Source organism: Hetaerina americana, unplaced genomic scaffold (assembly GCF_022747635.1).
Source record: "Hetaerina americana unplaced genomic scaffold, ioHetAmer1.1.p SCAF_10, whole genome shotgun sequence".
Lineage (NCBI taxonomy): Eukaryota > Metazoa > Arthropoda > Insecta > Odonata > Calopterygidae > Hetaerina > Hetaerina americana.
In genome coordinates, this window is record NW_027286070.1 from 12,631,937 (window position 1) to 12,776,115 (window position 144,179).

The window sequence follows — 144,179 nt, forward strand, 5'->3', positions numbered from 1 at the left end:
TCTGAATGGGAAATAAGCACTACCGAATCTTTAAATAACCCACAATTCTACTTAAATTGGCTTAGTAAAGATTATAATGGTCACATTTCATAATGCTTATACATCCATATTTATTGGGCTCAGTTGACAAAATTCCTTTAAAAAAGCATTCGATTTGTTGGTGAAAAATTTAATTTCCCTTTCAAAGTAATTTGTTTTTCCATTTCATATAGGCATTTTATAATGTTCTCTTATGTAACTTATCTCTTACTATGCATTTAACTTTGTTTTATTTATTGTATCTCTGAATTACATTTGTAGATACGAATACTTAATTTTATCGTCAGGATAAGTATTCCCGGAGAATTGAAAACATTGAACTTAGGAGGAATCTTGATAAAAAGCCACCCTCCTGAACGATTGCGATCGGGAAGGCAATATTTTCCTGTTTTAATTTGTTAAATAAATCATAGTCAGAGGTATTACTTAATAAAATATGAATGTGAAATTATTTTTGAAAAATAACTATAGATTAGAGAATAGGCAAGTCAGATATATATGCTACATCTTCCCCTTTTTTCGTTGTCAAGTTTTTCTCTCCTTTGAAAAATTATTTTTTCTTCTCCGTAATTTCCCTGAACATAGCTTAATTTCGTAAATGAAAAGTCAAATTGAACTAGGCTATTAGAAGCCATAATCTTTATCTAGGATCAGTGGTAGGCAAATTTGCTGGAGTATTCGATTCCTTGCAGAATTTTTCGGAGGGTTGAATTCCTTGCGGTGTATTCGTTCACTCTAAATAAAAGACAGTGCCGTCTTCTGTGCATCACATTAACCGGGAAAGAAATCGCTGCGCGTTGCATGGAAACTGTATTTTCCCTCGAGTGTGAACATTTGTCGCCACGTGCCGATGAGAAGCTTCGCGTGGGTATGAAGATCTAGCCGTTGATATGTCAAACTGAAACCCCAGGAGGATGAATCTAGTTCGTTATATCCTTCGCATGTTTGGTCGTTAGCCAAACTGCACGGTGTTTTCTGCGCATCAAGCGCACCATTGTATCAAGCGTTTAAGATTGCTCTCCTAAGGCATGCCTTTGCCTTTTACCATCTCTATCCCTTTCTACAACCCCTCTCACTCCGGCGAACCCACCCCCCTTCTTCCCCTCCTTCCTTCGCTTACTCGAGTTACCCCTTGCCCCTTTCCTCTTTCCCGCTCACTGCCACGCATACCCCCGTTTCGTCCTCCTTCCCCGCCACCGAGCGTGCGGGAGACTGCGGCTGCATGACCGCCGGAGCGCACGCATTTATCTCCCGGCCGCGCGTGTGTGGAGTACTCCATTTTCCGGCCGCCCGACTTAAAGCCCTCGGCGCAGTAGCGTGTGGTGACGCAGAAAAGCCATAAATCTTTATCCCGTGGTAGGGGATGAGGGGTTCAGAGGCTTTCACTATAGCCTTAACTCCTTCCTCGACCCGTGCGTTCGATCTAGCCGCCTCTCTCTCTCTTTTCTTCTCTCCAAAACGCACGTTTTTACCATTTACATCGCCCATTATTTCCTTCTCTATATCTCCAGTTTCTGTCCTTATGATCTCGTACATATTGATATGGTTGGTTCAATGGCCCAGGGTCTGAAGCATAGAATGTATCGATCCTAGGAGAGTCGTTTAAATAACATTGAAGTGCAGGCTTGAATATCTATGGGATGATAGTCCTATCTCTTGTTGAAAAATATTCTTTCTTAACGATTTCGATGTGTTGAAATCTAGTTTAACATATCTCGGGATTGTTTTGGAGGTTTGCGTCTTGAATTCTGTTCTCGGGTCTTTTGAAATTCCTTATTGACTTACAATTAGTGCCGGCAACGTAGGAAACGCTAACGCATATAATATATGTCGTCTGTCAGACTGGGAGTTAACTTCATAATTCCACTTTGCTCGAGTTAGTCATTTATGCTTCCTGTAACTGATAAATGCTGTATTTCTCACGTTTCACTCTGGTCCAGTGACCTAGAGCCTAGCTTTCACTGATTCGAGAAAGGCACTAGAAACTAAAAAGCAGAATAAAGGAAATATTTTAAAACAGAATATAATGATGTGCAGAAATTTTAGATACTTGAATCCGAAATTGTGCCTCGTGCATACTTCCTGCAATCTGCATATATTAGTTAAATGCCACAATTTGCAAGTCCTGCTCCCTTACATGTGACGTTAGCGAAACTATCGCAATTTTATTTCTTGAATTTTCGCGGTCTCTATGATGAAATTCATTTTTTTTGCCATTTACCCCAGACTTATAGCACGTCCATATTCCATAGCTTTCATAGCTCATTTGTGGTGAAAAAAAGCTCCTAAGTTGAAACAAAAAAAGGAGCATTTGTGTATACCATCTTCATGAGTAGTACAAAAATATCTTAAGGTCACAGAAATTTTGCGTTTTTTTTACTCGAGAACTAATTTAAAAATATAACTCTTTTCTCGGATAGAAATGCTTTACCAACTTAATTTAAATATTCCCCTCACTTTTCTTAGTTTATAGTGTTCATTATTTGCTAATGAAAGGCCAAGTTAGTCGCAGCTTCTCTTTAATTATATTACTTTAAACTGTCGATCATACAGAATTTTCACTCTAAATTATCTTTTTTGTTCCTTGAGTTCATACTTTCCGCACATTTTTTATCTATTTTCCCCCTCTGTATACTGTATGTACTGCGTCTGAAACGTTTTTATTGGCCGTTCTTACGGTGTTCACGATCGTCGATGAAGAACTTTATAGGTATTAGAACATCATCAGAATTGTGCCACACCGCATCCAAAATTTGAATTTGTGCTAGAAACATATTCCTAAGTAATCAATTTGGAGTGATTTCTTCCCATAAGGCTTACTTGGAGGTATCTCATCAGCTTAGTTACAAATGACAAAATGATTTCGTGATATTTTTTCGTTGATGAAAGCAGATTCGGTAACTCATAAATCAACGTCATAGTGCAATCATCTCCAGAGAGATTGTTGTAAAATCCCATGAGGAATGAGCCTGTTTTGAGAGTTTTTATTTGGACTACCTGATTTTGAAATCCGACTCCCACCTCACAGCCATTAGGCACTACATTTCAAGCAAACATGTGAAAAAATGTTATTCTATTGCATGAGTTGAATAAAATACTATAGGGAAATGATTTTTAAAGATACACTGTGTAAAGAAAACTTTCTTTTTTGAAGAAATCATTTAGAGAAAAGATGAGGTGCTGTCAATTCCACCTTGATAAGATTTTATCATGCTAAGTAAATGATCCAATTTACAATGAGTACGTGGATGGAGATGGAGTTATCGATGGCATCCGTTTTTCTTTCGTCGTTGAAGCCCTCCTCTTTATTTACGCGTCCGCTGCCATCTTCCTACTGTTGAGAAATGCACGTCGAACACGCGGGCTGGTACGCTTTCAGATTCGTGGTCTGTTGCGCGGGCCACTGCCACCTAATCCTCGAGGCGGCAAGGAAGCTGTTCTCGCCTTCAATTTGAATGCACCTCGGTCTAATGGCGGGAAGTCGCGTCTTGTGCCTCGACTGGCTCGAATCCTTTGCTTTAAAGCCGAATCGAGGAGACGGCCCAGCAGACAAAATGCCGACCAGCCGGAAATCCAGGAGAATAATCCCGCTTTCTGCCCATTTTTACCCTGATCTCCTTAAAGTCCTCCACCCACCCCCCTAACTTCCACCTCCTCCGTCCCGCTTCGCCTCCCCATTTTACCTCCCTTGTCCCCCCCCCCGAAAGGGCGAGGGGAAGAAGGGCACAGGAGGGTGGGCGCCACCGTGAAATTGAGGCTGCTCAGTGGGGGTCACCGAGCCAATGGTATCTTTTTTTTTACTCCCCCTCCTTTCTCCATTTTCTCTCTCTCTCACTTCTTCATCCCTCCCCAACGTACACACACATACACTCTCACTCCCCTTCCAGAGGACGGAACCATATTTCTCCGCTTGCTTTCCGCGGGGGTCGTGGTCTCTTTATCCGAACCATTTGTTTGCGGACCACGCATCTGTGAGGACGCCTCGTAAATCCAAAGCCTCGCGAGCCTTGGCCGTGGAGAGAGGGAAAAAACTTGTTTGAGGGAGCAAGCCGATGATTCGAGCCTATGAGGAATAATTAGAGTTTTATGATGCATGCCAAGTCGTGATGGGGGGGGAGGCCGAGGTAATCTATCACATTTATTCCAGCGAGCCGTCACCCACTTCCTTTTGCAAGTATGAGATATTTCTTTCGTTTTCGTCACGTCTTCCGGATTATCCCATCTTAAATTTTCTTATTCAAGAGATTATTTGTCACTCCGTGGGTATAAATTTCCTCTAAATGGTGTATTTTTTAGCTAAAGTGCGGATGTTTTTCTGCAATTTTAATATTTTCGTAAAAATGATCTGAATCTTTTGACAATTTTACATGTGGGTTTGTTTTCAAGTCTGATTTTTTCAATCTAAGCTAAAGATGCTTGCGAGCAATTTTAAATTCTTCTCTGAAATCTAATAAAGAAAATAGTGTCACTCAAAAGTTGTCTTTCTTTGAGTCATTAAAATTCGCGTTCTCAGTTATTATTGTGAACTGGACGAAAATTTTGTTAATATATTTTTTCATTAGTTAATATAGTTTTATCAGTGGAACTAAATGATTATTGATATTTCATTTAGCACTATTAAGACGTTAACACTCGTTTTTGTTGTAACCTGATGCTATAGTCTGAACGATATCGTTTTAGCTCCCACTCGTAATCATTGGAGTTCTCTGGGTATAACGTAGATTCACTAACCTTCCATCCGTTTAACTATCTCAAAATTGCTCTAATTCTCCTAAAATAATGATTTGAAGAGCTTGAGCCTGATCCCACTCTTATTCTTGACTGCCTCGAGTCATAGTGTAACTTGAATTTGTTGCACCGCCCTAGTTTTTGTCACCATTTAAGTGGCACCTTACTCCTCTTTGCCACTTTTCTCCTTGCAATCCTCTAAAGATATCTTAATTCCAGAAAGGAATGAAAAATTGTAAATGTTATTCTGCCATTTCGGAAATTGATTTTTCAACCCAATTCCTCGGTATCCTTGTATTCCGGAGGGCGTAGTCTCTTTGCTTCCCTTAGAAAAAAGAGTCCACTTGCAAATTGGCTATAATAGCTCGACTTGGGGGAAGAGTTAAAAGCGTTAATAAACAGTGGAATGCTGATGTATTCCTTCTTCCCACGCAATCCACCTCGCACGAAGAAGACATTTTATTGCGTGTCTCGCCTATAAACCCATCCTGCGACCGTGATGAAACAATTAACGCCCACCGCCATACGAGAGCCGAACCTCTATTTCTCTCCTCCCGTCCCCCAAATCCTCCCTCCAGGGGCAGCCCCCCACCCTCCTCTGACCCCCGGAAACCGGGGTCCACAAAAACGCGACGCCGTCGGCGAAAGTAGCACGGGCGATCGTCCCTCACTCAGCGCCCACGCGCACACACACCCATGCCACGCCCCCCCCCCTTCACACTGCCTTGCCCTTCACCGGGAGAGGATCCCTGGGAGAAGGACAATGAAAGGGAGATAGGGTGGCGGCAAATCGCTCGAAGGGAACCTGTGTCGGCCCACCGGCAAGCGCGTTAGTGCCCACGTACACGCGTCTCCACGGACCGGGACACAACACATTCGGGACCGTGGTGCCATTATCTCTTATTATGCGCCGGGTCTCACACGTACCTCGCCTTCGCTCGGTGGGTACGTCGCTTCTCCTCCAGGGGGAGAGGAATCGGTTGCCGGGGTTGGGAGGTTTTTGAAGAGGTTAAGGAGAGAGAGGTGGGTGTCGGTGAAGTCGGCTGACATGATGGTGGAAGGGTGAGGGATCGACGAGGAGGGATTTGTGGGGCGCGGAGAGACGGATAGGGGTAGGTTGCCCTCCGCCTCCCCAAAACCTACCTTCCCACCCGCTCCCCCCAATTTTTGATTGGGCGGACGTTTTGTGTGGAAGCGAGTAGCATCGCGTGACCTTTTTCCATCGTTACGTACGCACGTTGCAGTCGGGAGAGGAGGAAATTGGGAGGGATCCATATAGGTTTTCGTTTCGCTGGTGAAGGAAGGAGAGGACGTAAATGGGAGAGAAGGAGGGGAAGAGGTTGAAAAAGAATAATAACGGGTTTAGTGTGGATTTATTGTTGCAGATCTTTCGCTTCATAAATATCGTATGTCAGACCAAAATGGTCGTAGAGAAAAATATGCTAAAAATTGTATTTCATGTGTCTTCCCGTTTTTTTCTAACACACATTGTTTATTATTAAACACCTCATAAATTAATATCTGAGTCTAAATTTAATGTTTAGTTTTATCAGTTTAATTTTTATTTGGAATTAAATATCGTAATCCTTCAACTGCGATGTAATTCGTACCGAGAAAGTCTATAACCACACTCGGATAAGTCCACATTTGTGTTTGAAGTGGCGGTGTTTTCATGCTGAATTCATTTTCAATGTTGCGAAGTTTTTAGATAATTTTTCGAATAAATTAAGTGTGGAAATACCCCAATCATAAAGTTCATATTGCAAATTTGCAAAGTAAACTTTTTACGAACGTTTACGATGACATAACACGTATCTTGGTCTCAAAAGTTAGATCATCTCGAGAGCCTTTGAGTTTTTTTATGTCAATACATATGCCTATTCGGTCTCTATGAGCGATGGGAAGTATCCACTACTTTCTAATAGGAGCCGGCCAACAATGCTGATATATGGCCTCTCAGATGTTATCTATTGCTATTTAGTCCAATGGCCTTAATAAAAAATTCTTTGTGAACTCTCACAGAAGCAAGGGAATTGCACTTGTATAATTATTAAAAATGTCGGATTCGTGGGACTCATCATTTTTAAATCCCTTACATCTAGTCGCCTGAGTATCAATGAAGAAGAGTCGTTGACTCGAAGGTGGAGTATCCCATGACGGCAGTTTGCAGTGAATTGGTGGACAATAATAAAGATCATCAGGGAAAAGTTCTTAGATTTGACTATACTCTCGCGGAAAGAAAAATAATATATTCCCATTATTCTGCAGGAACATACGATTTAGGAAACAATTTGTGCATGAACAACTAGCTAAATTCACCGGTAAATGGTCACCTGGAAAACTCCACTTGTTAGATTCAATGTCAGAGAAGTGCTTTTTGGATAGATAGATAGTCAATTTTTTCCTTTTGAAATTTTTTCTTGTTGTGACTTTGTTAATTTATTTTCGCGCACCATATTATAATGAACAATTGGAATGACTTCAGTATACATCCCCCATGGTGTTGTATCAAGTTTCGTCCAAACGAAAACAATAGATTCGTAGTAAACCTCAAATTGATATAATTATATCAAAAGTTATATCTATTCCATAAATTTTTCCTGGATGTTTTTCTGTTTTAGTTTTATTGACTAGGTGCACCCTATTACCGATAAGTGATAAAATATTTACGATCCCAATAAAACACCTTGGTTATGCACTATACGGTATAAATAGAGATAAGCACAGGAAGGGTTTAAGTGAAGAGCTATGACAAATTTTTAAACCGATGAGTATTGGCGAAAATTTTGCTTGAGATGCAATCGTATTATCCATGGATATTTAGAGAATGCAAATGATATAATTATATTCAAGGGCCCACATATCAATCGGTTCAATCTGTGACCGGCAGATGTGACCAACTGACGGTCCTTATCCTATCCGTTTACACTTTATGATGCGACCCATGAAAAGCTCTCGAGGGGTCATTGCCTTTAGGTTTGATTTTATGCTTAGAAGCCCCTATAATTAAATTTAAAGAGATCTTATGTTCCGATGTCTCGGAAATGGTAATTTATTATTTAGGAATTTGGTGGATGTTCAATAGTCTAATGTTTTCTTTGCGAAAAAATGAAATATAGGTCTCTTTCGATCCAGCTATGCTTTTGGACGCATTCTTGCGACCCTAGGCGCAAAAAGGCGGGGAACCTTTTAATCAAGGTCATACAAGGGAAGATAAATCCCACGTGAGACGAATACATATCTTAATGAAATCCACAGTTAGCTATTCAAATCAACCACATAAATGTATGTGATGGATGGGAAACAAACAAACCATTGGTGTCCAGAAGAGAGGGTTGAAGGAGAAATATTGGAGAGGAGTGGTCGGGGGAAAGTGTTTAGAGAGGAGGGAATGGTTGAGGAGTGATGGGAGACTTGCCGGGGAGGAAAGAGCTATATCGTCGCGTGCCGGGATTATCACGTCCGGCGGGCCCCTGACGAATGGTGGTCCCCCGGTGGACGAGCGGTGCCTCCCCGAAACAACCGACCCCTGCTGCCTCCTAAACAAAATCCATGCTACGCACCCTTGAAAACCCCTTTGTCCCCACCCCCCATTGCTTTCCCATCCACCCAAAGCCCTTCCCATCTATGGCCCTCCATTTCGTGTCACCCTCCTCTTCCATTCCTTCAACCAATATTTCAAAGGACAAATTCCTCATCTCACAACCCCTTGGTCATCCATCCCCTCCCTTCCTCCCGCTCCCCCTATCTTTCTCCTCCTCCCATCCTACAAAATTCATTTCCGACTCGTACTAACCCTCCGTACTTCGCCCCTCCCCCTTAAGAGTTTTTATCAGCTGTTTATCCAGTCTGCTTAAACCTCGGATTTTTGTCCCCTCACCCTCTCAGACCTTTCTGCGGTTGGGGTGCTCCCGCCTCTAACGATTGCCATTCAGATCATCCTCACCACCCGTTCCGCCCACGCGATAATTGCCTAATGGCGTGCCAAGGGGTTTGTGAAATGTCCTCTCCAATGCGCCCCTCCGCCTCCTCCCTCCTGTCGCCTCCCCATCCTTAATCCGTGCCCTTTCCGTGAATTTGTTGAAAAATCCCTTCCGTTTGGATTATTCTCCATTCGCTTTTCTTGCATTTTTGTTCGTTCAAACCATGTATATGGTGAAAGAGCTCTCATTCATCAAAGAGTCGAGCGGCGGTGAGATTCGAAGCGAACCAGGTAGGGGGCCCGGAGATATTGAAGATGTCATCGAACATGGGAGGAACAGTGATTCAGGGACCTAGAGGACGTCACGAACCACGCGACTGGAGTCAACCGACGGCGTCACGAGATGCATACCCGTCATGTAGGTTTATGACACGGTGTCAAGTCTGATAAGAGGTAATTGTGCCATAATGATGAAATTACGTGTTCAATTCCACTAATAGAATTAAATTTTGTCTAGTGCCAATATATTGTATCATTTCCAAGTATTATGCGCGTGAATATGGATAGTGTTTTTCCATAAGGGCCCCTTGGCCAATTCATTTGATTAAACATGTTTTTGTCTCCGATACTTTTTGGCTCTTTGATTGATTGATTAAATGTCTTATTTTTGATCGTCAAACATTTCTTTCTCCATTTGGTCAAAAAGGCTGAAAAGATTTCCATAAAGCATCATGGCTGTTTTTTCCCTCTGTCAAATTTCCGACGGTTGATTGATCGAAGGAAAAATTGTGCGTAATCCGATTAGGTAATTACTATCGTGGCTCGTCGTCAATGTCTAATTTTGGGAAAATGATCAATGTGTCACACTATCGAATTATGTCATTGCGTTAAGTGCCGGACACGTCTGCAAACTGCGGACGTATGAATCATGATGGCCACTTCAAAGCAATCGATTGAGCCCCATGTGCTGCCATGTGGCACAAATACACGTCTTTATGATGTTTTTCACATATTTAAACTTCCGAGCGAACTGCCTAAACTATCTGATAGTAATATATTAAAAAATGAGTGCTTATTATTTGAAAAGTCGATGAAGTTTTGACGAGTGATGACGAGTGATCCTACAGGCACTGATGCTGTATGTCGTATAGCGAGCGCTATGTTACTAGTATTAACTTTAAAATAAAGATAACGTTGAGAAATGGTTCGAAATTAATGCTGGGTATAAAATAAGAGTGGTGCATGCTTAGTGATGTGATTAGAATATTTTTATTAACATTATTCTTTTTCAAAGTAGCCATCGTGTGTTATACTGCCTAACATAGTTTTCAAATGCTTTACATGAATACGTATCATATAAGAAAATTTACAACGATCTAAATTTTAGGGACATGCATTATCCGAAGTATTAATTTCAAATGATTTTATATCCATATCTTCAATGGTTTCTAATTTAAAAAGCGATGTCTGATTCCCGTGTATTCAGATTACATATGGATATTTTATCATGATGCACGGCAGACTCATGTGATAAAAAGTCCCCGAAAGCTATGTATTTTTTGATCATTGTCATAATTATATTCAATAAAGCGTTTTTTACGATAAAATGTACTAGCATTAGTAAGCCGAGAAAAGACGAGGAACGCTATATAAAATTCGTCATAAAAATCCTTCTGATAATATTTGCATGCAGTAATTAAGCGTGACATTTATCTTGTCGAAAAAAAATATCAGATAAGGTACTCATTTGTCGCTGCATTTTGCGGAAGATAAACGTATCTTTAGGGAGGCATCGCATTTTTGAACGGGGGTTAAAAAAAAAGAAATGGTTGGACCCAAACACTTTGGTTTCGTGCGAACGAGGCGGAAAATAACGTAACGTTCCCTCATTTTTTTGCCTCTCCCGACTCCACCGCCCCTCACCCTCCTTCCATACCCACCTCTTTCTCTCTCCCTTCTGCCTACCCCCACACACATCTCTCTCTCTCTCCGTCCCTAACCCCCTACGAATGCCTTTAAATAAATGAATCTTTTAATCTCGTCTCCCCTCCCCTACTCCGCAACTTAACCCGCCCTCGCTCGCGTTTCCGCCCCAACTCCCTTGACCGCTGGCTCTCCTCCTCCTCTACACTACCCTTTCGCCTCCGCCCCTCCCTCCCCAGCCCTAAAGCCTTAAGCCTCCAATCTCCCTAACCCCATACCGTCCCCCGCAAAACTCCGGGAATTCCCTCCACACTCACCCCATTCCCCGAAACCTTCCGAGGTCCCCTACCCCTTTCCAGCCCGAGCCTCCCTCTTAACTCCCGAGCGTCGGGCTCCTGCAAAATGGATGATTCTCCTCATCGCGTCTGTGCGGTGCAAATAAAAAATAATAATAACAATACCGAACAATGCGAGGGAGTTCTCCCACTCCGTCGCCCTATTCACTTCTCTGTCAATGCTTAAAAAAGTGGGCAGCGAGCGGGTCCGTTAAACAAAGCTGCGTCGATCGCGGTGAGCAGCGAAATGAAGGAGAGTAGATACTTGTACTCCGTTTCATATGCCTTTTAATTTTTATGCACATATATATTTTTTTCGAGTTTCCCTTCCACCCCATATCGTTCATATTTCCGTCCTTCTATATATCATCGCTTTTTTCCTGGAGTTAGTCCGTAATGTACTGCTTAGGTTTTGTTATCGCTGAATTTCTGTTGCTGCATTTCAGTTGTCAATGTACATATATGTTCATGAATTCTTTCGTTTGGGATTTAACTATATATATATATATATATATATATATATATATATATATATATATATATATATTTATTTATTTATTTATTTATTTATTATTTATATACCCTTCAATCGCTTTATCGCCGTCGGTTATCGAGCTTATCGTGCTGCTCGCATCATTTTTATATACCGATATTTCGCCTTTTTATGGGAAAAAGAGATATCAGAGAGCACTTTGTGCATTATTACTGAAAATTTTCTTGTGACTTGCTTTTTCCACAGCGTTTTCGCTGGTGCATCACTCCATAAAAATGAAAGAATGCGGCAAAAACCCGCCGCGCTGTTTCGTAAATATTTATGTACAATCGAACTTTGTATTTTCAATGAGTGATAAAAAAAATAATTGTCTTTCCAAAGGAAACTTAACGGCCTAATGGAATACGATGCTTGCTAAACCGCATTCAATCGATAGAGTCAATTATTTTCTGTCGTAGTTCTTCGGATTTATTATGCAGATCAAATTAAAATAACAATTTGAGTTACTTCAATGGCTCGCTCGTCGTTTAACTAACCTTAAAACGTGTTTTTTCCAGAAATTGATGTAAATCGGCTCATGAGTCATTGGGGTCATCATAGACCACTTTTGGATGGTCACTAGTTTTTTTTCAGATGAGTCAACTGTGTTTATACAGCACTTATCTAAGGTGGGAGCTAAACCACCGACTTCGATTTTTGGCGGGTGCATTAATTACTAACTCTGTTAATACTTACTGGGATGGGTTGATATTCAAAAGTATCATGAAACTGAAAAAATATTATGAGTCCCAGAACAGTACGCATTCTTTCACTAAATATGCACTTGGACGTGGATAAAATGCACAGTGTAGTAGTAGTAGTATTTAGGGGAGGCGACCGACTGCTGAGGTCATTTGCGCCATAGGGGATGGACAGGAAAGGATGAAGGGTGGAGAGAAACCCGGCGTCGGCATTAGCCTACTCTTTACGAAAGGCGCCAAGGGGTCCGCAGCTTAACGTCCCATCCGACGGACGGCGTACTCACTCAAAGTGCCCTCCACAATGCACCTCAAGTAGGGATCGAGATACCACTGAAAAATATTTAACACCGCCGGGATATGAACCCGATGAACAGTGGTTTTGCATAATTTGAGTACATCATGATCCTCATTCGTGAACATAATATTCCACGTGATTGAGCATAGCTATATTGATTATTAGTTAAGCAGTGAGGTCACATAAAATATTTCTTACTTTTTGAGGCCCCGTGGTCCACGGTTCTTTCTCAATTGGGCTATTCCCCTCCGATTCCAATCTGTTTTTAGAAATATTTAACATGCGTGACCGAGATTCAGTATTCACTCAATCCCATGAGAATTACTTCTAATTTTTATTAACGGAGGAAATTTTTGGTGCCATTTTTGTTTCGTGTTATGAATTGCGCTACATATTTTAAAATTTTTGTCCTAGTGCCCTTAGCTTCAGACCATATCATCCCGCGTACTGATAACTGAAGTCAAATCACTGAACAAAAACTAACGGGATGTATCAATTGATGTTTAAAACTTGGTGTACCTGTGTACTTCCCCTTTAGTAAGCCTGCATTAAAGTCAGCATTTCCTAAGTAGGTGAAACATGTGAGAATGCCGATGAGTGATTCACGCTGAAGAATGTAATTACTCTATTCCTTCAGAGATCACAATCAAGTAATCTCCAGCTCAAGTACGGACAACATTGGGATTGCCCACTTAACGGTCCTCGCTTTGCGCATGCATGCCTGTGCTTTTTCGTGAATTTCTTTCGATTGCGCGAGATCCCGGAGAAGCTTTATAGCCGCTCAGAACTCGAGCGGATACGTTGAAGAAGAGGGCTGTATGAGCAACCCTTGATGCCAGGTGGGACTGGAAACGTAAGAAACGGTGCTGCGAGCACTCCGGAACGGCGCGGCCTCAAAGGGAGGAGAGGAGAAAAAGGAAATTTTTTTTGAGTGCCTAGGAATTCGTTTTGCGTTCTGTTTTACGAGCACCCTTTGTTAAAGGGCCCTGAGGCTGCGGTGAAGTGGAACGTGCAGCGGCGTGCGGCATAGTTATGTGTGCTCTATTCCCTCGTGATGTTTTTTAAACGATTGCTCCTGCGAGCTAATCAAGTAAATGCATCGTTTTTGCGAAACCATCGACGCATGCCAATAACAGCATTATTCATGAACCAATGCTCTCTCAGGGGAAATAAAGTCAAAAAGGGAGAATTCATCTGGGTTGCTAGCTGTTTTTTTCGGTGTACGAAAATTAATCAGACCTTAATTGTTTTGCCAAAAATAAAATTGACGATCCGATTTATAGAGAAACGTATAACTCGAAAAAATATTAACTTTGCGCGTTAGTTTAAATTGACTGTTTTATTGCTACGCCTTAGGCTGGAATTCCAAGTCAATGTGCCTTCGTCAATTTTATATTTTTTCCTTATATTTTTAGGATTATTTTATTATGTATCATGATATCGTCATATCGCTTGAAAGAAATACACTTGGATTTGTATTTTCCCATTTTTCAGAAGTTTTAAGTGAAATTCATCAAGCGTGTATGTAAATAAAAATATGCCTAAAATAATAAACCTAATCTAAATGATAAAATATGCATCGGATGTATAATCAAATATCATGCATGAGCAGATAAACTAATATGTTCAGGTAACCAAGAAATGCAACAATTTGCATAATCAGAGAAATACAACAATATGCATGATCAATCTCTTCGAGTCAGAATGTTAGTCCATTGCCCCGAGGGGTTCATACATGTTCAATGAGGTGTAGAAGAATGTTTAGTGATATGAGGGCGTGTAGAGCACGATTTAGAGCATTGATGGTCCGTTTCAAGCTCTCTTGCCATCCACGCTGAAGCTGATACGCGAGTGTGCAACAGTAACGGTTTCAAGAAAAACTCATTTTTTCAGTCACTCCATTTAATATCGGCACTATTGGGGACAAATGAAAGAATTTCTTTAGAAATGAATTGGTGCACATCATTCCTGCTTCTGCAGAGGTTTCATTTTGATTCATACTATCTCCGTAGTCAAATGTCAGCGTATTACATGTTCGTACGTGGTAACCCATCACTATCACAGCATTGCAATTATTTGATATTTGAATGTTAATTCATACTCTTTTCATAATGCATGAGCCTAAGGTGATGGCTATTATGTAATGGTAGTCATATATAAACGACTGCGTACTAGGCCCGTCACGTCGTCGATGAATGCAATTTTGATCTCTTATGCGCGGAAAAAATGCATTTTATGCCCGTCTATCCGTTCGTTCATTGAACCCCTTTTTCTTTATTATTTTATCGTTATTAATCCACTTCCTGTAGGGAATTTCAATTGGGATTGCAATGGGCGTGATATATTTTTAACATCTTGATAAATGAGACCCATCTTTAATTTACGTAAAGCACTTATTCTACATGTTAGCCTGCAATATTTGATTATCTCCCAATTAAATTTATTTGATAGTCTGGTTCCAAATCGACATTGTCTTTCAATGGCTGTGCCTATCATGTGCTGTTCTTGCTGCTTCTTATTTAATTCAGACATTTCACGTAGCAGTTAAGGTTCAAGGCACTTGCGGCATATTCAGAATAATTCCCGCCAAATAAAAAATCAACGCCCATTTTACCTCTTCAACATATTTCCTTATTGTCCTTCAAATAAATCTATTCTCTCACCTTGTCCACGTCAATGGTTGGCATGTTTCATCAGAGTTGCGAACTTGCCTAAGGGTCACAGTTATGTATTAAATAGATTTTAGGCCTCTCATTCTCTTTTAGGTGCTCCTTTAAGCGATTGGAGGAAAGATACTTTCGTTTTCTTTAGACAGCTGTGGCATATTAGTGTAGCCTAAATTTCACTCTTTTTCTATTTCTATTCCATGGCATTACCCCTTTGAGATGGAGACCCTCCACGCCACAGTTTTGATGGCCCCGGTGCCAGTGAGGGAGATAATTGCTCACGCGGTAAATGGATAGATAGGCGCCAAGTCCGCGTCAGCACTTTTACGACTCTCTGAAGGTTTTCTTTATGCGGGTGACGCCGATGGGGTGCCTTGGCGGCACCAGATCAGCAGTTGCTACGGGGGTGGGAGCCTTGGCGAGGAGATGGAGAGAGCGAATCGAGACGACCTCCGGGCACTCAGGACGCGTGCATGTACATGCGCCGGGGAGGGCCCTCCGGCGTACGGACAGACGGATGGGACCGCAAACCTTGAATGTTCAGGTTCGCGTCGGAGCGAGCTCCCTCCACCTCCGCACCCGGCAGCCTCCGGCGGGCTTTTAAGCACGGACAACCGCCCTTTGAGGGAGAGAGGTAGAGAGAGAGTGAGTGAGGGAGCGGACGATGAGAGATTCCGGGGGTCGCGGTGTGTGGGTAGGGAGAGAGGGAAGGAAGGCCGTATATTTTCGCGCCCTCCCTCCTCACCCAAACCCGTAAACCACGCGGAAACACCTTACGCTTTACATCAAAACCTTCTTTGGGTCCTTCCCCTTCAGCTCCTCCGTCCCCTTCGTCTTCCCGCCACCCCTAGCCGCCTCTCCCGGTCCCATCCGCCCTTTCTCACTATTCCGACCTGACTCCTCTACATGGACTCTGGTATTCCACGTCCCCAGTCCAAGACGTTGCTGACGTCATGAAGATGTGAAAAAATAACAGAGGGAATCTTCACTTCTGTTGAATCTTCCAAAAGGCTTAACCGCCGTCCCGCCTTACGTCCATCCCCAACCTTAGTTCTTAACTTACTAGCCTATTTATTTGTCCTACTACACTGCCCTAAAATGTAGTTTGTGTCATTCTCATTATTTAAAGTGAAGTAATTCAACTGGCGAAGTTTACTCATTCAAATATTCTTGTAAATTCATGAAATTTTGCTGGCTCGACCTTGTATCGTGTATTTGCTCATTACAATGAATATTTTGGAGTTTTTCGTCTGGCTTGCTTTATCGTCAACACCGTCATCGAAGGCAGTGTTAACTCGAGGAATCACTAAGTGAATCGTTGCGTGAATGCGAATGGTGCGAGTGTATCATAATGATCTCGTATTAAACTGTCATTTCTTGGAATCGAACGTTTTCCCACCGTTGATCGATTAAACTCTTCGTACATCACATGGGATCTCCGATACGCTCACGGGCAGGCGAAACCTTCCCACTGGATCACACGCTTGGAAGTGAACCATCCCCGGTCCACGTTAGATGAGGAGATAGCGAGCGCCCGCCACTTCCAGTTGCGGAAATGAGCGAAATGGGCCCGTGAAGGGGGGTTGGGTGGAGCCCGTGCCGGGCGCTTACCTCCGGGGGACCAGGGTAGAGAAACCCGACGAAGCGACGGCTTGAGTGAATGCGATTGCGGGCACGGGGGAAGGTGTTTGAGGGAGTCGTTGCGTGCGTGGTTGTTGCGAAGAAGGGAGGGTTTTACGGCGGTAGGAGAGGCGGAGAGTTTGCCAGGTTGTAAGTTTGCCAGGGTTGCTAGAAACGCTGGGATGAGAATCCCTTCAAACGCGAAGAGAGCAAGCGAGGTCTTTAGGTCGGTGCATAACGCTTGTGTTTACTCGTGCCCTAAGGGAATTACGACGCGCCCACACTTAAATCGGTAGATCAGACCATCCGTGTCAAATAATAGAAATATCACTCCACCATTATCAGTCAAAGACTAGTTAAAAATAACGTTTTGCTCTTTGTACGCGCGCGTACGTGTGTGTGTGTGTGTGTGTACCGACACTGCACGGTAGCGAAACCTGGGTCCTCTAAATAAATTGCGAAAGTATAATGGTACAATTTTGTCGTCTCTTCCCCAAAGTGGTGGAAATTTCTGAGGGAAACCGGAAACAGTTTGCTGGTGTGACTAATTTCCACACTGTTATGGCAGGATCTGTTGATTTAAATAATTTTTCTTCCCTCGAATAATTCGCGGTCTCGGCCAAAAAAGTAGATCAAGTACCCCAAGAAAGATGACCCTAGTTATAATGTAAGATTCTTAATACGAATCCATTATTTTACTTGAATTTCAGGGCAATTGTCATGGCACTAAATCCCTTTCGAACGCCTTCGTGACGGCTCACAAGTTAAAACATAGAATCGAACCTAAGTGGGATGTGAACCTAAGTCCTTTGGGCCGCAGGTGCCCAAAATAATAAATGATTAAAATACATCTAATGCAATCGCATTAAATAAAATTAATGAATGCAGTAAAATCTTTAGTTATTTGATAGAGTATCTTTTAATTGGCCAATTCCCTGCTCCTGCAATTGTACGAGTTAGTGAATTGGCGCTTCTGGTCCGAAAGAACAAAGGCAGCCAAGAAACCCACTTTGATTAGATACGTCATCGCCCACCCATTATCCTCCCTTACCTAGCGGCAACTGCAAAAGCTTCGGATTACATTTAAGTACTAGACATTGTCGTAAAAGTAGCGTTCTGAGACTTAACAAGGCTCTGGGACTCCATACCTTAAGAGGCTGCTTTTTGCGTTTCATGAACCGATGACCGCTGCCATATCCTTTCTAAGGGGGTGAATTTAACCATTGATAAGTAACCAACTGGACTTTTTAGGTGCCTATTTTGAATGAGGGAGGAAGGGGAATAAATAGAGGGACCAGTGAGTGAGCTTTTTAGAACAAAATTGTACCCATAATTTTGGAAAAACGAGTTCATTTAGTGCTTAGATCCTATCGGTTAAACTTTTACTGCTTTCCTGGATTTCAAATTAAGCCTCGAAAAGAATAGGGACAGATATTTGGTGAGAAGGAGAAGTTAAAACTATGTCGTCATAATTAATATACTTTGATTAAAAATTGAGAATGGCGCAGTAACTTATTCGATAAAATATCTGACTTGTATTTCCAGGGCGGAGGAAGGGAAATAATGGGGCCCCTTATTCCTCTAATTATGCACGCATTTTGAGCAGGTTTTCTTTTACACTTCATTCCTCAAACACCCCTTTTCTTCGTATCGAAGCAAGAACAGTGAGGACGAGGTTTACGTCCGAGGGCGGTGGGCCCAATGGGTTCCCATTTATTCTCCGGCGTCGGCCACGTCAGCCGGGGTGGCAGTAGAACCTGACCATTCCCTGGCGCACGGCAAATGGAGGGAGGAAGAGCCACGTTTCTTGTTAAGAGGCATCGGGGTTGTGTTTCGTCGAATTAGGGGGGAGGGGTTCTCGGATGCAACACCAGCGGGCGGGAGAGGAGAAGGTGTGGGTTTAAAGGGGTGGAAACTTATTGCGGCCAGGAAGGTTGAGTGCTTAATAAGGTTCGCAAAAAAATTGGTGAGCATTGAGGGAGGCAGGGATGGGAGTGGGTAGGTGGGAGGAAGTGTTGAAGGGCGTGCCTCTAGGAGCGAATCCCCTAACCTATCTCTCTCCCAGAGTGCAGTGACAATCAGTTCAACGGGGCAAAGTTAGATTAGATTTAGGTGGAGAGAGGGTGAGTGTGGGGGATAGAGAGAAGAGAGGAGGGCGTTATGGGTTGCATCCAGGCGGGGTGAGTCCGTCTACAGGGGAGTGTCTGGGAGCAGGTCGCTTGGTGGTGATGGGGGGAGGAAAGATTGGCTAACCAAATGTGTTCCAGGGTCTCAACTGGTGTGGATGATTTTGTTAGCGACTCTCCGCCCATCTGCCAACCCCTATTTTCACCCAGCCAGGCTCGGAAGACATACAACGCTGAAGTGAGCTATGGCAGAGTCAGTATGGAGGACTTAGCCAAGCAAGAGAAGCCTCATTCGATAAGAGGAGTAACACATCTACGTATCATGTCGATATCACTCTATTAAACAATATTTCAGTCATGCTTTTGGAACTTTTTTTTCAGTTTTCACGGAAATCGTTTTGAATTGCCACTACACCAGCCAACAGGAGCTAGTCTGTTTCTCCAAGCTTCAGCTTACAATCCCTCTTAAAAGTCTTTAAGGTCACACTTAACTTTTAAAACTTTCAAACAGTGCGATATATGTAAGTAACAAGTACAGCATAATTTATTACCATTAGCAGATTCCGTTGACCGAAAAAACGGTGTTGGATAGTTTATTCCTCATTTATATTGGCTTATCCAATAGCTCAAAAACTTCAAGTTGGCTGTTTTTTTATTTCGCCAAAAATTTTTATTATTTCCTATTTTGAAGCAGAAAGTGTTGGATATTTTTTTATTCGTAGATTTTATGTTTCAGTGCAAGGCATTTGGATTATCAATCCTGCGGTAATGTTTTTTTTTGTCTTTCGATTCTTTTCTGTCACTAAATACGTAACAAAAGTGAGTTTGAAGATGCCAGAACGCCTTCGTGTGATTCAAAATCTACTTACTTCCCTACTTCTACCAATTATTGGACCCTATCTATTCAATTCCCCGAATATCGACCTTAAATGGAATTCCCGATATTTTAACTCGATAATTTGATCCCATTTCAATCGTCTTTGCCCAAATTTCGAATTATCTGATCGCTTCGGCTCCTATTCCGTCGCTTTCCGCTGGTAATCCGATTTAATTCTTGTATAGTTGGCCAGAGATACAGCTGTTAAAAAGCCAAAAACTGATTTTTTTGGTTTCAATGCAACCATAAATAACAAAATCTGGTAAGCCCACAATAAAGTTAAAGTTAAATCCCTCCTCGTCTTAATTACTTTTTCCCCAATTCTGAGATTATTGAAATAGATCCAGTGATGCGACATGATTGGAGCTCAAACTAAATGATACCAAAAAAGTGTGTTCTATTGCTTAATTACCTTTAATTTTCAATGTGAACCAGATAATAAAATAACCCTAAATAAATAAAAACTATGGTTTTCCATGCCTTTTCAGTTCTGCTCCGTGATTACAACCTGTTTCATCACATTTAATCTCCGATTCAATGTAATTCCTTCATATAATTTCCCAGATATTCTTCACCTCGATTCAAGTCTCATATTCTTATGAATTATTGCTAAATAGATACTATAAAAACTTATTGAGAAGGGCGATGTCTTCTCAACCTAAGTCAATTGTGATAATTCAAGTCGACTTCCTTAAAGAGATGGCCTCTTTTGGTACGCTCGAGCATTTGCTCTAGCCTCCCAACGTCCTCTTCCACTCAATTCCCAAGCTCAGCTCCTCAGCTCGACCGAAAAACCCTTTTACTCCCGAAGCCCCTGTTAGGAGCGAGCCTCCCCCTCCGCTGCACCAATTTCCACTCCGCCTCCTCCTCCACCATAGGGAATATCCTCAATATTTCCACTTCCCCCGTACACTCACAACCCAAACCCCTATGGTGGAAAACCCCCGTAACCCCTTCCCCGGAAGTCCTAACCCTCTCTACCTCTCTCTTTCCACCCTCAGGCGCCACCCCAGACCCCCATTCCCTCTCTCCCGCAACCCTTCTCCTTATACACCCACGTCCGCCGACCACACCGAGCCACTTAAATGCCCCACACTTCTCAGCCCCCCGCGCCCCCACCCTCCGTCCGCCCCCTAGCACTCCTTCCCACGCCCCGCCTCCCGCCCTCCTTCCTTCCCCAATCTTCCCCTCCTCTCTCCCCCACCACTTCCCAAACCATCGCACACCACCCCAAGTCCTTCCTTCACTGGGTTTCTTGCCAGACCAACTCATAATTACATTTATGTCTTCTATTAATGAATTCCGTCGCTGGTTCTCCTCTCTCTCTCGCCCACAACCTCATCTCTGCCTCTCTCCTCTGCTTCCATCCTCCCCTCTCACACTCATCGTGCCTTTTCCTCTCACCTCACCGGAAATTCTCTCTCCCTTTGGCTATCTCCTTTCCTTTCATCTCTTCGTCATCTTTCTCCGGCGGGCATTTAGTTTCTCTATTGTTGAAGAAATTTGGTCTGAAATGAAGGCGACCTGCTTTTCTCTTGCTTCGGAATTCACTGTCCCCAGTTTTCATGTTCTTGTATAATGGCTTGACCCGTGATTGCTTTCATGCTCGATGTAGTTATTCATCTTATTATTCGATTCCAACCGGAGAGGTTAGTCAAAGATGCAGTAGTCATCACCTAAGTTTTCAATTTTCTTCTCCTCCAGCTTTCTGGTATCATAAATTGTTTCGACGAAAATGAATTTCCTATGCCTTCAGTGTAGAGTTGCACCAACTACTGCTTCTCACGCTCCCATCATTCGGTCTTCCGCACCTTGCTGAAACCCCCTTCATTCATTCATTCACTTGCTGAAGCTTGGATCTGGAACTGGAATGCAATGTAAAGTAACGATCCAGGCGACCGCGAGAGATTTTTGATCTTCTCAATGATGAGTTAACGTCTTGAATTCGAGGTAATTGTAATGAAAGGGAAACTCGTATTATGGATTAATAAGTTAGCTGGCCAGTTTTGTTTATGGATTCTTGGCTGATATTCCTCCTCAATATCTCATTTTTAATGGCCATAAATTTTTATTTTCTTCCTCATGGATATTTTCATTTTCTTCCTTCTTTGATACATCCATTACTCCTCATTAGCTCCTATCCACAAATTGCGGCGTCTTGTCAGCATCCCCCTTTGATGGGTTCGGCGCCATTTTCCTTTCATCGACTCCCGCCCTTTCCCCTTTCTCCGTCTTGACTTTCTCCCTGGCCGCCTGTACATATATCTCCGTAATGGGGCCTTCCGGTCTGCCTCGGGCCTTAATTTGTTTCCCTCGCTTTCCACTACTCTTTGAAATGGAACCAGGTGGATAGTATTTCTGATGGTGGAACGTTTTCCGAAGGGGAGAGAACTTTCTGATGGAGATATCATCACGTGTAAAACGGAAACAAACTATTCTTCAATCTGTAATCCGCTTTGGTATTAAAATTTACTTGCGGCGAGCCGAGTGCATAGCAAAATATTCAGAGACTTGCAGAAACATTATTGAATTTGAGGGTCAATGTCGCCGGTCGCCTTGATACCAAAACCGCTGCCGCTGGCAACTAAGGTATTGCAGTTTTAATTGAGTGCTTTACAGAAACAATGTGATAGGTAAACGAGGAGGATTAACCACAAGAAAATAATGTTAATGAGATTCTCGAGAAGTAGGAAAGATTAGTTGAGCATACATGTAGGAGGGAGTAAAATGGAGTAGTGGGAACATTGGTGGAGAAATTGTGCTATCGAAAGGGGTATTTGCAAAAAGATAATTGATGACAGGTATACTTCAATATATTATGTGTGAGAGATCTGGTCTTGTAGGCAGGATTATGACCGTAGATTGGAGGCCTTTTGAGATGTGGACGTAGCGGAGAATGAAGAAAATAAGAGCGATACGGGAAAACAAACGCCGAGGTTTTAAATGGGGTGAGCGAAGAGAGAAATTTGCTGTGAAAGTCAAAGAAAGTTGTTGCAGGGGATATTGAAAGGTTGATGCATATTGAAGGAGAAAGAAAGGACAACGTTGGGTAAGCAGGGTACAGGCAGGAAGAGGGGATAGGCTTTTTAGAATAAATAAAAGGCAGGCAGTAGATGGGGAAGAAAAGGTATGCGGTTCTTAGAAGTAAATATATGGACGTTAGGGACTTTCCTTTAATGGACAGAATTCCTCTAATAAATGATCATTATGATACCATTATTTCACATTTTCCTAGTGTAAGTTGAATGGATAACTCATGGGAAGAAGATTCGCCATCTTTTGGTTACTATTGCCTAGCAAAAAGTGATATCGGACAAAATTTAAATTTTGTTAGCTTATCTTAATTATATTGCCTTCCCAGAGCCATTTATTTTTAATATCCAAAGTGAAAGTGAAATTGCCTTTCTTTACAAGTTACAAATTTACTTCTACGCTCAAAATTGGTGTTATACGATTACTAATTAATATATATGTTGAGCGCTGAGATGAAAATTAAGTCGACTGCGTCGTATCATCGTCGCCTAAATGACCTTAACTTCCTCTCTCATTCCGTTCATTCATGCAAATGAATTCCAGCTCCCCCAGCCCACCCTTTCCTCTATATACATGCAGTTTACGCTCAATCAGCTTAACGCTGGGAAATCTTCCCGTCTCTTTTCTTCTGCCCTCCTTTTCCCTCCCCGCCCCCCTCCTCGGCTCTCTGAAACTCTTCGTTTAAATCTCTCCACCGCAAAGTTTCGCTATCGCGTGCCTAATACCCTGCCGCGCCATCAAAGTGCGACGCGTTATAGCGCTGCCTCTTTTCGAGCAGATAAAAGCCGGATTTCGCTGAATGGGAAACCAATTTCCCTCGCGGGGACCGGAAAAGCGTGGGTGCGAGGATAGCGCCGTCGCCGGTGGCCCGCAGAAGTTTGTGACGAGATTGTAGCGACAGTCGAGGTCTGCTCAACGCTTTGTCGGAGTGTATCAATGGGGCGCAGCGCTCACACGAGCCTCCCCATTTTTATCGGCACGAGAAATGCGTATTTCCTGCATCGGATGCACGCGGATCATGCCGAATGCAATACGTTCCCTGCTTCCGACCAATGAGCGCGTGAGTAATGCTGATTCCCAGAACCTGAGTTTTATGCACATTGAACGCGTGACCTATTTCTTAGCCAATAGTGGTTTGTGAATCTCGAATCGGGGATAAAAATTTACGAGGAGAGGCCTTTGCATGAAAATTAAAATATTTCCACGGGTTCATATATTTTTATTTGGTAAAATAATAGTGTTTGCGTGATACGAGAATTAATCGAGGATGGTTTGCTCTGGTTCACCAAAAGAAATTTGCCAATGGGTCAGAGTGAGGAAATATAAAATGAATGTTTAATACCCCAGCAAGTCAAGTATTTTTTCCCTTCAATTTTTTTATTCCTCTTCCCGTTGCATAATACCTTCTGCGTTCAATTCGCCAAAAATTAGTGACCTGGGAACGCAATACAAAACAGAGCTTGATTATGACTGTTGAGGGAACGAGCGGACGTGTATTGGCAATATCATCTTACGAAAAAGACTCCCAGTTTCATGCCCGCGCTTTCAATTTATATTTTAATTCCCACGTTCCTTCCTTCTCTTTCTACGTCCAATCCCATGGTAATGGAGGTAATAACTCTCTTCTCTCTTTCCTTTTTACCCTCTTTTAATCATGCTTCCTCTGCTCCATTTCCTTTCTCCCATCTCCCTCCCTTCCCACCTCTCCCTCCTATCACTATCTCCTGTGGACCTCGTCCCCCACTCTCTCTCTCTCTTTGTCCTCATTTTTATTCCATAACCCCATCCCCCTTCTCTCTGTTCAAAAGGAATTTCAATTTACTGTAATAACAAGATTACGGATCCACAGCATAGCGATGCTGTTCTTCCTTATTCCAAGCCTCTAATACGGATTCTGCGTGAACGAATCGGAATCGAGAGTTTCTCTTTCTCCCCTTCCCACCCTATCTCATGTTAATTCCCTCCCGCTCACCTCTTCACCCGCTCTCGTACTCACCCCACCAACCAAGTCGCTGAAGTTGACACAGGACTACAAGCTACCCAGGTTCTGCAATGGGTGCTCTAAAGTCCCAAGCGTAAGAGTGAGTATTCTCGCTTACTGCACTCGTTACTGCATTTGATTCAACATATGGATCATACTCGCCGGCTCCATAAGAAATATAGGTGTCCTACCATTTCACAAGGCCTCATTTATGAGTAATTATTTCGTTTTTATAGGGTATCTTACGATTTAGGTCATATCAGACCTTAAAACGACAGAGAAACCGTTGCATAATAATCGAATCTCCGTACCCTAGTCATTCAGGATTCACATCAGATACATTCGGGGTACCTGTTGGGGATTATTGCCCTCCTGGGTTGTGCCATGGATGGGTTATAGCGCATCCCGCATGGAACAAGTATCCCGTAATTAGAGTGAGGTTTGTGAATGAAACATCCTCTAATCCACTGCCGAGGATCATATGGCGTGACGATACGGTTTGGCATACAACCTCAACTATCTGGAGAAGATTAGCTTTCCAACGCGTGAATCTGCTTCCTTAGTCGTTTACTTTTTCCGGTACGAGCAGATCAAAACTGGCCCGCTGTTTAGGTGCGAATCTCTATCGTAACGGTACGTTAATGTGATAATTTGATTTTCTATGGGGACTGCGCTTGTTATATACAAAATGTGTATCACGAGCGCATTACTTTTATCGTTAGTTTTAGGCATTCGAAGCCAGTTCCATACTCATAAAAAACTACGTTTTCTTTTTTGCAATGATAAAATGATTTCGACTTCATTTCATTATTACTTATTCATCATCTAGTATGAAATTTTCATTCACACTGCTCTCTAAAAAACTATTTATGACGTCATTTAATTTGTTCTAGCGTTTGTAATGAAATACTTTCAATAATATCTCAGTTTTTTGTTGAAATATATAATTTTTCCTAATGCTGTCTATAAAATATTTTCCTTTAACTGTTCTGCGAAAAAAGGAAAAGTATATTTTCAGTTTCTTTTCTAAGTCTAATCCTCAGTATTGATAGAATAAGACTGAATTTCACGACAATAATTTGCAATCCTGGTTTTAACTGCTGTCGTATTTGAATCTCTAGTAAATTTCCCGGACACTCCACTGCTTTCTGAGGTACTTACTCTGTCCCTTTATGGTCTCGTGATTTCATTGCCTTTGGAAGATAAGTCCTTTATGAGGGCATTATTCTTGCAGAAGTAGCACTTTCATTATATGTTCTACCGATTTGGAATCGTGGCAATTACACTTTGATGGCTTTTCTTTGGTTGATTTCTATGCATATTTGTAGATACTAGAGTTGCTGTGCGTCCTTCTGTTTTGAATTTCTTTATTCAAGCAAAGGAATCATCTTGTTTTAACACCAACTATTATAACTCAGTTCAAAATGTTTAACTCATCCGAAATTTTAAAATCCGATCACCAATTTCTCAAATAAGAAATTATTTCATTTAATCACTTATGCAGTCGCTAATCCCTCTTCAGAATATATTTATTGTGTTTCCATGCAATTCCTCTCACTCGAGGTGATGTTAAATTAGCATAGCCAGCCAATGTATGCCGAACAGTTCAGAGGTTAACGTAGATCAAATCATACGTAATGGTGATAGTTAATCAATTTGTTCTGTATGCTGTGGGATTTTTTTAGAAAAATGTTAGCCTTTCTTTCGAATCAATTTTTCATCCAATCTCGTAAGGCTGTGGCAATGTTATTTATTGAGCTAATTATATAGATAAGCATGAATATTTGTAATATCTAATGCTTCTTCGTGTTCATCCCTTCATTCTCCATTTCATTTTTTTAATGACATTTGTAAATTAATTTTTATATCAGCTACCGACGAATCCTTGATGATTCCCAAATAGGGAAACTGTTGGTAAAATTATAAAATGTAGAATCAACGGTGAATTAATTGAGTGTCAAGATTACCATAATCAAAACGTTAAGTCGTCTCGAGGCGGACACCCATTCCTTCTACCCGGTGAAGCCTCGCCCGCGTGGGAACGCAGTCAATAAAGTTATTTGTGTGAGCGGCCAGCGGAATAGAAATCGCCCCACGAGCATCCCTTCCCTCCCCCACCCCATCGTAGTTAGATTTCCGTGTCGTCTTCGCCCATGCCATTGTGAAACTCCTTCTGCCGGCTCTCCTTTTAACTCTCCAGTTTGTCCCTGCTGTTTCACGTAATGGTTTATTCCCAGCCATTAAACTCTCCCCGCACCCCCTTCTCCTCCTCCGCACATGGGCCGTACGCTCCGTAAAGTCCCGCCAGCCTTTTGCCCGTAAGAGCCCCAGCGCTTGCTTTCACAAACGCTTTGCCCCTTGGCTTGGCACGAAATTCTTCGGGAATTGGCTCTTCCCCTCTCCTACTTCTCTACTCCGACCACTACCACCACCTCCGCTATCTCCCATCTTCATTTCCCTTCTCTCCGCTCCTCTCCCTCTATTTCCTCTTTCCCCGCATCTCCTACTCCGGGCGGCGAGCATCCACTCACTTCACCTATTTCCATCTCCTCTCATTCGAATGCCACGCTTAATTGCTGCCACAAGGAGAGAGGGGCCTCTTTCCTTCTCTCTCTCTCTCTCTCTCTCTGGTGAGCCTTTGGATCCCCCATCTCTCTCCCGCACAAACATGGGGGTACACTCCCTCCCTCTACCCCATCGTCATTCCTCCCTGTATTATTTTTCCACCCCCCGCCTTGCTATCCACAAAGCTATTATATTTTTACGAAATGAGAATGCAAAAGGCACAAAATCTGAACTGCGCGGTGGATGATGAAATAGTAGTTAATACACTGACCAACCTCTGGTAAATGCGATACTTTTTTACTCAACAACTTTGATTAGCGGTGTGGATGTTGTCCAAGAAGTCTCCAAAAAATTGCCTAATATTTTGTGCATCTTTTGGGTTCACTCCGTTTTTCTCGGTGCATGAATTCAGTCAGTGCTCTGGATAAAGTTTGGTTTTCTCGTGTACCATGGAGTACCATATGCTTGTTCATTCAATTATCTAGCTTACGGAGATTTTGGGATTTGTAGAAAAAAGATATGCAAAATAGGGAAAGATAGAACTGGATAGATAGATTGGAAATAGGATTACCCAAACAGAATAGCGCGATCTATGGGTTGCTCTCAGTGTGCATAATTATTCCCTCCATCACTCGCCATCCAACCTAATCTAAGCAAAGTTTAACCGAACGTCCTCCTTCCATTACTTAGTTTTGCATACTATCAGTATTCAATATACTCCCGACTCATCTTCTTAGGCACCTCACGAGCAAAAAGGTTTGTAAATTATTTCCACATGGGAAAATCTAGCCAACCGGGAATTGTTTTGATGAGTATTGATACTTCAATTTAGCTCGACCAATGTAGTTAAGCGGGGAGCAATATTCAATGGTATGTTCATATACATAAAGTAAATAGTTACAGGAAGTGAAAGCTCTACCTATTAAGGGAAAGCTACTAGACGAGGTATTATTAATGCGGCTGGTTATATGAACTAATTGAGGCAGAAAATATTTTAGCTTGCAATTTAGTGCGGGAAAAAACCAAATATGTTAAGGGTACTAATCTGGATTTGAGAACAACATCTTCAGTTTAAATGAAGAGCGCGTAAATCATAGGAATATAAAGGTCTGTAAAGTAAATAATACAATTATTTACACATTGATACATAATTTTTATAGGTGAGCAGCAAAGACCAGAATATTTTTCAAGAATATTAGAACATTAAATTCAATAAAGTTTGATAACTCACTTTTAAACTTATTTTTACCTTTTCACGTCTTGATTCTTTCGTCCCTATAGTCACCATCTTCTTGCCGTCATTATCTGTTACGAGAACTCATTAAAGTGAGGAGCTACCTGAGATACGTCCTAATATATCTAACATATTCTTGGACGCCGTCAACGCCCTAACTGCCGATTAAAATGTCTTTAATGGTCGTAGAGATTTCGCTGTATTTTTATGCGAGGAGGTTCCCTATCTCAAATTTTTGGGAAAAATCAATGATTATTATTTCAAATTATTCCCGTGTATTTATCTGTTGTTTGTAATAATACTTTCACACTCGTTATCTTTGGTGTGATTTTTTGGTCAGAGTTAACGTTGGGCTTGATTTTGTTGGCCATATTTTATTTTCAAATAGCCTTATTTATTTCTGTTTATTTTTCCACTGCTATGTAATTAATTATTTATTTCTTTTCCATGCCTGATGTTTTCGTGATCAAAATACTTTACTGATTCTCATTTCATTTTACTTGTATGTTTATACGAGTACATTATCTTGTTATGTAGCCGAATATTATTTGACTCAACAAATAGAATGTTTTCCAATCTCGAATCTGATTTGTTTTTAATTTCATAGCAAATTTACTGCCTACGTTTGGATATAGCCAATGGAAAAATAGCAAATAATACCCATCTTAAGGGATTTTTCATTGCATTCTAGTGTGCGGGTGGAACTTAGTAGACGAAATCCTGGGAGTGCTATGAAAAAACATGTCCCCACCTCCACAACAGGGCGAATGAATTACGATTCCACTACATCACTCGTGAGAGTCTCTCCTTCGTTTGCCATTTCGGTGGAAAGGTTGATAACTCTCATCTTTTAAACAGCACAGGAGCGTACACCGATCTCAAGCATTTGGAACAAAAGTCCGAGTTGCCTACCAAGTTGCAAAAACCATTTAAGGAAAGTTTTCCCATTCCGTTTCCCCTCTTGACTCCCACGTCGTCTCCTACAACTCTCTCTCATTCCCTCTCTCTCACTTTTGAGTTTAGAATAATTAATTGACGAATAACTGATTCCGAGTTCTATCTCCAGGTTCACTCTCTCTCTAATCCCGGCGCACGCAATGAGGGCAGGAGGGAGGGGGAGATGACGGAGGCGGGAGACAAAGTCTCGACGTCACGGTGTGGCATCCGCCCCGCGCCGACTCCCGGGGACCTAAACCTCATCGCTCTGCGCGTTCTCTTTCCCTTTCAGGGGGGACCGGGAAGGGGATTGGGAGTTGAGGGGTTGGCTGTGGGACGGGAAATCAGAGCCTCAGAAGCGCTTCTTCCCTCTTGCCCCCGGCCACTCGAGGAAGAGAAAGAGAGAATTGGGAGGAGGGAGGGTCGGACTTGAGGAGGAGCACGAAGAGGGAAGAAGACATAAGGAGAGGGCCTGCGGAGGACAGGGCCAAATGAGCAAGGCGGAAACTCTTAAAGCACAAATGGGGGATCAAGAGTAGGAGGCGAGCGGGGCGGGAAGGAAAAAGCCTCAAGGGTCGCCCAAGACGTGGGGAGGGTATCGAAAGATTAAAGAGAGGGTTTATTTTTCCTCCGGATCCTTTTCGACAATTTGACGACGACCTATAGAATGAATTCTTCGACTTGAGAGCGGCTCAAGAAGGAAGAGGGTCCAAAAAATATCATTCCATGCGTGAGGTTTGAGTAATATGGTTTAAGGCATAATTAAGACGAAGATTATCGGATACCTTTCGTCTCGTGTTATGTTGTCAGTGGTTTATTTTAAACAGTGGGACATTGGAATAAGATATCATTAAAGGAAGCATCCAGCATTACTTATGGTATGATTATGCTTTAAAGGTCTTGAAATAAAAGTTGTTTACAGTAATTACAAGGAACTGGAGTAGTATTATGCTCGTACTATTTTTAAACGCAATAAATATGGTGACTTACTAAGTACGGTTTCGTGAAACTTAATCGTCTTCAGTTTATGAAATTAACTGTGTAAGATTTTCATTTTGGATTGTCAGTGAAGTTTATATTTTGAATTCTGTCGTAGCATATTCACAATTCATCTGATAGTTTTGAGATAGTGATGCTGTTTTGTTTGCATCATTCCAAAATCATGACACTAATTACTTAATTGATATGTGTTCATTAAATTGATATTATCAGTTACCATGTGAAGGGTGTCATAACCTCTAGAAACAAATATGATCATTTGTTTACATGAAAAATGCAAAATAGTATAAGTTATGTGGCAGGGGTTGAAAATTTATCATTAGAAATAAATTCTTCATATTAAGTAGACGGCCGTTCATCCAAGCAACACGTAATCGTCTAGAAATGTAAGAGAAAGGTTGAAGTTTTTCGGCAATCGCATCTACAAGGTGTGATCAAAAAAAGACAGGAGTGATTTCATAACTTGTTTATTTCGACGGATACAGCTTAATCGAACTTTTCGCCCTCAAAGTACATGCCTTGGCTGGCGACACACCTTTGCCAACGTTTCTTCAAGCTCTCTAACCCCGCCTGGTAAGCCGCCTTAAGGATCCTCTTCAGGTTCGCCGTGCAATTAGTTTTAATGTCCGCAATATAGTCGAATCGGCGCCCTTTCAAGGTTGATTTTAACTTTGGAAACAAAATAAGTCTGATGGTGACATGTCTGGAGAATAGGGTGGCTGCGGGATCACGTAAGTTCCGGTTCTGGTGAAAAACTCTGTCGCGATGAGCGCCGTGTGAGCCGGCGCGTTACCTTGGTGGAAACGCCATGTATTGTTTCTCCACATATCCGGCCTCTTTCGCCTCACTGCGACCCTCAGCCTCTTCATAACCTTGAAGTAGACATGTTTGCTGACGGTTTGACCTTGAGGGACATATTCGCAATGAATCAGCCCTTACCAATCGAAGAAACACACTAGCATGACCTTCACATTGGATCGGGACATGCGAGCTTTCTTTGGTCGCGGAGAATGAGGAACTTTCCACTGAGAAGACTGGGCCTTTGTCTCAACATCATAACCGAAAACCAAGGTTTCGTCACCGGTTACGATGGTTTTGAGAAACTCTGGGTCGGCATTGGTTTGATCCAGGAGTTCCTGACAAATGTCCACACGTTTTTGTCTCTGTTCATCAGTTAGCACTCGGGGGACGAAATTTGATGCGACGCGCCTCATGCCCAAAATGTCTGTCAAAATTATCTGACAGGATCCAAAACTTATGTACACTTCCTCGGCCTCCCATTTCCCTAACAGTTAAACCCGCACCAAATCGTCCACCAAGGACATGCTTAGGGTCGGTCGAAGTGGAAGGCTGCCCCGTTCACGAATCTTCATCTGTCGAGGTTCCGCCCAATTTGAAACGACTATACCAATCAAAACACTGGCTTCGACTCCTATCTTCATTGACAAAGGCTTGCTGAATCATTCCAAATGCCTCCTTAGCATTTTTACCAAGTTTGAAACGAAATTTCACGCACACACGCTGTTCCTCTAGCTCCTTCATTGCTGCCGTTGCACGCCGCGACAAACAGGTTAAGGCACGTACCTCTGCGGCTGCGTATCGACTCGATGTAAACAAACACAACACTTCTCGTTTTAGTCATCAGATTAGTCGCTAGATGGTGCCCTGTGTCTCGTTTTGATCCGTTGAACGGTTTGCGCAGAATAAAATCAATCCGGTCTTTTTTTGATCACTCCTTGTATGTTCACTATCTACGTACACACTAAATTCCTTATGTGTAATGTCTGTGGTTCATTATTACATAGTAAATCACAAAATTTCTGCGGTATCAAAAAACCTTTTGAGGGTAACGACCTCTATTTTTCGAGAAATTTCTAAATTTAAAACAAAAAAATTCTTAATTTTTCTTAATTTTCCTGCGGGGGAAAAATTTGAATCCAACCCCGGCCGATTGTATTTCAGTACATTGGGAAGTGGAGGGTGAGGAGAGAAAGAGGGAGGGAGGGGTTGGGGCTGGGGTAGATTAATGAATAAACAGCGAATTGAAAGGGAAGGGAGGGAGAGGAAGTATCGAAGAAAGTTGAGCCCGCAAGAGCAGTGGTAAGTTCTGGTGGTCCAGGTGGAAGGCAGATGGGGAAGGACAATTAGGGTGGGCATAGTCAAGGCAGCAGTTGCGAGTCCCGTGCACAGCAGAGATAAGAGCCCATAGCGTGTGTCCCAGAGACACGTGCGGCTGTTGGCAATGCCCTCAAGTGGCTCACCGATTCGCTTTGCTTGGCTTTATTTTGTGCTCCACTAGTAGCGGTTATCGAAATCCGCCCATTTTACGCGATCATCCTAAGGTTCCAAATTTCAATTAGGTTACGTTACGAGTACTTCCTCTACACTTGTATTCACACACACACACACATATACATATATATATATATATATATATATATATATATATATATATATATATATATATATATATATATATATCTTTGAAAATGCATCGCTACTTAAATCACTGATGATTATATATTTACTACGAGTATATTCTCAGCACCCTTCGTTAAAAATCATATGAAATGTGCTGGTGTGAAATATGTGTATTGACTGTCAGCTATTAATTAATGAAAGTTTGTGAAATTACAGTGAGTATAGTTGCAAGGGACTGAATATAAGTGAGCACATAAGAAACAATGGTTGAAGAAACCTCCTGCAAAAGTAAGGTACTTTAAAAGGCTTCGTACGAAACGTTACACAAAAGACGTTATACGGACACTCTTTGAATCTGATTCTAATCCTATTGTAGTAGTAACATCACGAATCATAAGGCACGCTCTCATGCAATAATCGTGCTACTACCGTAACTTTTCCCAAATTAGTAAGTGCATTCCAAATTACCATGGCGCATTTCAAACATATCTATGAATATAAATACTAAATAAAACCACAGTAATCAACCCGAAGGTCGGTTAGGTAGGTGATAATAGAGTTCACTCAGTTCTGAACCCGACGGCTAGTGAAATTCGCACATCGGGGAAGGGGAGAAAATACTGTGTGTTGCTATAAAAACCTCATAGTTAATAGCTAAAATTAAATAATTATTAATAATCCCGGTTAAGGCGAATGATTTTTTCGCGCTAAAATTCTTTCATTTTGTGCGCATATTATCAGGTTACACCACTTAGTCCCCGGTGCGGTATTTCCCACATTTCCGTGAAGATCATTCAATAAAGTTAACCACTTGAAAAGTTGATAGTGAATCTAAAATTAATATCCTCATTGAAAAGAATATCAATTGGAAAGGTTGGGTGACATTAGTTGTAAAAAATGGGAATTGATGAGATAGTTATGGAAAGAAGAAAATTTTTTAGACAACAAGGAATGCAGGAGCCAACTGGATATGCCATGTGCTAAGAGGAGACGGCTTTTGATATAGCTTCACTGAAAGCACGGTTGAAGGAGAGAATGAAAGGGGAGAAGTAGATTCAAGATACTGAATGATCTAAAAAAAGATTTCTCAAGATACTGAGTAATCTTGAGAAACGGGAAAAAACACCGCTTCTGTTCCTGAAAATGAAGGTTTCGCCGCCGATGACGTTGGCCGAATGGCATCGTTGAACGCAAAAATCATCACGGGGCGAAACATCCCTCCCGATTTGGAGGGGACGCATACGACCGACTATCTGTGGTAAATCGACGTAAACCTCTCTTCTCACGGCCGCCGCACTTCCTGGTCACTAACCATGCGCTCATGAACAGCATACGCCAGTATCGTGGTGAAAGTTTCAGCGCAATCCCACGCTCCCTCGTGGCCCGGGCCGCATGAGCCGATAGCTGGAGAAAGGACCGGAAATTATCAAGTCCCGACTGAGCGTTGCGTCGGGCGGAGATCGTGAAACTTGGCGAGTACGGAGTTGCGCACACACACCAAGGAAGGAAGGGTTAGTGCGGAGACGGGAGGGAGGTGTAGAGGGAGGGCTTGGCGGAACGAGGGAGGGAAGTCGAAAACGAAGAAATAATAGTTCTGGGACGGGAACAGAGTTCGAGAGGAGAGAGAGAGGATCCATTCACTTTGCACGTGCGCTCGTAGTGTGCGTTCTTGTGTTCGTGAGAGTTTGAATGTGTGTGTGGCTTCCACCCTCTTGTTTGTTTTCCATTAAGGAGACACAATCGTATCTTAGAGGAGCCGGAGGGCATGAGGCTGCAGGAGCATATGAAGGAGGTGAAGGGAGGAAGAATGGGCGGGAGGCAAAGGTAGAGAGATGGAGTGAGAGGGGGAGAGAGGAAGGAAAATGGGAGTGGGGGATGAATGGGGAGAGAGAGAGGAGGTAGTTTGAAGGGGGCTCGGCCGGCTTGGATGAAGCCGGAGGAGCTCCCCCCCCTTTCCCTTGTCTCTAATAACACGGGGATGAGGAAATGTACTGGGGCAAACTCCCACTCATACCTCTCCTTCCCTCTCAAATTAATTTCCTCTCTTTTTCCTTTTTAACTCCCCCCTCAATCTATTTTTTCTTCGTTCATTACTACGGTCCTCTTCCTTTTTCTTTCTTTTGTCCGCTGTCTTATATCCATCCTCCCTCCATTTTCCCCTTAACTGCTCATATTTTTCCAAGGCGGACTTGAAAGCAACCCTTCTTTATTATCATTAGTTTCACAATATTTTTTTCATTTACTTTAATCTGTTCCTCTTATATTAAATTTTGATTTGCCTCACCCGTCAGTTAGAATTAACGTTATCTCTTGTGCTGGATAAGAAATCGATTACATTACCCAAATACATTTTTCTTTGAGTGCGAGGGAGCATTTTTCATGTAGCTTACTCTCTTAGATGACGGTTCGACAATGTTTTCCAAATCATTAAAATAACGGATACCCAGTATCCACAAATTCATGCCACCATCTTTTTAAAAACATGCGTCTCCACGTTGAAATGTCCGCCTTTCCGAATGAGAAATGTAATGCACACGTTTGAAGTATGCATTGACGAATTGGATCGCGTGCAGCGTAGAGGAGCTAGATTTTTGAAACGATGTTATGATAAACTTAGTAGCATATCCAAAATATTAGAGGAGTTAGGCTGGGAATCATTTAATGGAACGAAGGTTAAATTACAGATTAAATCTTTTGCATACATTGGAAGGAGGTCTCTTTAGCAGTGATGTTGAAAATATATTATTACCCCCATCGTACAACGGTAGAAGATATCATGCCAATAAAATTAGTGAGATTAAGGGTAGAACAGATTGATTTAAGATACCATTTTTTCCACGAGCGGTAGGGGATCATTATAACATTGTTTGACTGCAATATGGTCATGTTCTGGTAAAATTATTCTTGTGTGTATTCACCCCCTGCCACACACCCTGGCGGTGGCTTGCAGGGTATATATAAATGAATAAATGGATTCAAACTAACTAAGCGAATTTTATGTTTCATTCCTCAAGTTATTCTTTAATTTAATACCCAAGAAAATAATGAAAAACTCCAAAGAAAAAGGCTTCACCCAAAGTTGATTGAAGCACGAAATCACTCTGCCGCTAGAATTCCTAAAATGTTTCGGAGTGATGGCCGACCTCCCTTGATATGTAATCGTCTTTTAAGCAACTCGAGGGAAGCAATCGGGTGGAAAACTCCCGCTTTTCGTTTGGGAAAGAAAAGTTCTAGCAAAAAACTTGTGGAGAGAAAACCGCTCTCATCACTTTTGTGTGCCTCAAAAAGAAATCATCCCTCTTCCCTCTCTCACGGGCATTTCGAAGCATAACAAACAGTTTAACAAAACATTTCGGGGGCAAGCCTTCCCAGTCAGCAGCGTCATTTCCGCCCATCAACTTCTTCCGACAATGTCAGCACTCACCGACTCTTTTGCTTTGATTTCTCTCCCCGGCCCCTGCTTCCCCCACATCCCAGGGAGAATTTCACCGCGCTTTTATAGGAAGGACCTCGACGGCGGGGATGCCGGAGCCAAATGCGCGTGTCGGTCGGCTAGAGGCCTCCTGTTTCACATTTCCCCCTGCCCGTGCGCACGGATTCCTACATAGTACACCCTCTTTTAATTTGAGCCCGTGTTTCTATTTGTATTTTTTTTATTGTGTATATGTTAGTACCTTACAAGCCACTGCTATGGTGTGTGGCAGGGGGTGAATAGTACATAACCAGTGCAACTGGTTATGTACTATTGCATTTTCAAGTGGATCCGTGAATGCATATTTTATTGCATATTCTTCTTCGGAGATTATTAAACCGAAAGAGTATTATATATATATATATATATATATATATATATATATATATATATATATATATATATATATATATATATATATATAATATTGTATATTGCAAACGCACGTTCAATAATTGAAAGTAGCCATACGTAAAGAAAGAAAATCATTACCTTCGAGGGCATTTACAATTATGTGAACGTGCTTGTCAAGTGTAAACATACTTTTTAACGACTTTCAAACATTGAAGCGTTCTAATTAATAAAAATAGTGATGTTTTACATAGTTGCAACATCTTTCTAAACTTAACATGGAACTCCTCCAATTCAGGGATTGTGCAGTCAACTTTTAATTCAATGCGAAACATTATATCACTAAAACACTCAAGTAAAATCCAAAGCCCTGTTTGCTTTCATATTTAAAGAAAGTAATCTATTACAAGAATACGGAAATTAATTTGATAAAACTGGATAATATAATTTACCCATAGGTAGCAAGAAGACATTAATGTTCATATAATTATTTTATCACCTTTATGCAGGTTAAAATGTTCTGAAATCCTTATTCGAAATAAAATATTTACTAAATAAAAGAATTACTAAATGCTAATGAAAGACGAGGTATTATGGTATACTAAACTCCTACTTTCATGCAAGAACATACGCATTGCATGGGAGTAATTGGGGCAGAAATAGTATTAATGGCAGCTAAAGAAGAAGCATTCAGACCTTACATATAAGTATGTCGCGGATATGCCGAAGTGCCTCCTTGTGATTAGTACTTCCTACGGATATCTAGACTGTATAGTCTTCTGTCACGCGTGAGAGTCCAATATCAAGACAGTCGGGGCTCTGCCAAGTGGGATTCCGACTGTCTCCTCACACCATTCTGGTTTTCACCATTCTCGTTAAAAGAAATTTTCAAGGCTTTAACATCACATGTAATTCGAAATAGCTGCATTTTTTACATTCTAGAATGGATTCTTCTTCACGGCGTACTTGGCATCGCTCGCGTTCGTAAAATAGTACACTAATATGGTTGCCAGGACGTGTTTCACACTGTGTTGAAATTGCTTGTTTTCACCTAATGTAATAAGTTTCAGATGGTGGCTTTCATTGCTAATATCTGTTGAAATCTCTGTAGGAATGTACTTCCAATTCATGAGCAGGACAGCGTTGACAATATTCGCTGCGTAATATGTCAAAACCCATGCAATATTCACCGCAGCTCTCTGTCACGGGAAACCCTCTTTAAGAAGATGCCTTCATATTTTGTTTGAGAGGGTTTCTGGTTTATATAGCTCGTTCACAACAGCTTTGTTGAGAGAAAGATATTGCGGTTTCCATCATACGCACTTACTCTGGTATAACTTAAGGAAGAGGAATATGATAATGGGTGGAATAATTTCCGCGAGATAATACGACCACTGGATCCAGACCTGCCCACAACCTAGGACTTAGGATGTCCTATGAACATGGAGCATGCCGTGCTAATAAGAAAAAAATAAACTCAGTGATATCTCTAGCGATGAACTTGATGAGATTATTCGTGATTATAAGAAGCTTAGGGCTTTTACCGAGGAAACTTTTCGAAAAGCGTTGAGAGACTTCAAAAGAAAAAATAGCTAAACCTTTTGATGAGAATCCAAAATCATTTTGGTCGCACGCGAGGAAGATTCAAGGAAGTAAGTCAGCAGTTAATCACTCAAAAACGGCAAAGGCAAAAATGTATTCATTAGTTTAGAAGAGGCCAAAGTATTCAACTCCTTTCCAAGCATTTTGACCAAGTGCTCATAGAATATGTCCATCAGCCTGCCAAACCCAGTCCTTCATCCGATACTCACTATCATTTCATTGAGCGGAATATCACTCTTGTTTAAATCCATCAACTATTTAATTTTTCGTACCAATACTTGCCCATCAATGGGCGACTGTTTTTAGATATCCCGATGTGTACTTGCAAGGTGCAAAATTGGCTAATTCAGAAAAAAGGAGCATTTTAGTGTCTAGTATAAACAGAGAACATGGGGTTTCAAAGGCTTGAATTCATTAACCCCGGAATGGAGATGGATGCCACAAGGGTAATCCGCCTGTTCCTTCAATGAAAAATGAACCGCGAATCGGTGAAGAGTGTTCGAGAAAAAGTACGTGCGCCACTGTAGAAACGGAGCGAGACAGGTGTAGGCTGGAGAGGCATGCTGGGAATACTCCCGCGACACTGTGGACCGACCCTCTGACGGGGAGATAGAGTGAGTGAGTGGGTTAATGACATGGGAGGTAGAGTGAACGGGTTGAAGGGGAGGGAGTTTGCTCTGAGGGGCGGAAAGAGGGAGAGCGAATCAATTGAGGGAGGGGCAGCCGAGTGAAGCACACGTAGTGGTGGGAAGGAGCGATGCCCCGCGTGCGTATGGGGGTTCGGGGAGGGGTTTCATTCCAAGGTGTCGGTGTCGATGATAAAGCCCCCCTGCTGCCCCCCCCCTCAGGTCTGAGGTATCACGCTCCATCGTACTGCCAACCCACGGAAGTACGTCCAAGTGGTCGCCAGGAATGACGACACGTGTGGAGGTGGTGTATGAAGCGCGTACGGTGGACAAGTCGGGTCGATGACGAACTTGAGGAGGTGGGAAGGCACGCGTCAACTGACACTCTCCAGAGCATATGTGGGGGATCATCCGAGTCGTGGTGGCATGACACATAGTAGCCATGGCAGCTGACGCGCGCCGCCGGCTGTGGTCACAAGAGCCTCATTGGTTTGGTTCTTATGCTACGTACTTATTCTCTAATTTTAGAGAGAATCAAGGAACGGGTGGAGGGTCAGCATCAAACAAAACTCGTCGAAGGGGTCATATGTGAGCATCGTTCAACGTCAAAGTGGAGCAATGTACTTGGTAACCTCCTGGTCTAAAGTGCATTACAAAAGTGTGAGAGAATGTGATTAACACATAATCGGAGATTATAAAAGTAATAAAAAATTGCTATAACACCCTGTCGGCGCAGGAAATAACACGAGCTATATTAATGTACGCAAATACGTCATATGCTGTGTGCCTATCAAATGTAAAATGTCATCAACTTCTTCATAAACCACCTCGCACACAATAACTTTTCATATTTATTAGTTCGGAGCATTTTCGAATATTTTTAAGGAAAATTACCTCGAAAATATACGTAATTTACCGATTTTTCAAATTTATTCCCCGCCCCGTTGGGAAATTCAATTCCCGGACATTTAATTTCACCGCACAACTTTGTATCACATATAAGGTTATCTTTAAGTTACTCATTATTTTGTTTAATAATCATTTTTCTTTTATTTCCAAATCCACGCAAGCTTGAGAATAAGCTGAGTAGATAACCAAATTTTTTATGAGATTTCCTATCAGAGCATTTCGGGTAATTTTTTAAGAAATTTTTGAATGACACAATCTTGATGTGCGTGCAGCGTGCCCAACTTCAAAAATGTCCTCCTGCTATGCGCCCTAGTGGAGACAAGCGGGTCGAAAGATGCGATAGTGGAGGTGGGCGGTAAATCAGCGTGGAGGGAGGAGAGGGAGATGCAAGGGGATGGCACGGAGCGCGTGAGTAATCGGAGGTCTCCGGGGATCGCGGTATGGAAGGATTAATAGAGCGAGGCCTTTGTGCACTTCGCCAGCCGGCCGCCACGCGTCACGTCGAAAAGGCTCGCCCCTCGGGGTGGGTTCCTCCCTCCCTCGCGCGCCGACGCTTCGGTCGAGGGCCGAATGAAACCTCACCGCTTATCCCAGACTTGCGGACGTAGATAGGTTGACTGATGGCGCGAATTCGGAAAGATTTTGCGGAAGCCAGGGCATAGGTGGGAAGCATCGTGGTAAAAATGCTCCACGTTCTCTCTCCCAACATTTAGTGGAAGTAAAAATATCCTTGACGCACAAAAATACACGAGAGAAGCTTCGGCACTTCATTCCCTTCCTTTTCCCACGCTTAAGATCTCCCGATGCGCGTGCCTCACTTCCGAGACCACCTCATTTCTGTCATCAGTGTCATTTCCTCCACTCACACCCTCTTGCGCCATCTCTTTTCACTTCTGTTGCATTTCTCGGGAATCTTTGTCTTTAATTCATTGCCGTATTCATCGGTTTAACATTTCAAACCGCACTCTATGATGCCTTTTCCTCTCCTACGTTTCTGTTTGCAATCTAAAATTGTCGGTGTTTCGACTTAACTAGATGCAAAAATTTTATTTACAAGAAAGCGTATTATGTAGAATTTAATGATTTTTTCTGTATGACACTCCTTTTGAGGGAGTATGGTTTACAACGGTTCCAATGTCATATGGCCACGTTTATTCAACGGACTGCATGATGCGCGTATATAATTTACTTTTAATATGATAGGACGGAGAAGAATGGGGAAGGTGAAATGGACAGAGAAGAAAACAAACGAGGAAGTACTTGGTATGGTGGGCGAAGAGCCCGGGGCGGGGTTTGTTGGGAGCAATCCTATGGTGGCAGGAAAATAGGATGAAGGGGGTATTGACCGGCAGTGGGATGTTGAAGACTGTAATTGAGGGGTGAATGTTAGGCAAACGAGGAAAGGGAAGGAACAGGATATGGATGTTGGACGGGATGAAGGGAGGAAGAAAGTACTCAGAGATGAAGAGGGACCTGCTGTAAAGTAGGATGTTGTGTTTTGCTAGGGGTCACAAATTATTGAATTAGTAATTTTGTCCATCCAAAAACCTACCTTAACCGGTAGATTACCTAATAATAATGATAGGTTCGTTGCGAAGTGTATCGTTCTCTTCGATATGGTTATTTTGAAAGCAAATTAAAAGGAGCGATCATATACAGGTACTACCCACTTCCCTGGTTGTTTTCCATCATGTTGGTATCGACAATGGGTATGAATCAACGTTCTGCTACAAGTTTATGATTTTTTGCTAATATTTTCATATGTTAATTTCAAATTTGAAGCAACTGCGGTAGACCTTATCTTGTTAAAAACGTCGGGTGTAATGCTTTGCGCGGTCAATTTAGTTATTTCTTAGTCCAGAAATACGCATTACTTGACGCATTTTTATTGGCTCACCCATTAATTTCAACATCGTTGAAATTAAGTGGCTTTATGATTTTTCCTGGTAAAAGTGATGTTTTTTTTCTGAGTCGCTATCCACCATCACCGCTCTATAGTGAAATGGTTTGAGATATCCATTTTTTTAAAACTGCTATTGATATCACTGTCAAATTTTTTCATGAATAAAGCCCTCTTGTCATCGATGCGTAAGTGTGAGTAAGGTAAATAAGTGTCTAGTTTTGTCCCTTTATCTACGAAAATATGTGATAATCCTTCCATGTCCTTTACCTAACGGTTTTGCTTTTTGGATTGGAAGGCGATATCTCTCGTGCCAGACACCAACGTAGAATGGAAACAGACAGCATATATGCGAATTGTGCAACGCAACAGGCCGAAAGTGCATTTCAAGTATTTCAATGCTTTGATCCGCTTTGGACGAAGATCGGAAGAGGAAGAAAGGAAGTTTTCGTGGGGAGGGTTGGAGTGGAGGCGAGAGGGTCGGTAGTTTAACTGTCAATAGCCCACCCTATATTAGCTCTCGAGACTCAAAAAAAACCCTCCTTTCCAAAGAGATGTTCCAGAAGGTCGTGTCCCAACTGACGGTTGGGCTCAACTGACGACTGGGACGCCCGTGCGACGAAACTGCGTGAGGTTTTCAGTACAAAATAATCCGGGGTCGGAGGGGCTCTTTAATTTTTTTTGTTTCCCATCTCCCACGTAGTGTTCTCCTTTCATCGTAGAGAGGCCTCCTCTTTGAATTTACCGGCGTCACCGTTTGACAGAAGGCTGCGGATGCTGTGAGGCCGAGGGAAAGGAGTTTGAGGTCCAGCGGCGTGTCGAGGGGCGGGTCCAGAGTGAAAAGGGTTGAAAGATGAGAGAGGACGAAACGCTCGGACGCGCACTTTTTTGCGGGATTTGGGTGCCGGTGAAAGGCTTTCTCTACGCTTGGGATTTAGCGCTCACGCAGACCCCTATTTGACGCCACTGAACAGGGGTTTCCCAGGGCGAGAATTTAAAGCTCACCCCTGAGATATTCTCAAGCAAAAGTATTTTCGTGGCGGTGATCTATTGGGGAAAACCTGACCAGAAGAGTAATGTGGGGAAATGAATTTCATCCGGGAGGCATGTTTTTTACTGATTTGTGCAATGAATCTTCCGTGTATGAATAGAATTTAATTTCAAAAGCACATACTGCCTGTATGTAGGACACCATAATCTTATTTCCTGCTTGACGTTCCCTTTTCATGTTCATACCAAAGTCCACTGATGTGAGTAGATATTCCCAAAAATAGTACGTACCCAACATTTATGTGTTTGCTTCAGAACAGAAGAACACGATGGAAAAATTAATTTTATGCTCGTTTTCAATGAAGCATTCTGTTTGAAGTTTTTCAGAGGTTTAGCCATAATCCATAAAAATCAGAGTTCATGCCCAGGAAACCCGGGTGAATACCCAGAAAAATACAGTATATGCTGTAAAAAATTATTGCCCTTATCCAAACTCTTTATCCTTGTAATATTATGGGGCCTTGCATGAGATATTTACTTATTTTCTCATAAAGTATTCATGGAAAACACATAAGCAGTAGTTGAGAGTTATCCGAAGGGACGGGATATTGATGTCAAAATATGTAGATATGGTACCTATAAAAAATCCATTCAGATCTTTACAATATATTTTATCTCTATCATGAGAACATTGTAATAGTACAAAGAAATAAATATATAACTTTACTCTGGTTATATTTTGTTTACCACAGGCTTCTGGGCTTAAAATGATTCATCTTCGTTATTTTTTTGATAATCGAATAAAGCTCTTTTAATCAATTCTAACTTTGATATGTATGCCTAGATTTAAGCACGGTTGTAAATAAGCTTTTTTCCATCTCATATCTTATGTTCTCACATGCGAACATATATCATTTTTAATGGAAAATAAAGTTTAAAAAAATAACGTAAAACTCTGGCTCCCGAAATAAATAAAGCACTCCCCGTGAAAACCGTATCCCCATTGCATCAAAGCGTCACCACTTCCTCATTCTCGCATTGAAAAGAATTATTATTTTCCCATCCGCTGATCCAGAGGCCAACAGATACCTGAAGGAAGGAGAAGTATTATTTAATAAAATTTACGTCCGTAAACGGCGGCATTAACAAATTGATGAATTCAGGGAAATTCAGGGTAAAATTGGTAAATACGCGAGCCAGGGACGTGAAGCGGGAGAAAGACAACTACTGTTATGACTGGGTTTGATTACTTCGATGGTAGGAAAGCAGGTAGGGAATAATATTAATTCTTGGGAAAGGAGAGAGAAAGAAGAACAAAATGAATTCTTGTAAGTGAAAGATGAGGTAAAAATTTCGTAAAATGGGGGGCCATGTATTTATAATCCTCCGGGACCAATGTGAAAGGAAAGGTGATTTGAGAATCTCCCCACCGTGGGACCGTGGACGAATGGGGACGATCGGAGTCTTCAAAAGTAGAAAAAGACATAAAACATGGAGGAGGAATTGAAGGGTACCGTTTGAGTGTGGATCGGAGGTGGCGAACGTAGAGAGAGCAAAAGAAGGTTTGCAAAAAGAAGTGAAGGAATTTGAGTCAGTTTACGGTGCCCATCGTTTCCCGGGCCCCGTAAATATCACATCCCCTTTCCGCATCAACCCTTACCAGCCTCATTCCCTCCCACCTTTCCTGTCTCGGCCGCCCACACGATCGCTCTTTTGCCCTCGCCTCCCACCCACTCAAATCCCTCTTTTCACTCTCTCCTCCCTTCATTCCTCCCGACCGTTACCTCCTCTGCGCGATTTTTCTCCTCGTCGAGTTTCCTGTAACAAGTACGTCGTAACAGTTCCCTCTCTCGCTTCGAATTATTTTTTTCCTTCTCCCAGCTCAAGGTAGGGAGAGAGGTGAAGCCTTCCCAGCTTTTCTTTCCTCCAATTTTAACGAATACGCCCGGCGGTGGCTTAGAGAGCTAATCTTAGACGGGTGATTCCTTTCCGGTTGCCTACTGTTATTCCCGTGCGCAAACTGGTTCACTTCACCTCGAAGTTTCTCACAGCTATTTATATTTAATCTTATGCCGCGTTACGCCATCCCCCGAATGATATCGTAAATGGATTGTTAAATGTTGACAATTCAAGCGGAAATTTGCAGGGTTTCTTCGCCGTTTCAAATAAAATGGCTGCTTTTCATTCCACGTGAAATATTTTTCCAAGTAAAAGGCGTCTTTAGAGCTGTCGTAGAGGAATTTTTAAAATTTTGAATATTGGCATTCCAGATTGTTTTGAGAACATGTTTTTTCAAAAGAATTCTGCCACATTCGCAATGATTAAATTACTCGGCATTTGTAATGATACCGTACAACCCAAGAATATTTACCGTATAACCGAGAATTGAATAGGGATATGCGTATGTCCACCATGCGGACAAAATTTCAGTTGCATATGTCACTACGTACTCGTATTTAGCTCCCGATGTAGACTATTCTCAACCATTAGCAATATTTTCTATCCTCGAATAAACGTCGATTCATTGCCGTATTTAACATAGTTGCCGAGTTGACGGGGTACCGTCTCCGCCTGCCAGCACTGAGGACTGAGCTCAGCACTGAGACATCTCTGATTCGATTCCCGCCTAGGCGGGTTTTTATCCTCCTATAGCTTGGGAATTTTTAGTTAGCTTTGTTGCTATTTACACGTTAAAACATTCTATGTGAAGGAAAAAATGGCAAACGGATGCCAAACGGCTTGACAAATTAAGTAATTTGTAGAAGTAAATTACGAGGGTTGCTATTTATATCTTGAGCCTAGACAACACTTAGTGCTTTAGGTGCTATCTGACGTTTCAATCAGAATTTTTTTCCCTTTTAACGCTTACTTAATTCCGAAAATTGTTCGTCCTTTGATCACAACTTGTGTTGCTTACAGTGACTCGAAAATTTTGTCTCTGCGAAAAAATGGGAGTTAACTCGTGAACACTTTCTTGCGATGATTTGTAACGACTTTCGGCGTGTATTATCAAGAAAGGAGTGCATCAATCAACTTACTTCGACTTCTGCCGTTGAAGCCCCGTTCTTTGCTACTGTGAAACGCTGGTATAACGAATTCCATCATGGCCGCCGTTCGCTCAGCGACGAAAGTCGGGAAGATCGTCCAAAATCATTTGTGCCAGAAAACATTGAAATTGCAAGGACTAGTAAAGGAAGATCGTCATGTGACTTATCGTGAGATTCAGGCATCCAAAGGGATTAGTATGACGAGTTTCAATAAGATATTGCATGAACATTTAGCTGTGAAAAAAATTTGTCCGCGTTGGATCACGCATAATTTGACAAAATCTCAAAAAGATCATCATGTCAATTGGTGCAAAGAAGTTCTCAGCAAATGCAATCTCGGTGCATCAAAAGCTATGTATAACATCGGCACAGGTTACCTATCTTATATATATAGTATGTGTATGAACCCAAAACAAAACACCGATCCACAGTAAGAGTCTCATGAGACGAGCCAAATCCGACAAAACTGATTCGTGCACGAAGCACATGGAAGCAAATGATCGCCTGTTTTTCGGAATTGCTGGACAAGTGGCAACCCTTCCGTTAGAGCCACGTAGAACCGTGAATTCTAAATGGTGCACGAGCATTTGTTTGCCAGAAGTGCTTGGTGAAGTATGGAAAAAGAAGTGGCAACGGAGGATCATTCGTCATCATGACAATGCAAGCTCTCACAGATCAGCTGAAACAACTACCTATTTGACTGGCCAAAACGTCGAATTGACGGGTTATCCTTCGTACAGCCCTGATTTAGCACCAAATGACTTCTTTTTATTCCGGTTTATCAAGAGAAAATCGTGGCCAACGTTTTTCGGCGCGTGAAGAATCCGTTGGTTCATTCAAAAACCATGCTTTGGAGGTACCTCAATTGGAGTGGAAAAAGTGTTATTAAAATTGATTCTAGCGCATTCAATTCAATATTGATTGTCATGGAGAATACCTCGAAAAACTATGAAGCCATTTTCAAGAATAAATTACTCTCTTTGCATATTAGGCGGAAAATATAATTAGCCACCCTCGTAATAAGAAATTTATCATTATCAGCTCCAGAGTTCTGGTTCGAACCCGTCGTTTCCCTGTTACTAGTTATGCGTGTTCTTTCTCCAAATAGCTGTCAACTTGTTTATTGTTCGATTACACGACAATATTGTGTTTTTTCTTAAATGGCTTTGCATCAGTATCTTGCTTACTTTGAAATATTTACTGCAACTATCAATTTGTTTTCTGTGATCAATTTTTAGAGTGGCGAAGGAATGGAGAGTTATTTTATGTCATGTGCCGTAATTGGGTTACAAAATTCTAGCAGATACTATCTTGGCGGATCGAAAGTGTTTCGTGAAGGATGCCCAGCCGTGAGCGAGGACCAAAATGGAACCGAATAACTTCATTCCAGAGCCAACCAAACAACGTTCCCTTCATTTTGGATCTCATGGGATGCACTCAGCCGAACTCTTTCCAATTTGCTGGAATCATTCATTCGAATCAATGGCCTTTATCATTCACGTCACTGGTATTCGAGGGAAAATGTTTGACACATCATGAACATTTCATTGGTCATAACTGTATAAGCATTGCCTGCCGTATACGAATCTTTTTATTTTTTGCTTTTCCTGGCCAAGCAGATGCAAGATCGTTTTCCCTAGATATCTAGTACCATTTGATAGATGAGAAATGCGAGAGGTTTGAAAGTTGAAATCGAAATTGGAAAATGAAAGAGGGGAAACTATATCGATTTGTGTTGTCCGAGCTAATGGAATTTCAGAAGGCCATGCTCTCAACTGAGTAAATCGTGACGTGAATTATAATAGCACTTACAAAAAAGAAATGCATTTTCCGTTCGGTTAGTGGCTAAAATACACTTATTTCGTATCGATATTCAATCTCTAATGATGCAAAGAAAACTTTGTCATTTCGCTGATGAAAATATGTTGAAAGTATTTTATTGCACTTGTATATTAGACTGTATAGCTTTGACGCACAAGCTGAAAATTGTTGCCAAAACAGTAATAAATATTAAATATATTATATAATATATGTACACTCATGGATAATGATTATAATTGGTTTGAGCGGCGTGAATTCCATTCTCAAACGTATAAAATGTGACAGCACCTAAGCATGCTCGAAAAGTAGCTTTCCTTGGCCTTGTGAACATTTCTGCTTGCCAGTGGAAAATCCATAAGTTTTTTTAACGTGTCTCCCATACATTTCGGACCTGGCTCTTTGCCACATCCAATCCGCAGGGCATGAAATTTGTGGCGTTATTTCCTCCCTTCTTCCCTTCCCCGGAAAGAGACAGTCTCTCGAGGGCTTGGAAGCACGGGAGTCTTTCCACTCTCCTCCCCGGATTTCTACTCTGAGTCTCTCTTCCCGTACGTGGTGGCGATCCCCATCTCTAAGCGCGCCCGTGGAGGCCCATCTTGGGAAAGGCAAAGAAATTTTTTCCTATCCCCAGTCTTCGTCGACTTCGGCCCTGTTTCCTTCCGACGCCTCTTCCCCTTGCGGCATACGTGTATGTGCATCCTTTATCCCCGCCAGTTTAAATATTTGCTGGAAGACAATATTTTGGGAACAGGCATTTCACGGTGCAGATAAAATAGGGATGTTCAATTCGCTCCAGAAGAGGATGGGTTTTTATTTTAGGTTAAAATTTGAGGGGGAGGCAAAGGTGTAGAAAATTTATTACTGTTAATTCTTTCAATTCCTTGCTGCTAACTCCCCTTGATTGTTTCGATTTTATTCGCGTAAGGACGTTATTAATTACTACTTAAAACATGGTAAAATTTTAAGCATTAGCATTCAAATTTTTTTAATATTATTATATGGTATGAAAATATTTTACTGCTTTTTAAAGTTATTTGTATCTTTATAGCCAAAGAAAGCATTCCCAGTTGGTTTTAATTTACAGCCTAAGGTATATAGATCGCAGTCAAGACAATTATTTAAATAATTTCAATTAAAATGTGTACTCCATTTGGTGGGTTTTTGTGTTTGAATGTATAAGTATATATATATATATATATATATATATATATATATATATATATATATATATATATATATATATATATATATATATATAAAACTCGATTATACGGAAACACTCACACGAGCCGCACAATAACGGGACGGCACAATAGAGCACAAATAGAATAGCAACATTTTAAGGTACAGTCACACGGTAAATTGGTCGAGCTTTCGGCCTTCTCCGAGGCCTTCTTCAAGTAAGACTCCTTATATATATATATATATATATATATATATATATATATATATATATATATATATATATATACACACACACACGATGGGTTTTTGTGTATTTTATGTTATTTTCCTATGAGAATATTAAAGCGTGCGTATGAGTTTAATACTTCTCTTTTGCTGTCCTCTATTTAAAACTTTCAATCAATACGAGTGGCTCCGTTGTGCGAATGCACGATGTGTTATAGCATGCTGAAAGTGATTTTATACTTGCTCCTAATCTCTGAAACGCACACCTACTGACTTCAAATTCATTCCCACGCAAATTAAATTATTCCAAGTAGGTATGTGCGCTTATTTGTTCCCTGAGGATATCACACAAATTTTATTACGGCCAGTCGTAAACTCCAGCGTTTATCCGACGCTGTATTTCCCGCCTTGATAGCGTGTCTTATTACCTCCAAAGGTATTTAAATCTCGCCGCATTAATTTCATTAAACCAATTCCCAGAATTTAAATATTTTTCAAGTCCAAGGAGTTGTGAAAGGAGACGCATCACGGGAGTTTTAATTCGCATTCTGTAATCTTGAGATATAAGACTCCACCAAAATTTACTGGGTACAAATAAACATCTCATTCATAAAAGTCGTAACTCATTTTATTGTGTACAAGACAGGCGGAGAAAGAGGTTAAAACAAACACATCAAAAATAAGATTCGTATTAAGTTACTTTAAAAGAGATTTAACTTTAATTTTTACTGCTTTTATCTATTAAAAATGCGAAATGTGAACTACTCCTTTTTGCTGAAAGTACCCAAACTTTATTACTTTTATTATTGATACCTACATTCTCATACGTGGTATTTTAATATCCTAAGATATCAATATTATATTAGCAGGATAATATAATAAAATGCATGAAAAATACCTGTGTAATTTCTTTTGCTCTATTTTGTAACAATTATGAAAGCCGCTGTTACCTCTTTAATCATTTTCTTACGCAAAAACTACTGACTTCCACCTTTTATTGAAAATAAAATTGTTTTGCTTCTTTCCTAGTCGGAATGAAATTATTTGGAGGACATAACCCCACTATATTTATCATTTTGTAGTTTATTTCGTCATCCAAGACTGCGACATATTCACTTTCGACGGAAGCATTATGAGAACGATAAGTATGATGAAAAATTACACCATTCGTATGGAGCACTTAAAACTCGTATTTGTATGCTGATAGCACGAAGTAATATCCACTGTAAAGCCCATCTAAAAACGCCGGGTAAACAGCATCTCCATATCACTCGTAAAAATGCGACCCTTTTCCCCACTTCCCATTCCTCGATTAACAGGGCCGGTAGGGTAGAGAAAAAAATGACGAACGCTTCCCGACCGCCTCCGCCCGCCCGCACGCCATCATCCGCGCCCCCTCATAAACCACCCCACCCCTTCCGCTTCCGTCAACGAAATAATTCCAGCTCCGCTCGTCAAGAGGCCGCTAAGGTGCCATAAAAGTAACGAAGAGCAAATTAACTGCACCCTGGACGCAGCTTCGAAATACGTCGCAATACGGTGTGCGCGGGGGGGGTGGGGGTGGAGAGGAGGTAAACTCAAGTTTTCGGGAGGACGACGCGTCCCCCTCCTTCCATCGCCCAACCCACCCCTTTCCCCTCCGGACCCCCACACTAACACCCCCCTGGAGGTGTGAGGGAGAGAAGATGATATGATGAAGGGTAAGGGATGGTGGGAAGTTTCATTCGTGGTGGTGGGAAGAGGGAAGAAAAAAAAGGGGGAAGGGTTAGGGTTTAGGAGATTATTCGCAGGTTGGTGATGAGAGGAGGGGGCGCGTAGTGTGGGGTTGAGGTGATTTGGAATGGGAGAGGTGAGGCCGGAGGAGGCGGAAGGGGGAAGGGAAATGGAAGACGGGGGAGGGGTCGGTGGGGTATCGGTATCCCAAGTCCCCTGGCCGCCCCCATTTCGTCGTTAGCATTCAAAAGGCAGGAGGAGGAGGAGGTGATGGCGGCGGATAACGCGTTATGAGTAAATGTTTAAATTATGAAACCACAGCAGTTTCTCCCGAGGTTGATCTTTGGGATCGGGCCGACCAACCCCGAGGTGTGACTCCCATATTTTGAAATTTTCTTTTTAATTTATTCGACTTCATCCAGTCAGTCGTTCCAGTCGCCATTGCGTGGCTAGGTTGCGGTCGCTCAGGTCGCGTCCCTCATGTTTGGTCCTCGCGTTTAAGCGCCGTCGTGGGTAAACAGCCCTTTTGTTTTGTTCTCCTGCTCTCGTGTCTTTGCCAATGGTAAATGTTTGTGCCTTTCCTCCACCACCCTCCACTGCCCGTTCTCAGGTGTTGTGATAAAAGGTCGCTTCGGAAATTGGGTGCTGCATGAAAGACAGAGGGAAAGGCAATTGCTTGAGACAAGGAAGGGTTAGTTCGTTGGAATCTCGTCTTTTGGTGCAGATAATTTCTTTTCCCGCTCTCTGGTTATTTTATTTTATAGCATGGATTTGCCAATTACCGAAGCACACTACGTCCATATTTAATTAGGATTAGAAACATTAGCCACAATTTTATTTTATTTCTTACTCTGCCGGATTTCATAAGTCTCTGAAAAATGTTTAGCATAAATGTAATGATTCAATAAATATTTGGTAAAAATATAATGTTTTGTTAGAAAACCATGAATAAAATCGTACAATTTGAAGTATTGTCATTGAATTTTGAAAGTAATTATTTGGTACTTTTCAAAAAGGTCCAATCAAGTATGCTCATTCAACATACTACCTTGATCAAAAAGTTCCTGGAATAACCACCGTGTGGCGCTCCCATCGTTCCGATTTGAGTTCTGTTTTTTTTGTTAAATTGGTACATCTGTTGTTGATATTCCCTTTAAATCTTAGTGTCATAACTTGACATTTGCAAAAGTTACGGTCGGTTTTCGGTATGTCCATCAGTGCTTCCTGCGATTTTTCCATTACTTCCTCTCGGCTGCTAAAACGCGTTCCCCGTAATGGTAATTTCTCTGATGGTTAATTTGCGGTTATTGACCAACATTTCTTTTACTTTATCAATTTTTTCACCGACTTTCGATGTCGATGGTCTGCCACTGCGTTCATCATCTTCGATTGACTCACGACCACTTCTGAACCGCTCGTGCCACTGGTAAACGACCGTTTTTTTTAGAGAATCGTTGCCGAAACACTTTTCCAACATTTCCAACGTCCGTGCGCCACTAAATCCGTTTTTTACGCAAAATTTAATACAAGTTCGTTGTTGCAAATTTAAATCCATTTCTGAAATTGTAAAAAATCGCCAACACACACAGAGATAGATGTACTCTTGGCTACGTAACTTTTGCAAATGTCAAGTTATGACACTAAGATTTAAAGGGAATATCAACAACAGATGTACCAATTTAACAAAAAAAACAGAACTCAAATCGGAACGATGGGAGCGCCACACGGTGGTTATTCCGGGAACTTTTTGTTCAAGGTAGTATTTCTCTCATGATGAGCTACAAGGTTATATTTCGTGAAAAAATTTAAGTAAAGGAGTTTTAAAAATGAATGAGAGCGTGTAGTTTCACCGTGAAATTTTATTTATTTTTACCCTGAATGGGTCATTGAACAGACCAAAATAGTGTTAATTTAGCTTATTATAATTGGAAATAGCTAAGATATACAAGTGATTTTTCAGTTCTTATTCAACGCAGTGCTATTTTAACGTATGCAAGGATTTATTCTTATCGTAATGTGTTGTAGAAAAACCGTAACTTACACTTAGATAGATAGACTTATGGAAAAAGGCATAATCAGAACTATTAAATTGGACTTAAATGAATTTGATTTTGTCCTATTAAATTAAATAAGAAGTGTCTTCGTATCCTGAGAGATGGAATGAATCGCTGCTTCGGTTATTTTATGGAATTACAGCCGAATTTTAAATACACTTTGTGCTAATAAATTCTGAGTAATATGTAATTTGTATTAGGCATCAACAGTGAATGAAAATTGGTTAATATTTTTTAAGTTTTATATATTTACTCAACCGTATAGTCCTCAAGACCTTATTCCAAGAAAAGGTCCTTTTCTGATGGGGATCGTATAATTTCCCGTGCTCCTCACCCAGGCAGATTTATCGCCGTTCTGACCGTGATGCTTGTTTGGTTGGGACAAAATAGGATGATTAATATAGTCCTGGAGAATTGCTTGCCGCGTTATTGAGAAGCGCGATTATTACACTTTGCTCATAAAATGTTTATTTTTAAAATCAACATATTTTTTACCTTGTCTGCGACTCACTGCAACTGTCTTTCACATTTGTAAACCCTACTGAAGCTACGTAATCTCCATAAATAATTCTTATTTTTTACTTCCACGCCGTTTTTTTCTTTTTCGCTTATTTTTCACGAAACTTGTAGGCACTCATGTTCAGGCAATTTTATGCTCGATCATCTCTTGGATTGAGTCTGCAAATTAAAAGTAACGACACATTTTTTGTCCATTTGGTTGAGATTATTTTTAGAACTGAGTGAAAAATAATAAGTTCCCTTTCCTCTTTTGCGGTCGTGGTCAGGTTATCTATTTACTCTCATTATTTTGTTCCAGATAGTCTTAGATTGAATTGTATCGATAAAGTATAAGGGCTCTCATTTCTTGGTGAGTTCTTTTTATCAATCAAGGAAGCTACTATGAAAAAGGCGTGGCATAAAGGTCTGCTTACACATGAAAACGAATCCATGTGACACTTTAATTGAAAACCTTATTTTTTCTGACTTTTGTTCGCATAAGTGCCTTTTTATCTTTCCGCTCTCTTCACCCATGATTCAGATCGCCTAAAGGCAATCCCGCCGCATGCTCATCTCGGGGAGTTTGATTTTAAGACATCGTCGGTGTATGCGAGAGTTAATTTGGTTCGGTAGCACCCGGACGTTACCTATCTCCGTCTCTGTCCCCACAGGTGAAGGTGATGCTCCGAGTTTCCGGAGGCGCCGTGCCCGGAAGTGGCACGAACGGCGCCGGAGGCGGGGGGACCGGGGGGGTTACCGGAGGAGGAGGAGGCGGGGGCGTCGGTGGCGGGGGCAGCGAGTCGTCGCCCTCCGGCGCGGCCGGAGGCACCTCGTCCTTCTTCAGCATCGACAAAAGGAGGAAGCAGGTGACCCTGTTCGACCCCGCTGCTTGCGGAGGGGGCTCATCAGCCCCTGAGGACCGCAGGGTGGGGGTTGCCGCCCCCAAAATGTTTGCTTTCGACGCCATATTCTCGCAAGAAGACTCTCAGGTCAGTCGTTATTTGATGAATTTGAATCTAATCACCACCTCAATATTTTTGTGGCACTCCATGTTACAATTAGGGTTTATTACCAATAATTATCTTCAGGTGCATTTATGTAATAGTGGGTACTTTATAAAAATAGGTCAAGATTACTGTCGAATAAAACTAGTCTTCATCATAAATTGCTGGTGCTGCTCTTTTCTTAATTCTTGTTTATAAAAGTGTAAGCATTACCAAAAATATTTAATTTGATTAATATTTTATGTTTCTGAATTGTTTTTGGAAAAACTCGTTTCATCCTTCATACAATATTTTTGGAACAAGTTGATTACTACGAGATAACTATTTGTAAAATGGCTACGATTTTATCCAGTCTCAATCAGAAATCCTCAACACTATCCCTAGAGCTAGAGATTCCAGGGTTTTGTTCTCTTATTAAGCTCTTCAATTTTTCTGTTGACTGTATTTGTAATATTATGCACCAATTTTCACTGAGTAAATATTCTAATGATCTATTTTATTAGTATGGTTGTTTAAAATCTTTTTTCATGAATATCAAATTAGCTCTTCGTCAGACTAGTCCATCTTATAGAAAGCAATTTCTAAATGATCTCTTTGAAACTTACGTTAATTACGCCTAAGGGAATAATTTCTAAATTTTGGCAGCAATTGTCATTCAATCATTATCCCATAGAGCTAATTTCTCATTTAACTTAGATTCACATGAAAGGACCTCCTTTACTTTTGTTCGAATCTTATACGTTTATAGGGTTGTATAAATTGTTGACGAAAATTTTGGAGCAAATAATTACCCGTGAGTGAGCGACATTTGGTTTCTTAACAGATGGCCGACCATCTCGAAGGTGGGTTTCATAAGCCAAAGGATGGATAGTTTACTTGGAACCAAGTCGTAGGAGTGCTCAGCGCTCTCAATACCCCCCAGTTTCTCTCCTCTAATTGTGACATAGAATGACCGGAAAAATGTTTTGCTTATTTTCTCTATTTCCGCTAACTTGGTATTCTTGTAGAAATATTTAAAATCTAATCATGTGGATATATTTTTCTTTTCCTAAATTGATGCTGAAAAAGTCACGTGTATATTTTTTCTGCCGGTCACTTATATGTCAGTATTTGTTATCGTTCTTCTCCTAAAATTCTCCTCGTAGGGGTATCTTTCATAGGGAAAAGTTCGTAATCGATCAAAGAAATCCCTAGAATGCGTTTGAGTATGGCACAACTGTAACAAAGCGATCTTTTTTATCATATATTCTGAATTCTTTACGCTAGTTATTACAAATCATTTTTTCATTCCACATGGAATTCCTATTCTATGGGAAACAAAATAATCAGTTGATAATAATTTTCTGCATTATTTGCATAACTTAGACAGCAATTCATGCCATCCTTGGCAGGAATCTAATGCTCTCCAATGCGTCCGTGTGCCCGAGGGAAGTAGTCTTTCCTCTTATTTCCTTTGGTCTCTTCAAAAGTGATTATCTGATGAAGTCATTCCTGAAGCTATTTTGAAATACCAGGGACGAACGAATCTGGTATTTGTATCGCTGCCGGCGGATAATTTTCCGAGCAATTATTCATGCTTTCGAAAGAGGATCATGTTGTCACCGAAAGTTTGACGGATGGAGAACCTAATTTTGCGCCGTGCCCAAATTGGCTCCGTCATCGGAATGTTTCCGCGAGCGTAGCGCATACCGAATGGGTATCGAGCGCATCCCGGCACCGAGAGTAAAATTAAAAAATATAATAACTAACGAAGTGGTCTCGCACCCCCGTTCGATACGCGCCCTGCAGGTACGCAGGCGTCTACGGGTGTAATCCACCCACTGATTACTCTTCAAAGCGACAGAAATTCGACGGAACCCTCCTTCCTCCCTTCCATCCCATGCTTCCCTCCTCTCCCTAGAGAGGATCGCACTTCCTCATTTCGCGGGGGACCTCCACGCCCTCCTTCCCTCTCTCCCACTCTCTTTTCCTTCTTCCCTGCCCACGTAAAAAAACACCTCACCGCACGTGTCCTCTGGCACGCAAAGTCACGTCTCACGCGGGGCCGTGCGTGCCGAGCGTTCCAGTCCGCACCCTGCATGCCCCCGCCCCCGGAAGCCTCCACCGTCGCCTCGCGTTGAGCGGGAACCCCTCTCTCTGATAGCGTGCCTCTGTTGCCATTCCCCAGCCCCTTAGCCACGCATCCGGCGAGGCGGCGTTGCGTGGAATTCAGCTCCGCTCCGAATCTAGCGACAAACACCCTGGCAAATCCTGAGGAGACGACCGCGGAGAAATTAAAATGCGAGAGATGCAGATAGGTGGGGGGAAGTGCATCCCATCGCGCTAATGTAAATTCTTAGATTTTATCTCCGCGACCTTTTTTCACTTAAAATTCTCGGTTTCTCGGTCTGTCTGAGTTTATACTCTTGAATTTTCATGCACTTTTGGTGATCCTCTTGCTTCGAATCCTATGAAAGAGTGGTTGTGTGTTAGTATTATAGTTTAAGGACTATCAGTGGGTAAGAACTGCCGAGTAAGACTGATGGTGAATACGGAGAAACTGGTGATTGTTATGCACCCATAAGCAAACTTTGAAGGAATGGAAATGCTCCCCTAGTAACAAAATAGCAAGGAGGATGGGCATAGCCAATGTGGTGGAAGGGGATCACGGCCTTGCCAAACTTGAATGATTCATGGTTTTTTAGGTCTGATGGAAACAAAAGGACCGGTACTAATGCTAGGGGTTTCCTCGAAGACAGTGTTTATGCTCTCTTAGCATATTTTCTGTCTACGCCTATGACTTGCTGAATTGGTACAGTCTACTCCCCCTATTGATAGCTCTTGACGATGGTGGAATAGTAAAATTCATTCACTGGGCCGAGGCTCACCTAGCGTGAAATGAATCCTAAAATTCCGTAAGTTTTTCTTTGGTAGACATGTATTTTCATATATACATTCCTTTGCTATCAAGTATCATTTTATTAAATATTTCACGATATCAAAAATAAGTAACAGGCTTCGGAGGTAGCGCTCTAGAGATCCTTCCAATTGTACACTCCGTTGACTAGGTGGTGGCGTGAAATAATTCGGGTATGAGTATCCATCATCGTGCCGCGGTCAAGTGACTTGGTTGCCGTTACCGTCCTCCGTTTCCGTTACTCGAGCTGTCTCCGTTCGCCCACGCTCCCCTCGACCCGAAAACTCCTTATTTCCAAGGGAATCGAGGGTAAAGGAATGAGATGAGAGAGAGGCCTTAACCTCATTTCGTCGTCTCTCCCCATCACGGAATGAGAAGGCCGCCTCTTCCACACCCCCACGCCGCACAGGAACAAGCCCCCCCAAACCCGTCTCCCTCCTTCCTCCGCTCTCTATCTCTCTCGTAAGACCACGATGAAATTTCTCCCAACCCCCATCCCCGCATCTTCCTCTACCCTTTTCTACTTTCCGCTCAATCTACTCCTCTCTCCTCCCCCCTGGCCTTCGCTTCCGACCTCCCACCCGCGTCCAAAGGGCCCTGTCTTCTGCGTCCCACCCGACCCCCTCGCCTCAAGAGCCCCATCCTATCTCGTCCTCGCCCGCTCGCCGCGACCCCCTATCCCCCGTAATTAGAACCGTGGATTGTATAGCCTCTCTCACGCGCCCCTCTCCCTCTCTATCTGTCTCTGAAGCGTAGCCGGGTGCCACCTCGGGTAATCGCGTCTCGTAATTGAGTTAGTCCGGCTGCACGTGTTTCCTCGTCGTGTCTCCTCTCTTCCTTCCTCCCCCTCTCTCCCCGACCCGCTCCCGCGAACGTATATAACAGTACGCGACGCATGTATATCCACCACATAGCAGTCCCTGATCCGTGTAGTACCTATAGGTATGTAAGTCATGCACACACTCTCGTCCACCCTGCCCCCCTCTCTCTCGAGTGCGTGCTTTCTCCTCTGCTGCGGAGGAGGTGAAGGCCTTTCGCTTTTGCCCTTAACCGAGGGACGTGCAGTTGACGGATTTTTTTCTATATTTCGGTGATACTCAAAATGGAAGTTTTTTTCGCTCCAAATTCCCTCGTTTCTTTTTCTTTCGGGCTCCTGTAGGATCACGCCAGCATCAAACCAGCGCGACTATCTCCAAAAAATGTTCCTTTTTCCTTAGTAGTATTATGGTCGGAGGGATTACAATTTTGCATGATGCAGGCTTGAAGGGAAACGATTTTTTTATCTTTGAAATTACTTTGTGACGATCAAAACTTTGTTTTGTGTTTTTGTTAATGAACCATGGGTTTTGCAGGGCTATTCAAGTTTATTTTCTATTGCCTCCAGAGTAACCAACCTTTAAGTCATTTTTAATAATTTCTCATTGATGTGTTTTATTTTTCGGGAGTGATTTACTCAAATGTAATGCTGTTTTTTTCTCAAGGTCTACCTCAAGCGTCATTATTTTACTCCAGAATCATTTTTCTTATGGATGACCAGCTACTAGCTATTTCCGAATACTCGTACCTCGTACCAATTTTTTTAAATCCTTATCGCTGCACGACACAAGAATGGGTTTTCTGTTGTGAGCTGTGAGATAAGTGTAGACAAAAATCAGTGTAGCGTTCCAAGTTTTATTATATATTGAATTTCGATCAGATTCTCTTGAGTTCTATTCACAAGTACAATACCATAACTTCTAAGTTTTTCAAATAGTTAATGTCACGCATGTAATTTTCATGAACAGTTCTGTAGCAATTTCTCTGGAGTAGGACGAAGAAGGAATAGATAGTGTTTGGAGAATTCACAGATTTTCATGGATGCATTTATGTTAGCGTAGGGGCAAAATAAGATGCTCATGTGGCTCACTAGGACTGAGTGCAATAGGTATCTCGACGAGAAAAGATGAATCCCTTAGGCTGTAAGGAAATTAAAAGGGAACCCGAAGAATAGGGAGGAAGCGAGAGATGCCGAGAAGGAATTTAATATCTGAAATTAATAGTGCTAGAGAAGTTAAGGAAATACGTTCGAAATGTATTCTGGAGGCAACTGAATCTGAGGGAGGTCTAGTAATACATATTTTTAGATAAGATTTTTCATCAAATCTGAAGAGACTATTAAGAGTCAGAAAGCATTAATTAATTAGCACATTAATGATGTTTTCCTCGAATGGAAGCTATTCAAAATTACGTGTTTCAGAGATGGCTGTTGATAAAAAGTTTATGGAAAAATCTTGTTTATATGTAAGATACATATTATTATGAACGTTGTGAGAACAGAAAAAGGATTATCTCAGCTTGTACGAGGCTCAAAATATAAATAGCAACCCTCGTAGCATAGTGGTAGGTATATTTTCTGTAATGAAAGGAGATTAATTTTTTGGTGGAATATATTATTCTCTATTTAAATATACTCATCCACTCCTGAGGAGATTCATTCTTGGTGGTCATTATATGAGGTTTCCTTCGGCATAAATACGATAAAATTAATGCATCATCAACAAATGTGCTCATACCACTCTCATCACTGCGTCAACACAGTTCCGAAATTTATGGTTATGCTTTTGTAGTTTTAAAATGTACTTTAATTCTCATGGAATTTTACGTCAAGGAGGCGACAACTGATCAAATTTGTTATATGTGTAGAGGCGAAAATTGTAATGAAGGATCTTATTTACATAGTTTTTATGTATCACTCTAGGATTTAATAAGCCGCACAACCATTAGGATTATCCTGGCGTTTCGTTTATTCATGGATAGCGTTTCTTCCACGAGTTTTTTTCTTCCGTCATGGAAATGTTTTCTGGCTTACTGGTTTCATGCGTGTTTACTGCTGAAGGTCATCTGTGTATGACCAAATAGCAGTATCGACTTACTTCCCAACTGCTTGCAAGGTGAATGTTTTCTCCCCTGCAATGTATGCAGTTGTTCAACACTTCTGTGTTGCAAAATGCGTTTTGCAAGGGGCTAACAAGAATGAGGGTTATATCCGAGTCGATATTGTGATTGATACACATAATTTTGTGAAAGCTATAAAATAGAAAGTTTTTTTGTCATAATGTCGCTTGGGGACGACTAATACCTATATTTTACCAATTTATTCCTCTATAGCTTTTACATCTGACACATCAAGACTGCCTTGTGTATACTGACTATTTCTATCGGAATGTACCTAATGTAATTTCCGTGATAAAGCTAAAAAATTTATTTATCGGGTTTTAATTTTATGTACATCATTTTCAAGAATGCATTTTAATTCTATTTAACGATATTTGCGAACATTTAAATGGAATTTCTCGACACAAAACTTGATGCACCTGTTGCCTTAGGTTAAGATTGAATAGATCTAAATGATATTTTTTAAGTTTTTGCGACCTGCTATCGGGAAACTCAAATTGATTAGTCATGCTTTCCACCTTGTAAACGTGGTATGCACGCCATTTTCACGAGAAGTTACTGTTGATCACTCGCCAAATCTCTGTCTATAGCTTACTCGCCGTCGTGTAAAATTAATGTCCGTGGCTTTGCCAAAACGTAAATGAGCGTGACATGACACTCTATAGCCTGCCTAACGAAACGTAAAACCTGACTAGGTCCGTCACTTCAATCAGTGTAAGTGCATTAAACGAGCCCACACGCTCGTTGGCTTACGATGCCCGTATTCGTGTTGACAGTATAGAGAATAGCGCCTTCTCAGCTGAAAGGTCGTCCGTTAACTATCGATTCGTCGCAAGTTGGCCTTTGGAATTTTGTCGCTCCTGCCCAGTCTTTTGTTTTAGAGCGTTCACCCTAATACTCCAAATTTATGACTCGATTACTGATTTATATCGCCATTATTGCAAAATTTCCTGTTTACAAACAAACTCTCAGAAAAAGTCGGATTATCAGTCGGAAAAAAGTTTCTTAATTTTTCTTCTGCTAACGTTTTGCGTGCTTTTCATCGTGATGCAAACTTTATTGTTCCATAAGATGCTTTCCAACTCCGTACGCGTCGCTTCTTGCAGGGAGTATTTTTTCTTCGTAACTTCGTTGCATTGAGTAATGATAGGATGTTGGGCTCGTCTGGCATTTCGGGTGTCGGTTTTGAAACTTGCGTGCTTGAGGAACCCTGATTCGTGCATTCACCCGTGCCTCATCTACATCGATTCTTCTGGGAGGCATTTTTTCCGCAACATACATTATTATACCAACCCATTTTCGGGCCCCTCCAAACAGTCAAGCCCCCTGCACACCCGGTGAAAACCACGACATCCCTTTGACTCCCGCTGATAATCAAATTTTAAACGAAATCGTTGGTTCAACGTGGAAAGTGTCCAATCCGTTCTTCCTTTGAGTGTCCCTCCCCGTCTCCCTCATACGCGCACTTCAAAATCGCATGATGAGGGGGGAGGTGAGAAGGCAAAAAATTCCAACCCACACATTCCCCCCCCCCCCCCTAGCGATCCAGATGGGCACTTCCGGTTAGCGGTACAAATGACACAGACCGCATCTGTGGTCGGTATCCCCGTCGACCCACCTCCCACACTCCTCCCTCCTTCCCCCGCCCACCATCACCCCACTCCCACCTTCCCATCGTCCACAGCGCTCGCGTAACTGCCGATGATCGCCGCCCAAAGAGGGTTAAGAGCGGAGCAGTTGGGAGGGAGGGTGGGTTTTGGGTGGGGGCGTGAGTGCGGCGGTTTTAAAGGCCGGGAGAGTGGTCTGGTATTGTTTGCGTGCCTTTCGCATGTAGATCGTCCTTTGTCGAGTCATATTATCGAGATTGGCTTGTCCGTCCTTGCCTCTCGGTATCCGCGGATCGCAGTCGGTGTCACTGCCGCAACCTCCCCTCCCTGCAACCCCGTCCCTTGGCCTCACCCTTCCCCCCCTACACCTCCTCCCTGTACAACCACCGGCTACCCCCCCCCCCCACGGCCCCTCAATCTCTCGCCGCCGTCGCCAACAAAACCAGTTGCAAGCCTTCGGGCTTCCCGCCCCGACCGCGCGTATATATATAAATGTACGTTTTTCGCCCGCTATCCGAAACTGCCCCTTTTTTTCCATGTACCATTCCATGAGCTATAATTCGCATGGAAACCATTTCGTAGCCTCTGGCCGTATGTGTTCGTTTTGTTGGAAAGAAAGTGATTGCTTATAATAAAATATTTATTTCAGTATTTGAAACTTTGTGGTGATTCGGGTAAAGGGTGGTTTCGGAGGAAAATCATATTACCGTCGACCTTTAAGTTTTATCGTCACAGAAATACCAAAATTTAGATATAATTATGCAGTAAGAAACAACTCGCAGTACTTATCGTCAACGAAAGTTTTGATTTATCATCAACGAAAATTATCTCTACGATTAACTATAATTTCAGCGAAAATAATTTTAATTACACGTCTATTAAGAAACGTCAAGGGATTTTAATTCGTTCTCAATTTTGCATAACTTATATACATGTTACAGCATATTAAAGGCTATTAAATCGATGTATTTCGAATGAAAATATTATTTTGCATAGACTTTCAGGGTGCGTTCCAAAAGCAATGCAATTAAATTGTCCGCGCCGCTCCTATTAGTTTGAGTGGAATTAAATTACTTGTAGTGGGTGGGAGGACGCTAATCCTTGCCGCTAAATCGGTCTCAGTGCTCTCCAAGATATAGAAGCGGCAGGGCGTCAGTTATTGAAATCCTCTGCGCGCCGACCGTATCACGAAAGACCAAGCGAGCGGAAATTTCAGGTGAACTTTTGCAACGCATTGGAAAGGAACCTGATTATTTGGACAACTTTGTCACTGGTGATGAAACCTGGGTTTAGAATATGACCCAGAAACAAAACGCCAAAGCTCTGAGTGGCACACCGACAAGTCCCCCAAGCCCAAAAAGGCAAGAATGAGCAAATCAAAAGTTAAAACAATGCTTATTGTCTTTTTTGACAGTAAAGGAGTGGTTCATAAGGAGTTTATTCCTCAATGACAGGCAGTTAACGCTGCCAACTACGTGGATGTGCCGGAAATACTCCGAAAAAGAGACAAAAAAGACTCCGCTGGCCTCGGTGGCGGCAAGGTAACGTCCTCTTCTGCCAATCAAAGGTTCGCGGGTTTGATTTCCGCCTGTATGGGTTTTTCTCCCCCTAGGGTTTAGGTGTTTGTAATCGTCTCCATTGTTTTCAGTGTTAATAGTCCGATGTAAAGGCCAAAAAGTGCTGTTTTCAGACTAAGGCTAAAGAAATAAAATAAATAAATAAGGCCATCAGGACGAGAAAAGACATCTCCGCTACGTGGTAATTCCATCACGATAACGCGCCTTGCCACAACGCGCTACGAGTCCGTGAGTTCCTGGCCAAACGCCAGGTGACAACGCTGTCCCACCACTCCTACACTGTAGTCCTGATTTCGCCCCAGCGGACCTCTTTTTGTTCCCTCGGATTAAGGCAGCCCTGAAAGGAACCCGTTTTCCGTCCATTGAACAGATTCAATCAGCCGTGACGTAGACTTTGCGAGAGGTCCCCGAAGACTCCTTCCAGGGCGCGTACCGGTCATGGCAGAGTCGCTGGAAAAAATGTGTAGAGGCCCCAGGACAGTGCTTTAAAGAATTTTAAGTGTTTGTGCTAAAATTCTCAAAAAAGTACTATTCAAAAATGAGTGCAATGCTTTTGGAACGCACCCTGTATATTTCTTTTCTGCTATACGACAATGAATGTGGTAAACCAGTTTTATAACACTAACTATTTGATCGAAAATAATACATCGATTGACATATAAAATCCATTGGTTTTGGCTATTCTAACAGGTACATCTTCTTACAACCCTCCTGTTCCAGTAATTACGTTGCGTACTCTTGCGATACTCTCATATACTCAGCGCCACTTGTACTTTTGTTTTGTCACGTGTGCTCAGTGTATGTTTTCCATTCACATTAGATATTCTCGAGAGCTCGTCCTCGATAAGGAATAACAGTCGAATACCGGAGGTTGTTCTACGGCTCAAATGCACTTTGCGAGATTTTGCACAAATAATAAGTTATATCATGGCGTGTAATGGTTTCAATTGATTCAGATGTATTGATGCATGCGTTGACGGTCCGACGTCCATTTTCGTCGTTCCCGTCGTCCGTATCATTCGCTCGGTTTGGGCCTTCTCGTCTGCACATGCCACGCGATTCAATATCCTTCCGCCGATTTGCTTTAACAGTTGGCCAAGGGCCATATTACGCCAGCGAGATTTATGGGATTACGCCCTCGATCAAGATCACAGTCGAGCAAGGAAACCTATTTCCCTAAGTGTAGGGCTCAAACATGAAACGACTTCTGCTTCAATAGATTCGCGCCGCTACGAAGGAACGCGATGAGTTAATTTTTTAAGTTTATATTGGTAACTTTTAATTCGCCTCATTTTTCTGGGTTGACATAAAATCGCGTTAAAAATTTTGTTTGTCTGCCGATAATCTTCTAACATTTTGCAGTTTCCTGGAACGTCGGAGTGACAGGCATTAGGATTCTGTAGCTTATCTTTACTCAGTTTGGGAATTCAAAAGTTCCAATAAAAACTATTCAATATTTGGAAGTATAAAGTAACAATAACTTTAATCTAAACTATTGAATTAAATAGAGGTTTAGATGAAGTAATTTTTAATGTGTAATATGATATAACTTGTGCAACACAGGCCCATTTTCATAACTTTTCCGAAAGACTTACCACTTTGGTGATAATGAATAACTGAATGTAGGGATATAATAATTCGAAACCCGGTCGTATAAATAAACTTTATCGAGTGGAAAAGTGCTACGATTAGTTATTCATTATTTTCGACTCCCACAACATCACGCCTGAAGCTTCTCTTTTTGGTGATAATTTTGGAATACCATTGTGGAGAGTGTCATCGTTGCATACACGTATTGCATGGATATGTCATTATAGGAATATTACTATGGTCATAATTTTCGCAGGCGTGTGTTTTCGACGTATGTTTTGATTGAAACTAGTTTTTGACAAACTATTATGAAGGCTTCAGTTACAAGGTTATTTTGGCCATAAGAAGTTATTTACAATTTAAAACAGTTATTTTACCATAGTGAAGTTGGAGTTTAAGTTCTTCGACTATAGCATTTTACGCCGTTGTTGACTTAAAAATATGAAAATCAGATAAGCAATGTCAAGTTTAGCTAGATATATCATATTTTTTTTCGATAACTTTGGATCAATACGCAAGAGAGTATTAGGTTGTCAATAAAATGAAACTTTCGATCGATCCTACTTTATTGGTACGTAAAACTATGCACAAATAATGTTTCCGATTGATAATTTAAAATCCCTATGCATCGTACCTTCTCATCCTTAGTTGGTAGATCTTGTGACATTTGTGAATTTATACCTGAAACGGACGGGCGATAGATAAATTTATATCGGGCGAGGAGCTCAATTGTACGTTTTGCTAGAATATTTTGAAAACTTTTTGTTGAGAATGATGCTGACGAGTGGTCAAGGAATATTTTTCTTTATTTTATCGTTGTATTCCTCTCATAGGGAGAAACTTTCATAGAGAGCCTTGTAACTCCCATATTCCCGAGTAGAGAACTTGATTGAACGGCACGTCATTCCATTTTTCGCTTATGGAAATTAATCCACCAGCTTTGTATTATTTTATTATTATTATCAAGTAATCTACCGGTTAAGGTAAGATATTTTTGTAATTCCTAACAAACACAAAATCTAGCAACCTACTCTACATCAAGTCCCTCTTCATCTCTGAGTACTTCCTTCCTCCCTTCATCCCATCCAACATCCCGTCTGTACGTATCCATTATCAAACGATTGTAGATATATAGTATTTCAAATTGACTCTGGCCTGATTCAAATCAGTGATACCTTCTATAATGGCGTAACTATCAGTCTTAACTAAACTTTCATCTTCTCTTGATGAACACATTGTGCATTTTCATTCGAAGTAATTTTATCTAAGTCTCTGTATTACAGCATTTCGTCTTTCTGTTTAGTGCTTAATACCTTATATTAAAGTTTGGCATTCAGATTGTGTATATAAATAAAGCTTGCATTAAATGAGGTAACGTAAGGAAGCAAAGCGGCGCGATTCGGAGAGAGGATTACACGCCGATTCGGGCAAAGGAATACAAATTTAGTTGAGAAATAAATGACTATTTAGTATGAGGAAGAGAGAGGGAAAGGTGAAAGATATATGCCATCGAAAGTGAATAATGTTTGTTTGAGATTTGTTATTACTTGCATTTTTAAAGCATCCATCTTCAATATATGCGTCATAATTATTTGTACTCAAAATAAATGCAAAGTAGCTGTAGAATAAATTAATATTAATCTACGTGTGTCGATTTTTTCATTAGATGGGAACGTCAATGCTGCGTAATTCCTCAAGTGAATCCGATTAAGCAACTTTGCATCAAATAATCATCAAACTTGCATTACATCATATTATGTAAATGTATATGCAGTAAGAAACAATAAATAAAATTCTTTCTTTTGGAGAGTCATGCATCCAAATTGTTCATTTCCAATTCATTGCACCGATAGTAAACGAGATTTTATTCCTACTGCAAAGACGATGTATAATTATTTTGAATCGATTATCATAGCCTCTCGTCCCGACGATTGCATTTTTATCTCTCGGGGAGACCGCGTGATTGGTTTGCCGAGAATTCCCCCGGGGAGAATGAAATGTCCTCCTCTTCAAAATATTTCCTCTCTCTCTCTTGTTATACCCGACCTCGTCTTCCGACATGTTCCCTACAAAAGACACCGTCATTTGTGAGGTATTGGAAATGGCTTCACTTCAGCCATGGACGCCGAAGTCCTTTCGTATGAACGTCTGCATGAGAATAATGGATTACTTGATCTGATTGAATTGGTAGCAAAAGAGCATCCAACTATTAATTTCGTTCTGGAGATCATCCGAGCCAATTGTGCCTTTGAATAGGATCTGCTCAGTGATATTTGTCCCCAAGTAGTTATGGATTACTTTTAATAGAGGACAATATTGAGCTTTTCCCTGTTGCGTTTCTTTTAACTTCCTTTTTCATAGTTTTTAAAATAGCTTATCAATATTGGATGTTGTGCGATTAGTTAAACAGTTTTAACAATGAACTCGAAGAGAAAACTGTGACTGTTAAATATTTTAGCATAATATATAGTTACTAACCGTAGTAATTTGGAATCTGTATCTAATTATAATATAAATATTTATATTAGATATGCTCTTGATAAACTCTTTCCGGAAATATATCTAGTTTTGCTTGTTACATGGTTTTGCCCAAACTATAGTTAATTACCAAAACGACATCGATTCTTTCTGGTTTTTGTTGAAAAAGACTAAAATTCTAGTCCACAGGTTTATGGAAGTGAGTCTTTTGTATTTATCACTCAATTTAAATTAAATATATATGATTGTTGAATAAGTTTAAAATGCCATTAAAACTAATTCTATCAAGCCGTTTTAATCGAACAAACATTTCTAAAATACTTAATCTGATATTAGGGTCCCAATGTTTTTCAAGCTCTCTGGTCTGCGTTAGACCAATTTTAGAGTACGCTTCTCTTGTATGGGACCCTCATGAAGAAGGTCATATTAAAAAACTGGAAAAGGTGCAAAGAAAGGCTGCCCGATATGTACTGGGGAAGCATAGGAGGATGGAGAGTGTGTCTGACATGCTAGAAACGCTGGGCTGGGAACCTCTAGAATCTAGAAGAAAAGTAAGCAGACTTTGTGGAATGTTCCGAATTTTGAAGGGGGAGAAAGCTTGGGCAGATCTTAGGAAAGAGGCGGGGAACCCAAATTTTATTGGCAGAAATGATCACAAATTTAAGATAAAATGCCGGGCACAGAGGACAAATAAAAAAAAATTTTCATTTCTAAATAGAACAATTGTTGAGTGGAACACCTTACCTGCAAAAATATTCGAGCCCTTTCCTAACAGAGTGTATACTTTTAAGAATAGATGTAAGGTATATATGTAAAAATTTGATTTATGTGTGGTGTATGGTATTATATGTTATAGCTTAATTTTTTTTTATGTATCTTTTTTTTTCTTGCTGGTTAATGGTTGTAAATGGGATGGGGATTCACTTGTTTTGTTAAAGAGATCTGTGTTTGTCTGGTTTTATGTATTATATTTTGCAATTGTTTGGGACTTGTGTGCCACCTGACAGTGTCTATTAGCACATGTGTATTTATAATAATAATAATAATAATAGTTGTTTTTACGTTAATCACGGAACTGTTTTATTCATTCTCTCTTTTGATTTCTTTGTTCCTTCATCTTCTTTATAGACTTTTTCGTAGATATTCATTTCCTTCCGTATTCTAGTGTGTTTTCTTTACATAAATGAAGATCAGAGTAACTTTTGATCGCTTTTTGTAGTAAGATCCATGCCTGAAAATAAGTGCGATATGGTGGAACTCGGAAATCGCTCTTCACGTGATATCAAGGAACATATTCTCATCCTCGTAAAAATGGAAAGAAATATTATCGCTCCAAGACCAACCATTAATATTAAACCAAAATTATTTTATGAAGAAGACTTTATTGCACCTAAAGCCACTTGGGGGATAATAATTTTAAATCTTAAGGAATTATTACTACATACTTACATAGGCAATATTAAATGTTTACATTTATGGTTCCTAATTTTGACTCCTCTATTTTATTTTTACAGACGGAGGTGTGTTCCAGTGCCTTAACTGACGTCATCCATGCTGTTATAAATGGTACAGATGGCTGTCTCTTCTGTTTCGGCCATGCCCGGTTAGGTGAGTAGAATGCTTTGAGTTTTGTTCTGATTTTCGAAGTGTATGTACGAATTACTACTGGTCGGTTGATGAATATGAGCAGTAAGCACAACTAGATGCGTGAATCATCCTTGACTATGGCAAAGCTTGACTTCCCTTAGTAATTCAGATATTGCAAGACAATAACGCTTTCCTCAAGAGATACTATTCATAATTCTAGCCCATTCCTATACTAAATATTTTTATCGCTTGAAAATACTGTGAATTATTGAAATATATTGAATATGGATGCTCTCTTTATTGCAAAAATCTCACTTATATTTCTCAGGAAAGGTACGGAATCTAACGCGTGTAAACATTAATTTCAGGTTATTTACAGAAACTTTTTCCTCCCTTATATGCGGTATTCTAAGTGAGTAAATGTAGATAGAAAACAGTTTTTCTGCGATGATATATTATCTAAAAGTTGCATTTCCGGAAGGTATCAATGACTATAAAGGAATAAATGGCAAAATGCAAATCATGTTGCCTTTTACCTGGCTCGAAGTTCAAAATTATTACCTCGGTTTCCAGAGTTCTCTTAGGAACCCAATAATTGTTCATACTTAGACAATACAATAATCCGCTTAGCGGATGGAACACGAGTACTTGGATCTGTTGGTATCCCTCTCGGTGTGTCACGATCGTTTGACTTGGCAGTGTAGAGAGAGACTTATTCCCACAATCTAGCTAGTAAAATCTCACGCTTATTATTTCTTTGGTGAAGATATAATGTACGAACCTCAAAGACTCGAGTATATGGAGGCTCCCATCTACGATGTTTTAGGAAATGGATGATATTTTTTGTTGAGTTTGTTCAAGAATAGGGGTCCAACTTACGAGAGATAGCAGGCCATCATTACTTTTTCACTACATATATGGTATGGATGCAAAGTATTGGGACAATTTTTTCTTGACGTGACTGTAAGTTACACCACACTTGCACCGCACAGGCTCGGAGGTAGGGGGTCTGACCTTCGGCACGCAAAAATCGCGTGCGAGCGTTCGTTCAGATTAGTATATCGTATTTTAATAAATTGTATCGGGTGACTCAGTGCAAGCGCAAAATGCAGCGAACGATTGAAAAGCTATATGCCATCAAATTTTGTGTTGGACTGGGGAAATCGGGTACGAAAATGTTGGAAATAATTTGCCTAGTGTTCAAGGATGAAAGCATGTCACAAACTGCAAGTTTTAGGTGGCACGAGCTCTTCAAAAATGGCCGTGAGAGTGTGGAGGACGTTCCCCACGCTGGACAGCCATCGGCGTCAAGAACTAACGATAACTTGCAACGTGTGCGTGAAGTGCTGAAAATTAGACCATCGATGTAGTTGGCGCAATCGTCCCTCAAAGGTTACTACCATGGCACACTCAGTGCCGTCAAAGAAGCTTGCACGTGTACAATTTAGGTACCTTCCAGAATCCACTTACCGGAGTGGAGCCTTCGAGTCGTGGAAAAGCCGCTGGCAACAGTGTCTCGACGCTCAAGGGATGTACTTTGAAGAATTTTGAGGCACTTAAGCAAAATCGGAAATATATTTAAATCTATTTTTCCGAAATTTTTCCCTGTAATTTTTATACAGACCTTGTATATTTTACAATTATGTGCTTCACGAACTCTGGGTTATTTCAAGTCTTCACACCATCTGCTACATTTGTTTTCCCATGCAGAGAAACAATAGTTAAACTAAATTATTTTAATATTAGGGAATAATATTATTTAAAGTGGTATCGGGTGTTCTGTTTCAAAATTAATGATTCCATACCGATAATTCAGCTCTTTTAACTGTTCGTTTATAAAATCAAAATTTTATATGCACCAGCAAAGAAAGTTGATTCAATGTCCGCAAGTTACTTTTAAATAATCTATATGCAAACTGCAACATGTATAGAGTTGTAACAATGCGATGTGCTGTGCACCTTCTAGATTACAAACGCCACGCTCTATTTAATTAACAGTCTCACCGCCCAAAGTCATATCCGCAAGGATATTCCCTGGATTTAATTAATTCTTAAAAGGCCTTATTTGCATATAGCCCCAGACTACCCTCTCATGGAGGAAATCGCGATCCCTTGAAAAGTAAAACAAAAGGACGACGCTTCCTTCACCTCTTGCTCCTTTTTTCCCGCGCAAACAACCATTTTATCAAAGAGAGAAAAAAAGAGGGGTAGGCGTAAATCCCAGCTCTTCTTAAAAGACCTCACGCTTTGGGCCCGCTTATCTCTCTTTCCATCGCTACATTACGCACCCAAAACGTTTTGTCGTCGAGTTTCTTCCCATTCCCTCTCCCCCTCCGTCGACCCGCCCCTCTCCTAAGCCCACCTCTCCCACATTGTGCTTCCTCGTCACCCGGGATCTCCCTCCTCTTGCCTCCCCACTCCTTAGTGCACATAAGCGACGAGTGCGTGCGGTTGTGGGTGTGTGTGAGAGAGAGAGACAGCGCGATCTTACCGTCATTGTGTGTTCGCCGTCCTCTTCCCCGCTGCCGACAAAAAGACAGGGACCACCCTTCCGCCACGTCCCGGCAAGATGCCCATCTTCACGTTTTGCATTCAAATTACGTCGTTCAAAATTCAACCCCCTCCGCCCAGCACGCTTGTCGCCTCCCGCATGTCCCCCCTATCCACCATCACCATCCCCCACCCCCGCGTTTCCCGTGCGTCTCGGTTCGGGATGGGAGAAGATCCACAAGATGGTTGTGGATCGTTACACGTAAGCTCCGTTTTCCAAGTTTTGTTTCCCTACCTGTCTCCTCCCCCTCCCTAGATCCCGCCTACCTTCCTTTTCAACACCCCCCCCCCCGATTCTTTGCCGTAAACTCCTAGGAAAATGAGTTCCGTCGTCACACGAGCCGTGCTAGCGTTAAAGTTTACGATCGCTTTCTTCTTTCCAGGAATTTTTTTCCCGACTATGGTATGATTTCCTCATTACCTCGTTCCCCAGCGTCGGCATTTCACTCCCCCGCGTTTAACTTAAGGTGTTTGAACTCGGATGTAAATGGCCTGTTTGGGAAGATTTATTCGTGCCTGATGAAAAATGAATCCAGCCGCTTGATAATTCCTTCTGAAATTGGGTGTTCCGTCAGTATTTCAGGGTTTTATTTTAGAGTGATTGGCTGAATGGTCATTCAGACAGTGGAAAATGCGATCTCATTTGCGTAGAAGTGTCATCAGAGACGTGACGGCGTGGCGTGGCATTATGCTGTCGGGTTTCCTTTTAGTACGTGACTTCATTCTTTTAATTCTTTCGTTCAAGATTCTTCTGTGTGTTGAGACGTCTGTTAGTAATAAGATAATCAATTCAATGCGTAAAACTTTATTTTATGAAACAAATAGAATCAAACTTATCTTGTTCATAGTATGGTGTAGTTTTTACGTTTTTTATCCTGTAAATAATTGATAGCTCTGTAGTCCAAATAAAGATATCTATTCCATAGATCACGCACTACAACTTTTCAGAAGTGATATCTTTGGTTTCTGATCCTTTTGGAATCTGTATACAGTAACTTACTAAGGTTACCAATTAACACCAATAAAAAATAGTATATTTAATATAGTATTATAAAAGAAATATTTAATTAATATTTAACCAAAAGCAATTGATGTAATCAGTCGACTAATTCAGTTCAATTCTAATTTCCAAAAGGCATTTTTTCAATGCATATTACGATTGTGGGCCCACCAATGTTTATCCTTCACTCCTTTTCTGTTTTGTTAAATTATATATGACTTATTACTGGTGATTTTTTTCTAAGCGTGCATACGGTGATAACATGTTCCCGGATGCGTAAAAGATTCAGTTAAATCTTGTCACTGTTCGTTGTTACGGCTTATATTTTACTTGGAATAGTAAATTTTAAAAAACAAAATTAAGTCCGAAAACAAAACAATAATCAAAGGACTTCGCATTCCTTAGGTATCATGCATCAGTTCTTATGAAATGGGCTATGGTATAGGACCTCCTGAGATTGGAGGCATGTTCTCCATGACTATTTAGCATCACATATTTTTTTGAACACTTTTACTAAAACATTTTTTTCCATCTTCTTACGTTCTATATTTTCTTTCAATTGCGCCTTTCATCTCTTTGAGTCATAATTCAGGGCTCTTCCTTTGTCAAATGTTCATTCAACTCTGCCTTCCGGTCTCCTTTTCGCCATTATATAGACCTTTTTTAGGCTTTTGGGGTCTATCGGTTTTTATTTCAGAGGATCCCCTTTTTCTTCGTCTTTTAATCAATTTAGTCCCTCATCTCCTTTGCCTGCCGCTCTTCTTAAGCATTCACGTTCCTTCCACCGCTATTTTCTTCATTTCTGCCCGCTTCAAGCCCATTATTCTCCTTTAATTTCTTCGCCAACTTTCCGAAGGCGATTTTAACGAACTTTCCTTATTAACCTTCCAGCCTCTTCTTTCTCTGTTATTAAATATTCTTTTATTTCGTCCCTTCCTATGGAGCGATAAATTCTTTTGTCTAAGCGTTGTGGAAATTCCGTTGAAAGGAAAGAATGAAATCCGATGAATAATATTCGCTGCGTACGTAGCCATCTATTGATATCTCTAGTCTCTAAGTTTATGGTGAGCGGTGTATGTTTTTGCCCTTCCTGTTATTTATTGATTTATTTCACGGAAATTTGTTGATAAAAATGTATCAAAATTAGAGAAATTTCTAATCTACTTACTAAATACATCTTAATGAAGGTTTATAAAAATAGTTAACTCCATGATAAGGGACCGATCAAGAATCGATCAGCCATATATTTTTAATATGTTTAAATATTGTTGCTTAGTCTTTGTCTAAGTGTTTGAAATTATCTATTCTTTTAATGTTTAAATTTGGCCCTACAGGTGGTATGTCATTTCTAAGCATACTCGTGGCTTAATTGAAAGTAACTTTCTAGCAGTATGGCGGTCTGTTCACCAATCTTATTCGAAAGGCATGAAAATTTTCCAAAATCTCTTTTGCTGTTGTATTTTTTTATATTTGTATTTTTATTTTTTATATATAGAAATATATTATATTAAATAAATCTCGCAGCATGCCTAGGAGGTTAACAGCTTGGCGATCTGTTCCCCGTTCTCACTAGAAAGGCATAAAATGGTGGACGAATGCCACCTTTCGCCCTATCCCTGTATCAGGACTGGATGTTGATCAATACATTCAAACGAAATCCGCCCCAATATGTATCTACCTATGGTTAGTCTCAGAGTGAATATATCAATGCAATAGCAGTTTGACCATGAAAACAAATAAAATGTGATAGCCAAAAAGATATTTTTGCAGAAATAATTGATAAGTTATCCGGTATTTGTTTGTACACTATCAATTGGTACATAGAAGTCCTAAAAGTTTAAACGTCAAGAATAGTATTACTTTTTCCGTTTTACAAATTCGAAATTTTACATACAGTTAATTCCGGTTTCTTAAGCATAACGAAAATCAGTAATCCATGGTAGGTTTTGCTAATGTATGTCTATGATACTAGTTAACGCAAAAATTATAAATAAAATTTACATTTAAACAGCTTAGTTAACGATTAGCAATTATTTTTCTTCCATTTACAGTCAAAACTTTAATTCAAGATGTTTGTGTCCACTGAAAACCTAACTTGAAATGATATACTATATTCTATAATACTGGTTTAAATCCTGGCCTAAATAATGCCATCGGTTCAGAAACAAAATATCATAGCATTGGAAAATAATTGAGTTATTCAGGAAAGAAGCACTAATTATCACTAAAACCTGGTGCGAGCGTCATAATATACATACCAATGAAAAATGGCGAAAGATAGCGAGATATTCGATTACATTATGGTTAAATGTAGATTTAAGGAGAGTTTAGTGAATCATTGGAGTCAATCAAGTTTGGATATGTATTCTAATGCTAATTTAGCGATTATAAAATGTATCTGAAAATTTATAGAATTTAAATAGTAAAATATATTTGAATTATGATGCCATACCACCACTATGGATATGAGGACGGTAGGAGGCGTAAATACACGAAATGAAATGATAACGAAAACTATTGAGATAATAAGACGGACCTTAAATACTAAGAGTATTGGAAAGCTATGATTTCAGGAAAGATGATGTATTAGCTAAAGGAGAGAAGGAATGGCAAAAACGCGAACATTGAGGCCAGGAAAAGAAATTCGGAGTAAATAATGAAATAAGGCGTGAAACTAATAAGGCAACAGGGTCGACATGGAAGTGGACGCGCTGTACAAGAATTAAAGAAAATAAAAATGGGTGCCGTTATTTGATATAAGACAGGAAGTGTATTGATCGAGGGGAAATTAGGTTTAAGCATTTAGATAGGATTAAAGGGAAGCACTAAATAAGTAAATAGAATATTCCAGTAGTCATAGAGATGGAAAAAATTCTTAAATAGGTTAGTTTAATGTTCAGTTAAATAGGTCTAGTTCAATGAAAATAGGGAAATTCTGAAAGAGGCTGTTGTAATAGATAACATCTTTACAAGAGAGTGATGAAAATCAAAATTCTTGAAACTCAACCATTCGGGAAAAATGTTTGAGTTTACAGAATAAACTCTGCTCCCAAATTTGGGCTACAGCTCCTCCCACTTCTCTAAAACTAGTTGATCGTCCGTTGAATTTCTTCTTCTCCATTATTCGCCACCGTCATTTACACTTCCATAACTTCTCTCTAGATTATGTCAGATCTTCTCTCTGCATTTCCTCTCATACTGATCGCCGTGCCATGAATGATATGAAGTTTTTCTTGAAAATTGTCGACAGTGATTAAAGGTCATCTGAACTTCTTTCCCTTTTCCATCTTCGAGTGCTCCTTTTCTGTGGTTTTGTAATTTTTCATTGTTTTTGGCGTTATGCTGTTTTAGGACTAAATAAATAAATAAAGGAATGAAGATTATCCCTCCATGCATTTCATCTATAGGGAAGAAAAAAATAGCATTTTTTTCATTTTCATTTACGGGCCCTTTAATAAATTTACACGTATCACAATGTTTTAACATGCCGCGGTCGCATCTGGTAGCTTTTTAATGATGTGTGAATTAGTTTTAGAATTGAGCGCAAAAATTTATTTCTGAATTATTATTTACTAGCGGTATTACACGGTGCTAATTAACATGAGAAAGAGAAGATATGGAGAAGTTTGGTTCGCTCTTTGATGTTTTCTGAAACAACTGAAATTATCCTTATGATTTCTAAAATGATCATACTGAATCAAATATGGCTCTTTAAAGCTTGGAACCCTCAGCCAAAAGTGAATACCGATTTATAAACTGAATGGAAATGGATCTTTTTCCAGTTCATATATACTCTTACACTACAGTTAGAGAGCGGTAGTTTGGATCTAAGCCGGTAGCAAGACGTTTTTCCTGACAACTGAGCATCTATGTACACCTGCGAGAACTATGGATGTGTGCAAGTAAACAATAAACGTAAATGATACTCACTTCAGCGCATCGGTACTAGTAATTGTTTGGAATGTAAAATAGATATATACAGGGTCGCACCCAAAAGTGGTGGGACTGATTTTCTCTGGCGCGAACGGAGCGGTCAAGGGGGGTCTGCCTGGCAGGGTAAGGTGGAGGGGGCTCTTAGCAATAGACCGACACCAACCTCCGTCGCCTGCGGGCTGTCGTTTAGTGAGGACACCGTTTTTAGTGAAGCAAGTTTTTTGTCCGCATCGAAAAACAAAATGAATCTGAATTTAGAGCAACGTTATTCCGTGAAGTTTTGTGCGAAACTCGGGAAGACGGCAACTGAGACCCTCGATATGATCAAGCAGGCTTATGGAGACACTGCCTTAAGCCGTTCCACAGTATTTGAGTGGCACAAGTTGTTTAAAGAGGGTAGGGAGCTCGTTGAAGACGACCATCGCTCCGGACGGCCGTCGACGGCAAGAACCGACACGAATGTGGACAGAGTGAGGACACTGCTGAACACAGACCGACGCTTAACCAGTGAAGAAATTGCAGACCAGTTGGGTCTGTCTGCATCCAACGTCCAACGCATTATTTCACAGGATTTGGCCATGCGCAAGGTGTGCGCCAAGATGGTGCCGAAAATCGTGCCATGGCGCGCTCGTCGTCAGACAGCTCCTGGCCAAATACGGCGTTGCCACGTTGCCGCACCCGCCCTATTCTCCCGATCTGGCACCACCTGACTTCCTCTTCTTCCCCCTGATGAAAAGACAACTCAAGAGACGACGTTTTGACTCGATAAAGGCCGTTCAAGAGGCTTCGACGAGGGTCATCAACGGCATCCCCAAAGAAAATTTCCAGCGGGCGCACGGGGAATGGGAGCAACGTTATACTAAGTGTGTAGCAGCTCAAGGAGTATACCTTGAAGAATATTAAGTCGATGTAGGTATATCGTCAATAAAATTCTTGTAAAAAAATCAGTCCTACCACTTTTGGGTGCGACCCTGTATACATATGCGGGTCGCGGTAGTCCGGAGAGTAGAGCGTTGGACCACTGACCGTAGGGTCCCGGGTTCGATTCCCGGGCAAGTATCTGGGCACCTGCAGCTTCACCACCACCAATCACAACCTATGTGATTTTTAGGGTACCAGCTATTCCAAAACCGAAACCAAAACCGGCACCGGGAAAGGAGCTGACCCCCCGCCGTCGGGCTTAGTACTGGTGATATGGTGAACTCTACCGTCACCTACCAAACCGACTTTCGGGTTGATATGCATATACGAGTATATATATATATATATATATATATATATATATATATATATATATATATATATATATATTCTAATCATATATATTCTATACATTATATTCTTCATCATAATTTAATATTCGTCAAAAACGTATCGTATTTCATTCAAAATTCTGATCTGCGGGGCATTAAGATATTTTTCTTTGCTGCCCTCTTAGGAAAGGTCTCCTTTAGATAAAATTTTAGATCATTTCTTATACGGATCTATGAAATCGAGCAGAATTAAAGCCAACATCCTTACATGCAAAGAAGTAATAATCTCTTGATTCTAAGTTAATGTTAGGAAGTATTTCAATTTGAAGTATATAATTACAATATTTAGGGTCTATACACAGATAATTCCGTCTATTCTTATCAAAATGGACATATAATTTCGATTGAATGATTTTTAAAGCTAAGATTTTTTTAATGGGTAGAGACAATCGGGAGTGGTAATTATGTTAGCATGTAGATTGAGTTCTTAGCAAACAGATGTTCCTATGTTATCATAGTGAGATTATCACATCTATCTATTGGAATATTGATAAAACTCTTCGATTATAGACTTACATTAAATGCCGTGAATGCTGACGTGCTGATGATACTGAGTTTTAACCGCAGTGTGATCACATATGCGCGCTGTCCTCGTTGGGAATTCGTCTCTGGGCAATAAATATCTCCCCCTCTCTCTTTCCCTCCCTCCACTCATCCCTTCCCCGTCGCTCCCTCGGCGTCTCCTCACTCGGAGGGAAGTCGGACCCTCCTCGGCGTTTCTCAACGGGAGAGGGAGTCCTCAACCTGTTGATTCTCGACTCACTTCACTTCCACACTCTCCTCACCTCTCCCTGCCCCCGCCGCATCCCTGCCATTTCTCTCCTCTCCTCCCCCTATCCCTCCCCGTCACCCTATGCTCTTTTGCACAAGTTTCCGCCGTCCCAGACTCATCCTATCCTGCCCCTGTCGCCCCACCCCCTCCTCTCCAACCCCATTCTCCCTCCCCTCCCCATTTGACAAATGCTCGCCCCTTCCCTCCCACGCATTCATCCGCGGCCAAATCGCATTCTTCCCTCCCATTTTTCTCGCGCTCCTTGATGGGTGTATCGAACTGTGCCAATAAATATCGATGTATCGACTTCGTGCGACAATATCATTTCTTATCTTTTATTCACAGAGTCCCTAATCGTTTTATGAACCATTTAATATTATTGAGATCAGAGGTAGCACGTAGGTACCACATGACTGTTGGTTAGAGGGCCTCTTTAATAAAAAAAAGGGTCCTTATATTACGATATAGTTCAAATCATGGCTTTCCTTCGGGCCTCAAGCAGGCGAAATTCGCATCCGAACTGTAAATGTTACAGTCCAGTTGGCTGTTTCGCTTATTACTAATCTGCCATACTTTCTCTAATCTCTTTCAAAATTAAAAACCATGCAAGTTTCGGACTGTAACAGCTATCGCTAGCTTATTTTGAGTCTGCTCTGCGTGTTTTATGAGTTCAAGAGGAACGATATGATTTCTTCTTAAAAATATTGGGAATTGAATGCAACATAGAGATATGTTGTAATTTTTTTAATTCGACCCAAATAATGCTAAGTATTGAATTATTGTAATACCTATAAAGTAGTCATTGGGAGGGTGACAGGTTAAGTTGGTATAGGTGGTGGCATGGTTTTTAGCAATGACCCGTAGAATTCAGTGTTTCTAATTCATTTGAATCAGCGGTTTCAGTTAGCATTCTTGAAGACGACTTACGCATCGATTTTTTCACTTTCGTCTTCGATATAAATCCTGGGGTTTTTAAAAATTTTATTTTAAAAATATCTTTCCTCTTAACCTCGTCCCTTTCAGATTCCAATGCCATACCCGGACCACTCGATCCCTACCCCCCTCTGCCTTTCCACGCCCTCCGCTTCGAAACCGCTCTGTATCACGCCCACTCACTTCCAACCCTATACGACTCGATGGGATTCCTTAGTCGACACATCATTGATCCTTTCGACGGTCTCCGCATTCCTTCCATCATTCTCCTTATCAATCCCCGTGTTCTCTCCTCGCATGTATCAGAATGAATCGCTCCATTTTATGTGGGAATGTAAGTTTTCAAAATGGTCCATAAAACTCTTATCCGAATCTTAAATACAGCAAAATATGGCCGTTTTTCATCATTTTGTCAATTTAAGCAAAAAAAAATTTTTTTCGAGAGTTTAATTTTCTGTTTTTTTTTATTTCCATTCAACAAGTTAATCGTAAGGATTACCTATTACTACGCGGGAAACTCGTACTAGCGCTGACATCTGGTGGTGATTTCAAGAGCCTTTCTAACTACCCTCTTATGAATTTTAGACGTTAAATTCATTCGCTGAATTCGTTAATTTGCTGAGTCCACACGCAATTCGATTCTCCCCAAACCACGTATTTTTTGAGGACCCCATGGCATTAAAAACGTGTTATGGCAAATTCTCTCTCATTTTTTGCATTTGTCTACGCACATAACTTAATCTAGAACTCTGACTCATGAAATTAGTGAAGCAAAAATAACAGTGTATCTTTCCTCTCAATTTCATTAGGTACAACTAGTTTCGACGCATCGGCGTCATCCTCAGGTCAAACTTCGGTACTACTAGTTTCGATGCCGATGCGTCAAAATAAGTTTTGCGGAATAAAACAGAAAGGAAAGATACATTGTTATTTATACTTCAGTGATAATGGATTTCCACAAAGTGAAGCCTAAAAACATCGAATATATGCATTAAGTCAGCAACGTCCGATGGGTTAGCACGCACATATTCCAAAAAATTAAAGACGCAAAGTTTATTTTTTCGCGTAATTCGCGCAGCTGTAATTTTATCGGAAATCAAGTTCATTTTGTTCTCTGTGCTCCTTTTACACGAATGAAACTGAAATATATTCATGGGTTTCATCTCACGTGTATCATAGCTCCCACATGTCTACCACATTGAATATTTTTATGCTAAAGTCAGCCGAGGGTTCTCTTCTAAAACGTTGAAGGAATCTGCTAAAATTCATGGTGATAATCGATTCGCATACAATTTCTCTAATTATGATTTGCGATGAAACATGAGTTTTATGTTCATTCTGCTCATTTAGAATACCAGTGACTCCAAGCATTTCTCGTCAGCGAAGTCATTCTAGTATTTTTCCGGAAAAATTAATTTCTGCATTACTGCCATGAAGGACCACGAAAGAAAATCTACCTCATCATTTTACGGTGCTTGATCATGCCTAGGGATTCCACTTACTGATTATCCGTGAAAACTTTCGGGACGACTGGCAATCAAACGGTGATACTTCATCCTAATTTATGACTACCTCGTGGTCAGCTCGTTATTCCCTCGTCCAGAGGCCCAAACGTCTGCCGGCCATCCCCAGACCGTTGGCGAGCGAATGTGCGATCACCCACGCCCCTGGGCCCCTCCTCCAGCCTTCAGCCAGGGCCGCGCGTCCGCTCACTTCCAACTTTGGGGAGTGTTTCTTCCCTCCTTTAGCTCACTCTCTCGCACGCTCTCAACTCCTTTAAGCCCCTCCGCCTTAACCCTCCCCGACGACCTCTTTGCCCTATCAATTAAAGGGGACATGGTTTACATTAATGCCTTGCGGGGCACGGGGTGGCAAGGAGCACCGGGAAGCCTGCGAAAGTGAAGCGAACTTTTGTCCAGGGGATGGAGGAAGAGGGACTAAGGCTAGAAGATGGGGAGAATCACCTCTTGTGAGGAAGGGTAGACATCTTGGATTTGCACTTGGTGTTAGGGTGGGATATGAAGGTGGTGGGGCCAAGAGTTTGGCGTAAGACAGGAGAGGAAAGAAGAGAGAGAGGGGGGGACTTCCAAAGTTTCATAGAGGCCATTGAAAAATTGTTGGAGGAGTTGGGGGAGATCAAACTTCAAGGATAGGTGGCAGATGGGAAATGCCAAGTACTTCTCACAGTAGCTTTGTTTTACTTGCTTGCTACTGTAGTGCATTCCATCATTTATTCCTTCTGGGTTACTTTTGGACACTGGACACTGGTCAAGCTATATTACTACCAGACTATTAGGATTTATCAAGGGTTGACTTTAATGCAACAATTTCAGGGTGTAAAAATCATTCGCCTTGACTGGGATTCGAACCCAGATCCCACAATACCCGGTCGAGTGCTTTAGCCTTTTAAGCTACCGAGGCGTCCTCTTAAACTCTGAAATTTTTGGGGCTTTTAAAGGAACAAGATGTTGTGACGAAATACCGTACATACAATGTCACATGCATTCGTAGTCGTGCGCAAGGCGCCACAGTCCACGAGGTTAAAGCCAACTTAAAACACTTATGGTGTTTTCACTTTGACAAATTCCAAAGAAACTGCGGGAGATGCCGCAACAGTAACTTTTAACGGAGTCTACGAATGCATGTGACATTGTATGTACGGTATTTCGTCACAACATCTTGTTCCTTTAAAAGCCCCAAAAATTTCAGAGTTTAAGAGGACGCCTCGGTAGCTTAAGTGGCTAAAGCACTCGACCGGATATTGAGGGATCTGGGTTCGAATCCCAGTCAAGGCGAATGATTTTTACTCTCTGAAATTGTTGCATTGAAATGCACATTAGCGGATGACTCCGTTAAAAGTTACTGTTGCGGCATCTCCCGCAGTTTCTTTGGAATTTGTAAAAGGGTTGACTTGTTGAAAGTTCATAACTTTTTTTAATTTCATAAATGGCCAACTTACATGGTTAACTATGTAAAAGATGAGGAATGACATTCCTTTTGATAAAAACTTTGAATAAATATTTAAGGATCCTGACCACTTTCTTGATCATAAGAGAATCTTTGAGATCAAATCACATAGAGTTCAAGAAAGATGTAGATGAACCCTTCTGTTTCTCTAATTTCATTACTATCTCTTTCATTTTAATATATTTATTAATATATACAATGTCTGAATCACCTCCTCCTTTTTTCAGGTAAAACCTATACAATGCTGGGGAGCTCCGAATCAGCTAGCACCCTTGGTGTGATTCCTTGTGCCATCTCCTGGCTGTTCCGTGGAATCAATGAACAGAAACAAAAGACTGGAGCACGGTTTTCCGTTCGGGTTTCAGCTGTGGAAGTGACTGGACCATCAGATCAGCTTCGTGATTTATTGGCTGGACATGCCAATGGTCAGTACAACTGGCACAGAAATTCATTTTGTGGCCTTATATGGCAACTTATATTTAACCCATCCCTTTTACAGTTACAATATTTACTCCTGGAAAAGTATTACTTCACTCTAAATTTCCCCATAGCTTATTTCTAAATATGCATGACTTGTGCCATCCATTAAGAGATTCCATCCAGAGTAGCTCATACTCAATTTTCTCTCTGTTACATATTACATTGTGTTTGGGATTGGCATATTGAAAGTGATTGGAATAAACAGTTGTAAAATATTTTCCACCCATAAATTTCCAAAAACAGTATTTTCCTTCATTTTTCTGCCTTACTTTATATTATTAATCATATTTTTTTGGAAGACAAGAAGTAGGATCATGAAAGAAAAAATTCAGAACTTACCAGGTCTAATCATGAAGTTAGCAAAAATTTTACCCATGAAATATATATCTACATAATGAATGTTTTCAGGTAATAGCCTGATGGTCATTAATTTGATACTTTGTTTACTCAGATTCAAATTCTCAGCTAGTCACATTGAAGATGTAATGGATATCCTCATGGGCATGGGTATTTGGCTCAATGATTTTATACAACCATGCTCTACTTTTTCTCCCAGACTCTGAGCAGTCACCTGGAGTATATCTGCGAGATGATCCCTTGTTTGGCACACAACTGCAAAATCAGAGTGAACTTCGAGTACCAACAGCTGAGAAGGCAGCCTTCTACTTGGATGCTGCCATTGCCTTGCGAGGCAGACTGGGGGAAGAAATGAATGGTGGCACAGCAGGCCAGAACTGTGGACCTCCTAGGAATGAATCTCACATGCTGTACACCTTACATGTTTATCAATATAGTGTTGATAAATCTGGAAAAGGAGGAGGTATGATTATAATGTCGGCCCTAGGATATCAAAGCATTTTTGAAGTATGCATAACTTTAAATAAAATTATAGAAGAAGTTTTGTAGCTGAGTCTAACAGGATAGTTTTTGATTTTACTCCTAAAATTTTCCAGAACAGAGTTGATTTAATTTTATTCCTTTCTATCTTCTAAGTATAAAATTGTATTTTTAAGTGATTGGGAACTGTGTAACATTTTTAAGATTTTAACTTTTAAACATCCCATCTTCATTCCTTTCCATTTATTGATGCTGTCTGGTAATTTTTTTCATGGCATGAATTAAGTCTTTGCTGTCAAGGCTTTGAGAATAGTTTTTGGCCATTATCTCTCATTGCAATTATCACTCAATATTAGAATGTGATGAAGTCTTGCAATAATATTTTTTGTGTACTGGTTAAAGAACAGTTTTTAGATTTGTCCAATGAAATACAGTTAAATTGAAAACATTATTTCTTGGAAAGTGAATCTTGTAAGTAACTTGACCAAAAATTTTATTTAGGAGTTCATATTTTATATAAGACTGGTTCATCTCATACAGTTTCATATGAATGTAATGATTCATCATGTTGAATATTTTCATAGTTGCTGGTGGTAGAAGTCGACTCCATTTAATTGACTTGGGTAGCTGTGAAAGAGGAAAGGCCAACGGGGGGATACCTCTTTCAGGATTGGGAAATGTTTTGCTGGCTATCTTCAATGGACAAAAGCATTTACCTCACAGGTCAGTATGATTTTTTGCCATTACTATTTTTAAACATGTATGATTAATAATAATACATTTATTTGTCCGGAGATTTGTTGCATATTCACACATACACAAATATAGGACACGTCAAATATAATTTTCACAATTTCACAATAGAAGAGATACAATATATATATATATATATATATATATATATATATATATATATATATATATATATATATACATATACATACCAATACACTAGTATAATTACATATCAATTGTTTAAGCCGGAATTGACGCATAGCGACAATTCAAGGTATTCATTTACAGAATAGAACATATTATTTTTTAAGAGGTTAAACAGCTTTTTCTTGAAAACAGGTACTTTTGTTTCATATTTGATTTCATGGGGAAGTTTACCGTATTAGCATTTGTTGCTGGATACCTGGAGGAACATAAAATAAGTTCCTTTCTTTACATATTTATGTACTTATTGGGTTCTTTAAAGAAATTAGAGTTGCATGCAACTTCCTCAAAACCAAATCTCAGATGAAATATTTGAGGAGTTTTAATTAATGTTAATAAAAAAGGGTGGTTGTACTCAGCATTCTAACTTGTGGAGCAATGGAAGAAGGAAATATTGACTGAATGAACACATTTTCAGGGAAATTATATCTATTCAGTTTGCAAGTATTATTACAAGATGATGTGCATTATGAATTTATCTAGGAAGGCCTGAGAGTACAAAATTAAGAAATGCCTAGAAATTATTCAGAAATTACAATAGTCCCTCTAATAACAAAAAGAAAATTTTGTCTGTCTAAAATTATGATTTTTTATAGAATTATTCCCATTTTTTTGAACACATAATTTCAGTACAATCCCTTATTTTCATTTTTGTAATTTATATTTTCCTGCTATATAGTTAAAATATTTTTTGAATCAACATCAATTTTCCATTGATTCATTATACAGCTCAACCAAACCTAAAACCGCTTGTGCCCTCAACTCTAATCCCAATGATAGAGGCCATGCCATTCATACAACTTCAGAATAATTGAATGATTTACGAAAATGATAGATGATGAAAATCTTGAAAAATAGAAAGATTGTACTGTTTTAAAAATATAGGTTATATTATCTCCTTACTATTTGTCAAAGGCTATTCAGAAATTATGTATCCCTTTTCTTTAATTTTCATACATTTTATCCTAGTGCCAAAAAAATAAATTATTGAAATGATAATTCAATGTTCCATAATTACAGTGGGATATGTATTCAAATGGCAAAATATTTACGGCTAAACAGTTACTCACTGTATGTCTTGTCAGCCTCAAAAACAGAATTGCCTTAAAGGTGATTTTTGCTAAATATTTTGAGTTGCTTTATCTGCTATTAGCCAATGACTGTGTTAAAAGTTACTGTTGCAGAATCTCCCACAGTTTCTTAGAATTTGTTGAAGGTAAAAACAGCCCAAGTGTTTAAATTTGGCTTCAGCCTTGTGGGCTGTGGTGCATCGCGCACATTTACAAATGCCTGTGACATTGTGTACGGTATTTTGTCATAACATCTTGTTCCTTTAAAGCCCCCAAAATGTCATAGTTTAAGAGGATGCCTCAATAGCTTAACTGGCTAAAGCACTCGACCGGACAGCGAGGGATCCGGATTCGTATTTCGGCCATGGCAAATGATTTTTACACTCTGAAATTGTAGCATTGAATTGCCATTTTTTTCAATTTTATGATATTTAGTAATAAAAAAATAATTGGATGCCTTTTCAAAGGAGTTGATTGTGTTTAAATGTAGGAAATTGGGTTAATCGAGTGAGAGATTGTACATATGTATAATGTCAAAGAGGGGGGTTAAATTCCCATACTGCTCACTAATGGGCAAATATGTATCTATTTTCATAAATATCAATATAATAAAATAGTGTGCACCTACCAAATCATTCAATCAGACTGCATGAGCATGTAAGCAGACTGCTATAAATCCTTTGTTTACTTTACAGGGATAGTAAAGTTGCTCAATTGTTGAAGGAGTGTCTCAGCTCACTAACCTGCCATGCTGCAATGATTGCCCATGTGTCCCCTTATGCTGCCCACTATACAGATACTTTGGCAACTGTTCAACTGGCATCACGCATTCATCGAATGAGGAGGAGAAAGATCAGGGTAAATCCAAAAAATATTTTATTTTTATATGTCTAATAAAAGATTAATGGCATTCAGGTTAACTGGTTTTCATAATTTTTTTCCAATTGTTTCAACTAAGTAGATGCTGACTGTCATTCTTTACTTTGAGCTAATTTAGTCTCCACTCATTTAGCCTTATATGTATCATCTGCATTTTCCTGTGGAAATTATGTTTATCAGATGAAAATTTTGGCCAATTACATATTTCCAAACTTTGGTTGTGAAGTTGTTCTGGGTCAAATACAAATTTTTTTACAGATTTCAAAATGTCATTTTTCTGCATGTACAATTCCATTGATTTGAAATATACATGAAAACTTATAAATTATGGAGAAAAAAATCTTTGTGAGCTATTTAATAGCTAGAATAGGTTCATGTACTCACATGCATGCATATGTATGCTCTGTATTTTTGTTGTTATCTTTTGGAATCACAAACTCTTTAGTTAGCAAGAATATTACATGAAGCTCTTTTTATTTCACTAATGCAATTGCATTAAGGTTCTTGTGAGGAGTTCATTCATTTTATGTAAATTATATGATCATCACAGAAAACTTATCTTTCTTGCAGTTCACTGGTGGATCAACAGGATCAGGTGGAAGCTCAGGGGAAGAGACACGCCCTGGTGTGGGAGGGCCTGGAATGGGCAATTTCAGTGGCCACCACCCACAAGATGGATCCAGATCTGGGAGCAGTGATGTGGACCCGTCAAGCAGTGAGCAATCTGCTGACACGGTTATATATGTGGGACCCTCTGCTGATGATGCTACAGATGGAGAACATCCCCCTGTATACCTTCCAAGTCTCCACTCTGGAGACAATCGTTGCTCAATGCAAAAGGCCCTTCGTGGATCTGGTGCTGAACGGAGGCCCTCTCCCTCAACAGCTCACAGGTCATCATCAGCATCCAAGGCACAACAGTCAGTCAGCAAATCAAAACTGACTGAAGGCCCCTCATCCACACATTCCAGTCCATCAAGGTCAATCAAGACAACTAAAACAGCCTACATCAATGGCAGAGCTGGAAGTCCTGCAATTTTAACATCTTCAGGAATTCCAAAATCACCCCAGTCATCTCGCCAATCAAAATCAAAGGGTACTGCAGAGATGTTACAGTCTGGGGTCCCACAGTCTGGATCTCCCAATGCAAGTCTTCCCGGTGGGAAAATGCCAGTCTATAATGCTGCAGCTGGAGGACAGGGAGCATCCAGTGGCAAAGGTTCAGTCTCTGGGGCATCACCTTTGCCTGGGAAGCACAGTGATGAACATTGGATAGATGGTCCAAGAATATCACGGTCAAGAGTGGCAGAAGCCCGGAGTCTCATGCTAAAGGAGGGACATCGCAAAAAAGAAACATGGGTTGATGGCCCCCAAGCAGGTTATGGGTTCATGGACAGTCACAAAAAGAACATGATCCAGAGGTGGGTTGAGAACCAGGCAGTTCAGATACAGAAGCAGCAAATGAAGCATCACAACAGGACTGTGCTAAATGGTAGCCCTGGTCACGGTGAGCTATGGGATGTTGGAGATGCAAAAGATAAAAAGTCCCGTCAGTACAAGGAGCTTACAGTGTTTAAAACATGTGATGAAGATAATGATGGAGCAACCAAAACTGCAGGTGGTGGCCCTTCAGAAATTAAGTCATCAGATGACATGGAAATGGCAAAGGGGAACAATTTAGGAGAGCCATCAGTCATGCTTGCTGATGATCTTATCTCAGAAGGAGGTGGTAGCAATGAGAGACTGCCAAGGTATGGTAGTGAAGAAGAATTAGAGGGTGCTGCTGGAATTGAGAGAGTTGGTGGAGAAGATCGTAGGGAAGAAGAAGAGGATGAGGATGATGGTGTTGGAGATATCCCTCCTCCCTTGCCCCTCTTGCATCAACACAATAAGGAAATTAGCATTGGTAAGAGTCTGTCCTAATGTAAATGTATCAGTGTACTTATACATATGTATGTGTATACTACATGTATATCAATGCATACATATATACACTTATTTTTTTTAAGACAAGCACATAAGAGATAGGGAAGGTGGAACCAAGCTGATCATAAGTGCGAAAACTTGACTTGAACCTCGGATCTTTCGAGTGTCCTTCTGCATGTTTTCTTTCTTCATTAGTGTGTTCTATTGCCCCATCCATATATATATATATATATATATATATATATATATATATATATATATATATATATATATATATATATATATATATATATATGTGTGTGTGTGTGTGTGTGTGTGTTGGTTGTGGTAGTCCAGGGGTAGAGCATTGGACTACTGACCGGAGGGCCCGGGTTCGATTCCCAGGCAAGTCTCAGTGCATCTGCAGCTCCATCCAAGCTATGTGATTTTTTGGGTACCAGATCATCCTGAGAAACCATAATCAGCACAGGGAAAGGAACTGGCCCCTCTACCCTCATCTGTGAATTTCACATGCCATAGGGCTTAGTACTGGGTGAACTCTACCTTCACCTACCAAACTGACCTTCGGGTTGATTACTGTGTTTATGGTTTTTTTATATAACTATATAAAAACACAGATGTAGATTTTTAAAATACTGAAACCCAAAGAAAGGACAGTCACATATGTAGTTTTGACGTTTCAACAGCACGCTGGTCGTCATCAGAATGACGTTCTTGGGGAAGTGCGGAGAGGACATGTGCGGGGGAAAGGTGAGGGAAGGAGAGGTAAGGGACCAATAGGGAATGGACAAGGGGGTGGGAGGGGATGTACGAGGAAACTTATGAACAAATATTTGTTTGCCATATGACAGGATTTCGTGTTTGAATGTGTATTTGGCCTATGTGGCTCGTCTCTTTCTTCTGGCTATGCTTGCCACAAAATGCACTATTCAAATCATATAATATATATTCTATGGTTGCTTACCTACTGTCCTTCCTCTTGTGTGTCATGTATTTCTCCTTTGGTGGGTGAAACAGCTCCCTGACGCCATCGCTTGGCCAAAGAATCGGAGCATTTGGCTGCTATAAGACCAGCTAATCTCAGTGTAAAATTAAGTTTCCTCAATAGCTCAAAAGGATGGAGCATCCACCCGGCAAGTGGAAAGATCCAGTGTTTAAATCCTGGTCTGGGAAATATTTTTATGCTCGTGATTTTCCTGATTTCGCCTTCCCTTACTCTCCTGTGTTTGTCCTTTATATATGTTCCTATCCATTTTTCTTGTATCTATTTCCTTGTGAATGATTATATGAAAACTCTGTACATATGGGTACATATCTAAATAATTTTTTGCTACAATTTCTCTTTTCCTTTAGCATGTTCATCTATATGGTCTACACTATTCATCCCTAGATTTTCTATCTAGAAAGAACTTGAAACTGAACTTTTCACTCTTGTCTCAAGGAAAATTGGTATTCAAATACTATATAATTCACTCCATTTTTAACAGTTTAGAAAACAACATGTTATAGGTGACATATTCGAAACTGCTAGTTAATTTATTTTGACTTTGCTTCTTTGAGTCATGTGGTAACTTTAGCATAGCATTTAGATATCTCTAAAGTTATATTTAACTATGGTTTACGAAATTACAGAATATCAGATTTATCATTGGAAGAGGATTATCCCAAGAAATTATTTCAAATTTATACCAGGGATATGAAACTTAGCTTTAATTATCTTCATAGTAGTAATTTGTTATTTAATCTCATTCATCTACTTTAACTAAAAAATTTTTTATTTAAAAGATGTCTCCTTAGATAGCTTTGATGTAAGACTTCGAATCTTACAAGAGAGGCATGGGAGCTCAGAAATCAGAAATCAAGGTCTTGGAGGTGAGGATGTGGAGATAATTGAAGTAGAAGAACCCGAGGAGCCTGTCCCAATGCAGGATTCATGTCTTCAGGTAAGACCAGATTTTCCCCAACCTATTACGATTCATCACATGTGCAAACATTATGTCCTATCACTATTGCTAAATATATGCATCATTTGCCTAGTTTTTGTTAATCATATGTAAAGGGTTTGTAATAAATCTTGAGGCACCATGATCACTTCATAGAAATTATGGCGTATAAAATTGTATCGATTTGATTATGTCATGCGAATTCCTACTTATTTCTGTATTTCTTTTGTGTGCATACATGCATATCCTAATTTTCTAAATGTATTGCTTAAGTCAAACAGTTTTTTTCCTGAAGACTTATTTTTCAATTTTTTTAGGCTATTATTTCAAGTCAGAGATTTTAGTTTATGGAGATTTAATTAAATCGAGCTAAATTTAAGTAAATCAAATTATTGCCGGAGTTTAAACATGATAACTACTGAATGAACTTTTCACCTATTTTCAGGTCACTGAGGAAGATATTGCACTTTGCATGGGAGAGGTTGAGAATCCCCTGCCAGAAGTTGACCAGGAGAGCCAGGAAGAGCACCCTCTTAGAATTTTGAGCCAAGAAAACTTAACAGTTGTATCAACATTCACTGGTAAGGAAATGAGTACCTTACTGAAAAAAGTATTCTTGAAAAATTGGCCTGAATTTTCAGCTAAGAGAATGAATTATTCCCTTATATTTATTTCTTTGTAATTCTCATGGATATGTTAGATTTCATGATGGAACTGAAATCATGGCATACATATAGAGATCCTCAATGATTTTCTATGATGCTCCATTTATCATTTCCAGAAGGTTACACCTACCATTTAGGAAGGAATAATATACACCATGAGAACATACTGCATGGCAAAAATATTGAAATACATAGCGAAATAAGAAATGTTCAGCACAAAATCTCTTAGGTAAACAATTAAATTAAGAACATCAAAAAATCAAAATGCACTTAATTGTCACAAGTGATCCTGCAAATGTGCAATAGAGGACAGAGCATCTTTATTATTGCACAAAACATTATCAGTCAATTACGCTTTCAATGGTTGCCTGAATGTATGATGTCAAGGATATTTTCGTGACTATTGGAAATGAAATGTTATCAAATCGAGGTTTTTTGTGAGAAATGTAACTAAATCAGTTATAAAATTATCATTTTCATATAAATAGCATTCAATTTAGCTTCAGATAACAATATACACTATAAATCTCAGGTTGGCGAAAACAAGCTTCATTTGATGTTTTGACCAGTATGATAAAATTTCCCCCTTGGATTGCTGAAACTGTTTCAAATTGCCTTGGACATCATCTTTAGTTCATTTGTTAAGGTTAAAATCATCTAACTTGTAACATATATTTAATTTCTTTAAATTAAATCTTAATCAATTTCTCAAAGTTACCAGTCCTCAAAAGAGTCTTAAATGTGATATTTAAGTTTGAAGGAGTATTAATGTTGCAATTTCTGCATGTTACCGTATTTTCCCATCAATAATGTACACATGATCTATTCAAAAATGTTCATATGATAAAAAAATGACGATTTGGTCATGTAAAATGAAAAAATTCAAACATTTACATACATATATACACAATAATGTAAAGAAGAGTCTCGCAAAAATAAAATAGTCTGGAAGCATGCCTTTCTAATTGCATTCAATTTTATACAGATCTGAAACTGTTACAGTTATTACATCTCATAAATCCATGAGAAAGAGAAGAAACATATAATTTATTTACTTCATTTATTCTATAAGTAGTACTTCTTTATCCTAATGCATAGTACCTCGTGATTTTCTTTTTCTTTCGCGAAATCAATAACTTCTAGCTTTAACATCACTGTATACGATTTTCTTCTCACAAAATTTTCTTCATGGGTATTTCTTGAGAAAATTCTAAATTACAAAAGCTTAACTCAATTCAGGTTTGAAACAATCACCATGTAGGCAGCATTTCATAGAACTTGGAGGGTGTTTGGAACAGCTGAGAATCAATACTAACAAAGAGAAGTTAAGCAAACAAAATGAGAAAATTCCATTTCATTCATGCCTTTACTTTTTTTATATTTGATTTTCTGAAAGTTAATTTATATAGCAAATAAAAGGGCACACAAAATCGATGTCTCGTTTTGACCCACAAATCAAAGCAAAAAAGCAATTAGGCAGCATATTTTGTTGGCTTGTAAATTTTTTGTAATTTTTTGATCCTTCTGTTGTTTGCAGTTAATTTCAATCACCTGGCTCTAATCTTCTGTATACCTACAGTAGATATGGCCGCTGGCAATTATGATTCCTTGTATTCATTGGTTGTTAATATTTATTAGTACATGGATTTAGACACATTTTTACACACTCAATGTATGCAGTTGGTCTTCTTAAATTGCCGTTGTATACAAGAGCATTTTGTCTCCTATCTGTTCTTCTTGTGCATGTTTTTATGTGCATTGTAAGAGTGGCTGTTGACCAGACTTGACTATTACCACCAGGAAAATTGCCTAATTGCAATGAGGGCGCGGTATCTATAGAAATTCATGATAACTAGAAAGTTCTGGATGTGCGTTATCGATGGGAAAATACAGTAATTATTATTAATTTTATTTTTTTCACACCATGCTTTGTAGCTTTGAGAAATGGCTCATGGTGTGAAAAAAATAAAATGAATAATAATTACCGTATTAGAGTAATAGAGTAATGACCTTAGAACCCTGCCTTGTGGAAATCCTGCTATATTGTTTGCCTCTTTTGAAAATGCATCCCTTATTTTCACTTTTTGAATTCTGCCTGTATGAAAATTTTTTATCCATTACTTTTCCCTCAAATCCAATGGCAACAATGACTGCAACTTTAACAATTATGTATTGAGGCACTTGGTCAAAAGTTGCCAAGCAATCAAAGATTACTGCATCAACATCATTTCCCTCATCAATTGAGTCACCAATATATTGGCTTAATCCCAAAAGCTGCATTTCACATGAATATCCCATTCTAAATCCATGTTGGTTTTTGAATAGCCATCTATATCTATCTCTTGTCCACTATTCCTGAATGTAGTCAGTGATTCTTTTTTCCATTTTTTTGTAAACAACTAATTTTATGCTTACTGGTCTATAATTGTTAAATTTTTTTAATTCCCTTTCTTGAAAATTGATGTAATGTTTGCTTTTATCCGCTGAAATCATTAGGCAAGGCATCATTATTCAAAGTTACTTCGAATAGATGGCTCAGGTACCAAGCTCTTGCGGTATCACCCAGTTTTAAAATGTCAATTGATATATTGTCCGGTCCCACTGACTTATTTTTCATCATCTTCCTAATTTTTTTGCAAATTTTTTGCACAAGCCCTCTCTGATAATACTGTTTGTTGAGGAAATTGAGCTATTTTGTGCTGAAACCCTGATGAAGTTCTCTGTCGTTTCTGAGCTATTTAGGCAAGCCTTATTTTCTATTCGCCAAAAAAACCATAAACCAGGAGTTGAAAATATTTGATATTTCTATAGTGTCGAGGTATAATGCCATTATTGTTTGCTTTTAATATGTTCATGCGTTCCCTGATGTCTTTCCTCATTCTCATGTATCTATAGAATTTCGTTGCATTGTCCTTTGAAATTGTATCAATTCAATTCAATTCAATTTATTGAATAGAAATATAATTGAATAAATTTAAATATAATTGAATAGAATTTATCGATAAGAAATTTTTCCTTTGCCTTTTTGTTTTCCATATTTAGGTTCTGGACCAAGGTGCTGTGATGCTGTGACATTTCTTTACTTCAATTATTTAATCTGTGTGCCTTTCTTTCTGCACTCTTGAGTTTTTTATGGTTTTGTTATAGTGCTCTGGATCGGTATTCTATTTCAAATTTTTTATGGGGACATTCTATGTTTGTCCTTCAAGAATTATTTCTTTGCATATTTCCTATATTATCTCCATGGTCGCTCCACTACCTGCCCATCCCAGAAACTCTCTCCTTAAAAATTCCTGAAACCCTTCCCTTTCTGCCCACGTATATGGCCAAATTTTCTTTTCATCCCCCATACCTCCCTCAGTTGATCTATACCAATCCATCTGAACACACACACTGCACTGCTGTATAGTTGCTTATTCCCAGAAAAACATCTATGCTAACAAAAGGGCTTGGAGATCTACAGGACCAATAGGAGCGGCATGAAAATTTTAATTGCATTACTTTTGGAACGTACCCTGTAAATGATTTTGCCTAATTTTCTAGTATATAAATTAGTATTACAGGGTTGTAGTTACAGCTTAGCTTGCAATAAGAGAGATGTAATTTTTAATGCAAGTTTCTAATCCTTTTAATTATGTGGAGTCACTTTGATTTCACATAAAAACATGGAATTAATATACATTTGTTTTGGTTTGTTTTCAATTTTATAATTTTTCTGTTATCAGATATCAAATAAACAATATCCCAGAGTCCAATGAATATAATATTTTTTGGGAATTGGATGACTTTTACCACTATAATTTCCTCTTCACATGAATTTACAAATCTTTTATTTGTTTTCAGACTCATTGTCAGTGACAGCTGATATTGAGCGGACACTTCTCTCTGGAATGGGTGATAATTTGAGGCAACAACTCCAACATCAGCAGCACTTAGGACCTCCTTCCTCAGATCCCACTAGTTCCTACAACATATTCGAATCTTCCAGAAATGGCAAAGTGTGTGACGAAAACCTTGGAAATCTCAATGGTGGTAACAACTGCAGCAAAGCTGACTTCTATGCTCGCAAGTTTGATCAGCTCGCAAAACTTCATGAGCTCTGCCGTAGTGTGGCTGCCTCTGGAAGCAAGGCAAGGGAGCCATTGTCAACTGCCTCCAACTTGCCTCATCTCCCTTCCCGTTGCCAGTCATTGTCACTCTCTGACATGCTCTACGGCCCACGAACAAGGCTAGGTGAAGAAGACACTGGTTTGGGAAGTGGTGGGGAGGACTACGGAGTTTGTGATGGCATGAAGGGAGGTGGAGGTGGAAGTCTGTACAGTGAGCCAGTCAACCATTCTGGCTCTCCACCCCTGGGTAAGATCTGTGATCACTGCAAGATGTCCTTGCGCCGTGGAGTTGGGGTGGAAGGGTCTGATAAGCAGTGGCAGGGGATGAATGATTGTGAGGTCCAGAGTGAGGGAGGTCTCCTGAACACTTGCCTGCAATCAAGAGTCAAAGTAGCCCCTTTGCAGAACATAGCACCAATCCCTGCATCACCCAAAGCAGAACACATGTCCCCCTCCCACAAGGCACAGGCAAGGAATTCAAATGGGAGCGAGTTCCACAGAGTGTCACTTGCCTTCAGAGGCTTCGACAGGGACTCTCCTCGTTCGTCTCCGACACCACCCAGCCAAGTGTCAGCACCCATGGACTCAAACATAGGGAACCAAAGGAACAGCAACACTTCATCGCCACACAAGCTCCTCGGGAGCTTCTCGTCCTTGAGGCATCCCGACGGTGCGTCAAATCCCAACCTTGACAAGCACTCCTCGGCAGGAATGGAGTTTGTGGAGGAAAGGAGGGTTCCTGGAAATGGGCAGTCAACCTCAGACCATGAGGAGGAGGGTGGCAAGGTGCAGAGCGTGAGGCCTGGCCATAAGCCAAAGAAGACTGAGCACTCTAAGGAGCAATCAAAGGAAATCAGGAGGGATGAGGAGGAAAGGGTGAATGAGAGGAAGCCCTCAGGTGAGAGGACAGTGATGGGAAAGTCAGATGACGAAGATAACGCCCACCACAAGTGGGTACAGCCACCACCCATCACAACACCTCCACTGCCACAGCCTATGCCGATACCTACTCCCATAGTGAAGGCTCCAAAACTCAGCAGGCTGTTTGGTAGCGCTCGTAAGAGCTCCAAAGCTGCACTGAAGGCTAGTGTTGCCTCTCTTGGATCTGCCATACCAGTCTCTGAGAAGCAAGACAAGAAGTCCAGAAAGGCTAGTGGCAAAGTTCAAACAATGCTTGCCAGCTCTAGCTCAGTCCTCGAAGGGTATGACAGTGGAAATGATTCTGGCATTGTTTCTGCCAGTGGTGCAGTGGCAGGAATAACCTCTGGAAGGGTCTCGGCTGCATCAGTTATTACAACACCTGTCCATTCGACCAAATTGGATAGGGGACCACACAAGGGAAGTCTGATGAAAGGAGATTTAGCTGCTGCAGCTGCGCAGTGTGAAAGCTCTGGTTATGAGAGTGTATTAAGAGACAGTGAGTGCTCCAGTTTTGGATCCAGCCAGGAACTGGATGACAGAGCCAGTGGTGCAGGTGAGTATTAATTTAAGCTAGAGAAATCATGAGTAAAGCATGCTAGGGCATATGTTATTTTGACTGTTATCAATAGTAAGACTTGATATTTAATTGTGAAAGTTCACAGTTCTAGTGAAACACAATGAGCCAGTTAAAAAATATTTCTTTGGCTATGTATTTTAGTCTTTCAATTGACCAGTTTGGAAAAAATCAATTGTTTCCTCTTTCCTATCTTTGTGTTTTTTCATTACTTTCTTTTTCTTGGAAACATTTTTTTTTATTTATTCAACCACTAAATTGTTGCTTCTATACCATGCTGTAAAAGTATTGGTTTCATATAAAATATTGTCAGACAAGTATTTATAGGTTTCATGCAAAAGCAAACAAATCTCAGAAATTATTTGTAAGTCAAAGAAACTTTGGAAGTATGAGCTAAATTTCTTTTCATAATGAACTCTCAAAATGACTATTCAGAACCAGATTGCATCATAATTTTTTATCGCTCATTTTAGAGTCAAAGCCTGTTTTAGAGCTAAGTAAAGAATATATCAACTAGTGAAATAAAATATTTTTGTAATTTATTTTGAAATTGGATGTGAATAGTATGCCATACATATTTGATTATTTGAGTGTTATCACAATTAGATATTAATGTGAGTATATGTGTGGAATTCTTTTATCAACTATAAAACGTTTAATTAAATGAAGAATACAATGTATCTTTCCACTGTCCTTTATTTGCATATAACGGTTGAGCGTTGAAACCGGTTGTACGCAAATAAAAGACAGTGGAAAGATGCATTGTATTCTTCATTTAATTAAAATGAATTTCCACAAGGTTCAGCCGGGAACAATTGAATATATAAAACGTATATTTTGCTATTGAAACCAACTATTTAAAAACCTTCATGCATTTATTTACACTTTGATTATGGCATAATTTTGCATTGAGGCTATTCCACAAAAACGGGTAAATATTTTTCAAACAAATTTTTTTCATGCTCTAATCGTGAGAAAAAAAATTTTCTATTTCATCATTTTCTTAGTTAAATATTTGATTATTGCATTTCTAGTGTAAAACAGGAAATTATATGAGAATTATTGGAAGGAAAAATCATTTTGAATCTTGGTGTACAACTATGTTTGCTTTGAATTATTCTGCTATCAGATGTTGCACCAATCAATCTTTACCTCCTACTCTTTCCCAATATTGAAATAACATTTTTTCCACTTGTTATTAGATTTGATAGGTCTTCAAAGTCACAATTATTTTCATATTATGCATTTGGATCACTACTGGGCCTCATGTAAATGATGGGTGAACAATTTATACTATGCATAGATGAGTACATGTCTTTTTAAAAATCACATAAAATATGGAGATAGATCTTTAAGGTAAACACAGTACATTTGAAAGTCATGTAGGTAGTATGAACTTACGTGCCCTTAATTTTCATTGTTTCTGCCTCTGCTTTGATTTTTAAATTTAAGCATATTATATTTTAAAAAATTTTTTAATTAATTATTAGAGAAATTTAAACCGCATTATCTTCAAATGGACATTATCTAAATATATAGAAAATTACAGATTCAAAATGGTAGATTTATATTGATGCACTTATGTTTACTGTCAATCTTACTGCTGTGATATTTTATTTTGGCAATCTAAAAAATAATGCATTATGTATGTCAGTTAAATATATATTTTAGCAATCACATTTACCCTCAAACATAGTTTTAAAAATTGCCATTGTGATTGTCTCAGGGCTTAAGCCATTTATTCTTAACCTGAAAAATGTAAGCTTTAAATAGATCATCTGATGTCTTGAAGGATACAATCAGGAAAAGTTGATATGGCCTTAAAAACTGACTCTATAGGTCTTAGTTAAATTTCTAATAAACCATCAATAGAGTTAATTTAGTGAGATGTGAAAGTAATAGGTTAAAGAACTAATGGCCCCAAGCCTTAAGACACAATGAATTTCTTTTCATGTCCATTTTACATTACTGGGCATAGTAGTTCGCTACTTTTGTCCAACTTGCAAATGATCCATGTCTGGGAGACCAAAGATTCTGTATCGACTCATCGCACAGTTTGCAGTTGCAGCCGCTGGTGGCAGGGACGCTGAATTGGAGGGGGATAGTTTTGGTGGGGGGGTGGAATTGGACTGTAATGCTTGCTGTGATGAGGTGGGTGGTGGCAGTAGGGAGGTGTGCCAGTGCTTGCCCCTGCTCCAGTACTGCCAGGAAGATGTGGAGAGGCTGGAGCGGAGGTGGACAGAACAGGAGGTGATACGGTGGAGCCAGATTCGACAGCTGAGGGCCCAACAGCAGGAGCTCAAGAAGGAGTTAGCAGCAGCCAAGCAACGTCTTCTCATCCATCCGTCGAGGTGGAGCTATGAGTGTAAGCCCACTTTATTGTTAAACCAGTACAAATTCACTATTTAGGCCCTGAATTCTTGGGTTGTTTGGTCAAGGAAAATGGTAAATTGGTCACAAGTTTAATAGAATGATGACAAGGAAGAAGATGGGTGAAGAAAAACAACTCCCATCTCCACAATTTCAGAATGGGTTCTTTTGCTGGTATGTCTATAAAAAAATTCTACCAGTTCCAAAGTACTTATCTTCTCTTATTCCAAATTTTATGGCATCATCAGTGCAAATTCCACACTCAATAAGCATATTGCAGAAGCCATAGAGGTTTCATAATAAAGGATATCTTTGAATGCTTATGAGTACATTTTTCCTTCATTTTTTCCTGGGATGACTCTAGTGGTCTCTATGCTCTGGAGTTCTTGAGAAACTCTTACCTTGTCATCAGCTTTCCTAGGAGTTAAACCCCCACAATTGACATAATCAGTGAGGTAGGACTTGAACCAATGTCCTTTGGGCTATCAGGCAAGCACAGTACCACCCAGTAATCCAGGCGAAAGCTATATTTAAAAGAACAAGTAAATTCATTTGGCCTCCATTGCATTACAAGCTCCAGTGCTGTAGGTTAGCTGCTTGGTTAATCATGTAATTCCATTGAGGTTCCTTTCATGAATAATGGTGGTACCTTTTTATGGATCAATAAAATATCTTATTTTTAACAGAATTTTGAATGCCAAAATCCCTTTGGAAGTACAAAGAATTGTTTCATGGTTCCAATCTGACTACATAGGTTTAGCATTAACCTATCAGCTGTGAGTTAGGAACCATACAGCATTTTCAAACTGCAAAAGAAATAAAAACATTGTAATGTTGGGCAACCCATGCTGCAGTGATGGCAATAGAATCAAGTTTCTTCTTCCCCCTTGAGTAAAAATTCTTAAATCCAATTCTGTAATTGTAGTTAAATCATTCTTAAATGTAACTATCAACAGAATAACAGTGGGGGGATAAAAATAAATATAATCCAGGCAAGCAATGTCTCCCTCAGTAAGTTTTCATCCATTTTGCAGTTACACAGAGTACTCATGAAAATGCATGACTAGAAATGCATGACATGCTAGAAAAATTGGCGTGCTCCAAGCAAATGAATGTAAATGGTGCTGCTTGTTTAAAATTAAAATACAGCATTCATTCCTCCCATGTGTGTAATTGATACTCATATTTTTGTTGTTTCAGTGCATGTAGAGGCAAGTATGGATTATAGAGACCCTAGCTTTGTGGAAGCTCTTGAAAAAGAAACTGTGATCCTCCGAAAGCGAGTTGAAGCATGTAAGTCCCATGTGTTAATCGCCACATGCTTTGACACCATCCCCCCAAGAACAGTGACTTAAAAAATTTTTTACCTCATGTGTGTATAACTGTGAAAGTGTTTCGCTGTGACCTTCAATGAATGGAAGTGGAGTGGTTTCTTTTGTTTAGCATGACCAGCCACAGACACTTTGAATTAACAAGAAAGTGAGTGCTGCTGGAAATTAAGAAGTCATCCAACATCTTCTCAATTGGATGTAGGAGATACTGCTGAATCAGCTGTGAAAATGTGATAACCAGCATCATTATCATACTTTTAAATAAATAAATTGTTTACATTCTGAGTGTTTTATTCATAATTTAACCCATGATTAATGGGCACAAGAAATGGAGAGCTCCATCAAACCGATTCTGAGTTGGAAAAATTTTTAAGTTTATTCATAAAATATCATTATACGAGGGCGATTCGAAAAGTAGCATCCCCTATTTTTTTCATGAAAAATCAAATTTATTCTCAACTTTGTGTACATCGTTGGAAAGGTTGAGCATTTAGCTATTTTTCTACATAGTTGCCTTGACAATCAATCACTTTTTGCATCCTTGTAAGCAGCAAGCCGGCGTTTAATACCGGCGTTGTACCTTTCTTCCGCCGCGTCATGAAGCCAACTGATGGCTAAACTAAAACAGGACACACCAATGAGGTGGAATCCCACCTATATAATGTTTGAAGTATTCACTTAGCTGAAGAAGCCAATCCTTTCTACAATAGCAATACATTGTTATAACCTTAAGATAATAGATGAAAAGGAGTGGGCTCTTCAGTTTCCAAAATTCCATTTATTAGATGATTTTTGACCAAGTACACATCAACATTTTTAATGATAAGTTGCGTGAAATAAATTCTATGGCTCATAAAATACAGGAGAGGCTCCAGAAGAGATTAAAAGATGTGGAGATAAATTTTATATTGAGAGAAGCATTTATTAGATCCAAGATTCAAAATATGTGCTTTTTCCCAAGATAAAAATCATAAGGCAGCTTACCATACCTTATGCAACATAGCCAGGCCAGTACCCATTATTGAACCACTGGAACCTGAAGAACAGAGGCCCCTGCAAACTTCTTCAATGTGGGAGGAATTTGACCCCACCACTGCCAGCCAAAAGAAGGGACATCCAACATCTGCAGCAATAGTTGAAGTGGACAATTACCTTCAGGAGTACTTTGAGAGGACCTCTGACCCACTTATTTGGTGAATAAGCAGGAAACTGGTCTACAATGGTCATTTTATGTATACTAACAATATTGATGTACATTTTTTTGTTTTATGGCAAAACCATACTTAACCAGTTTATGGTGGATAAAGCAATAAGTAAATAAATAGATGGCCACCTCAGTGCCTTGTGAGCTTGTTTTCTTAAAATGAGGCAAGTTTTTTACTGAGAAAAGAAGTTGATTGGGCCCTAACAAATTGCCAATGATGATTTTCTTAAATCATTACTGTGATGAATAAAATACTTCCTTTTCCATCTTATATTACTGCTTAGTTTAGAGTTGGTAAATTTTAAAATACATCCAATGTTGGGCTATGCAATAATCATTGTTACTTTATTGAAGAAATCTCTAGGTTTTCAATTCAAATGAGTAATCTGTAAAGCTCTTATCATAAAATGTTTCCCTGGAAAATGTAAATTTTCTGATACAATATTACTGCAGAACAATCGGTCACACAGTATCCCCCATCAACGACTATTTCTATATTTTTTGCAATGTGTATACAATTACATAACCTGTATCATTCAATGCGTATTTTTCAAGATGAGTGGGCAAGTGAAAATTATTGTTGTATAGTATATAAATCTACTTCATACAGGTATTGTGGGTATTGTCATATGTTTCTGTTTCCATTATCTAATTTCAAGTTCTTGTAAATTGCTCATTAATGAATAGCTTGGACAACAATTCACCAAAAATTATGATTATAATAAATGTATTGTATCTTTGTCATTTACAATGTATTGACAATAATATTGGCGTTACATCTGTAGTATGGTGTTTGTCAAAAAACCTGTAACTACCACCTACTTTAGATTTCTGATAATCCAATGAATTAAACTGTGCTATTCCAGGATTAATAAACTTTAATTAATTAAACTAACAAACTAAAATGAAAATTATAACTCAAATTCATCGCATCATTATAGTAATGACTAAAAAATTACTCATAACTCACTCCATAAACAAACGTCAAAATGACAAGGTTACTGATTTTCTGGGAGTGGATGAATTTGGATTCCAAACGAGTCACTAGGACTTATGAGAAATGGAAGGACTCCTTTCTTTTGATTCATAGCAGCAGTCTGTCAATCGCATTTCTATTTCTCCTCTTTGCGACGACCTCGTCTTGAGGCATCCCTGTCGTCTTCCCAGACGGTTTTCGTCTTCCAAGATATATAGTTGTCGTCTTTGTTTTTCTCATGGTGGCTTTGTGGATCGGCGGTATCAGCATCTCACCCGCTTCTTCATTGGTGGAAGAGCTGATGGCAGATCTAGTCTAGTAATGGATCACTTAAGGCGATCCCAAGACCAGACTTGCACCTATGCGATTCTTCGAATAACAGCAAAGTCAGACTGGTGCTTTTCCGAAGAAATCCTGCGCTGTCCTCGGGATAAGTTCTTCGAGCGTGTCCAAGTTCCCGTCGCGGTGGAGGTGTGTGACCGAGGTCGTACTGGCCTCCTCAATTCCGATATGAATTTCCCGGGTTGCGTATAAAACTGAACTTTCATACCATCTAAAAGGTCCGGCTGCCCTGTGGTCCAGAGTTGAATCGACGAGAGCTTGGTTGACGAGCGATGCACTTCGAGGTGGAAGCATTGCCCGATATTTTCTTCGAAAGCCCTTATAACATCATTCATGCAAGTAATGCCATACATGACTCTGACCTGTATGCGGAGTCACTTCGGTATTTACTCCTCCTCGCTTTCCATGCAGGATACGGGTCGGTGGGAGAAGGGGCGGAAGGAGAGGAAGGCGTCCTCTTCTTCTTTTTTCGAGAGAATTCAGTGAAACCGTCGCTTGCCGTCTCGTCGGATGAAAGCATCAGTTCAGCTGCTGCATCGGCGGTGTCAATGGTAGAAGAGCAAGTTTCCGATAAAGGTCATTCCGCCTTCCTTGGCATCTTCCTCTTCATTTCCGATGCTACGAAGACATCCATCGGTGCGTATCTTTCCACTTCCTTTTGGCACCTGGAAAGACCTTGGGTCGTCAAAGTTGACTTAGGCATCGCCTGTATAGATGGACAGACGATGGGTCCTCGTCCGCACAGGGTCCTGGCTGCAATGTCCCGGAGGAGAGGGTGAGTGCCATCACCGGTGCGTTTGGTACTGATGCCGTGTTAAATGTTCGCTGGAGGATGGTTGGAATAACCCTCCCAAAAGATGGGATCTTCCCTCCCACCGATAAAGATCACATATGTCCGGTCATCTCCTCCTACTCAAACACAGAAACATAGTTGAGGTTTCAGGAACACTGGAGGCTACTATGCAGATTTCAGGAACTCAATATTCCTCCCCACCTTTTAATCGCATTCATTTGACTTACTCACTGTAAACTCCACGAGTTCACCGAGCCCTTCGAATCTCCGAGTCACTACTTGGACTCATTGGAAATGGAAGGGCTCGTTTCTTTTGATTCATCGCAGCAGTCAGTCAATCGTATTTGTTTCACTCACTGTAAACTCTGCGAGTCCTTCGATTCTCCGAGTCGTTTCGGAGTCATGGGAAGACTTCTTTTGCGTCAGCAACGCAAACAACCGCATCAACATTCCCAATCGCCAAACGTTCACTGAAGGCCCTTTGATCTCATTGCTAATGTCGCCAGTCATCACACTCAGTTGAAAGACTCGCTCAATTGAGTTCGTGACTGATTGTCCCAACCCATCTTTATAGCTTATAATTGTAAAAAAGTTAGATTAGTAGATATGACAGATGTCGTCATGGGAAAATGTGCAGTTCCGAGCGGAACTGCTAATCCTGTTTGAGTGTCGTGTACATTGTAGTTTAAACATGGTTGGAGCAAAGCTAAGATATCTTACCGAGAGCTGAGTTTTTCCAGCTCTCTCTAGATAAAAAAAACAGTCATAACCGGTAAAGGTCGCATTGGTTGCTGATGGTATAGCTCACATGGTGCTTAGTCCGATGAATGTTTGATATCCGAGCCATGTCGTGTCAACAGACTTGCCCGGGAATCGAACCCGGGGCCCTATGGTCGCAATCCAACGCTCTACCCCAGGACTACCGCAAACCGCACCATGATAGTATCCCAATTGTCAATAAAGTTGCGGTCACCACGCAAAAGTTCTCGGTCCCAATAACCTAAACTACAATTATCACATTTATGGATATTTAAGTTTTGTCTCATTTTGTATTTTCAAGTTCCGAGATATTCCCATTTCCTTATAGTTGCAGTGTTCGCCTTAACTTTTAATGTGAACTGTATCTCTATCTCATAGTCCCGTTTACCTTAGATATTTTATTTGACGTTGTGTGAAAGTGTGTCAGTGTGCTTCTTTTGCTAGACCCGGACAGACGGAACTACGATATATTTGCAGGTGATTGAAATTTCTCTTATGTGATTGAATGAGTACTTTGCAGTGTAGTGGTTTATTTCGTTGTCATTCGGTATTTCGTGGGAGGAGGTACCGGATTATTTTACCACTTAGTGCTAATTATTAAACCACTCAGTGCTAATATGAGTTTAGAAAGTCGAATTGGGAATTAGCAGCCCAGTGTACTGCTTTGAAACTAATTTTACACAAGTTACACCGCCATTTCTATTTTAAATGCGTGATTTTTCAAATTATTTAGCTACAAGGTGTGAGGTTTCAATAGTTACGATATTCATCGCGTAAAATGTTCCGTTAATTATTTCTATGGTTATTTCTTTTCGCCTCAATTGTGTAGGGTGAGCTGGTTTACTCTCTTACGCTCGTGTTTCAATTATTTACTCCTAAGGTCGACGAGAAAATTTCCAATTTTTAAGCTATTAATCACTTAAAATTTGAACGATAAATCAGTTTCGATAGGCATGAGAAGGTGCTTCCGGTACTTTCCCCTGACGAAATGTTGTGTGAACAAATAAATGGCATTGCATTAAGTGGGCATTATTTGGATGTTTTATTTTCCTTATTAACCTGGGGGTAGGAATTTAGTGAATTGGATTCCAAGAATAAAAATTTGTTGAAATTGTCAGGAAAATATATTTCAAATTTGAATAAACTTACCTGCTACTAGAGAATCTGGTGCAGTGTGTATCAAATACAAGACCTCCAAAACGTGAATTCTATATAAAATACGAGGTTTTCTCTCTGATGAACCTGCCATTTGATCGTCCAGTTCCTTATGAGAAAACCGTGAGATAATCATCATCATCTGAAGCTCTACAGCCTGATGTGGGCCTTGGATTCCTCTATGATATGCCTCCATTCAGTTCATGCTTTTTCCTTCCAGCTTGTAACTCCCATTGCCTTCAAATCATCCTCCACATCCTGTAGCCATCTCTTCCTTGGTTTGCCTCTTCTTCTAACCCCTTCCATCTCACTATTAAGCTGGACATTCTGTCATTTTCCATCCTTTTTGCTTGGCCCAACTATGCCAGCCGTAGTGACTTGGCAGATCTAACATTCCTTCCCTTCTAGTAGTTCATTTATCTCAATGTTCATTCTAATTCTTCATCTCTCTCCTTCTCTAATTGGGACATAGATTCTCCTTAAGATTTTTCTTTCAAAGTTTCTGAGGGTGTCTTCATCCTGACTTGTTAATGTCCATGTCTCAGCTCCATAAGTTACAACAGGTCTAATAAACATTTCATAGATCTTCAGTTTTGTATTCCTTGATAGTAACCTTGTTTTGAGGAATGTTACATTTGCAAAATATTCCTTGTTACCTTCCATTACCCTTTGGTTGATCTCCATGGATATCTTATTTTCATTGTTAAGTCTGAATCCTAGATAGGTAAACTCTTTGACACCATCAAACTCATAATTCCCAATTATTATGTTTTGAAAGTCCCGCTTGTTCTGAGAAGCTGACATTTTCAAGTTTTTGGTCTTATTTTCACTAACCTTCAGCCCCACTTCTTTACCAGTGTTTTCTAAAATGTCAAACATTTCTTTTAGGTCATTCACATTTCATGCAATTAGTGCTATATCATCTGCATATGCGAATCCTTGCTAGGATTTATGCTCAATGGTCCCTCTAAAATTCAATTCTTTCATTGCATTATGTAGGGCCAGGTTGAATAACGTGGCTGAGAGAGTATCTCCTTGTCTTACCCCTGAGGTCATATTAAATGCTCTACTTGCTCTACCTCCAATAAAGGCTTTACATTGTGATTCATGCAATGTCAATTGAACCAGTCTAATCAGTTTCTCTGGAATATCATAACCTCTCAACACATGTAGCATCTCTTTTCTGTTCACACTGTCGAAAGCTTGTTTGAAGTTAATAAAGAGCATATGCAAATCAACATTATATTCGTAGCATTTCTCCATTGTTTGTCTTACCGAAAATATCTGGTCAATGGTACTTTTACCAGCTCTAAAGCCACCCTGATATTCTACCAGTATGTCTTCAGCATAGGTGCTTAAGCGTTTTAGAAGAAGACTGGTGAAGATAATGGTGAAATGAAATAGATTTAAGCTGAAAAATTTCACAAGTGATTTCACTAATGCAATTCGTCAGCCTGACATTTCAATGGCTGTGGCCTCATAACCATAGTTACCTTAAACTCTAGTGAAGAAATACCACATATGGGGTGAAATAGTTCCACAGAGGAACCGTGCTATGACTGTCATTGCATGTGTATGTTATGAATTTCACATATTATCAATAAATTTACCAATAAGTTTAAGAAATGAGACAATTTATTGTGATATAATATAAAAGTAAATGTAATTATTATAATGAAAAATTTGCTAATTCTACTGTTTTAATTTGGAAAATTGGAACATTTTGCCAAAAGCATTCGAAAAAATCAAGGATATCATTAATCCAGATGTGTTCTTATATTATCCTATTTGCATTTAACATTAATTTTTATGTATCTCTCTGACATCTTTTTATGAAGAAGGGATCTAATGTGCTATTACAACATTGTAATGAAGGTGTATTGATACATGCATGTATGAGAACCTCACATGGATTTCTTTCCTTTGTCAGTTATTATTTGTGGCATCTATCTTATTGTCTTTGGTAGAAAGCCAAATAAAGTTACACAACCGGTAGCCTGAAGATTATGCAGTCAAGTAATTGAAACTTTCACAATAACTTGTTTGTCCTTTATGTAAATCGTTTTGTGAAATTGTGTATTTTCAAATTGCAGCAACATGATTATTAGTGCTTTACAATTTATTATTGATGTCCTGCTGTGTTATGCATATTTTCAAAAACTCATTTCTCTCTTTGAATGAAAATATTGTGAGGAATTGATTGAATTACATTTTGTTACCCTTGTTGTCCAATATTTGTCAATGAGTGAGACAGCCATTGGCAAATATTGATCATATTTAAAAATTCAAATATCAAGCGGTGCATCATATATTAGTGGTTGTTTTTCTTTGCCTGTTTGTTCTACACCTTCTTGTGGTGATATCTACTATGTTCAAATTAGGTGGTTGTTTGGCTATCTTGATTCACAAATTGGTTCAGGATAATGTAACCAGATTTTTTTTTTACCCTTAAGTATCATCAAAAAAGATATTGTGCCCTGGTTCTAGCATTATTGCTCGGCGACAGCTGAAATCATCCACTATGTTGCCTTGAGTGCTCTGTTATGCTTCCATAGCATGATTTCAATTGACCATTAAGTTTCCATGTGTCAACTAAAGCTACAAGTAAACTAAATTAGCTTGTTTGAAGAGGTGTAACAGCATATTTTACAATGGTAACATAAGTGTGGTTAATAAAACTCTTTGGTCAGCTCCTGGGTGTTCTCGGTAGGGAGAAATATTCCATCTTTTTGAAGAAAGTATGCTCGATATGCAGCATGAGATAAAAACTTAACAAAAATAATCATTGCAATAAACATTATTTTAAGAATTTTTCTTCTATTGTGCATTGTTGCTTTTACCTAGATGTATAAAAAGTCAAATGAATTCAGAGAAGTTAATGAGCTCTTGTTTTATTTTCATATGACAATCCTGACAGTGAATCTCATGTAAAATCACCTGATTTAGAAATATGAAGGCTTAATTTGCAATCCACTTGTATGAACATGCATTTCAAGGGTTTGGCTGTTCATTTCAGGTATGCAGTGGTCTGGTGGTGGTCCCTTGGTTGAAGAGCTGTACTGCTGATTAGCAGGCCCATGCCTTATCCTGGATGATGCTTTTGGTTATCCTCAGCTTCATAAAAGCTGTGTCAACATTTGGGTACCAGATTCTCCTGGGAAACCTCAGGTGGCATAGGGAAAGGAACTGCTCCCTTACTTTGATGTGAGTTTTGTATTCCCCTAGGATTAGTACTAATGATGGATACTGGCATAGGAGGAATCCTAGTAAACCCTTAACGAGAGAGTGAGTGCGATTCACAAAGGTCTATTACACCCAAGTGATTGACTGATTTTGAAGGGAACCTGGGCCTTTTCTTTTTATTTTTATTGATTTAATTCCAGTAGGAATACAATGGACCTAGGAGATATCCTTGCAAACCCTGAGTGTGTGTGTGAATACAATTCGCAAGAGTGGCTGTTATTCTTTAACACACATTAGTGATTGAGTGGTTGTAAGTTTGTTTTATTTTTTATTATTAATTTTGCCTTTTTGTATTTAAATGAGGTATACCTGGGTCGCTGTTTCCCAAACACCCCCAAGTGACCTAGTATGTGTTCCCTATCTTTCGCCTTACTTGTAACTTTGTTTTGCCTCAATCAAATCAAGTTTACGGTCTCGGCTTTCTCGTTTTCATTCAACCTAAATATTACTTAAGCTAAATGCATAATCAAGATTACTGTTCTAAAGTCCTTGCATATGGATGCCTTTCACTGTTTTGGAATGGGAGCTAACACTCATAAGAAAAAATCTGCCTTATGCTTTTCTAAACCCTCAAGCATTTTTGCAGAAATGTTCTATATCCCCATGGCCTTGATGGCAATTCCCATATCTTTCCTATCTCGCAGCCAATTAGGCCTGGACCTTAGCATGCTAGTCTAATATTTGTTCAATATAAAGCCTATATATATTTATTCAATCTCTCTTGAATCTTCCCTGGCTCAGTTAATAATTTTCTGAGGCATCTTTCATAGTGTTTGTAAAATTTACGAACAGATTTTCTAAACATAAAATGTTTAGCAGTGATAAGTCAGAGGGGAAGGGAGAAAGATGTAAGTTGACCTGGAGTGTAATTGGGAAATTTCATTCACAGCTATCTACCAAGGGAATTTACAAGCTCATGCCCAACGATAGAAGGATTAATTTCTCAAGAGTGCATCAATATTATGAATTATCAGTTTTAAGATTGGTTTTTAGCAGTTTTCAGTTTTTAAATAAATCCTGTTGCCTGTATTTCATGATTCATCTTTTGCATTCCTCTGTGAATTATTCCCCTTCTTTACTTAAGTGATGGTGTTCGGAAAGCTAGGAAGGTTTTTATATTAAATTGTACTCATATTGTTTCTCTCTCAGGAAATCCAATGCATACGTGAAATTTCCAGTTGTTTATTACATTGAGAGACTGTGATGTATACATGTATAAGTAGGTTATGCCCTTGCAGGCACAGCATAAACAGTAAATATATGGCATTCTGTCCACTTTCTAAGAAATTTGGTTGAATGCCAAATCAGAAGTACTAATAGGAGTACTTGTGAAGTACTTTTTAACGTACATGCTGTCTCATCATTGGAGTAAATGGCTGCCTAGTGCTTGATGGGAGCGACTCACCATGATACTCCACCTATGGAGATTTTTGCTTTCTAACCCAAGTGCATCTTCTATGCCTTCTGAATAATGCCACCTATTTATGGTCTATAAATGCTTATTCATGGAATACACTTTCTTATTTTACAGCTAACCTCTGTGTCTAGAGTTCAGCCCAGTATCCATAATCTGGAGGATGCACATGATGGTTTCAAGGTTAGCCAAAAGTTAAAATGTATATTTAGTTTATTTCAGGAAAAATATCCCCAGCAAAATGTAAATGCCAACGTTAGAAAATTGATTTCACTAGTGTGCATATTTATTCCTCTATGGCCAGAGAAACATAGGGAGCCTAGGAACTTAGGAAGAACATGTGCCGGAGAATTATTCACCTTAATGTATGGAACTTTGGCTATTATTAAAGCAAGTATGGCTCAAGAGAAGACAAGTGGCCATATTACATTTTCATGTTTCCAGAAGCACCACAGCTGGTGGTAAAATTTCAGAGATAAGGATGTTTTCTAGTTTCACGAAGCCTTTCCAGTGTTACTCATTTGAGTGTACCTAAAGTCTTGTTCATCCTATTTTACCAGGTCCTTCATTTTGCTGTATGAAGCACTGATGAGTATCCCCTGGTACATCTCTTGAAAGTTATTCGGAAGCTCTGTAATAAGAGCCTTATTTATGGTTTGAGCCTGTACTACCCATCTTTGAGCAATTTAATTTTTTGAAAACAGTATTATTTATTACGGTATTTACCCATTGATAACGCGCAACCAGAACTTTGTAGTCATCATGAATTTGTATAGATACCGTGCGCCCAGGGCTTCATAGTTATATTGAACGTATATAGATGCCACGCATCTGAGTGAGTATATACATATATTGTGGGTAAAAATACGTCTATATCCATGTACTAATAGATGTTAACAACCAATGAATACATGGAATCATAATTGCCTATGGTTATATCTACCATAAGTATTAGAGACAGAAGTTCAGAGTACCGAAGATTAGAGACAGGTGATTGGAATTAATTCTAAACAACAGAAGGATTAAAAACTAACCAATATTGACGAGCCTACACAATATGCCGCCTTATTGCTTATTTGCTGTGATTCGTTTACTGGAGAAATCCAGGCATAGAATTGGGTTCCCACATATTAGTGGAAGGCATCAAGGGGTCTACAATTTAAGATCCCCTCCAACAGTTCATCTTAAAATGCTTTCTACATTACACCAAAGCACTCTTAGTGGGAATTGGAATACCACTGTAAAATTGTCACCAAAATTTGAACCTAGGCCCTTTGGGTGGAAAGCCAATACACTACCCACCAAATCAATCCAAATCCTTTGGCTATTATTGGAATATTTTTACTATGCCCTCGGAATGTTTTGCATTTAAATTGGATAATTTTTATTGAGGCAATATAGCAGTAGAACTGTGATCTAGTCACAGTTTCCTGGGAGTGGATGCTGACTCTGATCACAATGTGGTCATTTTTAAGAGTACCATCTGATACAAAAAGATAAAACGGAAGGCAGTATAAGAAAAGAAATTCAGAAGCATAAACTGGATTTACAAGGAAGGAGTATCATCAGGCTAAAGTGAAAATCATGAGAGATGGTATAGGGCTGAGCATTATTAAAAATATGAGAATTAATTTAAAAAAAGGATATCATAAGCCACAAAAGAAATTAAAGGAAAGGTACAAGGAAACCATTGATTACAGATGAGATGATTAAAAAGATATACGAGAAAAGGAAATGGAAGAATATAACCTCAGAGTTAGGCAGGAGCAAGTATAAAGAGTTCAATAATAAACTGAATGGGTAACAAATTGAGTGGAAGAAGCATGATGGAGGACATGGAATAGTAAAGTTTGCAGAGGAAGGGTAGAATTAGTGTGTTTACAGCAAGGTTTATAAAAATATGTCCGGAAGTAAGGGAGAAAAATCATCCCAAGCAATGAAAGGTAAGTCAGGGAAGATATTAGTTGAACCAGGAAAAATAAAAGGGAGGTGGATGGCATATATACAGGAACTGTAAATTAAAGAAATTAGACCAGCAAGGTTAAACAGAGAGAATATGGCATAGAAGAAGATAGCATAGACCCAGGCTTGCTTGATGGCAAGATACAAAGGGCATTAAGGGAATTAAAATCAAAAAAGGCCATGGAGGTGGACATCATTCACGTAAAACAAATTAAATGTTTAGAAAAATGTGGGAGGTAAGTCTTTATGAACTAATTTGTGGCATTTAAGAGAGAGGAATTTGGCCGGAAGACTGTCAGGTCAGTGCTAGTTCCTATTCAGAAAAAGGTAAAGGTTACTTTAAGTATTGGAATGCAGAACAATGAGTTTGATTTCATACGCAGCTAAAGTCATTCTCATGATCTTCAATGGGAGGATGGAGGGCAGGGGAAATGATTACTTTGAGGATGATCAATTTGGATTCAGAAAAGGGACAGGCAGGCAATGCCATTGTAGTAATGAGATCACTAACAAGGAGGAATAAAGAATACAAGCAGGATCTATTTATCAATTTTGTAGATTTAGATGAGGAGATGAATGAAGGCTGACCTTACAATTTCCACTGGACTTTTTAATTTTTGCGGCCATGGTTTCATTGAAATACAACATCATCAGATTATGTAATCAGCTTGTAATAGTCTTAGCGGAGGCAACCAACAGCTAAGGTCATTTGCACCATTACGGGTAGCTAAGAAAGGAGGAAGGGTGAAAAGAAACCTGTCATCAGCATTAGCCTACTCTTAACAAAAGACACCATGAGTTCCGCAGTTTAACATCCCATCCATAAAGCTCCCCAAGCGCAAGTGCTCTCCATAAAGCACCCCAAGTAGAGATCAGGATACCACTGAAAAATATCTGCCGCCTCCAGGATTCAAACCTGGACCCTTTCAGTGGAAAGGCAGTATGTTAGCCGCAGCACTATCCTGATCCCTGTCATCAGGTGACAGCGGTCAATTTTAATTTTAAAAATAACGAAAAAAATCATTCAAAATAATTGCAAAAATTAAAAAATCTCAATGAAACCATTGGGAAAAAAACTTGGAATACTACAATTTGAAAAGTACCACTCATGTAAGTTTCAATCCTTAAATTTAAAAAATAAAACAAGAAATTGACTAGTCTCTCATTTCAACACCAAAAGATATCATTGGTTTGTAATTTTTTGGAGTTTTTATGCACTAAATGGTAGTCATGAAAAATTGAATCAAAACATTTCAAATTATTTCTACTATTCCTTCCTCATTCTATCAGTTACAATGTGTTACTTTTAATGAGTTGAGTTGGAAAATAATGGCATAGAAATAGACAATTTTTAAGTCACTGATGAAGGGAAATTATTTCATAGATGTGAAAATATGTTAGATATTTCTTAAAAATTCAACAAAAATCTTAATTTTCATGTTTCAATTTTAATAATCAATGAAGAAAAACTTCTTCTGAAGAAGACCTTTGTTTCTCAAGTAATCATAGCAGTAGCTTCCAGGCTAAAACAAAATCAATTTAATAAACAGCACTCACTTCTATGTTTTTGGCATTCTCAAATACAATTATTCTCCACATGATTGCTGTCAATCTTGCCCCTTCACTGAAGACAATAATCCAGGCATCCACAATTCCAATTAGAGCACCTGTAAACAAAGCTGCCTTTGATTCTTCTGGTGATGGTGTTTGGATGCAGTGTTAGTTATTAAAGAATGAATTTTTGTTGAGACAGCACTACTGCATTGCTGCAATTACTGGATATCTCTTGTTTTTTCTGCATCTTTAAATTTGACTGCCCACTGTTAGAACCTGGAAAATGTAGCCACATCACATGGATTTTAATGAAGCACCCATCCTATTTTAACTGCTTTAAATTACACGGGTTAATTTTATAGGAATGAGGGCAGGTACAACAGAGTTAGAACTTTCTGATATCTACATATGTATTGATAAAATTCCAGAATATGTGACAGCCATCTAGTATGAATCCTGAATATCCCTAAAATGGTTAGGGAATTAATAATTTGCGGATAAACTTAGAAGCTGAATAAATATTTTCTAATAAATTAGTATATTAAAACATTGATCAAAAGTGTATGTAGAACAGGCATCAAAAGAACTCTGTATGAAATTGGGAATATCGGCTTGTTGCATAGATATTGTAGCGTGTTATGATAACCTCTCCTCTGAGAGTCCTGTCATACTTCATCTCATTTCATTCTATTAAATGCTACTCCATTTTACCGACTCATTAATAAATTTCAGCATATTGTGAATTGTATGTACATCTGTCGAAAGGTGAGGAGATAAGACGAGGCTTCCTTCTTTCGCTGAAAAACATGTTCCGTGCATGGTCGTAGCTGATGAGGCGATGCCTGCAGAATGGTTGGAGGATTCTTGCTGCAGATGGAGGCAATGTAAAGAATGAGAGAAGTATAGCAGGTGAGTGAGTTAAATTTATGCATCAGTGATTCGGTTGCTGTCTCTCGAGGGAATGATGGCCAAGGACAAATTGAAAATTGCCCTTGTCTCCGATCCCAGCGCAGAGACTCCCTGCCCATTTCTTTGAATGGCAACCATTCAATACAAGTGGGCAGTGTGTGTGCACATATACTTGACAAAAGCCTTCCTATAAAAGGAGCAGCATTGTATCTAGCACTAGTCAATGGGGTGGAGGGCAGCGATTTCGAAAGTCCATCGCCCATTAATGGGAACATTCATGAGAGAAAACAGAAAATTGAATAAATTCTGTTTTTTACTAAAATATGTTTCATACAATTTATTGCAGAATTCATGGATACTTCAGACCACTTTATTTGTTAGTAAATCAAGCTTTTGCGATTTTTAATTTTTATTATTTCTCCCTTTTTACTCTACCAGGACCATGCATACCACCATTATGGTAAATGAAAGGGAGGATTTTTTTGCCAGACATGTAACATCTAAGTCACCTATCACAAAGTCGTGGCGCATTTATCAATAATACGTAGATTTGGAATATGTGCTTCTATTAATTTGCTGGGATGGTTAAATTTTGTTACTGCGTGTCTCGACCTCTGGTGTTTGGAATCTGATGGTTGGCTCTTAGGACATCTGATTACATACCAGGAGTTTGTTCTCAATATTCTTGGGTCAGGCAAAACCTCTGATTGATCGGAGGAGAAAAAACTTAAACCCAAGCGTTCTTACAGTAAATTCACCGTTTTCTTAAAATTTATTCTTAGTGATGACCGCATAGAGAAAACTATTAAGTATATAATCTTGCAAAATAAATAGCTTAATTTTTATTAACCTTTGGCTTAAGCACCGCAAAATATGTAGAACATACACAGGAAAAATACTAGGATATGCAGGTAGATATCAGTTCGATTATATTTTTTATTGGGCAAAGATGGGAATAATGTGATCAACTCGCATAGTTTCTCGGGAGTAGATGTGAATTCGGTTCACAATTTATTGTTCATGAAGTGAATTAGTAAATTTAAGAGATCAAGAGAGATAAGGAACATTTTATATGGCATTTACTAGAACACAGAATTGTGGTAAAAAGTCAAGAGTCATTTGATAAAATTCTAAGTAAGGTTGAGGAGATGGTTGCAGAAGAAGAAAAAGAAGAATATCTCAAACTAGGGATAAAGAAAATGGAAATGGAACAATAGAACTGGTAAATAGAGAAGGGGTTAGGTAGGTATGGACTACAGAAGATATAGTATATGATTTGGAAAATGGATGATTAGTAGCAGTAGTAGGTAGAAGTAGGGGATGCAACCAACAGCTGAGGTCATTTACACCATTAGGGATTCCTGGGAACCCGGCGTCGCCATTAGCTTACTTTTACCGAAAGGTGCCAAGGGGTCCGCAGTTGGACGTCCCATCCAAAGGACATCGTACTCACACAAAGAACTCTCCACATAGCAACTCAAGTAAGGATCGGGATACCACTGAAAAATATATGTCGCCTCCAGGATTCGCACCCGGGTACTCTCGGTGTGGAGCCAGTATGTTAGCCACCGCACCATCCCGATCCCCGAAAGATGGATTAAGGATGAAAATGGAAGAACGTGAACACAGAAGTAGGTAGAAGATGGTACCAATATGGAACCATGATGGTATTGATGGAACAATAAACTCCGGCGAGACTCTAATGAAATGAATCAAACTTGGTGTGAAGGGATTGGCAAGGATATGTAGAGTTCACAGAGACTTGATGAAATGGGCGCTCTATACAGGAAAGGGTAATCTATTAACGGACTAAGAAGAGGTTATGGAAAGATATATTTTTTGCCGTTGCCGGACCCACTGTCTCTGATCCATTCGGAATTCTTTCATGCATTCGTTCTCCCGAATGTTCCGGTAGTCAGGATGGGATTTTTGTGCGTCCGCTCCAGAGAGGCCCAATGGATTTACCCCCCCCCCCCCCAGGGGAATGAGGTAGCGTTTTATGATCGTTCCAAATAGCTATTCTCAAAACGTACTCTTTCGGATTTGTTGTGCCCGTGGGCGGTTCAGAGAACTCACGCAGGCGTTAATTGAAATTGGACGAGGTGCGCATGCTGTTTTTGAGAAAAATTGAGACGATGAATATTGATCCGGGACCTTATTTCGGAATTGGTTAATGTAGCCCAGGCGCTGTTGAACTCGGAAGCTATTATTAATATTCGCAGGGCTAATAATAAATTACATTTTGTCTTTAAAAAATAGTATAAAAATACCCGAATCCGTTCCTACGGTATTCAGAAAACTAGTTGATTTTTAAAAGCTCCCACGATTGTTGCAATTTCACCTAATACGTAAATAGATCTCCTCATTTGAACCTAAGATCCGACTGTAAAATTCGGAGCGAATTTTACACGTAATCACGCGGTTATAGCCAACGTGTGAGCTCGTCACCAGTTTGGCCATATCGTTAAGGAAAGTATTATTTTAGAGATTTCTCACGGGAAAAGTTACGCAATTAGCCAAAAAACAAGTATTCCTAAAAATGTATTCAGTTCTAACATTCATCTAAATGCATGAGTTAAGCATGAATTTTGAATGTAGTTAGAATAGGAACTTGGATTGTTAGAGCATTGTTGAGGACAGGTAAAATAGAGAATATTAAGCCAGAGATGCGAAGAGGAAATATTGAATTTTATGTCTATGCGAGGTGAAATGAAGGATAGCGGGGATTACTGGGTTGATAGTTATAGAATAATAGACAGCTGCGTGGATGAGAGCCAACGAGGGGTTGCGATAATTTTGAATAAAGAGGTAGGAAGAAGCGCAGTCAGCATAGAATGCGCACTGGGTAGAATATCACTAGTAGAGATAAAAGCAGAACCGACGAACTTGGTCATTGTTCAGGTATACATTCCACCGAACATCCATAAGGAGGAAGAAGTCGATAGGATATACGATCAGTTAGAGGACATGATCTCTTGTGTTCCTTCAGGTAAACATTTAATAGTGATGGAGGATTGGAATGCGACAATAGGCGAAGGAAGAGATGGTGATGAGGTGGGGGACTACGGTTTAGGTACAAGGAATGACCGCGGAGAGAAAGCAATTGAGTTCTGTAGGAGACTAGGGTTAGTCATCACCAACACTTGGTTTAGACACCACAAAAAGCGTAGGTATACATGAGAAATTCCAGGTGACCCAGAAAGGTATCAGTTGGATTATATTATGGTTAGGCACTGGTTTAGGAACAGTGTGATCTATTTGCACGGTTTCCTGGTAGCGGATGCGGACACTGATCACAATTTAGTACTCATGAAGTGTAGCGTCCGATTAAAAAAGATAAGGCAGGTGCGGCGCGTTAGAAGATGGAATGTAGAAGCATTAAATGGTTTGAAAAGGAAGGAATACAAACAGGCGGTAGAGAAAATCATGAAGGATGGTAAAGAGCAAAGTACCATCGAAGAAAAATGGGAACTTATCAAGAAAGGGTTGTCTAAAGCCGCAAAACACACTATTGGAACCGTTAACGCTAAAAGGACTAGGAAATCATGGATGAGATGATTAGAAAGATAGATGAGAGAAGAAAATGGAAGAATGTAAATACAGAGTTAGGCAGAACTAAGTACAAAGAGTTAAATAATAAATTGAGACGGGTAACAAATAAAGCAAAAGTAACATGGTGGAAGACGCAGTGCGAGAAAATGGAAGTTTGCAGAGGAAGGGTAAAGTTGGTGTGCCATACCAGAAGGTTAAAACACTATGGGGAAGTAAGAATGGAAGATGTGTTAACAGTTTTCTGAAATACCTAGGGTGAAATGGAACAAACTTTTCGAAACTATTTCAACAGATTTTTATATTTTAATTGGGGAATGTGGTAGTTGTTTAAAAAATTCTAAAGTAATAGCTTCATAAATGAACATTTGCACTACGTGTCCTTTGTAATCACGGATATTTAAAGTAGGATTATGAAGAAATCAAACATTGTTGCACCTTGCAAATCCACTTCCTTCGCGACGCAGCGTTCGTATTCAATCTTCGCTCAGCCGGAGCAGAGCCAAGAATACTCCTCCCTAAATGTGATTCCACAAACTCTACTACTTATTACTTTGAATTATCTTCGCATAGGATAAGTGGACTCATTTTTAGCATGGAGGCTCTTTTGTAGAAAAAGGGCCTGATTCTCACGCAGCACGAACGAAAACCATTAGAAATAGATATTTGTTTATTTATTCTTATAATGACTGGGATCGATGTGCTCACTGAGAACTTTCCGCTCTGCACTTGGGAGTGAAGAGCACAACAGCCAACTACTTGTGCGCAGCACTGTCATTTCTACTCTTTCACCTGACTTCATACTTTCTCCTTATTCTCTCGCTCTAAAAATAGACTAGCAGTGATGTCCGGCTGTTTTCTTGCCTTGTCCAATGCTCGGCATTGATTTCCCTTGTCTCCCACATAGCATCGAAGCGTTCGAAATTTCAAGCAGGTGGCGTCGTGGCTCATCTTACAGCTGGAAGTATGAGTTGGAGAAGAAACGCAGTGGCGTCTTATAATGCCACGACGCATTATCAACCCGCTTCGTTTTCTACACTCTACTTTATTTCCCGTCCATTTACTTGATTCTTATTCCTAAGACCACTCCAGTGCCCAACTTTTGATAGGTATGAATACCTTTAGGAAGGCCAGCAGTTTAGGGGATATCCTTAAATAACGAAAGGTTTACGGAGATAAGGGGGATGTCATTACAACACATTTCCCAATGGGGAGGAGGATGGTTTGATGTGGATGGGGGACAGCAGAAATCCCACCCAAAGTTTATTATTGCATTCTTTCGGTCGTTGATCAAATAATTTCACAGTACCACGCTTGAATCAGTGAATGTTATATACGAGGGTCATCCGGAAAGTAGTACCCGTTCGTGAAATAAAGACACAAAAGTAAATATTAACAAACATAAAAAATTTTATTTGAAAGAGGATACTTTAAACTACTTCTCAACATAATCTCCAAGCAAATTAAGGCATTTGTCATAACGTGTGACAAGTTTCTGTATTCCTGCTGCATAGTCCTTCGCCGCCAGCTCATTGAGATACGCGAGGGACCCATCTTGCACAAATTTTTGCATAATGCAGATGGTGTTTAACAATTTCATGAACAATTGTTCGAGAAACATTGGGAAAATGCTCACAAATGTCATCAATTGTGACGCGCCGATCGTTCCTCACGAATTCGTCAACTGAGCTCACCAGTTGGTCTGTAATGACAGACGGTCTCTCCGAACGCTCATCGTCGTGTGTGTTCCCCCTCCCCATGTTGAAGTTGCGACACCACCGCCGAACAGACGACTCGTCCATTACATTGTCTCCATACACCTCCTTTAATTGGCGATGAATATCACATGGGCGAACGTTTCTTGCATTGAGGAATTTAATCACTGCCCTCACTTCACAACTGGCGGCGTTCTCAATTTTTTTAAACATTGTAAACAATCACAGAAACAACACAGGCAATGCTAGCGTCACGCAACTTGGCTCAGAGAAGGCAGACAAGCCACTGAAGCTATCTGACCTCGTCCAGCGGCTACTCGCGTCGTCAGCACTTCATGCGGCACGAACGGGTACTACTTTCCGGATGACCCTCGTAGAATGCTATAAATACTAAAAATCCATTTATGGCTAATAAAACTTGCCCATTAGATAGATAGAGTAAAATTCGATCATTCGTGAAAATCCTGCTAGCAGAACAAGAACTCATGGTGTTCTTGTATTGTCACACTTAATCTTATGTGATATATTGTACGATAACATTCGTTGATGACTTAAAAATGGCAACCAAGAGTCGGGGAAAATTCACGAATTCAAAAACATAAGATTTCCGGATCCAATCCAATGAAATTGAATGCAACAGACTACCCAATAATCTCGTTCCGGTTCTGTAAATGTTTTTTCAATGGCTCTGATGTGATTTAAATGCGAATAAATAAAAAACCAAGCGCCGAACTTCATCTGTAAATATTCGCATATTGTGTTAATTATTTATCATCTTTAGTGAGGGTTCTACTCCACAATTCATCCTCGTCTCCTTTTGGAGGTAGGACCCGAATAGTTAGGAAAAAGAAAAAAAACATAACAGAGAGCGAAATGAAGATAAAGGAAAAGAATTAAGATGGTGAAAAAAGGGTGGTGTGAATAAGACTGAAGAAGAATGACCACGCTCTAATTTAAAAAATAACAGCAATGTTGCGACACTCACAATAATAAGGCAATGTTCGGTGCTTCAGGATATTTGACTTTTGTTGCATTTGGTCAATGTTTTTTATTTGGTTGTTGATAAGTTTCCGAACTGAAGAATCAGTGATGAAAAATAGCATTTTTCAGATGTGAAAAAGTGAAATTTATTATTACCCATTTGATGCCTGGATGAATCTTATGTGAGTATTCATCTGCAAACATAATTCAAAATTGACGATATTCACGTTTAGAATGAAAGCAAATAATTCAACGCCTTTCGATCAAGTATTGGTGATAAGAAAAAATTAAAGCTATGGTTCAAATGGTACATCAAACTAATTTTACACGAAGTTCGATTAAGCTACCGTTATTATTTTCTCTGACCCTCAGCTTGTTCGTTTCCCAAATTACGTTGCAATCGGCCAAGATGGTCACATCAGACAAAAACCGATACCAAGCAAGATAATGGTTTAATACTCGGTGTACTTTTGCATCGTAACTCATAAACTCTGGCCCCGAGTGGCGTATATAATATTTAATTGTGACTCTTCAGTCCCTTGAATTGTATACATGCTATTCGTGAGTTTGGCTATAAGCAAAATTAGTACCGATTAGCGCAAATTACTGATAGCGGGGGGGGGGTCAATAAGGAGTGATACCGAGTTTCTGCTTCAAAAATGGAATTTATAATTTTATAACCCATACCTAACAACTTGGAAAGCAGTAAAGAAAGAAGAATTGAGAAACTCGAGGAGTTTGGAAGCATGGTGGGGAATTTAATATCTCAAACATATTCTCTGCCGTAGTTACTATAACAATTTACTAAGGCTCCATCGATTAAGAAGATTCCGATAATTATTAAGATGCTTTCATGAATTAATTAGTTCCCAGTGTAATGCTTAAACGACGGAAAAGTTATTAATCCAGAGAAAAAAATGTATAACCAATAATAGCATCGGATCATAATATAGCATCAAACATAGAAACCCGAATTTTCAATACCTGGCGTGCAGCCTTAGTTATATTTTGCTTCGCGTTTGTCTATATTTGAATGGAATTGTTGAAACGGTTGTTAATGCACATGCTTTGACCATTCGGTTTAAAAAAATCACAAAAATATGCATGGTAAAATAATAAAATACATTCATCGAGCAACCTGAAAAATTTCAGTCGCGAAACAATAAAATTGCGAGTGAAATCATTTTTATCCTCTAAACCTACACCATACTATATTTCCACTGTCGTCGAAAAGGTTTATTTGTGGAGCTTTTTTTTCAGAGCAATATTAATGACGAATTCGTGATTATCCGTGAGCTAGGAATAATATTATATCAGCTCAAGCCTCTCCTCAGGGTCTTGAATGAGTGACCTATTGAACTATTTGATTTTTTCTTTAAATAACTCTAAAATTTGAAGAAGAGAGAGAGAGGGGTTGTTGTTATTTTGCGTAGCGTTGGAGGAGACTCATTGAACATCTGCGTCATGCAGACTAAATATGGTTCCTGGTCATCACATTTCGTACGTGTATTACTAACCCATGCATACATTTGCTAAACTGAATAAGTTTAAAGGCATGCCGTTCCCTATGCCGGTTTATCAATTATAACACCCACGGCCTGTGAGTCACAATCGTTACGATCAAGCAATGGTTGTGACCAAATACAGGATAGAGCTGAGGATGTAAATAGTGTTTGCGGGTATTTTAAATGGCTAATTCAATTTTTGTTTTAGTGATCCAAAAATCATGCCTGCGTTATTGGAAATCCCACTGTTTTGTTTAAATTTCTACAGGTGGGATTCATTCATAAAAAAAGATGACGCTACGAATTCTAAAATAAGAACAATATTCTCGATTCCTTTGAAGAGTTTTGTGTGGCGCAGAAATAGAATTTAACTCCACAGCTTTCCTTTACGAATATCTAAAAGTAAATATGAATAATGAAGGGAATGTCTCTTGAACTCAGCTGAAAATTTTGGTATTCCTATATGTAACCATAACGGACTCATAAAACGAACTCTCTTTATTCTCTCTCTAGTTTGAGTAAATCCAACTTTTTCTTATAAAACACGCATAAATTGGCTCACAGGGGCTTTTTCTGTTTATTTTCAAAGCCTACAGCCCAACCTACATTCCTCAGGAGTTAGCTCTTTGGTAATAAAACACTTATCAGGTCGCGACGGTGAGAGTCAGCTTGCTTTTGCCCGCACAAATAGCATCGCGCCAGAGATACTCATGGCAATGCACATATCTTTAGTATTAAAAAAACAAAGCGTTATTGAATATTAGTGTATGCCAAAGGAATATTTCATCGAAGCCAGTAGCTATGGATATTACCATTCAAAATAAAGCGACAACATTTCAGAAATTGCGAAGCCGAAACGATAGCTAAGAGAACCTCTTACAGAGGATTTCGGGTAACTTCACCAGTAGTATGTATTGTGAATCACTTTTCGGCCCTCTCCTTTACTCTCCTCCTTATCTATCCGTCCATTATTATTTGAAAGCACTCTTTCATTTTTCCATGGACAGGTCATTCATATTGACCAAAGGTTGATAATACTGGGTGTTGCCTTTGGACAATCGCATTTCAGTTCCAGGTGGTGCGATTATCCGGTTGCCTCTGCTCTGCGGGAATGGTATGACTAGGTGGCTCGGCTAAGAACTTGGACGCCTTGGCATGAATACCTGAATTTCACAGCCGATGGGCTGGCTTACTGCGAACCAAGTTCTTCTATCATTGTCCAAGAGCAACCCGCAGAAAGGATTCGATGAACCCTATGCTGACATTCTGTGAAACGTCATTGGCCAGCTTACAGCTATTAGTGTTTCGCGAGAATTCTATCTACCGAATTCCAAGAAGAACGGTGTAGTCTCAGCCAACATCAGTAATAAAACTTCTGTTGTATGCAATTGTCATCCGGGGCAACATGGGGAGGAAACCCTCTCCTGGTTTAATTGGGGCCAATCTGTATTGAGAACAATAATAAGGCTACTTAAAAAATAATAAATTTTTAACCATTTGGTATACCAAAACTAAACTACATGTAAAAAAATCGCTGCTCCACATCTAAATTTATGAGAAACTAGTAAAACTGCTTATGCAACTTTAGACTATTCTATCTACTGGTGTTGTAATATTCCTAAAAATTGATTCAACGTAGTCTTTATGAACTGCATTTTTCCGGTAGGTACTATTCTTGGGCATGTTCTTTCTTTATTGTGTGATGTTTCTTGAAATGTCATTGATTCGTGCATAAGTAAATACATGGATTCTTCTAAGGCTTATTAAATTTTTAAAGAATTACTTGGCATGTTAATTAATCCATCGACAATACTAATACTCTGACTGTTCTATGATCTGAATACCTCCGGAAAGTACTTTTAGATTCACTAAATAATTTCAATAAAACAGCTATATTAAAATTAATCTTAAAGGTTTATATACCGGTATTTCTTACTTTATAATAAGCGCAGATTAATAATCTTTCGACCACGGTATCAACTTTGTGAAGACAAATTTTGCCGCGGTCGCTACAGTTCCTGCCCAATATTTTCCTTATCCGCCGAAGGACAGCACCACCTCCTAAACAAGCCAAGTACGTTTTAATTCGCTTCTTTGGAGACGGATACAGGACCTTGGAATGGTTAAACCGACAGCATAATATGTGATAAATTACTTCCGGCATTATAAGCTAAAAATTTTCCTGGTATTTCCTTTCTGAGTTTTTCTTCTCCAAATTAAAAAAAATGTGTAACATATGGACCTATTTCACTTGAAAATATTGGGTGATTTAATGAGTAAACAAATGATATGCATCAAGTTAATGTGACCCCACATTTCAGGATCTGTGCCACAGTAGGTTACAATGCTCTTGAACGTTGGCTGTCATGCACTTTTTTTTGGCTTTCCGAAACCCGTCCAATATTTATCATTTACTATTTCATGCATGCCTTATTTTTTCCAATGATTGCATTCCATCGCAAAGCATTACAAACATTTGACTTTATTCGTGGAACTTAATGCGGCATTCGGGGTACCTACTACGGAGTACCTTTCGGCACATATTACCCGATAAAATTTAAAGTAAACATATTGAATCCAACCAAATTTGTAAAAAAAATAGTGCCTAAATTTCATGTCACTATGCACGTGGAAAAATGAAAGAGCAATTGTAAGAAACCAGTGTCTTCCATCACAACGTCTCGACGACGAAACTTTTTCTTCGCCATTTGCCACACCCACCAGCATTTTATTTCTTCGCCACGTTCCTTTAACAAATTGGTCCATTGCGTTCCGTACGGAAATCGTTCCTTAAACGACCTATCGTTTTGGCGGAGGTTGTTTGTCAGTTCTTCGAAAGGGATCTTGGGAGTCCTTGGATCTTGGATTAATCATAGGTATATGCGCATTGGTTTCAATGTACAAGGAGTGACCAAACATGCCGGGTAGTCGTTCTAGTAACGATCAAGAGCATAAATCTCCTCGAGAAAGTGGAGAAGATTCGGAAGATGAGAGTGAAATATTGGAAGAAAGCCCTTGTGGAAGATGGTTGAAGAGAAGAGAGGAGGTATGTATTACCTATGCTCTACTTCCAGTGTTAACACACACCATGGCCATTTAGAGTTATGCGATGAATGTAAATGATTTTTAATAATAATTTCCTAAATTTTCCGCCATATCTGTTTCACCGAATTCAAGTGACGAGTAAATTAGGTGATCTCTGTCTTTTCAGTGATTGAGCGTAGAATCATGTTTTTAATTTGTGAGGGTTATTTTTGCTATTGACACGCAGAACATTTTGACATTGAGTATCAATTTGATTCTACAGTTGGAAGCGGAATAGAAGTAGAAATTTTATAGCAAGTGGAATTGAGGTTGATAGAAGTCCACCGTCACTTCATGTCCTTGTGATCTTCTTGTGTGCAACATTTTTTTGTTCGTTTAAATGTGTTTACTCAGGATTTAATTAATTTTAATATTCCCCAGGTCACCAATCGGTATCCTTACCTAATAAACCCCAGAAATTAGCTCGAGGAGTAGGCTTGGTAAAGGGAAAAGATTGGTATATGCCTGAAAGCTCTTCCTATAAGAGTGCCACCAAAAAATATTAAAACATAAACTTGGACATGTAAAAGAATAATTTTTCATTTGCGGTTTGGATCCCAAGATTAAATCATGGAACCCATGAACGATGAATTGTCGCTATGTACTGCCGTAGCTTGGGCATTTCCACATTTACATTACCTTTCAACAAACTTAGTAAAGTGTCAGATAATTCCTGTCGTGAGGTTGCTACGGTGCCACGTGAACCAGTCGTGCGCATGCAAAATATTTTGGTAGTTCTCTTCCTTAAATTGTGAACTGCTGCTGCTGTTTTTTTCCGGGAAATCTCAGAATGATAGCTTTTCTAACGATGTAATTGGATATTTTTTGATTAATCATGAAATATTTGGTTTTATGGAGCTCTAGCACCTGATTTTTCATCAACATACCGTATATTTTGTCTTGGAATTTTAGAAATTCACTTACATTCGTAATAATTGTTTATATCAATGATTCAACTCCGAATTAACAGGTAGAACAGAGGGATGTGCCTGGCATTGACTGTGCATATTTGGCCATGGATACAGAGGAAGGTGTGGAGGTAGTCTGGAATGAAGTACAATTCTCGGAAAGGAAGAACTTCAAGGCACAAGAAGAGAAGATTCGAGCGGTATTTGAAAACCTGACACGCCTAGAGCATCCCAACATTGTCAAATTTCATCGGTACTGGACTGATACACATGATGACAAACCAAGGGTAAATTTTTAATTTCAATGCAGGTAACTAGCATTTTGAGAAAAACTTAGACCTCTTTTAAAATATATTTTGCCTCTTGATTTTTTCCTTTTTGCTTCATATTTTTATGCATTTTCCATTTATTTTAATGCTATTAAATAGAAGCAATTGTATTGACATACTTTTTCTTAAATTTGTAGCTTAAAATTTGAATAATTTTCTCATTCAGTGTAAAAAAATGTATTTATTGCCCCTTTATTTGGATGGGAATCTATTTATAATCGTTCACTTGAAAATCAACTTTTCTGTGCTTTCTCTTTTATGCAATATGTTTGAGTGTTTTTTCTTTCATGTACAATGTAATTATTTGTGCAAAGTTTTAAAATTTACGGCATGTCATTAACTAATGGATTTTTCTTTCTGTCAGCAGTATTTCATTTAGATATTCTTGATTTAAATCTTTTGACTTACTCTCCTCTTCCAGTTGTTATTTTTTTTAACATTTGTAGGTCTCCATTAATAAAAATGAGGAGTTCATGATGCAATATACATACTCCAACAGAATTAGAATGACAGTTGCAATCTTCTGTCCATATTCCCCAAGTGGATGTTTGGATCTTTGGTTTGCATGGGTTGTCATGTTTATTACTTGAGTTAACCTTAGTGATTATCAATTAAAGGTCATCTTCATTACGGAGTATATGTCCTCAGGATCATTGAAACAATTTCTCAAACGTACCAAACGAAATGTTAAAAGACTGCCACTTACAGCATGGAAGCGTTGGTGCACTCAAATACTTTCAGCTCTAAGGTAAGTTATTTGTGAAACTGGACTATTTTGTTTAATTTGTATAAACCGGTGTGAGCGTCTGTGCAGTGTGATCAATCAGTGAAGTAAAGAATGAGTCACACTAAAAATCTTCAAATGCCACTGCTGTGCGCAGCAGTGAATATCTCCAAGCTTGATGTAAAATTAGTAGTTGAAGTTCTATTTTTTGCAAAAGGCCATGTGTATTGTTATCTTAAAATGCAATATTTAAATTTAATTGATCAAAGCCTTCCCTGTCCATGTTAATCTTCGTTCACACTGTAGGCATATTTAGAATGTACACATTTTGGAGTGTGTGTTCCCATATTAATCTCAGATCTGAGATCGAATACAGAATAAATTTACATTTTTATATAGAGAAGGAAGTATGCCAAATTGAACAATGGTTTTTTGTGGTGTGGGATGACAGATTATTTTGTTAGGATAATCTAAGAATTGTATTGGTATTCAATCTCTGCCCATACAAAATAGTAGACTATTTAATGATTATAAGGGGATCGGGTTATGATTGCATCAAAAGGCCTGGAAATTATTACTAACCAAGATAGTACTTCACATGCGACTGAGAATGAATCATGCGAATTCTGAATGGCTTTATACTTTGAAGAATGATTATGCTGCAGAAAGAGCTTTATAAAAATGGACATCTTATGCTACCTGATGTTTCATGGGTTTTATTATTTTTACCTCCAATTTTATGACTGGAATTATCAGGACAGTTAGCAGTTTACTAATGTATTATGATGTAGACATTCATGAAGTTAGCAAAGAAGGATAAGCCTTCAAGCTGATTGAAGACATTTTATGAGAGGTGTTTCTAAATATATTTAAAAAAAATTTGTTTTCTGTAGCACAATGAGTTGTTTTTCTGCGGCTTATTTTGGAATAGATGCTAACAATCTCTCTATGTGGCTAAGGCATCATGATCTCCATTTTCATATTTTTTTCCTTTATATGGCGTTATCATTTAAAAATATTATTTAATGATTATAAGGGGATCAGGTTATGATTGCATCAAAAGGCCTGGAAATTATTACTAACAAAGATAGTACTTCACATGCGAATAAATAAAGAGTTTCCTGTTTAAGAAGAAAAACTTGGTATTGTTTGAGTTCTTTGCCCAAACTAGAAAGGGTAGGAGGGAAGAATGTTTTTCAGAGGATACGTGAAATGCAACTTACCCTTCATCTTTGAAAGATTAAAAAAGCTTGAAAGTCTTGATTTCATGATAAGCTTTAAAGTCCTACATTCATGGGACAGCCAATAAAATGTTCAACCCTATTATTTGTAACCTCACTCTGCTCAATTTTGGCTCAATGTTAAAATAAAAGAATTTATTTGAGAGAGTTGTCAATTTAAGCTCCATTTGTCGATAAAGCGTTAGCTGATGACACCGACATTAGCATCTAAGTGGCTGTTTATATCTTGTAAATTCTTTGTGTTAATGTTTGGCTTTTAATTTAAAACATGCAATTGTAATAATATGTAATAGTAGGAGACAATTGAATTTAATTCACATAGATAGTACCATTAGACAGTTGTAAGTGTTGAATATAGTGTTGCAAATCTTTCATTACTATAGTTTTCCAAGCTTATCAGTCAAAATTGTGAATAAAATCACTATTCATGACCTGGAATTAAGATTACATACCTATAAACCAGGGTTGAAGTAGTCCAGGGGTAGAACGTTGGACTACCGACTGGAGGGTGCAGGTTCAATTCCTGGGCAAGCCTCTCGGTGCACCCTCAGCTCCATCAAAGCTGTGTAATTTTTTGGGTACTTGATTTTCCTGGGAGACCATATCCGATACAGGGAAAAGCACCTCCCCCAACCCTGATTGGTGAATTTTAACATGCTGTTAGGCTTAGTGGTGGGTGAATTCCACTATCACTAACCAGACAAGCCTTTGGGTTGATTACTGTTTGTTTTTACCTATTAACCCTCTTGTATGTTGAATTCTTGATCAATTCAGATTACATCCTTGCCAGTCAATGACTGCCAACTACTCTTCATCTCAACTCTGTAATTCAAATCCGTGTGGTCAGTGATCATAGCCAAATAATAATCTGTAAAATCTATATCAAGTTGAAGAAAGCATCTCTTTTGTCCTAATTGGCCACAGTTTGTGTCGCATTGTTTCATAGTAATCATCTACTTTGAATTAGCTTCTGCATTTAATCTGCTAAGTCTTTATTCCTAATTAGCGTAACTGCTCTGAGGCATTTTGTGGTATAAATATTCAACATTGGCATAGCTACTATATAATGCATAAATTTGCAGGAACTAGTGGAAATATTTTATCGTGGCAGTATTTTTATTCATATCCCTCCTGTTTATTTGAGTGTTCAACTGAGAGTAAGCTAGAGCCAATAAAGCAGTTACCGATAATTGCTGTATTTTATTTTGACTTTCCATTCCACCGATGGTACCGTGTGTATGATTTTGAGGGAATACAGAAATCTGCTTACTTGGCTCATAATTACTGATTCAGATGGCGTCAAAACATAATATTTAACCTTTAATGCCCAAGAAATGTGAAATATTTCCTCTGTATTTGTACAAAAATACATTCATTTATGGGACATCTACCATTGATAATTATGTTAGCTTTATAAATTTCTTCTTCACAGAGGAGCATTTACAATACATGCACAGAGTTTGTCCTTTTATTCACAAATATGAATAATATTGTATTAGGAATTATTAAAAAAGTAAACATTCATCACTGAAAGATAAATGATATGAGTAATAGACATATGTTTTTATATAATGAGGAAGTTAAGGTATAATACCTGTATTTGGTCTGGTAGCTTGAAAGGTAGAGCTGATTAGACACTCTCATACTTTGTCATAGGTTAAAATTTCTGTGAACGAATGGATTTTATGATTATTTTCCTGGGAGGGTATCTGTGCTAATGATAAAATAATTGGATAAAGCTCCTTGCAATTAAATAATATGTATTGTTTAAACATGCTAGACATTAATTTTTAATTAATGCAGTACCAGTTAAAAGTAGCAGGGTAACAGTAATGTGCTGCGAGTACAGCACTACTTTGCAATGTTTGAATTTGTGTTTAGATTTCTGTCGAATATTTTAATGCATTTATAATGATTTCAATGATCTGTGAAGATAGGAGTTTAGTATAATTTTCTTGAATATTCATATTATTTAAATAATATTTCTTAATTATTTATAATGTAAATTGGTCAGGAATAGAAATCACCTGTATTATTTTGGTAACTGAATCATAAGTAGTTGCATTTCATGAATTTGTTTTGAGTTCTTTTATATGTATTCAATTCAGAAAGGTGTTGAGTGTATGGAGTATAATATTTTAGATGTAGGGAGATGAGATGTTTAATGAATATATTTAGTTCATGGTCTATTTTTAACAAGGATTGGTGCAAATAAAGGTGTGGAGTATATATCCATTTGCAATTTCTTGACATGTCTGTGTTTTCCACAGTTATCTACATTCCTGTTCTCCTGCTATTGTGCATGCCAACCTTACCTGTGATACCATCTTCATTCAGCATAATGGTCTGGTCAAAATAGGTTCTGGTAGGTCACTCCAGTGTTAAGATATGCTTTGCTGCATTTGAAAAGGTGCAGTTTGTTTTATTAAGTGTGGGTTGATTGAAAAGGGTAGGCTTAAACTACTTATGACACATTATTATGATTAATAATACTTACGAGAGGCCTGGAAAAACCTCTTTTGATAATGCTTCATTAAACCTATCTGTATCAAACTAATGCTTTAAAGTTTTCATCATTAAGTTCTGAATTTATTCAGATATAAAATGCTTAAGCAAAGATCAAGGACTTAATGAATTAAGGTGCTTACTTGAAAACATGACTGCAACTAACCAATGTAATTATTAAAGTCTTACCATGGATAAATTTGTGATAAAATAACATTTCAAGTATTGTAAAATTGAATAGAGACAACATAGTCGTTTGTTTCATTTTTGAAAATTTTTTCAATGACCTCCATGTTATCTTTAGACTCCCTATTAGAGTTTTGGTTTAATGATTCTGAATGTCATGCATTTTTTAAATCCAATATTTTTATCGTCAGATACATCTCTTTTATGAATTCTGATACAATTTTCTTCACCTGCTAAGGGTCATAAAAAGAGACTCGAAATATTTTTTTCTATTTGAGTGTATATATTTATGTGGTAGTGATCTTCTTTGGATTATTGTAAGTGTATATATGTAATGTTTGTAGTGTTACAATAAGGATTACATATGTATATTTCATTGAAAGCATTATATAAATCATAATTGCTATATAATTTGTTTCTTGTGCTTGATTAATTCTATTTGTAGACAGTAAGCTCTCGATCGTCCATGTGGGTTTGCAGATTATCACTGCTATTCTATTTGCACAACTCCTCAACATTTTTATTGAAATTACCATCGTAAAGATAATTAAATGCTTTGTAACTTTGATTCCTTTTTAAGTACAAGACTGACGTACCATAGCTTTCTTAAAAGTTATTAATTCCATAGCATTAAAAGTTGTCTATTGTATCTAATGTTTTAATTTAAACATTTTTGTACTACCCGCACTCTCCCATTGTTTCCCTCACATTCATTAGCCCTGAGAATTTCATATTTTTCCTTTGTGGTGAACAAGTGCATAGATTTGCTTTGTAACAAATAAGTCTTTTAACTATTTCCGTTGAATTATTTTTGCGGTTTCATATCATCTATATCAATCGTCAGAAATTCTTTGTCTACATTTATTCTTCTACCATCATTTGTTTTTTTTCCTGGCTCCATGATTGACTTAGCGTTCTGAGGAAAATTAGTTCTATTCACCTTGTGATAGTTTCATATTCTTATAAAACTACAATTCCACACTTGTAATAAAGGCTGGAAAAGAAAAGAAGCACTTTCCTTTGATAAAAGATTGAAATTAATCATAAGGAATGATAGTCTCTATACCTATACATCAGTTTATATCACTGTCATATTAACCTTGTATTTCAGTTCTCCATGCTTCATCATGTATTCATCAGCTCAGTTAATCGAGTGTTTTGTATTTTGAAAATATAATGGAATGTATTCAAAACCCATTGTTTATTGGTTTTTATCTTAATGTCTGAAAAAATTTAATTTGATGGATAGTTCAGATATGATTATTATAGAGGGATATCTTTTGCCTACTAAAGATACAATCATATTAGGTCACTGGTCCTCAGTCTGCCTCTAGGTCTCTGGTATATTAATGTATTTTACTCGAATATGTATATTATAACTAGAGCATGGAGAAAAAGTCCTCAATTTAAGTGAGGGAGAGCAATGGCAAAATGTTATTTTTAGGTGTTAAGTATTAATTTATCAAGCTCATATCACAATGATCCCAAGCGTTCATTCATTTTTATCTTTTCAGTGCAAATATGCCTTGAAGTGGCATCTTTAGGTTTTCTTATATGAGATAGTTCCTATGTTGTCCATTTTTATAGTGAAGAACCTGCATCCGTTTCTCAAAATGAGTTTATGCATAGAAAATGAGTGCTCAGTATTGCAAGTTGTTATAGGGGCACATCTAAGGGTAACCACTTCACTTAACAGATATTTCATGCAAAACCTCCGTGGTGCTTCCCTTATTGTCTTACAACAAGAAATTGGAATTCTTTACTTAGCAAATTAAATCTTTCATCTTTTCCCAATACATGAAGTAATTTCTTGCCCTCACTTGTGGTGGGCGCACTATTTGCATTGTCATGTTTCCTATTCACTTTTGTTACGGCTGAAACTGAATCACTGTGGCTGAGGTGAGGAGTCATAATAGATTTTCCCTGCCAAAAACATGTTATCGATTGCCATGTATAGTATGTCCAATCGAAGTGAGTCATCGCCCTAAATCTCTTGCTCATTTTCTATGCTTTCTACAATTTTCATTGAAGCAAATCCCGGCCTACGCAATTGGCAATTGACTGCCATAGAACAAAATTTTGTCTATTTCAATATGGGGTAGTTGTTAAAAAAATACTGGTGAAAGGAATAAATAAAATAAAAATTTCTACAGTCAAAGCTAACCTATGCTATTTTATCTTTCGTTGCAATTATATGAATGCCTTTTTAATGGTAGACACCCACTCATTTGCAGTGGGAAGTATTTCAAGAAATTCTTCAAATACGAAAGATCATGGAGCCCCTGAATGATTCAATTAATTATCTGAAGCACCTTGTGATTTATTTTGCCAAAAAATATTCATGCACATACATCTATACATTTTTATTTTACTGTTATTTGTGAGGCACCTGTGCTACCTGGAGTACCAGTTGAGTAATATTGATTCATGTCACTCCCAATTGAATGAAAGTGTTAAAGATTGTCATTTTTCCATTCTCTTCATGCTCTAATGAATTTAGAATTTGGTCATATGTTGATTTTAAGGCCAAAAAATATGGTAATTTAAATAAAAAGTAAACTAAAAGTCAGTTTCTTTGAAAATAAAACTGATGTCCCTTGAATCCTCAGAAAGTCTTTAAAATGTTTAAAGCACAGGTTATATACAGATAATTTGATTGCTGTAGATTTGTTTTCAAGCCGAAAAAGTCTCACAATAGCAAAGACTTTTCCACACTCGAATTATAATCCTTTAAATGGTGAAGGTAAACCCAGTTATTAATATAATTTGTGCTGGATAAGAATGTGTGTAGCTTATGTGAAAAGTTGATGCTTAAATGCTGAGCTATTTTTTGCAAAATTTACAAAAATGTGTTTTTTGTATATAAGAACAGGGCATCATATTGGATTTTGAGGTTAGTGGTTACAGTTGCCTTCTTCACTTTGGGTTTCCATTAATTACTGTACATTTCTTAACGCTGGCCATTCTTTTTTTATAGTGGCACCAGATGCCATCCATCAACATGTAAAGACTTGTCGTGAGAAGATGAAGAGCATGCACTTCTTGGCCCCAGAATATGGGAGTAAGCATTCTCCTATTTTGTGGATCCTCCACATTGCCTTTCAGTGGCTGTGCATGAAATGTTCACGTAAAAATCCACATTATTAGTGTAGTCTCCCCTATTCATTCCATGACTTTGATGAATCCAAGTATTTTGAGACTAGTGGTGAATAAAAATGAGTTTGAATAATTTTATCCCTGCCACTACTTAATTGATTAGCATAGAGCTGATATACCATGTAAGTAATGTGTGCTGGGAGTATTTATTGTTTAATACAGTGGGCTTTTGTGAGGACATTCCTTCATAACATTTTGTACATGTTAGCATTCTTCAGGTCCTGATCTAAACCATGTAAATAGTTATTGTTAGAATCTCTAAGTCACCTCTTTTGTATATTCAGCGTATGGTCCTTTTGTAAGTTGACTACCTAGTGATAAAACAATGGATAACTTTCAAAAAAGGATTTTGTGGTATAAAGATCAACATTACTTCAAATGGCATTTCCTCTTGTTAATGTGCTGTAAATAACCATTATAGTAAACATATATAGTGATGTTTGTTTTGAAAATTAAGGTTCTGGTGTTATCAAAATAGCATGAATTCAAGTATATGTGTAAAATATATTTCTAGATATTGGAAGCAATACAAGTACTACGTGGTGTGGCAACATAACTTCCTTTTTCCAAAATGCAATGAAACCTATTTAATGAATCTTTTTAATATTAAAAAGATATATATGCTATGTGAAGTAATGTTGATCTTTATACCACAAAAATTTCAGAAGGTCTGCTGGGTTGCAATTAATGCAAAAGCAGGCCTCAATGGCAAACGCACGCTCCTCACTGCTTCAACGCATGATGGTGACTGACTTGGGTGGGGGGAAAACTTGGGCTGTTGATTGAGTTCACTCCTGCCTAGCTACAACCTCTGTAGCCTAATTGATGCGAGTTTCAAAAAATTATGTTGCCGCACCCTCTAGAATCCTGGGTGAAAATTCGTTAATGGTACTGAATGGCTACAGTAGTGGATTAGTAGTTCTTCTAACAATTGTAAATTTAAATATTTTAGGGTGATGTTTGTTGTTTATTTTGAATTTTTTGAGTTTCCTGTCAATGCCAAAAGTGTGCTGCAAAGTGGATATTATTCAGCAATGTTTTACATACACCTGCTAATGACAAAATTATTTCATTATTATTTTGATCACTTTAAAAATGAGAAAGTTGCCTTCCACAAAGTTAATAAAAATTGATGAATTCAACCATATTGTGATCCTAATTAGGTCAACATGTGAACATTTTTTCTAATTAAGGAGCTAGTTCTTGGTGTGTAAAATCATCATTGAAGCATGCAACTGTATCATAAAAATTTGCCTGAGCATATGAATAGAATTGTGGTGAACCCTTGAAAGCAAAGAATGCATGGTCATCCAAGTGCTACTTGTGCCAGTAACTTGAAATAAAACATGCAAAATTCCATGAATGGCTGTAAGACTCATAGCATAGATTTTGTTCTAACATTTTAGCTTTCTGCTTCTAAACTCCTCTCCTGTATTTAAAATATTCATAATGATCTGTTTGTACATACTTTGTATTTTATGGTTGGTTTTAATTTCATGTTGCATTTTGAATACGTATCAACAATACTTTCAATTTAATTTCAATTATATTTCAGCAAGTGTAACTACCCCACCAATGGATATATACTCTTTTGGGATATGTGCCCTAGAAATGGCAGCCTTGGAAATCCAAGGGAATGGGGATTCAGGATCACTTGTTACAGAAGACCATATCAATAGGACTATTGAAGCTCTGGAAGATCCCTCTCAACGTGATTTTATTCGCAGGTAATTTTTTCCTAAGTATTACTTCTCGAGCAGATTTAATGTTGGTGCCCAATTTTAATCAAATGTGCAAATGTTGGTTCCTTTATTAGTAACTTGAAAAGTAAGGCTAATGAAACCGTAAATTGAGTGTCCATTATAGATTTTACCATAAAAATATTATCTTTGGTGTCTTAGTGCATTCTATTTGCTGTGAGTAAATGTATGAAGTAATGAAAGATAAATGCATCAGGCCCTGTTTTTTTCATATGTTTGCTCATAGGACCATTATAGAATGGGTTAAAAGGAACAGTAACTACGGCTTTATGGGAAGAATCGACCCCAGCCGTACACTTACGGGTACAGCTGGGGTTGATTTATCCCATGATATTTACAATGGGCTACTTATGTAATTCACATTTATTGCTATAAGTGTTGCATACAAATGTGAACTTTGATTAACTGCTGTGTTTAAAGAAAGAATGTTATTATTTATTGTAACAAATTTTTGCAAATCGTCTCCCAAATGTTAGTAACTTCACATAGTTATAACCAATGCAGTTAGGGCCAAATGTTAATGGTTTTAATACCCTCAATTTTAATGCTGAAATGTTTGTATTTTTGGTGATATTTTCTATAAATTTCACCCTTCCCTTGAAAGGTGCAATTCCATCAATTTATTAGTTACTGAGTGCTCAGTTGGCTTAAGCCTTTCATGATGAATGACTACCAGTGCTCCTCCATATCGGTAGCTGTGGGTTGGCGACAGTTTCATCCTGGCTTCAGAAAACATCCTCGGGTCAAAGTGATTTTATCAAGATTTGGTCATGGGTATATAGCTATGTCAGCCAGATCAGATGGGCTCTGATTGGCTGTTGAGTCTGGTGGGTTCTGATTGGCTCTTGGGTTTAAGCCTCTGGAGGGACTTCTAGGGATCACTTCTATGACTGGAATAATCTTTTAAAATTTGTTGGAGGGAGGATTAACATCTTCCATGTTGCATTTAGAGCACTTCACATTATCTTGGCATTCAGTATTATTCTTGGGAAGTGCAATTTTCTCTTGTGATGATCCTTGAATTGTGGAAATAAATACCAGGGCTGGATTTAAACCATTCATGTTCAGTCACTTTTAAGGAGCCAGAATTGTATCTTGGTTAGGTCTCCCGTCATACTCCTTCAGCCTTTATCTAAGAGATCTTCTGAATTGACCAATGTGACATTTCCTACCAGTACATTGGATCCAGTAAACTCCTTCGTAGAGGTCATGTGGTAGGTTGTCATTAGCTTTAGGAAGCAGGCCATAGATTTCCTTGACAAAGCTTAATCTGGTCACTTTTTATGACCACCTTGTAATTATGGTCACCTTGTAATTGCTCTCTTATCCTTTCAGGTGTTTGAAGACAGACCCAAGAGAGAGGCCTGGGGCTAGAGAATTGTTGTTTCACCCTTTGTTATTTGAAGTGCATTCCCTTAAGCTGTTGGCTGCCCATGCATTGGTTCGAAGAGGTAATAATAATATGTGTGAACCACTTCTGTTAACATGAATGCAGTTTTTATTAGCATAATATTTTATTACCAAGGGGTAAAGCTGCATACTTGAGGAAAGTTGATTATTGATACCTGTTATTAAAAAATTGCCTGGACTGACTGATATCATAAATATTATTCTTAATATGTTATGTCCTAAGTTTGGTTTGGAGAATGTTACGGATTCTGGAAATGAAACACAATCATCTCAAGCGTATTAATATTCATAATTTGCCACACACACTGCTTCTCAATCTCCCTTTTTGCCTGCAACTTTGATCCCAGAACCCTCTCCTTGTTCTCCATCTATCCAGGACCCTCTTCTCTCCCTGAATCGGCAGAATACTTGCTGTGTATTCTCCAGGTTTTATCCCTGAACAAATATTTAATGTTTGGAAGTCAGGCCTAATGTAAAAGAAAATTCCAGATGCACCAACATCCATATGGAGGGCAATAGCATGTACGATTTTAAGGCTTTCAGAGCTATGCTTACAATTTTGTTGAAGAAAATGCAGCTTAAATGGTTGCTAAACTTCATGGATATTTTATAAATATTTCCAATGATTACTTCAGTTTTCTATCAAAAAGAAAATACTCTTATAGACATTGATCTAAACTACCGATTGATTGCCTCGATTAACTTTGCTTAAAGCGTGATTATGCTGTACTCTTTAAGGCTATTGACTACCAAGGAAAATCTTCTCTTCATTGAATTGTAAGAAAAAATTCAATGGTAGATCAATGATGTATGTAATTCACAGTTACCATAAGAGCAAAATGTCCACAGACTTCCCAGAACTACCTGTGAATAAAAAGTTTTCCTTTTACATTGGCTGATTTTATGATGTATTAATGCCTGTACTTTAACACTGCTTGGAATCATTAATAATTATAGGACACAATAGCAGTTTCATAATTAGTGGCAGAGTTCAAAATAATTATTAAGAAAATTATCAAATCCAAAGATACTATCCAGAGCTGGACTTCCTTTTATCTGACCTTGGAGAAGTAAGAAACATTAAACTGAGTAATATTGTAACACTTTCAGGACTCATTGGTCAAATTTCATATATCTCATCAACTTTTTATTCATTTTTTCCAACTAGACCTATCCTGATCCATAGCTTTTACAGTTGTTCTTAATGCATGTAAGATATGATTCAAGAACCCAAAATTATCTGTAGGATAGCAACACTTACCCACCACGTTAATTTTCCTGTGGCCATTATTTTGAATTGAAATGTGCAGAGCATTTCATATGGTTTTAAATTAGTATTAATAAATGTTAGATAGTAGAGGAAAATGTTAGCCATGTGTAATAATGTTATGAAAAGAGCAATATTTAAGGTTTTGTGCCCACAAATGACAAAATGAAGCCCAAGGCGCAAATTCTAATCCCAGCACACATGATGGTGAGATGTGAAATTGAAATTGGTTGGTGCACTGGAGATAAGATTTTGGTTTAATGGACTTAGTGAAAATTTTCTATAAGAAGGGAAGTCCTCAGCTGAAAGCTGAATTGATGGAAAGGCCATGATGAAGTGGAACTTCAAGTTTTGTGTGGACAACTCAGTTTGTGTGTAGGTGATAATTGTGCTTGTGGAACATATAGTGTTCCTGTAGTCAGATGGCAGTAAATCATGCTAGGACGTCAGAAGTGGAAAGTCATTTTTATTTGGTTGTTACAAGTGTATGTCTTTCATTGATTAAGGTGGTGGCAATGGAATGGAAAGCGTGACTGAAGAAGTGGTTCAGCGGGTTGGCAGGGGTCATTCCTCAGCAGCGCCCCCTGTTCCATCTCCATCTGATCCATCTGCAGTGCCACTCGAGGGTGTGTTGGCTGAAATCAGACACCCAGATGGGCGTCCAGGTGTGGCTGTTAGAGCAGCTGATGTACCAGTATCAGAAAAGCTGGAGAAGTTTGTCGAGGATGTAAGGTGAGACTACAAAGGATTTTTTGGGAAACTATTTGGCACCTAGACACCATAATGTTTATCATGCAATTTTTCACAGTGAGGAAGTGGCTTGTTAAAATTTGATGGATTAAAAAGTGGGTTAAGGGAATATTGAGCGGTAGTGGGTAGGAGGAGGTTAGTAAGCAGGTATTAATGCAGCAGATAATATTGATCTAGCTCTCTTCAGAATATAGATTATGGGATTTTGCGAGTGATTTGATGAAAGCTGGCTTTATGAGATTTGATATGCCATATACTACTCGATATACAGAGACATTTGAAAGCAACCTTTGCGGCTATCTGTCTGTTCTGTATAAATCCCTCCTTGAAATTTGAATTATTTTTCCTCATAACACTTGTAGCCAACTGTTGTTGATGTTATATATGAGTGTTGTCCAGAAAGTAACTTCCTTTCAGCTATAAAAAATACACTGAAATTGATACGGAAAATTTGTTATTTACATCTCAAGACCACATGTATCTTCTATTTTTATGCATATTCACCAAATAGATTTAAACTTTTGTCATATCTCTGAGCCAGGTTAGAAAAACTCTCGGCATAAATTTCTACTGTCTGAGATTGTAGCCAACTGTATGACATCTTTATGACATCTTGACTAGTTCTTTGTCGAGACAAGCAGAAAACTTGTGGTAGGCTAATTTTTCAGTCAGGATTCCATGCAACAGACTTATAGAAATCTGTGGAAAACTTTCTGAGAGTTCAGGTATCAGGTAAAACCACAGTTTTTACAAATTTTTTTGCCAATTTATTGTAGCTGTTCATTGCTCACCGCAGATGATTCACCACATGTCATCATTATGGACATTTATCCATCACCTCTTAAATGAGCATTATCATTGATGCACAACTCTGTCACTTATCGCATTTGGTCCATACTCAGTAGAAGTTTCCTGATAGCACAGCACAGCTTTGAAGTTGTTTGCCATTGGAAACCGTATCACTGAACAAACTTCACATTTGGTAGGATATCCAATTATATTGTGCATTTAGACTCGTTACGGTAAACAAATGACCAGCGGCCTGAGCTTCTAACCACTGCAGCTCAAGGCATATTACGTTTATCCTTCTCTGTTTGGCAAATAGTGACCATTTGGCTCTCCATATGCTTGTCACAATGCAGGAAAATAGAGGATACTTTCTGGACAGCCCTCATATACGGCATACACACATGCAATGAATTCTCATTATTTTAGTCACATTTTTTTCTATAATTTGTGTTATCATAATTAACTTTTTGATAATTCGAAGTCATAAACTTCCCCAAGTAATGGTGATACACTTCTGGTATCATTTTTCTGCATTATTAGTATAGCTTATGCAATGAAATGGAGTCATTTATCAGTCAGTTTACTTAGAAACAAGTGCTTCAATTTAGATTTCTTCTGTATAATGTCTTTAACTTTTGCATAACCTAAGTTAAAATGAGGAGAAATGCATGATAAGATAGTGAGAAAAGTAACAAGCAGGAAAAGTAAAATTGTATAAAATATATATTTATAAATGAGTTGCAAAAAGTTGAGAAAAATGTTTGAACTCTTTTGATTAATTTGGCATCAAATTTTCATTTTTAAGTTGCGAATAAATGAGAACCCTTTAAATCAATTGAAATAGAATACCAAATTTGTAAAGCATCCATGAAAAATTATTTTTGTGATATAGTGTATTTATAAGCTGGATATAAAATTCAAGGTAATTGGGAGCACTTCTAATGACCAAATCACTGGAGAGGTACAGAGAATAGTCAAAAGAGAGCTCTTTACTCAATGTAATTCCATTTTTATCATGGAAGTAACTTATCTTGAATAAGCTGTACAGGAAAGGCCCCTAGTTGTCACCCCTTGCTCTATAGGCATTCCATAATTTTTCAGGTATGGCATTTACCCACTCACGGCATTCTCCTCTCCAATTGCTCCACCACCACCCCTCCCATCATCCACATCCCCTCCTCCCATACCCTCATCCATGCCTTCCTCAGTGCCACCCTCATCAAAACCGAGCTCATCCCTCCCCACCTCCTCCCTTATGCCTCCCGATGACTCAAATACTGGAGGAGGAACCCCTCGAGGTTCGGAGGGAGTTGGGGGAGGTCGAGTTGGAGGAGAATCAAGTGGGGAGAAGGGTGGTAGTGGTGGCAGTGACCCCCCAGTTGATGTGGAGACAAGGAGAGTGGTCAACATGATGTGCTCGATAAAGCCCAAGGAAGAAGAGTCTCCATGTAGTCTTTTGGTAAGTATGACTGTAACAACTCTTTGTCCTTCAATGAGATGCCATGGATGTAAGATTGCCTTGTGAACTAAAGATATTTCAAAAATCCATCATTTTTTCCTCTGCAGCAAAAAATATCTTTTGGAAGGAAAGTCATATATTTTTTCAAGGTACAATAAAAAAAACACTTGGCATTTATCTGCTCAATCGCTGCTACATTTTATGATCAGTGCCATAATTTCTTACAAGACTGCATTAATTTTAAATACCTGGTGATACTTTTCCATCAGATTTTTTAGCTGTTATAATTATTGTTCAAGTTGTCTTTGAAAGCTCCCTGTGACTCTTTGTTTCCATGTAATACATGCCTGTTCATGAATTATTTTTGAAGGTTTTGAGCTAATTAAAAGATCCCCAGTTTTCTCAATTTCTGCTGTCTCAAATGTATCTTTGTTTCCATTATTAACCATAAGTTTTGTGGTTTTCCACTGGGTTACACCTAAAACTGTGTTAAGCTATGCATTTACTGGCATGGTAAATTAAACTGGAAAAAGCATTATACTTCACTTTTAATCCATCAGTATAAGGTCTTTTTTAAGTCAGATAAATAACACCATAACTGCTGATTGACTGTAGTTGCCTGCTATTTTATTTTAATATTATTTGGTAATGCTTTAAAAAGCTAAAAAGAAGTAATTGCATTGAAAATTAAACAGAACTGGAAATTCGCCGAGAAGTAAATCCAAATGTGAGAAACCTAGCCAAATTTGAAGTGTTTTTTCAAAATTTACTGTGCTAATCCTTTTTGATGAATTTTAAAACATTTTTATACTGTCCATTTTGTTTTAATACTGCTAGATGTTTCATGTGTTGAACATGGAACTACACATTTCCTGTAGTCCTCACTTAATTAATGAACTCAAGATTCCATACTAGATAAAGAAAGTTGTTTTGCCACTTTGCATATTTATTGATAGCCATATAAGTTATAAAACGTGACAATATAATATTTATTTTTCTTAGGAACAGTGAATGCATAATACATTATTATTATTGTTATTTTTTAATATTTCCATGTGCAGATGACAGTACTTCTACGTTTCGATGACAAAATGAATCGGCAACTCACCTGTCCAATTTCTGAGCAAGATGATTCAACAGGATTGGCCAATGAGCTTGTTCATTTTGGTTTTATCAATGAGGTATGTGTTCGTTGTAAATAATAGCAATATGAACTAGGTTTGTAATAAAATATGTTCATAGTATCATTTCAATTGCAAAGATCTCTATATTTGATCTGATTTGCTATTTAATTTCAAATTCACTTTGTTTGAATTTGGAACCCAGAGCACACTTTTTAAGTTCATATCATGTACTAGCTTGTCAATTGTGGGGAAATGTCTCTTTTGCTGAAAATTCACAAAATTTTACTGAAGTAGAAACCAATGTCTTTCTTGGTTAAATAGTAATCTGAAAGGAAAATTTTCATTTCACCATAGGATTGATGTCAAAATTAAGTAATTCTCTGCCGCAAAATTCATATTTTTATGGGTTTTCTTCAATAAATTAATGATATCCAACAATTTTGCCATTGTTGCTACTCACAGGATTTGAAATTGTGCCATTTTTTAGAAATTTCAGCATTGGTAATTTATTTCAGTACTTCATTGATGGTTTCTGGCATAACTTGATGAAATGGATTCATATTGGAAATGAAAAAATAGTAACTTTGTGATTCTACCGAAACATCAATACGTGAAACCTGATGATGACATTAAACATCGAAACCCAGGTCATATCGTAATGAATTTTCTGTGAAAAAAACCAATGCACACACAACATTTCTGTTCAAATTCTGAAGTTTGGAAAGGAGTAGCATGTCATCATTGTCCTTTGATCAAAATAATTTAACGGCACTTGTGTGAAAATTCATGGAGAAAATAAAATATTATTCTTTCAACCTGGAAATCCTTCACGGTGAAAGAAGACACTTTTCCACGTAGAATATTTTTATTTAGAGTGGTCCCAGAAGTACCCGGCCTGACCTAGATGGCAGCAGT

At 39.1% G+C, this 144,179-nt stretch overlaps 2 protein-coding genes across 2 annotated transcripts in view; both read left to right on the forward strand.

Annotated features, from left to right (window-relative positions):
• The first annotated feature begins 27,546 nt into the window (after window positions 1-27,546).
• LOC139700249 (uncharacterized) lies at window positions 27,547-98,971 on the forward strand. The gene is made up of 14 exons (XM_071598872.1): window positions 27,547-27,623; window positions 29,806-30,048; window positions 40,166-40,301; window positions 53,998-54,315; window positions 68,927-69,020; window positions 82,695-82,892; window positions 83,504-83,767; window positions 84,369-84,507; window positions 86,489-86,651; window positions 87,243-88,578; window positions 90,384-90,541; window positions 90,987-91,122; window positions 95,050-96,789; window positions 98,866-98,971. Exons 1-14 carry the CDS (start codon window positions 27,547-27,549, stop codon window positions 98,898-98,900), a joined length of 5,037 nt encoding a protein of 1,678 aa, XP_071454973.1. The 3' UTR covers window positions 98,901-98,971.
• A 26,430-nt stretch (window positions 98,972-125,401) lies between these two features.
• The window catches only part of Madm (MLF1-adaptor molecule), a 22,620-nt gene continuing 3,842 nt past the window's right edge, over window positions 125,402-144,179 (forward strand). The window contains exons 1-10 of the mRNA XM_071598406.1: window positions 125,402-125,618; window positions 126,627-126,851; window positions 127,511-127,641; window positions 131,129-131,223; window positions 134,527-134,610; window positions 136,261-136,432; window positions 137,801-137,916; window positions 139,649-139,874; window positions 141,783-142,140; window positions 143,202-143,321. Coding sequence (XP_071454507.1) covers window positions 125,490-125,618; window positions 126,627-126,851; window positions 127,511-127,641; window positions 131,129-131,223; window positions 134,527-134,610; window positions 136,261-136,432; window positions 137,801-137,916; window positions 139,649-139,874; window positions 141,783-142,140; window positions 143,202-143,321 — 1,656 coding nt within the window. The 5' untranslated portion in view covers window positions 125,402-125,489. The remainder of the gene's footprint in view (window positions 125,619-126,626; window positions 126,852-127,510; window positions 127,642-131,128; window positions 131,224-134,526; window positions 134,611-136,260; window positions 136,433-137,800; window positions 137,917-139,648; window positions 139,875-141,782; window positions 142,141-143,201; window positions 143,322-144,179) is intronic.

Excerpts from the sequence above, each read along its gene's own strand:
- LOC139700249 (XM_071598872.1), top strand. The coding sequence starts at position 27,547 with ATGAGAATGCAAAAGGCACAAAATCTGAACTGCGCGGTGGATGATGAA. Across the intron at positions 40,302-53,997 it reads AAGGGGATGGCACGGAGCGC|GTGAAGGTGATGCTCCGAGT; the intron begins GTGAGTAATCGG and ends CTGTCCCCACAG. Across the intron at positions 91,123-95,049 it reads AGTTGTATCAACATTCACTG|ACTCATTGTCAGTGACAGCT; the intron begins GTAAGGAAATGA and ends ATTTGTTTTCAG.